The sequence below is a fragment of the Pristis pectinata genome, chromosome 3, assembly GCF_009764475.1.
Source record: "Pristis pectinata isolate sPriPec2 chromosome 3, sPriPec2.1.pri, whole genome shotgun sequence".
Taxonomy (NCBI): domain Eukaryota; kingdom Metazoa; phylum Chordata; class Chondrichthyes; order Rhinopristiformes; family Pristidae; genus Pristis; species Pristis pectinata.
Window position 1 is genome coordinate 144,327,109 of NC_067407.1, and position 143,549 is coordinate 144,470,657.

The 143,549-nt window shown below is 48.4% G+C and overlaps 4 protein-coding genes across 10 annotated transcripts in view; 2 read left to right on the forward strand and 2 right to left on the reverse strand.

Moving 5' to 3' along the window:
- Positions 1–8,745, forward strand: part of ctsba (cathepsin Ba) — a 10,674-nt gene extending 1,929 nt beyond the window's left edge. The window contains exons 3-10 of the mRNA XM_052012733.1: positions 2,382–2,467; positions 2,751–2,865; positions 6,356–6,474; positions 7,199–7,284; positions 7,458–7,601; positions 7,904–8,020; positions 8,119–8,247; positions 8,392–8,745. Of these exons, the coding sequence (XP_051868693.1) occupies positions 2,382–2,467; positions 2,751–2,865; positions 6,356–6,474; positions 7,199–7,284; positions 7,458–7,601; positions 7,904–8,020; positions 8,119–8,247; positions 8,392–8,477 (882 nt within the window). The 3' untranslated portion in view covers positions 8,478–8,745. The remainder of the gene's footprint in view (positions 1–2,381; positions 2,468–2,750; positions 2,866–6,355; positions 6,475–7,198; positions 7,285–7,457; positions 7,602–7,903; positions 8,021–8,118; positions 8,248–8,391) is intronic.
- Positions 8,746–18,583: 9,838 nt separating this feature from the next.
- On the reverse strand, positions 18,584–44,345 carry fdft1 (farnesyl-diphosphate farnesyltransferase 1). Of its 7 annotated transcripts, none has more exons than XM_052012703.1 (9): positions 43,765–44,345; positions 41,629–41,688; positions 35,088–35,185; positions 34,784–34,967; positions 27,505–27,633; positions 26,752–26,943; positions 19,725–19,901; positions 19,473–19,625; positions 18,584–19,396 (listed from the first exon to the last, which is right to left on the reverse strand). In XM_052012703.1, the coding sequence occupies exons 4-9, from the start codon at positions 34,907–34,909 to the stop codon at positions 19,181–19,183; spliced, it is 993 nt and encodes a 330-aa protein (XP_051868663.1). In that variant the 5' UTR covers positions 34,910–34,967; positions 35,088–35,185; positions 41,629–41,688; positions 43,765–44,345; the 3' UTR covers positions 18,584–19,180. The 7 variants fall into 7 exon arrangements, with proteins under 7 accessions (XP_051868663.1, XP_051868664.1, XP_051868660.1 ...); XM_052012704.1 differs by having other exon boundaries at positions 41,539–41,688; XM_052012700.1 differs by lacking the exon at positions 41,629–41,688 and having other exon boundaries at positions 43,765–43,946; positions 44,099–44,339.
- A 16,333-nt stretch (positions 44,346–60,678) lies between these two features.
- LOC127568042 (endonuclease 8-like 2) lies at positions 60,679–66,931 on the reverse strand. Its single transcript, XM_052011293.1, has 4 exons — positions 66,794–66,931; positions 65,703–66,130; positions 65,169–65,365; positions 60,679–61,045 (listed from the first exon to the last, which is right to left on the reverse strand). Exons 1-4 carry the CDS (start codon positions 66,929–66,931, stop codon positions 60,741–60,743), a joined length of 1,068 nt encoding a protein of 355 aa, XP_051867253.1. The 3' UTR covers positions 60,679–60,740.
- Positions 66,932–71,858: 4,927 nt separating this feature from the next.
- Positions 71,859–111,992, forward strand: gpn1 (GPN-loop GTPase 1). Its single transcript, XM_052012766.1, has 16 exons — positions 71,859–71,993; positions 73,913–74,006; positions 74,132–74,171; positions 77,275–77,341; positions 77,817–77,854; positions 83,706–83,788; positions 89,305–89,317; positions 89,903–89,998; positions 91,901–91,907; positions 93,850–93,894; positions 95,662–95,808; positions 101,714–101,796; positions 101,997–102,036; positions 110,245–110,341; positions 111,125–111,235; positions 111,593–111,992. Exons 1-16 carry the CDS (start codon positions 71,898–71,900, stop codon positions 111,676–111,678), a joined length of 1,143 nt encoding a protein of 380 aa, XP_051868726.1. The 5' UTR covers positions 71,859–71,897; the 3' UTR covers positions 111,679–111,992.
- The last annotated feature ends 31,557 nt before the right edge of the window (positions 111,993–143,549 follow it).

The following is a 143,549-nucleotide window of genomic DNA, read 5'->3' on the forward strand; positions in this document are numbered from 1 at the left end:
GAAGTAGATTGTGAGGTCAAGAGTCCATCTCATCGTATAAGGGAACCGTTCAGTAGTCTTATAACAGCAGGATCGAAGCTGTGCTTGAGCCTGGTGGTTCGGGCTTTTGTATCTTCTGCCCAATGGGAGGGGGGAGAAGAGAGAATGTCCGGGGTGGGTGGGTTCTTTGATTATGCTGGCTGCTTTCCTGAGGCAGCAAGAAGTGTAGACAGAGTCCATACCAAGCTGTGATGTATCTGGAGAGGATGCTTTCTGTGGTGCATCAATTTTAAAACTGGTGAGGGTCAACTGGGACAGCCAAACTGAGGAAGTAGAGGCGCTGGTGAGCTTCCTTGGCCGTGGTGTCTATGTGGTTGGACCAGGACAGGTGTTGGTGATGTTCACGCCTAGGAACTTGAAGATCTCAACCCTCTTGACCTCAGCACCATTCATGGAAACAGGAACATGTGCTCTGCCCCCCTTCCCAAAATCAAAGCTCTTTTTTGCTGACATGAGGGAAAGGTTGTTGTCATGACACAGTCTCACTGAGCTCTCTATCTCCTTCTATACTTTGACCTGCCCTGAATACTCTGACTGATGAAGGCCAGCGTGCCAAACGTCGTCTTCACCACCCTGTCTACCGGTGTTGCCACTTTCAGAGAGCCATGTACCTGTACCCCTAGGTTGGAATTGGTTCATTATTGTCACGTGTCCCTCTGTTCCCCACACACCCCAGGGCCCTACCGTTCACTCTGCAAGTCCTGCCCTGATTTGTCTCCTCAAAACACAACACCTTGTACTTATCCGAATTAAACTCCATTTGCCCTTCCTCAGTCCACACACCAGCTGATCAAGATCCCTCTGTAAACCCTGATAACCATCTTCACTGCCAACACCACCACCTATTTTGTTGCTTCAAAGAACTCCAGTAATTGATGGAACATGATTACCATTTCAACTTGCTTGAACCTCTTGAATTTTTCCAAGTCCCAGTTATGAATTTTTTAATAGTTTCTTTGTCCTTTTGGCAGTTGAGCTGACCAGTGGTTTCAGTTCCATTTACTGGCTTCCTTCGTAACGGAACCTTCCCTGAATCTCTGGGGTGATGAAATCCTCTGGGGACCAAGGCAAATTATGGAGTAAACCAGCTGCAACTCCTTGATTCCGTCATCAGTTCATACGACCAGAGCTCGCCTCATTAACGTTTAAATGTTTGTAAAACTCTAATTATCAGTTTGTACATTTCTGGCCAATCTTGTCTCGGGCTCTGATTTCCGTTCTGAAATCTTCTGGGTATTCACAGCTGCTTTTTATATCCGGTACAACCTTCAGTTCGTTGCCAATCAACACAGGTGCAACTCAAGGACGCCTGCTTAGCTTACTGCTCAACATTTAGGACTGTGTGGCTCGGCACAGCTCAAACACCATCTATAAATTCGCCAACGACACCACTGTTGTTGGCAGAATCTCAGATGGCGATGAGGAGGCGTACAGGAGTGAGATAGATCGGCTGGTTGAGTGGTGTCGCAACAGCAACCTTGTACTCAACATCAGCAAGACCAAGGAACTGATTGTGGACTTCAGGAAGGGGAAGTCAGGAGAACACACACCAGTCCTCATTGAGGGGTCAGCAGTGGAAAGGGTGAGCAGCTTCAAGTTCCTGAACGTCAACATCTCAGAGGATCTGTCCTGGGCCCAACACTGATGCAATCACAAAGAGGGCACATCAGTGGCTCTACTTCATTAGGAGTTTGAGGAGATTTGGTACGTCACCAAAGATTCTTGCAAGTTTCTGCAGATGTACGGTGGAGAGCATTCTGACTGGTTGCATCACCGCCTGGTACGGAGGCTCCAATGCACAGGATCGAAAGAGGCTGCAGAGGGTTGTAGGCTCAGCCAGCTCCATCACAGGCACAACCCTCCCCACCATCGAGGACATCTTCAAGAGGTGGTGCCTCAAGAAGGCGGCATCCATCACCAAGGACGCTCACCATCTGGGACATGCCCTCTTCTCGTTACTACCATCGGAGGAGGTGCAGGAGCCTGAAGACCCACACTCAACGATTCAGGAACAGTTTCCTCCCCTCCGCCGTCAGATTTGTGAACGGTCCATGAACACTACCTCATTATTCTTCTGCTGCACGATTTATTTATTTTTGTAACGTAGTAATTTTTGTGTCTTGCTCTGTACTGCTGCCGCAAAACATTTCATGACGTCTGTCAGTGATAATAAACCTGATTCTCTCATCTCTGCTTTTTATTCAGCCTGGGAAAGTGGGTGTCCTTTGGGTGGGGGGGGGGGGGAAGGGGGTGAAGGGACCGGAGGTGGGTGTTGGGGTGGGGGAGGGAAGATGAGGGGTGCAGTGTTGGGACGGGAGCTAACTGCTTGTCCTTGTTTTCAGGCTGGCCAGAATTTCCAAAATGTTCCCTTCAGCCTGGTGAAGAGTCTCTGTGGGACCGTCCTGAATGGACCCCGACTGCCCCTGAGGTGAGGGAGGGGAAAACTGTCCGGTGGTGCTGAGAGATGGTGTGAGGCAGGGGAGGTTTGGGGGACATGGGGGGAGGTTTGGGGGACATGGGGGCAAGGTGTGAGGCGGGGTGGAGGAGGTTTGGGGGATGTGGGGAGGGGTGTCAGTGCCAGCAGTGTGTAGACACTCTTGCTCTTGCTGCGGTTTTGGGGGTGGTGCTGCTGCTGAGGATTTGGGGCAGAGTTGAGGAGGAGGTGGGTGCAGGAGACCAGATCTTCCTCATGGTCCTTTCTCCTGCATCAGGTCTCAGAACGTGGCCGTCATGAAGCTGCCGAGGAGCTTCGATTCCCGGGAGCAATGGCCGCACTGCCCAACCATTAAGGAGATCCGTGACCAGGGCTCCTGTGGATCGTGTTGGGTAAGGACCATTGGGCAGACCAGATCCCTTGCCCCCACCCCCATGCCCCTCCTGACACCCCCAACCAAGATCCCAACTCCGTGATGTCCAGCTGTGCCGCCGTGACCAGGGATCCTCACTGTAGGCAGATCAATCTGGGCACTGGCACTGGCACAGTCCTGCTCCCTGGATGGATCCCCCCCCGTCAGCAGGCAGTCCCCCAGCCTGGTGAATCATTGCCCCCGTCAGCAGGTAGTTCCTGTTTACCCTTGACTGCAGCATCTGGGGTGGTTGGTGACTTGGGTGGGCTGGGGCACTAATACAGGGGTGGCCGTGGGGTAGTAGTGCAGGGAGGGGTGGCCAGGGGGCAGTAGTGCAGGGGAGGGCAAGGTGCAGTAGTCCAGGAGTCCCCTGTGACTGTTCCGTCGAATGACTCCCACAGTCACAACCATATCGTGCAGAAACAGGCCCTTTGGCCCGTGCCAACCAAGATGTCTATTTTGGCTAAGTCCACTTGCAGAGTCACCTGCTCCCTGCCCTCCCTAGTCAGGTCCTGTTTTACAAAACTGAAATTGCCAGGCCCTTAATTCTTTCCCTCTAAGGTGGTCCCAGTTAATATTTGGGAAGTTAAAATCCCTCACTACTGTGACCCTAGTGCTCTGGGACCTCTGTGATTTGTCAATATATCTGCTCTATCTCCTGTTGGGCCTGTAGAACTGCCCCAGCTAAGCGATCGCCCCTGTTCCTAATCGCCACCCACCTGGCCCCATTTGCAGACTCTTCCGGGACGTCCTCCCTCTTCACCATGGTGACGGACTCCTTGATCAGTGCCCCCTGCTCTGTTCCAGCCTCACTGGTCACTCCTGAAGGTTCTCTCCCCTGGAATGTGGAGGCCCAGCACTTGCTCCAGCTATGTCTCTGTGGTAGCCACACGTCCCCATCGACGCTCAGGACACCTGCCTCACTTCTCAGACTCCCTGCAACCTGCGCTCCACCCTTGGGCCTTGTCACCCCCCGTGTCTGCTCTGCCGACTGGACTGATTTGGGTTTCCTCCCCTCACTGCCCACCTACTGTTGAGGCACAGACTGCAGATGTGGAATCTGCTCACGTTCTGTTAGTCTGCAACCCAACAGTTTGAACATTGAATTTTCCAGGTAACCCACAGCCCCTGAGTTCCTGTCCACCCAGGGGCTCTCTCTCAGTCACAGAGGTGTACAGCTCAGAAACAGGCCCTTCAGCCCACCATGTCTATGCTGACCACCATGCCTATCTATATGAACCCCACTTGCCTGCGTTAATTCCATCTCCCTGTCCATTCAAGTACCTGTCCTGGTGCCTCTTCAATGTTCCTGTTCGTGCCTCCACCACCTCCCCTGGCAGCTTATTCCACACACCAACTACTCTGTGTGTGAAAAAACTACCCCTCAGATCCCCTGTAAACCTCACCTTCAGCCTCTGCTGTCTTGTTTTCAACACCCCTCCCCTGGGAAACGGACCCTGGCTGTCGACTTTGTCCATGCTTCTCATAATCGTACGTATCTCAGTCACGTCACCGCTCAGCCTCCATTGCTCCAAGGGAAACTGTCCCAGTCCCTCCTGATAACTCGAGCCCCCCAGTCCCAGCAACATCCTCGTGAATCTTGTCTGCACCCTCTCCAGCTGAATCACATCCTTCCTGCACTGTGCAGGCCAGAACTGGCCATAGTGCTCCAAGCACAGCCCAGAGGTGTCTTGTTCAACTGTCGATCTGTGTCCTTGGTACCACGGTGACCTCCCTCTTCTACGATGCCCTGAAGTGTTCAGTGACGGCCGTGACCCGACACCAGGGAGACAACTCTCCGTCCTGGATTCCTGTCTCTGGCCACTCCTCTCACTGTCGAATCTCTGACATCTGTTGCCCTTGGAATCTTGGCTCTGTCTGGACCAGAGAGACACTTCCCCTCTCCCCATACACCATGTCCAGCTCGCTGCTAAATGTGAGTTACCATGTGTCAACCCTTGGAACTGCCACCAAACACTTTGCCTCAGTGTCAGGAACTTTCACTGTTTCGTTACTTGCCCAACTGTCTGATCAACAGCTCGTGCTCCCTTCCACTCCCTGGGCTGTGAGGGAGAGTTTTGTGGTGAAGAGGTTGGGAGGAGGTTCTTCCTTTGCTGAGGTGTGGGGTGTGTCAGACGTTTGTGACCCTTTGTGAATGAGGGACAGTGAGCTGACAGTCTGGAGTTCTTCGCTGGTTATACCTGCTCTACGTGAGACATGGGAGCAGGGACTGCACACTCAGTGCTCCAGTCAGTAAGGCAACGGTTGATCCAATCTTGGCCCCAACACCACTTTCCCCCCCCCTCAATTCCATCATAGGTAAATGTTTGTCTGTCTCTGCCTCGAATATATTCAGTGACTTTACCTCCACAGCCCCCCGGGGCAGAGAACCCCACAGACTCTCAACCCCTGAAAGGAAATATTTCTTTCCATCTCCTCTTGAATTAAGTGACGCCTTACTCTAGATGTCCGCACTGGGGGAAACTATCTCCGTACCCACCCTGTAAACCCCCTCGGCACCATTTACATTTCAGTACCATCACCTTTCACTCTAATTGCCAATAGGTGTAAACACAAAGTATCGCCCCTCCTTCACAAAAACCGTGTGGCAGAAGCTGGGGCCCAGTGGTGGGTGGGGTCCGCGCCGGGGACGGTGGTGGGTGTGTGGGGTCTGCACCGGGGGTGGGTGGGGGATGGTGGTGGATGGGGACTGCGCCGGGGATGGGGGTAGGACGGGGGCGGGTGGGGTCCACGCCAAGGATGGTTGATCATCTGTCCTTTAGCAGAGCAACAGAATTCTGCCCCTAGACTGGAAGCTGTGGACTGACAGAGGCTTCACCGGGTTAGATTTCCTGCCATCTCCCTCGGGGAAGTAGAGCAGGGCCATTGGATTCTGATTGTCACCTTGCTCAGCCCACGGTGGAGCCAAAGCCCAGGTTAGACCTCAATAAAACCAGAGGAGATTGGAACCAGGTCGGGTGGCGCCTGTGGAGAGAGGAACAACCTCGGGCAGACTGTTCTACACATGGTCTCCCACCTGAAACACTAACTCCTGACCTGCTGAGTGTTTCCAGCATTTTCTGGTTTTATTTCAGGTCTGTGGCCTCTGGTGGGAGTTTGGGTCTTGAGTCTGGTATTGGCCAGATCACCTGAAGGCTGCCTTCTCCAACAGGTGGTTTTAATGACAATCTGGTAGATTCTGAGCTGGGATCTTGAACGAGGTCTGTAACCAGAACATCACAGACAAGCCTTTAAGAAACTTGGAGGAACAAGAAGCAATTCTTTCTCACGAAGAGCATGAGACAAAACCTGAATTATTTAAAGGCTGAGTTGAATGATATCTTAAATCAAAGATGTTGAGATTTAGACACAGCAAGGGGATGGAACTAGGATAGAGGTCCGCCCATGTGGTCAGGGGCTGCCTGCTGTGGTTCCAGTGTTCTGTTGATGAGATGTTTGCTCCTCCCCAGGCCTTTGGAGCGGTGGAAGCCATGTCGGATAGGATCTGTATCCACTCCAAGGGCCAGGTCAGTGTGGAGATCTCTGCCGAAGACCTCCTGACTTGCTGTGAAAGTGAATGCGGGAATGGGTAAGTGTTTCTGCTTAACGAGAGGTGATGAGCGTTGGCCATTGGGGAATGAAGAATGTTCAGGCATCCATGTGCTGTTGAAGGCTGGGAGCACCAAAATCCAGACCCTCTGGTGTGGGAAATGTGCAGGCATGAGTGAAGCGAACAAGGGCACCTGATGGCAGGACTCGTGGAGTCTGGAAGGTGAAAGTCAGCAGTTCGTGGCAGGGTGGAGGGAGCTGAGAAATCCATAGGACATAGGAGCAGAATTAGGCCATTTGGCCCATCGAGTCTGCTGCCATTTGATCATGGCTGATTTATTTTTCCCTCTCAACCCCATTCTCCTGCCTTCTCCCCATAACCTTTGACGCCCTTACTAATCAAGAATCTATCGACCTCCGCTTTAAATACACCCAATGACTTGGCCTCCACAGCCTCTGTGGCAATGATTCACCACCCACTAGCTAAAGAAATTCCGCCTCATCTCTGCTGTAAAGGGACGTCCTTCTATTCTGAGGCTGTGCCCTCTGGTCCTGGACTCTCCCACTACTGGAAGCAACCTCTCCATGTCCACTCTATCCAGGCCTGTCAATATTCGGGAGGTTTCAATGAGATCCCCCCTCATCCTTCTGAACTCCAGCGAGTACAGGCCCAGAGCAGTGAACATGGACGTATAACCCCCCCCCCCTTCCCCCGTTTTATTCAGACTGGGTGCTGCTGTTTAAACTGGTCTCTCCTCTCCCAGCTGCAACGGGGGCTACCCATCAGAGGCTTGGAGATACTGGACACAGGAGGGACTGGTGACTGGAGGGCTGTACAACTCCCACACAGGTCAGTGCTGGCAGTGCGGGGGGGAGTGGGGAGGAGGGGTTGGGGAAGAGGTGGGATGGATAGGGAGGGGGGCACTGCTTCACAAATGGGAAGATGTTGATACTGTTCTCCCCCTGCAACCTCCCTCTCTCTCTGTCCCCCCCTCACCACCCCTCTCCCCTGGTTCTCCACAGGTTGCCGTCCGTACTCCATCCCCCCATGTGAGCACCACGTTAATGGATCGCGGCCCCCCTGCACTGGGGAGATCTCCACGCCGCAGTGCACCAGGGTGTGTGAGTCTGGCTACACCCCTGACTACCTGAAGGACAAACATTACGGTGAGTGGAGCCGGGGTGGGGGGGCAGTGCAGTCCCAGGGGACATTCCTTCTCCAGGGTCGGGGTGCTGTGGTGGTGAGCCAGAGGGTCAGTCACTGAGGCTTGTGGGAAGCACAGGAAACATTTGAGTGGCCTAGTGGCCTCCTGCTTCTGATTGGTGTGTCTGGGTGTGGCCCCCGATTGGTGGGTCCGGGTACTCCCCTCACGGCCCCCTGATTTGAGCTCGCTCTGGGCTGGGTCTCCCACGTTCCGTGGCTGCAGGGTGTGGGACCTGTGGTGACTGAGCCGATTCTCTCTCCATAGGTCTGTCTTCGTACAGTGTGAGTTCCGACCCCGAGGACATCATGAAGGAGATCTACAAGAACGGGCCGGTGGAGGGAGCACTGCTGGTCTACACCGACTTCCTGCAGTACAAGTCAGGTGGGTCTCCAGATCCCCTGGGCGGGTCCCCAATCCCCTGGGGTGAGGGCCTGCAGCTGCCCACTGGTTCACGGTCTCTTTCTCTCTCCCCCCCCCAGGTGTTTACCAGCACAAGGTTGGGGAGGCTGTTGGCGGCCACGCCATCAAGATTCTGGGCTGGGGTGAGGAGGACGGGACCCCCTACTGGCTGATCGCCAACTCCTGGAACACTGATTGGGGCGATCACGGTGAGTTGGGGGGGGCCAAGGGGGGTGGGTGGGGGGGAGAAGTTTGTGGCTCTTGAGGGAGGGGGTGCTGTGCTCTGTGGGACGTGGTGAGGGGGAGGTCCTCTGACCACTCTCCCTCCTCTCATTATTCCCTTTGCCTGTCAGGTTTTGTGAAGATCCTGAGGGGCAGCAACGAGTGTGGGATCGAGGAGGAAGTTGTGGCGGGAATCCCTCACGAGACCAGCTACTAGCAGGCCCTGTGCCTGGAGCCGGACACTGTCCCACTGCTGCATGAAGCGAGGAGCATGCCCGCCACAATGCAGAGCCAGGCGTGGTTCGAACAATCCCAGTGCAATGCCCCGTCAGTCAGAGCGATGAGCAACCGTCTCTCACCTTCACTTCTCTGCTTTCTCATTTATCACACGACTGCTGAAGCTGCTTTCTAAAGTAATCAGGACACTAACACAGATCATCTTAAATCAACATCGATTGTACCTAAATATAGATTTTTAAAGTTTCTTCTATTTTTGCTTCAAATTATTTTGAATGCTGAGTGATTATCGAGGTAGCCCAGGTGGCCATGCAAGGTGTGCTGAGCATTCGTGGCCCATTCCCAGCTGACCTGGGAAAGCTGCCATAGGCCGCTGCAGTCCTGGTGAAGGCGTGACCTCTGTGCTGGTGGGAACAGAGATGTGGGTACTTTCTGTATGGAGGGAGGTGAGGAGTTCTGCACCACTGCTTCTCTTTACACCAAGTCTTGAACTTCCAGTTGACACCAGTGCAGTGAGCTGTGAAGAGGACGGTGCAGAACTTGGGGAGATGTGGACTGTTGGAGGTGGCAAATGATATTTCATCTGGAGCAGTTTGAGATATTACACTTTAATAAGAATTGAGTTGATACAAATTCCAAAAGGTACGAAAGGGGAGATCTGAGGCTGTGTGTGCACAATCTGTTGAAAGTGGAGTCATGGAGTCCCACAGCATAGAAACAGGCCCTTTGGCCCAACTTGTCCATGCCAGCTAAGTTGCCTGCATTGTTAGTCACTATCAGCATGTTAGGATAAGATTTCTTCATTAGTCACATGTACGTTGAAACACAGTGTAATGCATCTTCTGCGTAGAGTGTTCTGGGGGCAGCCCGCAAGTGTCGCCACGCTTCCGGTGCCAACATAGCACACCCATAACTTCCTAACCCGTACGTCTTTGGAATGTGGGAGGAATCCGGAGCACCCGGAGGAAACTCACGCAGACACGGAAAGAATGTACAGACAGTGGCCGGAATTGAACCCGGGTGGCTGGCGCTGTAATAGCGTTACGCTAACTGCTACACTACCGTGTTAGTGAACCTACAAGGAAAAATGTTATCTTAGATCTGGTCCTGTGCAATGAGACAGGTAAAATTAATGATCTTGTAGTTAGGGATCCTCCTGGAAAGAGTGGATCATGGTATGATTGCATTTCTAATACAAATGGATGGTGCAATAGTTCAATGTAAAACCAGTATTATGCCTAAACGAGGGAGACTACAATGGGATGAGGGAGAAGTTGACTAGTGTGGACTGAGAAAACAGGCTCAGACCTGGGCTGAGAAGTGGCAGATGGAGTTCAACCCAGAAAAGTGTGAAGTGATACACTTCGGGAGATCGAATTTGAAGGCAGAATACAAGGTTAATAGCAAAACTCTTAACAGTGTGGAGGAACAAAGGGATCTTGGGGTCCACGTCCATAGATCCCTCAAGGTTGCCGTGCAGGTCGATAGGGTTGTTAAGAAGGCGTATGGAGTGTTGGCCTTCATTAGTCGGGGTATTGAGTTCAAGAGCTGTGAGGTAATGTTGCAGCTCTATAGAACTCTGGTTAGACCACACTTGGAGTATTGTGTTCAGTTCTGGTCGCCTCATTATAGGAAGGATGTGGAAGCTTTAGAGAGGGTGCAGAGGAGATTTACCAGGATGTTGCCTGGATTAGAGAGCATGTCTTATGGGGATAAGTTGAGTGAGCTGGGGCTTCTCTTTGGAGATGAGGATGATGAGAGGTGACTTGATAGAGATGTACAAGATGATAAGAGGCATAGATCGAGTGGACAGTCAGAGACTTTTTCCCGGGGTGGAAATGGCTAACATGAGGGGACATAATTTTAAGATGATTGGAGGAAGGTATAAGGGGGAGGTCAGGGGTAAGTTTTTTTTTTATATACACAGAATGGTTGGTGTGTGGAACGCACTGCCAGCAGAGGTTGTGGGGGCAGATACATTGGGGACATTTAAGAGACTCTTAGATAGCCACATCAATGATGGAGGGCTATGTGAGGGGGAAGGGTTAGATAGATCTTAGAGCAGGATAAGATGTTGGCACAACATTGTGGGCTGAAGGGCCTGTACTGTGCTGTAATGTCCTATGGTGGGAGAGTTAGGGAACAGCGGCAGACTTTCAAAGAGATTTTTCACAGTGCTCAACAAAAGTATATTCCAGTTAAAAGCAAGGACAGTAAGGGTGGGGCGAACAGCCTTGGATAACTAAGGAAATAAAAGAAGGCATCGGGCTAAAAGCTCATGCATACAATGTCACCAAGAGTAGTGGGAAACCGGAATATTGGGAAAACTTTAGAACTCAAAGAACCAGTGAGCAAGCAATAAGGAAAGGGAAGATAGATTATGAAAGTAAACTAGCACAAAATATAAAAACAGATAGTAAAAGTTTCTATAATTATATAAAGCGGAAAAGGGTGGCTAAAGTGAACGTAGGTCCCTTGGAAGATGAGAAGGGGGAATTAATATTGAGTAATGTGGAAATGATCGAGATCTTGAATGACTATTTTGTGTCGGTCTTCACAGTGGAGGACACGTCTAACATGCCAAAGAAAGATGCTATGGATGAGGACCTCAATACACTCACTGTCACTAAAGAGGTAGTGATGAGCAAACTAGTGGGCCTAAAGTTAGACAAGTTCCCTGGTCCTGATGGGATGCATCCCAGGATACTGAAAGAAATGGCGGAAGTTATAGTAGAGGCGTTTGTGATAATTTACCAAAATTCTCTGGGCAGGTCCCAGTGGATTGGAAGACAGTGAATGTCACGCCACTGTTTAAAAAAGATGCAGGCAAAAGGCAGGTAACTGCAGGCCAGTTAGTTTAATGTCTGTAGTCAGGAAAATGCTTGAAGCTATCATTAAGGAAGAAATAGCGAGACATCTGGATAGAAGTGGTTCCATCAGGCAGACACAGCATGGATTCAGGAAGGGCAGGTCCTGTTTGACAAACTTAGAGTTCTCTGAGGATATAATGAGCGCAGTGGATAGAGGGGAACAGGTGAATGTTGTGCACTTGGATTTCTAGAAGGCATTCAATAAGGTGCCACATAAAAGACTTATCCATAAGATAAGGATGCCTGGAGTTGGGGGTAATGTATTAGCATGGATAGAGGATTGGTTAACCAATAGAAGGCAGAGAGTTGGGATAAATGGGTGTTTCTCTGGTTGGCAATCAGTGGTGAGTGGGGTGCTACAGGGGTTGGTGCTAGGCCAGTAACTGTTCACGATATATATTAATGATTTGGAAGAGGGGACCGAGTGTAGCGTATCTAAGTTTGCTGATGACACTAAATTGAGTAGAAAAGCAAATTGTGCAGAGGATGCGGAGAGTCTGCAGAGAGATATAGATAGGTTAAGTGAGTGGGCAAGGGTCTGGCAGATGGAGTACAATGTTGGTAATTGCGAGGTCATCCACTTTGGAAGGAAAAATAGAAGATCAGATTATTATCTAAATAGTGAAAGATTGCAGCATGCTGTTGTGCAGAGGGACTTGGGAGAGCTTGTGCATGAATCGCAAAAGGGTGGTTTGCAGGTGCAACAGGTTATCAAGGTGAATGAAATGTTGGCCTTCATTGCTGGAGGGATTGAATTTAAGAGCAGGGAGGTTATGCTGCAACTGTACAGGGTACTGGTGAGGCCACACCTGGAGTACTGCGTGCATTTCTGGTCTCCTTACATGAGGAAAGATGTACTGGCTTTGGAGGCAGTGCAGAGGAGGTTAGCCTGTGAGGAGGTTGATTCTGGAGATGAGGGGTTAGCCTGTGAGGAGAGATTGAGTCGCCTGGGACTATACTCGCTGGAATTCAGAAGAATGAGGGGATCTTATGGAAACACAAAATTATGAAAGGGATGGATAAGATAGAGGCAGGAAGGTTGTTTCCACTGGTGGGTGAGACTAGAACTAGGGGACATGGCCTGAAGATTCGGGGGAATAGATTTAGGACAGAGGTGAGGAGAAACTGCTTTTCTCAGAGTAGTGAATCTGTGGAATTCTCTGCCCAGGGAAGCAGTAGAGGCTGCCTCATTAGATATACTTAAGTGGCACAGTGATGTAGCAGTTAGCGTAACGCTGTTACAGCGCCAGTGACCTGGGTTCAATTCCTGCCGCTGTCTGTAAGGAGTGTGTACCTTCTCCCTGTGTCCCTTGGGTCCGATGTGAGGGCAGGTTGATTACAAACATTACAAGACTCTAAGCTTTGTAAACAGACTCCTGTGACCAGAAGAAGACAAACTTTCACAGAGAACGGTAGGGCCTGGGGTGTGCTGTAGAACAGAGGGACTTAGGAGTATAAATACATGGTTCCCTGAAAGTGATGTCACAGGTAGACAGGCTGGTGATGAAGCTTTTGGCATGCTGGCCTTCATCTGTCAGGATATTGAGTATAGGAGTTGGAATGTTATGTTGCAGTTGTACAAGATGTTGGTGAGGCCACATTTGGAATATTCTGTTCAGTTTTGGACACCCTACTATACGATTAAGCTGGAAAGAGTGCAGAGGAGATTTACAAGGATGTTGCTGGGACCTGAGGGACTGAATTATGGAGAGAGGTTGAGCAGGTTGGGACTTTTTTTTTTATTGGGATGTAGGAGACTGAGAGATGATCTTATAGAGGTGTAGAAAACCTTGAGGGGCATGGATAGGGTGAATGCAGTCTTTTTCCCAGGGTTGGGGAATCAAGAACTAGAAGGCACAGGTTTAGGGTGAGAGGGGAGAGATTTAATAGGAACCTGAGGGACACCTTTTTCCACCCAGAGGGTGGGGTGAGTATATGGAACGAGGTGCCAGAGGAAGTGGGTGAGGCAGGTAAATGGATAGGTAAGGTTTAGAGGGATATGGGCCAAACAGGACTAGCTCAGTTAGGCCAAAGGGCCTGTTTCCCTGCTGTATGACTCGTGACCAGTTCTGGTGGGAGGAGAAGCACATTACTGACCCTGAGGAGTGTTGATGCACTGATAGACCTTGGGGTGCAAGGCCATAGTTCCCTGGAAGTGGCCACACAGGTGGATAGGGTAGTGAAGAAGGCATTTGGTACACTGCCCTTCAAAGGCCAAGACATTGAGTACAAGAGTTAGGATGTCATGTTGCAGCTGTACAGAACACTAGTTATACTGCACTTGGGAGTATTGTGTATGTTCTGGTCACCACACTGCAGGAGGGATGTGGTAGCAATAGAGAGAGTACAGAAGACATTCACCATAGAACACTACAGCACAGAAAACAGGCCATTCAGCCCTTCTAGTCTGTGCTGAAACATTATTCCGCTAGTCCCATTTACCTGCACCCAGTCCATAACCCTCCAGACCTCTCCCATCCATGTATCTATCCAATTTATTCTTAAAACTTAAGAGTGAGCTCGCATTTACCACGTCAGATGGTAGCCCTTTCCACACTCCTACCACTGAATGAAGTTCCCCCTAAACCTTTCTCCTTTCACCCTAAAACCATGTACTTATCTCTCCTAATCTAGGTGGAAAGAGCCTACTTGGATTAACTGTCTATCTCCTCATAATTTTGTAAACTTGTATCAAGTCGCCCCTCATTCTTCTATGCTCCAAGGAATAAAGTCCTAACCTGTTCAATCTTTCCCTGTAGCTCAACTCCTGAAGACCCAGCAACATTCTAGTAAATCTCCTCTGCACTCTTTCAATCTTACTGATATCCTTCCTATAGTTAGGTGACCAGAAGTGCCCACAATACTCCAAATTTGGCCTCTCAAATGTCTTATACAACCTCATCATAACATCCCAATTCCTATACTCAATACTTTGATTCATGAATGCCAGGATGCCAAAAGCTTTACAACCCTGTCTACCCATGACGCCACTTTCAGGTGATTATGTATCTGAACTTCCAGATCCCCTTGTTCCTCTGCACTCCTCAGTGCCCTATCATTTACTGTATGTGTCCTACCTTGATTTGTCCTTCCAAAATGCAACACCTCACACTTGTCTGCATTAAATTCCATCTGCTATTTTCTGGACCATTTTTCCAGTTGGTCCAGATCCCTCTGCAAGCTTTGAAAGCCTTCCTCACTGTCCACTACGCCTCCAATCTTAGTGTCATCAGCAAACTTAACTGATCCAATTTACCACGTTATCATCTAGATCATTGATATAGACAACAAACAACAATGGCCCCAGCACAGATCCCTGAGGCACACCACTAGTCACAGGCCTCCAGTCTGAGAAACAACCATCCACTACCACTCTCTGTCTTCTCCCACACAGCCAATTTCAAATCCAGTTTACAACCTTTCCATGGATACCTAGTGTCTGAACCTTCTGAACTAACCTCCCATGTGGGACCTTGTCAAAGGCCTTACTAAAGTCCATGTATACATACTGATGTCAGGCTCACCGGCCTGTAATTACCTGGTTTACTTTTAGAGCCTTTTTTAAACAACAGATCATGAGCTACCCTCCAGTTCTCTGGCACCACACCCGTGGCTAAGGGCATTTTAAATATATCTGCCAGGGCCCCTGCAATTTCTACACTAGTCTCTCTCAATGTACGAAGAAATATCATGTCAGGCCCAGGGGATTTATCTACCTTTATTCGCTGTAAGGCAGCAAGCACCTCCTCCTCCTTAATCTCTATATGTTCCATGACACTATTGCTTGATTCCCTTCCTTCCATATACACTATGCCAGTTTCCAGAGCAAATACTGATGCAATAAAACTCCCCCATCTCCTGAGGCTCCACACATAGACGACCACTCCGATCTTCTAGGGGACCAATTTTGTCCCTTACTATCCTTTTAATATACTTGTAGAAACCCTTCGGGTTTACCTTCACATTATCTGCCAGAGCAACCTCATGTCTTCTTTTTGCCTTCCTGATGTCCTTTTTTTAGTATTTTCTTACATTTTCTATACTCTTCAAGTACCTCATTTGTTCCTAGTTGCCTATACCTGCTATACACCTCTCTTTTTTTCTTAACCAGATCGCCAATATCCCTTGAAAACCAAGGTTCCCTATGCCTGTTAACTTTGCCTTTAATCTTGGCAGGAACATGCAAACTCTGCACTCTTAAAATTTTGCCTCACGAATGATCCAGAGTTCATCCAGCTCCACTTCCCTAACTCGGTTTGTCAGGAGCTGGATGCACCTTTTACAGGTGTGGTCATCAGGGACAAGTGTGCTGTCCTTGACTTCCCACATACTGCATTCGGAGCACACGACTGCCCTAACTGCTGCCATCACTACCTATTCCTAAGTTAATTAAATTAAAGGAACTTACTGGCCTTACCTCTCAGGGAGCAAGCTCGTCCTCAGCCTCTGCTCACCGAAGCCTCTTGAGCCAAAGCCTCAAGGCTCCACTCCTACCCTGAGCCACTCACACACTGGCCACTCCTCTTCAGTTACCCCTCCTTATATTTGTCCCTGCCAATTATCTCAAGTACACACTCCCTCTGATCAACCAATCAACACTCTGTTTTAAATACTCAGCCCCTACCTGTTAGAGACCCGCTGCTCCAACGGCTCTCGGGCCGATCTTGTAAGGGATATTGGCTGGGATGGAGGGCTGCAGTTTCAAGGAGAGACTGGATAGGTTTATCCTCATTGGATACTAGGACGTTGAGGGGTGACTTTATAGAGGTTTATAAAACTACGAGAGGCATGGATTGGATAGAGAGAGTCTATTTCCCAGGGCAGGGGAAGTCCAGAACTAGAGGGCACAGATTTAAGGTGAGAGGGGAGAAAGTTAAAGGGGGGGGGCTGAGGGGTAAGTTTTTCCACACACACAGTGATGGTTTTCTGGAACGAGCTGCCAGAGGAAGTGGTAGAGGCAGATATGCTTGCAATATTTAAAAGACATTTGGACAGGTACTTTGATGTAAAAGGCCTAGAGGGATTTGGGCCTAACGTGTGCCAATAGGGCTAGTGTAGAAGAGCACCACAGATGAGGTGAGCTGTAAGGGATCATTTCTCTGCTGCACACTTCTCAAACTGCCCCCCCTCACCTTAAACCTCTGCTCTCTTGTTTCTGACAGCCCTGTGGGGAAAATAGTTCAACAATCTGTGCCCCTCAGTCTCATACATCTTGATCAGCTCAACCTTTTGCCTTCGCTCTGGGGAAGACAAGCCCAGCCTGTCCAATCTTTACCCATGACTAAAGTCCTCTCTAGTACGATCATGGCCTTCCTGTGTGTGGCCAGAACTGCACACACTACTCCCTGCAGCCTCATCAGTGTTCTGTAAAGTTACAAACATGTTCTGAGATTGTTATTTGCATCCTCTTCTCTATCAATGCAACTGAAGCATTTGTTTAGTCATTCTGCCATTTCTCTGTTCCTCATTATTGAATGTCCCTGTCGCAGACTAAGGAACCGACATTTGTTTTCACCTCTCACATGTAGAAGCTACAGACATGTTGAGAGTAGTTAACAAAGGAGAGAGGATCTGGGATTCATTTGTAGAGGTACTGAGTACAGACAAGGATGATAATGTGAACCTGTCAGAGCTCTTGCATTGAAATAAATGCAATTTAATCCATCAGACTTTCCTTGCTCCCTGCTATGCTGCTGCCTGACTTGCCTACTGACCTTACTGTCATGAAATTCTGCCTCAATTTCCAGCCTCCCATCTGCCTCACTTCTGCTTTGGATCCCACTACCCTGCCAATCTAGTTTAAACTCTCCCTGGTAGCACTAGAAAATCTGCCCGCTGGGATATTGGACCCCCTCATTTCAGGTGCAGCCTGTCCCTCTTCCCCTTGGATTTGTACATAAGATTCAATCAGACTTCTCCTGGCAACAGCAGTGTGCCCCACTGTCCCTGACCCCAGGCACCCCACAGTCCCTGACCCCGGGCACCCCATGCCCCACTGTTCCCGGGCACCCTGCACCCCACCGTTCCTGACCCTGACACCAGGCACATGGCGCCCCACCATCCCCGGGCACACAGCGCCCCACCGTCCCTGACCCCAACACCGGGCACACAGCGCCCCACCGTCCCTGACCCCAACACCGGGCACACAGCGCCCCACCGTCCCTGACCCCAACACCGGGCACACAGCGCCCCACCGTCCCTGACCCCAACACCGGGCACACAGCGCCCCACCGTCCCTGACCCCAACACCGGGCACACAGCGCCCCACCGTCCCTGACCCCAACACCGGGCACACAGCGCCCCACCGTCCCTGACCCCAACACCGGGCACACAGCGCCCCACCGTCCCTGACCCCAACACCGGGCACACAGCGCCCCACCGTCCCTGACCCCAACACCGGGCACACAGCGCCCCACCGTCCCTGACCCCAACACCGGGCACACAGCGCCCCACCGTCCCTGACCCCAACACCGGGCACACAGCGCCCCACCGTCCCTGACCCCAACACCGGGCACACAGCGCCCCACCGTCCCTGACCCCAACACCGGGCACACAGCGCCCCACCGTCCCTGACCCCAACACCGGGCACACAGCGCCCCACCGTCCCTGACCCCAACACCGGGCACACAGCGCCCCACCGTCCCTGACCCCAACACCGGGCCCCACCGTTGCCGACCAGCCTCAGCCTCTCACTGCCCCACTGTTTCCAACTGCTCGCTGCCAAACTGCTCTTCCTGATGACACTTTTGCTTCCTTTGCCAACAGCAAGTACCTTGGTGGGAATTATGAGAGATTGCTTTCAAGTTTTACTATTGTTTGGCACCAGGTACTAGTGTGGTATCAGTGAATGTTACACGGGCTGAAGGAACTGTCCACCTGCTGCTGTGGTTCGGGAGCAGACAAATGCCACAGGCAATGATCGAGCCAGTTTCTGCAGCACAGCTGATGTTGTGGTGATAGAGGGTTCTGGTTCCTGATTCCTTCTGCCTTTCTGCTTCCTCTTACATAGAACATAGTCCTTACTGTGTGGAGACAGGTTTCAATTCCTTTGAGCATGTGTGACATGCAGCTCAGATCTGGGACCACTGAATGTGCACATTTAAATACTTGCAAAAAGTCCTTCACCGCACTGCACAAACGTCAGTAATCAAATGACATGTAGTGGGACCCAATTCACAAGGGGACAAAACAGAGAGGAAGATTAGAGAGACACACAAACATGTAAAATGATTTATTACATTAATCAACTCAATCAGCAAGTTTTATGCAGAAAAAAGTGACCCCTGACCCAATTCTCCCAAAACAAGAACAAGGTTCCAGCGACAGTCCTAAACTTGGATGCAGGGCAGGGATAGCATGGGTTAGGTAGAGATAAAGCTTCTTCTACACTGTCCCCTCACAAAAAAATACAGATTAGACATAAAGTAAGATTCCCACTACACAGTCCCATCAAACAGGCTGTGGAAACCAGTCCAAGTTCCAGTTGAGACTCTATAAAGCATCCAAGCAAATGTTTTACATTAACACAGGTCTTCGTATCCTCACCTCTAGCGCCTTCCCTGGGCTTAGTGTTGATCAGAATGTGCACAGCTGTAACACCCAGGCCTGGGGTGGGGTGGGGTGGGGTGGGGTGGGGTGGGCTTGTTACAGGGGCTGCTGCTGTCCAACTTTGGTCTGACCAGAAGCTTCCCTACATGATGTAACAGCACGAATGATCCTGTGGGAATTGTCCTGTCTCCTGCAGGGAAGTTCTCCTGCTCCAGACCCCATGTTGAATTAGGAAAAGCTGAACTTTTGATAGAGGCAAAGCTACTCACTGGCTGTGCCTGTACTCCTCCGAACTGCGAGTCAGGGTCTGCCAGTACTGCCAGCTAACAGCCACCAGGAACATGGCCAGCGACAGGTAAATGGGAGAGAGGTTACTTCGGGACATCAGCTCCCTTTCACTCTGGCTCAGTGTCTCCACCTTCATCACAATCTGCCGTGTTCCAGCTCCAGAGCTCCCTGTGCCTGGAACCTTCTGTCCAATCTGGGAGAGAAAGAATTAGGCAGGGTGATCACCTCAACCTGTGTGTGGGAAGTACCCTTTCCTGTGAGATACTCACCACTCGAGAGTACTGTCGAAACATTCCTTTCACAGCCTCCATATTCGTGGCCTCCAGCATCAGTGTGACAGCCTGACCTTTCCGGATCTTCACCACACCACGGAAAACCTGTGGGTTGTTGTAACAAGCAGCCAGAGTGGCAATGGCCATCACCTAAAGTAGAAGGGCAGAGCTTCAGGGAGATACAGCAAGGGAACATGAACAGGCAACCAACACACCTTTGCCCCAATCCGTTCTGTCGGGGTACATTACCTGTGGAATAGCACAGAAATTGAAAACGCTCTGGTTATGGAGTCGAGACAAGTACTTGATGACGTCTGGGACATGTTGTAGAGCATTGGTTATCAGCTCGTTCAGGCACTGCAGCGCTGCCTGAATGTTTGGGGGCCTGGTGAAGTCAGACAGCTTCTCTGCGTACTTACTCCACACCTGAAACACAACAAAAAAAACTGGAGGCTTCGTAGGCTTCACTTCGGAGCAGATAAGTTTTTCTTTTTATTAAGTTTGAAGTATAAGGCTTAGTTTTTTTTAAATAGGGTTAGAATTTACTAGGGTTAGTTTTTTTAATAAGTGTTTTAAAAGTTTTTAGTGGTCGAGTGGGGGCTGGACTACGCAGGCGCGGTGCGGGCAGTTTAAAAAGCCAACTGCCTGTACAGCAGGCAGCGTCGGAGCGGGCAGCTGAGTGAGTGGGAGCAGAGTGTTCTGGGCTTTGGCTCAAGGAGCTTCGGCGTAAAGGGGTAAGGCAGGTGAGTAGCTGGTAGGTAAGCAAAGGTAAGGTTACCTGTTATCTGTGATAAATATTTATGTAGAATATCAGGAGGGGTAACTAAGAGCAGCGGCCAGTGTGTGAGTGGCTCAGGGTAGGAGTGGAGCCTTGAGAAGTATTGAGTATAGGAGTTGGAATGTTTTAGTGAGGTTGTATAAGTCATTGGTGAGACCAAATTTAGAATATTGTGTGCAGTTCTGGTCGCCGAACTACAGGAAGGATGTCAGTAAGATTGAAAGAGTGCAGAGGAGATTTACAAGAATGTTGCTGGGTCTTCAGGAGTTGAGTTATAAGGAAAGATTGAGCATGTTAGGACTTTATTCCTTGGAGCGGAGAAGAATGAGGGGAGATATGAGGTTTATAAAATGATGAGGGGCATAGACAGGGTTAATGCAAGTAGGCTCTTTCCACCTAGATTAGGAGAGATTACGAGGGGACATGGCTTTAGGGTGAAAGGTTTAGGGGGAACATTAGAGGGAACTTCTTCACTCGTGGTAAATGCGGGCTCGCTCTTAACTTTTAAGAGTAAATTGGATAGATACATGGACGAGAGAGGTCTGGAAGGGTATGGGCTGGGAGCAGGTAAATGGGACTAGCAGAATAATGTTTCGGCACAGACTAGAAGGGCCAAATGGCCTGTTTTCTGTGCTGTAGTTTTCTATGGTTCTAACAACAGCAGGAGATAACCAGAGTCACTACACTTCAACACCAGTCATCAGAACAAAGGACGATTCTGGACAGGAGGTTTTGAAAAGACATTTCAGGAAAGGTTAAATCTGCTGGTCAATGGGTCAATAACTATGAAATTAAGCTCAACTCCAAACGAGGCCTCATAATGCAACATCTACACCCAGCCAGGGCGGAGGTGTTTAAGACCACACAACTGTCACCCATTCATTTTCTGTTTCCTTTATAAGAATGGAGAGAGAGGACGTTTGGCCGCTCAGCAGCAGAGTTTATTTGTTTAGAGTTGAGCAAGAAAGGTACTGCCATGCTACAATGGGTACACTACAAGCCACCAACTAGCGAGATGGAGACAGAGGAGCAAACATGCAGGAAAATGGAGACAGGGTATGAGAAAAGAATACCAGGTAACATGAAAGGGTATTCAGAAACATCTCATCATAGAACACAGAAGAGTACAGCATAGGGACAGGCCCTTTGGTCCATCACGTTGGTGCCAACCAGGGTCCTATATAGCTGCAACAATACCTCCCAGCTCCTAAATTCAATTCCACGATTAATGAAGGAAAATACACCATATGCCTTCTTAACCACAGAGTCAACCTGTGCCGCTGCTTTGAGTGTCCTACGGACTCAGACCCAAAGATCCCTCTGATTCTCCACACTGCCAAGAGTCCTACCATTAATACTATATTCTGCCATCATATTCGACCTACCAAAATGAACCACTTCACACTTATCTGGGTTGAACTGCATCTGCCACTTGTCACGAACCAGCAACAAAAGAAACACACTGAGCATGATTCAGTGTTAAAAACTATTTTATTAATTACTACTTATGATAATACGTAAAATGAAAGTAAAAATGTTAGTATGTTAGAATTCAAAAATGTTAAACCTCGAACGTTAACCCCAAAACTAAACTCTTTGTGTGTGTGTGTGACAAAGTCCCAAACTCCAAGTTCCGGAATGGTTCTTAAAGTTCAGTTCCGCAAGTCATAAGGTGAAACATGAGAAAGGGCTTCTTCAACAACCACCGTTGTCTGAAGATAAGACGTAGATGTAGAAAAACAGAGAGAGAGTACATACAAAATCCAAATGTTCTACGATGGAACCCAAACGACACTCCAGTGTTTACTCGGTAGTGAATTCCTCACCCCGAAAAGCATCCGAATCGTGGTCGTCCACACACAAATACCTGTTTCCTTCTACAGGTCAGCAACAAAGTGAACTCCACCGGATTACTTCTAACTTCCATACATGGATTTCAGTGGCAGACACAGTTATTGTTTCATCCATCGATAGAAAACACTAGCAGGCTGGTGTCTCTCTCCCTTCTCTCTCTCCTTCTTCTTCTAACTTCTTCAACAACGTCATTACATCCTTTATCTTCTATTGACGTAAGCACGCCCCACACACACATATACACACACACTCTCTATCTTAAAGGGACTTTCACTGAGTCCGTAACACACTTCTCAGCCCAACTCTGCATCCTATCTGTGTCCCTCTATAACCTCTGACAGCCCTCCAAACTATCCACAACACCTCCACAAACTTACTAACCCACCCCTCCACTTCCTCATCCAGGTCATTTATAAAAAGCACAAAGAGTAGTAAACATAGTCAGCATAGCTTTAAGGGCAGGTCCTGCCTTACGAGCCTGATTGAATTTTTTGAGGATGTGACTAAGCACATCGATGAAGGGAGAGCAGTAAATGTAGCGTATGTAGATTTCAGCAAGGCATTTAATAAGGTACCCCATGCGAGGCTTATGGAGAAGGTGAGGAGACATGGGATCCAAGGGGACATTGCAGTGTGGATCCAGAACTGGCTGGCCCACAGAAGGCAAAGAGTAGTTGTTGATGGGTCGTATTCTGAGTGGAGGTCGGTGACCAGTGGTGTACCTCAGGGATCTGTACTGGGACCCTTACTATTTGTGATTTTTATAAACTACCTGGATGAGGAAGTGGAGGGGTGGGTTAGTAAGTTTGCAGATGACACGAAGGTTGGGGGTGTTGTGGATAGTTTGGAGGGCTGTCAGAGGTTACAGAGGGACTTAGATAGGATGCAGAGTTGGGCTGAGAAGTGGCAGATGCAGTTCAACCCAGATAAGTGTGAAGTGGTTCATTTTGGTAGGTCAAATATGTTGGCGGAATATAGTATTAATGGCAGGACTCTTGGCAGTGTGGAGGATCAGACGGATCTTGGGGTCCGAGTCCATAGGACACTCAAAGCGGCTGCGCAGGTTGATTGTGGTTAAGGCGGCATCTGGTGTATTGTCCTTCATCAATCGGGGAATTGAATTTAGAAGCCGTGAGGTATTGTTGCAGCTATATAGGTCCCTGGTCAGACCCCACTTGGAGTACTGTGCTCAGTTCTGGTCGCCTTACTACAGGAAAGATGTGGAAGCCATAGAGAGGGTGCAGAGGAGATTTACAAGGATGCTGCCTGCAATGCGGAGCATGCCTTATGAAAGCAGGTTGAGGGAACTCGGCCTTTTCTCCTTGGAGCGACGGAGGATGAGGGGGGACCTGATAGAGGTGTATAAGATGATGAGAGGTATTGATAGGGTAGATAGTCAGAGGCTTTTCCCCGGAGCTGAAATGGTGGCCACAAGAGGACATAGGTTTAAGGTGCTGGGGAGTAGATATAGAGGAGATGTCAGGGGTAAGTTTTTTTTACTCAGAGTGGTGAGTGCGTGGAATGGGCTGCCGGAAGTGGTGGTGGAGGCTGATACGATAGGGTCTTTCAAGAGACTGTTAGATCGGTACATGGAGCTGAGTAAAATAGAGGGCTATGGGTAAGCCTAGTAATTTCTAGGGTAGGGATGTTCGGCACAGCTTTGTGGGCCGAAGGGCCTGAATTGTGCTGTAATTGTTCTATTTTCTAGTAAGGGTCCCAGAACAAACCCGAGGTACACCACTGGTCACCGACCTTCATGCAGAATACAACCCTTCAACAACTACTCTTTGCCTTCTGTGGGCCAGCCAGTTCTGGATCCACACTGCAATGTCCCCTTGGATCCCATAACTCCTTACTTTCTCAATAAGCCTTGCATGGGGTACCTTATCAAATGCCTTACTGAAATCCATATACACTACATCTACTGCTCTCCCTTCATCAATGTGCTTAGTCATATCCTCAAAAAAATTCAATCAGGCTCGTAAGGCAGGACTTGCCCTTAACAAAGCCATGCTGACTATTCCTAATCATATTATACCTCTCCGAATGTTCATAAATCCTGCCTCTCAGGATCTTCTCCATCAGCTTACCAACCACTGAGGTAAGACTCACTGGTCTATAATTTCCTGGGCTATCTCTACTCCCTTTCTTGAATAAGGGAACAACATCCGCAACCCTCCAATCTTCTGGAACCTCTGCCGTCTCCATCGACGATGCAAAGATCATCGTCAGAGGCTCCGCAATCTCCTCCCTCGCCTCCCACAGCAGCCTGGGGTACATCTCATCTGGTCCCGGTGACTTATCCAACTTGGTCTGATGCTTTCCAAAAGTTTGAGCAACTCGTCTTTCCTAATATCTACATGCTCAAGCTTTTCAGCCCGCTGCAAGTCCTCACTACAATCCCCCAGATCTTTTTCCGTGGTGAATACCGATGTAAAGTATTCATTAAGTACCTCCGTTATTTCTTCCGGATCCATACACACTTTCCCACTGCTGCACTTGATTGACCCTATCCTTTCGCATCTCATCCTCTTACTCTTCACATACTTGTAGAACACCTTGGGGTTTTCCTTAATCTTGCCCGCCAAGGCCTTCTCATGCCTCCTTCTGTCTCTCCTAATTTTCCTTCTTAAGCTCCTTCCTGTTAGCCTTATACTCTTCCCGATCTCTAACATTACCTAGCTCTCTGTACCTTTTGTAAGCTTTTCTTTTCCTTTTGACCTTAGAGGTTTATACAATTATGAGAAGCATATAAAGGATGTAATCAAAGTCTTTTTCAAGTCCTGTCCTCTTTTGGAAAAATATTGGAAAGACATTTTTAATATTATTTCAACTGTATTGAATATTGATTTACAACCCCATCCTAGTACTGCAATTTTTGGGTTACCAATGATGGATTCTGGCCATTTATCCGCTTCTGCTTGTCATATGATTGCTTTTACTACATTAATGGCCAAGAGATCCATTCTATTTAAATGGAAGGACCCTATACCCCCTACCACATTTCAATGGTTTTATCAAACTATAACATGTTTAAACTTAGAAAAAGTTAGGAGTGGCACTGTTGATCCTTCGCTTAAATTTGAGGAAGTTTGGAGTTCATTTATTCAATATTTCCATATGATATAAGCTGACCTTTTTCAGATCCCTTTCAATAACCTTTGAATATAGAGGAGCAGAGCTGACGACATAATTTTTTTTTAAACCGAAGAAATATCAGTCCAGTTTTTCTTTTGAAGCTTTTGGTTTGCTTTTGATTATTATTATACTTTTTGATTTGGGGCTCTCTTTTCATACAATCAAATTCTTTTCAATTTCTTTTTTTTGCATTATGTACACTTAGCAAGAGGGCGGGAGGTCTAGATGACATATTTTACTCCTTGTGAGTATATATTAACTGTCATTATTGTTATCCTGATCTTCTCGCACCAGATGTATAATTATTAATGTTGTGTATATTAATTTGAATTAATTTGAAATTCAATAAAAAGATTGAAAAAGAAAGAAAGTCTTTTTCACAGGATAGGGGAGCCTAAAACTAGAAGGCATAGGTTTGGGGGGTGGGGGGGTGCAGATGGTGCATGTCGGTACCAATGACATAGGTAGGAAGAGGGATGAGGTCCTGTGCAGTGAGTACAGGGAGTGAGGAGAGAAACCAAAAAGCAGGATCTCAAAGGTAGTAATCTCTGGATTGCTCCCAGTGCCACGTGCTAGTGAGGGTACATAGAACATAGAACAGTGCAGCACAGGAACAGGCCCTTCGGCCCACCATGTCTGTGCCGACCATGATGCCAATCCAAACTAATCCCATCTGCCTGCACATATCCCTCCATTCCCAGCCTGTTCATGTGCCTGTCTAAGTGCCTCTTATACTAACATATCTGCTTCCACTTCTCCTGGCAGCCCGCTTCAGGCACCTGTCAGAAGTCCTTATACGACGAGATGGACTCTTGACCTCACAATCTACCTTGTTATGACCTTGCACCTTAAAATAGCTCAAATGAATGCTTGGCTGAGGAGCTGGTGCAAGGGGCAGGAATTCAAGTCCTTGGATCATTGGGATCTCTTCTGGGGTAGGGGGTGACCTGTACAAGAGAGATGGGTTGTACCTGAACTGGAGGGGGATCAATATCCTGGCTGGGGGATTTGCTGGTGCTACTTGGAAGGATTTAAACTAGAGTGGCAGGGAATGGGATCCTGAGCAGTAGAGAGGCTGATGAGAAATCAGGGAATAACGAGAGCTAGTTTAGTCATTAGGGTAGACAGAAGCACAGAGTTTCAAGGAATGAGAAGTGATCTCACTGAGAGGGGAACTGAGAGTAGAAGCCAGGAGAGTATTTCCTCAGGCAGGAGAGTAGAGAACTGAAGGGCATGGTTTCATGACAAGTAGTTGCTCATTTCAGATGGCAATGAGGAGAGTCTACACACAGAATAGGAATCCTTAGAATATTCTACCCCAGATGTGGAGAGATCTTTGGACACAGCAGGAACTGGAGCATGCAGGAATTATGCACATATGTCTATAATACACAGGGTGAGCCCTGAACTTATTAACAAATTACAACATAGGGACCAAGAGAGCACATGGCCTGCCCATCACCACCTTTCACACCCTTTTCTCCCCGCCCACAGAGACAGACGTACCTCTTGGGGCCAAAACTCACGACCCTCTTGCTGGTCTTCCAGGTAATCCCGAATGATGTTTGTTTTCTGCAGGAAGAGGCCCATGGAATTCGCCAGCTCTGTGTCCTCCCCAACGACAGGATCCTCCAGCTCAGAGGCTGCGAATAAACGGGATAGGCCAATGCCCACTAGGCCAGCCACGTAGTGGCAGTACTGAGGACAAAGGAGGGAAAGGCTATCAGAGAGATCGGACAGCTCCACAGTCACACCACACCACAGTCACATCCTTCAGCGGACAGTCTCAGCCACACTCCCTCAGTCCAGGCACAGACAGCATCACACCATCGTTACAGGACTGGAGGCAGCCATTCTGCCCCTCAAGTCCATTCTGTTCCCATACAAGAGAAATCCAGCTGGTACCAGTCCCTGCCCTCTGCCCATCCTTTCCCTTCAGAGAGTATCCAGCTCCTGCTTCAGCACTGCTCTGACACTGCGTCCAGCTGGTGCACTCCAGACCCCGGTCCCTCGCTGCGCGGGGTGCGGACCCCGGTCCCTCGCTGCGCGGGGTGCGGACCCCGGTCCCTCGCTGTGAGAGAAAGCTTTCCTCACCTCACTTTTGGTTTGTTTTTTTTTTACAAAAACCCTTCATTCCTGGTCCTTGAGCCTGCTGGGGTAACATAGGATACAGGTACATTCTCCTCACGGCCAGCAGTGCGACTGGCGGCACCTAATGCCACACCTTCAACCCAACATTCCCAGCTTGTTCATCCATACCGTGTCCCATTCCTTGATCGACTCAACTCTCTTCTCCAAGAATTCTGCCATTCCCAATCCCATCTTGTGGCAAATATTAGCAATCACATCCTGGTAAACCTTGGCCAGTGAGCGAAACTCCAGCGAGATCTGGATCAGGGAGAGAGACAGAAAATGACAGCGCGTGCAGAGAGAGAGGCCACAGTGCAAATTATACGGCAAAGTGTTGCTGGGGGGTGGGGGGGGTGGAGTGCCCAACTGCAGAGAGAGTTGCACCCCCCGCCCCCCCCCCCCCCCCCAAAGGCAACATCCTGCTGAACCTCTTCTGCACCCTCTCCAAAGCCTCCACATCCTTCCTGTATGGGATGACCAGAAATACTCCACATGTGGCCCGACCAAAAGTTTATATGGCAGCAACGTGACTTCTCGACTTTTGTACTCAATGCCCTGAGCAATGAAGGCAAGAATGCTGCAAGCCCTCTCTACTACCCTACCCACATGTGTTGCCACTTTCAGGGAGCTATCAACTTAGGCCCAGAGGTCCCTCTGTACATCAATGCTTCTGAGAGTCCTGCCATTTACTGTATAGGTTCCTCTTACATTTGACTTCCCAAAGTGAAACACCTCACACTTGTCCGGATTAAACTCCATCTGCTATTTCTCTGCCACATTTCCAACTGATCTACATCCTGCTGAATCCTTTGACAACTTCCTCAATATCCACAACTCTGCCAATTTTTGCCATCTGCAAACTTACAAATCAGCCCACCTATGTTTTCATCCAAATCATTTATTTAGTGATGTCCCAGCACTGTTCCCTGCAGAACACCAGTGGTCACAGGCCTCCAGTCAGAATAACACCCCTCCACCACTACCCTCTGTCTTCTGTGACCAAGCCAATTTTGAATCCAATCTACCAATTCTACATGGATCCCATGTGCCTTCATCTTCTGGACCATCCTATCATGAGTGACTTTGTAAATGCCCTACCAAAGTCCATGTATACAACATCCACCGTCCTGCCCTCAATCATCTTTGTCAACTTCTCAAAAAACTAAAGTTTGTGAGACATGACCTGCCCCCCCACAAAACCATGCTGACTATCCCTAATAATCCTATGCTTTTCCAGTTGTGAATAGATCATAAGTTTAAGAATCTTCTCCAATAATTTTTCCCTACCACTGATGTAAGGATCACTGGCCTATAATTTCCTGGTTTGCTCTGTTGTCCTTCTTAAACAAAGGAACAGCACTCATTATTCTCCAGTCCTCTGGGACCTCACCTGTGGCTAAAGAGGATACAAAGATCTCTGTCAATGCCCCAGCGGCCTCCTCTCTTGCCTCTGTCAATAACCTGGGATGGATTCCATCAGGTCCATGGGACTTATCCACCTTACTGTTCTTCAAGAGACCCAACACCACCTCCTTCTTGATATCAATGTGTCCTAGAATATCCGCATACCAGTCCCTGATCTCACTATCCTCCATGTCCTGCTCCTCGGTGAATACCAATGCAGAGTACTCATTTACTACCTCACCCATTTCCTGTGGCTCCAGGCATAAATTCCCTCCCCTGTCCTTGAGTGGTCCTACCCTCTCTAGTGACCATCTTGTTTTTAATGCATGTATAAAACACCTTGGGATTGTCTTTACTCCCACTTGCCAAGGTCACTTCATGGCCCCCTTTAGCCCTGCTGATTCTTACAAACAATTGAGTTTTTTTTTGAGGTGATGAAGATGATTGAGGTTTGGGCAGAGGATAGAATGCAGAACAATACAGCGCTGGAATAGACCTTTGGCCCACAAGGCTGTGCCGAACTAATGTCTCCTGCTTCCTTTATATTCCTCAAAGCCCCTGTCCAATTTCTGCTTCCCAAATACATAAGCTTCCTTTTTGACTTAATTTCCAACATCTTTTGTCATCCAAAGTTCCCAAACCTTGCCATTTCTCTTCCTCTCAGGAACATGTTGGTCTTGAATTCTGACCAGATGGCCTAGAACAAACCTAGCCTATCCAATCTTTCCTTATAACCACAGCCCTCCATTCTGGGCAACATCTTGGTGAATCTCTTCTGCACTCTCTCTGTTGCTGCCACATCCTTCCTGTAGTGTGGTGACCAGAACTGTACACAATATTCCAAGTGCAGTCTAACAACTGTTTTGTATAACTGTAACTTTAATTTTCTACACTAACCTCATGTGTGAATTTATCAAGTCTTCTGAAAGTGCAAATACACCACACCCACTGTTTCTCCCATCTACATCCTCAGATATTTACTGTAGGTTTGTCAGATTTCCCTTTTATACATCAATGTGGGTTCTCTCAACCTGTTGATGTTCTCTGTGTCTCCTGTAACTACACCCTTCATTATAGCATTTCCCCTCTACTGATGATAGGCTAACCACTTGTCAGTTGTGTTCTCACACCCTCCAATCAGCAGGAATTGTTCTGTAATGTATGGAAATCTGGAAGACGACAATAAATGCATTCACTGTTTCCATGGTTACTTGTTTCGTACTGTGGGATACAGATTATAAGATCCTGGGGACTGATCAGTCTCCTGTCCCATTAATGTCAGCAGCATTACTTTTTCTAAGGGACCTTGGATTTCTATATATCTAGGATGACAGGGGCTGATCAGGGATAGTCAGCATGGGTTTGTGTGGGGGAGATCCTGTTTCACTAATTTGAGCTTTTTTGAGGAGGTAACAAAGTAGATTGATGTAGAGCAGCAAATATTGTCTATATGGACTTCAGTAATGCATTTGACAAGGTCTTACATGCTGGGCTGGTCCAGAAGGTTAAGGTACATGGGATCCAAGGCAAGCTGGCTAATTGGATCCAAAACTGGCTTGGTGAAAGGAGGCAGAAGGTGGTCGTGGAAGGATGTATTTTCTGATTGGAAGTCTGTGACTAGTGGTGTACCACAGAGATTAGTGCTAGGACTGTGGCTTTTTGTGATATTTATTAATAACTTGGATGTGAACATAGGTAGTCTGATTGGTAAGTTTGCAGAAGACACAAAAATTGGTGGTGTAGTGGATAGCGAGGAAGGTTCTCCAAGGCTACAGCAGGATATTGACTACCAGCGCCTCTACTTCCTCAGGAGGCTAAAGGAATTTGGTTTGTCCCCTTTGACTCTCACCAACTTTTACCGATGCACCATAGAAAGCATCCTATCTGGGTGTATCACGGCTTGGTATGGCAACTGCTCTGCCCAGGACCGCAAGAAGCTGCAGAGAGTTGTGGACACAGCCCAGCGCATCACGGACACCAGCCTCCCTTCCTTGGACTCTGTCTTTTCCTCTTGGTGAAGCAGCCAGCATAATCAAAGACCCCACCCACCTGGGACATTCTCTCTTCTCTTCCATCAGGTAGAAGATACAGGAGCCTGAGGGCATGTACCACCAGACTCAAGGACAGCTTCTACCCCACTGTGATAAGACTATTGAACGGTTCCCTTATACAATGAGATGGACTCTGACCACACGATCTACCTTGTTGTGACCTTGCACCTTATTGCACTGCACTTTCTCTGTAGCTATGACACTTTACTCTGTACTGTTATTGTTTTACCTGTACTACTTCAATGCACTCTGTACTAACTCAATGTAACTGCACTGTGTAATGAATTGACCTGTATGATAGGTTTGTAAGACAAGTTTTTGACTGTACCTCGGTACGAGTGACAATAATACCAACATACTGGTGGGGAGGTTTGCTAAGGCTACTGGGGAGAGTTTAAGCTAGAATTGTTGGGGGGTGGGATCCGTATTGGAGAGACTGCGGAGGTGGTGTTTGGCTCTCGAGTGGAGGAGGCTAGGAGTGGGTGCCGTGGGCAGGTGATATAGAAGGGACGTGTTCAGATAGGCTTGTGTCTATTTTAACTCAAGGAGTGCTGTGAACAAGGCGGATGAGCTTAGAGCTTGGATTGATACTTGGAGCTATGATGTGGTGGCCATTATGGAGACTTGGATGGCTCAGGGACTGGAATGGTTGATTCAAGTGCTGGGTTTTAGATGTTTCAGGAAGGACAGGGAGGGAGGCAGGAGAGGTGGGGGAGTGGCACTGTTGATCAGAGATAGTGTCACGGCTGCGGAAAAGGTGGACGTTGTGGAGGGATTGTCTACGGAGTCTCTGTGGGTGGAGGTTAGGAACAGGAAGGGGTTGATAATGGTGCTGGGTGTTTTTTTTATAGGCCACCCAATAGTGACAGGGTTATTGAGGAGCAGATAGGGAAGCAGATCCTGGAAAGGTGTGAGAATAACAGTTGTTGTGATGGGGGATTTTAATTTCCCAAACATCGATTGGCATCTCCAGACAGTGAGGGGTTTAGATGGGATGGAGTTTGTTAGGTGTGTTCAGGAAGGGTTCTTGACACATTATGTAGATAGACCTACAAGAGGAGAGGCTGTGCTTGATTTGATATTGGGTAATGAACCTGGTCAGGTGTCAGATCTCTCAGCGGGTGAACATTTTGGTGATAGTGATCATAATTCTATCTCCTTTACGTTAGCACTGGAGAGGGATAGGAACAGACAGGCTAGAAAGGTGTTTACTTGGAGTAAAAGGAATTATGAGGCTCTCAGGCAGGAAATTGGAAGATTAAATTGGGAACAGATGTTCTCTGGGAAAAGTATGGAAGATAGGTGGCAAATATTCAGGGGATATTTGTGTGGAGCTCTGAAATGTTCCGATGAGACAGGGGAGTCATGATAGGATACAGGAACCGTGGTGTATGAAGGCTATAATAAATCTAGTCAAAAGGAAAAGAAAAGCATACAAAAGGTACAGAGAGCTAGATCTCTCTGGAGGAATACAAGGCTAAAAGGAAGGAACTTGAAGATTAGGAGAGCCAGAAGGGGACATGAGAAGGCCTTGGCGGGCAGGATCAAGGAAAACCCCAAGGTGTTCTACAAGTATGTGAAGAGTAAGAGGATGAGATGCGAAAGGATAGGGCCTATCAAGTGCAGCAGTGGGAAAGTGTGTATGGATCCGGAAGAAATAGCAGAGGTATTTACGTCAGTATTCACCACGGAAAAAGATCTGGGGGATTGTAGTGGGGAATTGCAGTGGCCTGAAAAGCTTGAGCATGTAGATATTAGAAAAGAGGTGGTGCTGAAACTTTTGGAAAGCATCAAGTTAGATAAGTTGCAGGGACCGGATGAGATGTACCCCAGGTTGCTGTGAGAGGTGAGGGAGGAGATTGCGGAACCTCTGACGATGATCTTTGTGTCGTCCATGGAGACGGGAGAGGTTCCGGAAGATTGGAGGGTTGCGGATGTTGTTCCCTTATTCAAGAAGGGGAGTAGGGATAGCCCAGGAAATTATAGACCAGTGAGTCTTACTCAGTGGTTGCTAAGCTGATGGAGAAGATCCTGAGAGGCAGGATTTATGAACATTTGGAGGGGTATAAATTGATTAGGAATAGTCAGCATGGCTTTGTCAAGGGCAGGTCCTGTCTTACGAGCCTGATTGAATTTTTTGAGGATGTGACTAAGCACATCGATGAAGGGAGAGCAGTAGATGTAGTGTATATGGATTTCAGCAAGACATTTGATAAGGTACCCCATGCGAAGCTTATGGAGAAGGTGAGGAGACATGGGATCCAAGGGGACATTGCAGTGTGGATCCAGAACTGGCTGGCCCACAGAAGGCAAAGAGTAGTTGTTGAGGGGTCATATTCTGAGTGGAGGTCAGTGACCAGTGGTGTATCTCAGGGATCTGTACTGGGACCCTTATTATTTGTGATTTTTCATAAATGACCTGGATGAGGAAGTGGAGGGGTGGGTTAGTTAGTCTGCAGCTGACACGAAGGTTGGGGGTGTTGTGGATAGTTTGGAGGGCTGTCAGAGGTTACAGAGAGATATAGATAGGATGCAAAGTTGGGCTGAGAAGTGGCAGATGCAGTTCACCCAGATAAGTGTGAAGTGATTCACTTTGGTAGGTCAAATATGTTGGCGCAATATAGTCTTAATGGTAGGCCTCTTGGCAGTGTGGAGGATCAGAGGGATCTTGGGGTCCAAGTCCATAGGACGCTCAAGGTAGCGGTGCAGGGTGACTCTGTGGTTAGGAAGGCATATGGTGTATTGTCCTTCATCAATCGGGGAATTGAATTTAGGAGCCGAGAGGTATTGTTGCAGTTATATAGGTCCCCGGTCAGACCCCACTTCTAGTATTGTGATCAGTTCTGGTCACCTCACTACAGGAAAGATGTGGAAGCCATCGAGAGGGTGCAGAGGAGATTTACAAGGATGCTGCCTGCAAATGCGGAGCATGCCTTATGAAAGCAGGTTGAGGGAACTCGGCCTTTTCTCCTTGGAGAGACGGAGGATGAGGGGGGACCTGATAGAGGTGTATAAGATGATGAGAGGTATTGATAAGGTAGATAGTCAGAGGCTTTTCCCCAGGGCTGAATTGGTGGCCACGAGAGGACATAGGTTTAAGGTGCTGGGGAGTAGATATAGAGGAGATATCAGGGGTAAGTTTCTTTTACTCAGAGAGTGGTGAGTGCGTGGAATGGGCTGCCGGCAACAGTGGTGGAGGCGGATACGATAGGGTCTTTCAAGAGACTGTTAGATAGGTACATGGAGCTGAGTAAAATAGAGGGCTATGGGTAAGCCTAGTAATTTCTAGGGTAGGGACATGTTCGGCACAGCTTTGTGGGCCGAAGGGCCTGAATTGTGCTGTAATTGTTCTATGTTCTAATAAACTAATACCAATACCAATATAGATCAGTTAGAGGGTTGTGTGGAGCATTGCCAACAAATGCAAGGTGATACATTTTGGGAAGTCAGAAGAGGTAGGACATAAACAGTAAATGATTAGGCATTAAGTATTATTGGTGAACCTTGTGGTTAAAGTCCATAGTTCCCTGAAAGTAGCACACAGGTCAATAGGATGGTGCAGGCAGCACAAGGCACATTTGCCTTCATAGGTTGGGTCACAGAATACAAGAGTTGGGAATGTGACGATGCAACGTTACAAAACACTGGATGGACTGAACATGGAGTACTGTGTACAGTTCCGGTCACCACACTATAGAAAAAGATGTGAGGACAGTGCAGAGAACATTCCCCAGGATGCTGCTGGATTGGGGACTTCTGTTATGGGGAGAGACTGGATAGTCTGGGCCTGTTTTCCCTGGAGTGAAAGAGGCTGAGAGGCAGTTATTCAACCCACTGAGTTGAGAGATGAAGAACAGGAAGACATTTGAGATGGGTGTACAGGTGTCGGGGGTAATGGTGAAGACAGGTGTTCTGGGTCTGCTCCCTCCACATTGCTGACTGAGGATACATACCGATGGGAAATCCTGCAGCACCTGGCGATCCTTCTCCTGACTCTGGCTGTACCTCCACTCCGGCTGGTACAGGTAAGTGTGGAAATTCTGCAACATGGGGACCTTTTCCTCCAGAGGAATGGACATATCGTCCTCCACTGTGTCGAGAGCCCGTAGCACCAGGTAGAAGATGCACACTGCCTGCCTGTAGAGTAAGAGCAGACTTAGTCCAAGCCAAGAGCTGGTCAATCCCAGCAATCCAACTGCTGCTCACTTGTCCAGTTTGCATCCGCTCTCTTCTCCCAGTCTACAAGAAATCTCTCACCTTAAGTCTCCATCCAGTGCTTGAATGACGGCAGCAAAACTGCGGCTTGTCTGGTTCAGATATACGTAGCAGGTTTTCAAGGTCTCGCTTATCGAGTCCTGGAAAACAGACACACCACATCACTGCCCTGCCACTTCACAACCTGCATCAACACCCACCCTGGCCCCTCTGCGTAGGCACTGAGCTGTCACCGTCTCCCACACGTCCTCCTTCCACACTGCATTCTATGGACAGAAACTATTGACAGTACAAGGGTTGTAGACTCAGCCAGCTCCATCACGGGCACAACTCCCCCACCATCGAGGATAGCTACAGGAGGTAGTGCATCAAGGCATCCATCATCAAGGATCCTCACCACCCAGGACATGCCCTCTTCTCGTTACGACCAACAGGGAGGAGGTACAAGAGCCTGAAGACCCACGCTCAACAATTCAGGAACAGCTTCTCCCCCTCCACCATCAGATTTCTGAATGGTCCATGAACAGTACCTTCCTATTCCTTTTTTTTACACTATTTATTTATTTTTGTAATTTATAGTAATTTTATGTCTTTGCACTGTACTGCTGCCACAAAACAACAAATTTCACATCATACAAGTCAGTGATAATATATCTGATTCCTCTCTTCTAACCCCCCCATCCTCTCCTCTCCCCTCCCCCATCCTCTCCCTACCCCCTCACCCCCCACCTCCCATCCTCCCTCCTCTCCCCTCCTCTCTTCTACCCCACTCCTACCCCTCTCTTGGCGGCCCCTCTAGTCCAAACCTGTGGTGGTCACCCTGCTCCCACCGCTCTCCTGACGACTCACTCCCAGCTACCCATTACTGTGTCATGCCAGGTTGTGTCCAATAACAAAGCTTATTTTGCATCTTTAAGTGAGCAAGTGCCTTAAGTGCTCAGACAAAGCCTGTGGTCATCACGCTGGGAAACATCAGGGCCAAGGGCTAGAAGCTCAGTCAGTTAGGTGTTCAGGCCAAGACCAACCCTGCAAATTGGGGAGTGGGACCTGGTTCTCCCTCCCTCTCACATGTTTCCCCCCTTCCCCCCAATAACCCTCCCTCTGTCCCAGCTTCTGCCTGTCCAGGAGAGGCTGATCCTCTCTGCCCACAGCAGGCCAATCCCCTATCCAGCACGGTGCAGGAGGGATATACCCCCTTCCCCCAACCCCTTCCAAATCTAGGAGTCACAATTCCCATTCCAACCCAGAAGGTGTAGCCCCGCCCCCCACTCCCCAACACAGACACGTGGACCTCTGTCCCTACCCTCGGAACTCCCCCAAACCCCATGCCTGGTTGGGGAATCAGAGCACTGCCACCCATTGCTCAGGGTGGCACACACCCCACCGCCACCCTCACTTCCTAATACCAAGCAGCAGCTGTGGCTTGTACCCCACAGGACAGCGAAGCTGCTGAGAAGAACGACTTTCTCGGTGAGGTCCCCAGTTCGACATCCACAAGCACCAGGTGCTGGGACTGCCCATTTGCTGCTGCTCGACCCGCCCAGCACGAGAGGCAAGGTGCCCAGGACAGCCTGCAGAGGGCTGCCCGCTGGCATGGACACAGAAGAACGCGAGGCTGTGGCAGAGCACTGCGGCGGGAGTCACACTGCACAGCACGCAGGGCCAAGGGCCAGGCACTCCGGGCTGCACAGTACATGTCTGCTGCTCCTGTAATCCACACAGGCCTTGCACCAACTTCAGCCCCACTCCGATTAGTTCATTGCTCCGGAACTTTCAACAGAGGACGGTCACTCCTTCGACATCAACAGCCAGCAGTCAACAAAACTGAAGCTCAACCCACCCCTGGGACTCAGCCAGCCAATCACAGTGCTCTGTGGGGCAGGCAGCAAATGAAAGAGCTCACAGTGCATCCAGTCAGCCAATCACAAACCTCTCAGGGGGCCCAGCCAATCAATCACACAGCCCACAGAAACATGTCCAGTCGTTTACAGAACTCACGGGGAAGCCCAGCTAGCCAATCAGGAAATTTGCAGTGAAACTCGTCAGCCAATCACAGAGCTTGTAGTCCATTGATATGGTAACAAGCTGCCATTAACTCTTTAGCAACAACAGGCACTAAAGATGAACTCTTTATCTGCCAATTCTACCTCGTCGTGGCCCTTGCACTTTATTGTCCACCCGCACTGCACTTTCTCTGTAACTACAATATTATACTCTGCATTTTGCTTTTCTTTTTACAACCTCAAAATAATTATGTATGGCATGAACTGTCTGGAAGGCAGGAAGACAAAAGCTTATCACTGTATCTCAGTACATGTGACAGTAAGAAGGTAAGATTTCTTTATTAGTCACAATCAAAATATGGTGAAATTCATCTTTCGCGTGGAGTGTTCTGGGGGCAGCCCGCAAGTGTCGCCACACTTCCTGCGCCAACATAGCATGCCCACAACTTCCTAACCCGTACATCTTTGGAATGTGGGAGGAAAAAGGAGACACAGGGACCAATTACCAATACATTTCTTTTGCAGATTTTAACTAGTAAAACACCCCCAGACCTTTGCTGCACCTTTGGGCTCAGTACTCAGCCCCTTCCTTCTTTGTAATATTAATTATAAGATAAGATTCTTTATTAGTCACGTACATCGAAACACACAGTGAAATGCATCTTTTGTGTAGAGTGTTCTGGGGGCAGCCAGAAACCAAAGCACTCGGAGGAAACACACACAGTCACGAGGAGAACGTACAAACTCCTTACAGACAGCGGTGGGAATTGAACCTGGGTCTCTGGCACTGTAATAGTGTTACACTAACCACACTACCATGCCTGCTCATTAGTGATACAAACGTAAACGTTACATCACAGTCAGAGTTGTATAGTATAGGAAAAGGCCTTTCGGCCCACCATATCCATGCCGACCTTTTTGCCCAGCTACACCAATCCCATTTACCCACATCAGGACCGCATCCTTCTATGTCTTGCCTACTTAAGTCCCTGTCTAAATATTCGTTAAATGTAGTGACTGTATCGGATTCCACCACCTCTTCTGGCAGCGAGTTCCAGATATCACCCTCTTGCAGTGAAGACGAGTGTGTAATACTCCTTCTTCACCCACTCTCAGGGAACTATGGACTCGAACTCCAAGGTCCCTCTGTTCATCAACATTCCTTCATGACCTCCCATTTACTGTGTAGGTCCTACCCCAGATTTGACTTCCCAAAATGCATCACCTCACACTTGTTGACATTAAGTTCCATCTCCCAACAGTCTGCCCAACTCTCCATCTGATCTATGTCCTGCTGGAGCCTTAGACAACCTTCCTCACCATCCACAACACCACCTACTCAAGTTATCTGCAAACATAATAGTTATGGCTTCTACATTCACATCCAAGTTGTTAACAGGCATCACACACACAAGGGTCCTAGCACCAATCCACCACTGGTTACCAAATTCCAATCAGAAAAGCATCCATTACCCTCTGCCTCCTATAACCAAGCCAATTTTGGATCCAATTAAAAACACAAGAGACTGCAGATACTGGAATCTAGAGCAAAAAACAATCTGGGCATCAACATCTTGGGGGATCTATCCTGGGCCTAACACATTGATGCAATCACAAAGAGGGCACGCCAGCGACTACTTTATTAGGAGTTTGAGGAGATACGGTATGTCATCAAAGACTCTCGCAAATTTCTACAGGTGTACAGTGGAGAGCATTCTGACTGGTTGCATTACAGCCTGGTACGGAGGCACCAATGTCCAGGAACGAAAGAGGCTGCAGAGGGTTGTAGACTCAGCCAGCTCCATCACGGCAACAACTCTTCCCACCATTGAGGACACCTTCAAGAGGCAGTGCCTCAAGAAGGCAGCACCCATCACTAAGGACCCTCTCCACCTGGGACATGCCCTCTTCTCATTACTACCATCGGGGAGAAGGTACAGGAGCCTGAAAACCCACACTCAATGATTCAGGAACAGCTTCTTCCCCTCTGCCATCAGATTTCTCTATAGTCCATGAACACTACTTCATTATTCCTTTTTTTTGCACTATTTGTTTTGTAATTTAAAGTAATTTTATGTCTTTGCACTGTACTGCTGCTGCAAAACAACAAATCAGTGGGTTGAGCAGCATCTGTGGAGGGAACAAGATGACTGGTGTGTCTGATCGAGACCCTGCATTTATCCTGTCTGCTTTGGAGCCAATTAGCCTTCTCACCTTGGATTCCATGTGCTTTAACCTCTGGAGCAACCTACGTCAGCACCTTATCAAATGCCTTAGTAAAGTTCACACAGAAACATCTACTGGCCTGCCTTCATCAATGGAGGCACGAAGTGGTCTATAGATGGTACAAAAACTCTCCATGTGGTCGACCATAAGGAGGAAATTTTTAGACTACAGGAAAGGTAAACATGAATATCAAACAAATGCAATAAAGTCTGAAATTAAAGCATAAATTGCAGGTCAAGCAGCAGCTAATGAAAGAGAAACAGAGTGAAGTTTCAGGTCAGATGGAGCAGTGGAGGCTGAGGGGAAACCTAACTGAGTGACACGTAATCATGAGGTGCATAGAAAATAACTTCTTCCGTAGCAGAGGTGTCAAAAACTAGAGGGCATAGATTTAGAGGGATCAGAGGAGGAATGTCTTTCACCAAGAAAGTGGTCAGAATCTTGTGCACACTGCAGGAGGGGATGATGGAGGTAGGCAATCTTACAACATCTAAGAACATTTGAGTCCTGATGCCGGGTTTTAACCCAAATTGTTGATAATTCCTTCCCCCCCCACAGATGCTGCCTGACCCACTGAGTCCCTCTAGCAGATTGTTGCCCCAGATTCCTAGCAGCAGCCATCTCTTGTGTCAACATTTAAGTATCCAGATGAGCGCTGGATACTTAAATGTTGACACAGACCAAGGCACAGACCCACACTCAACGTTTCAGGAACAGCTTCTTCCCTCCGCCAACAGATTTCTGAACGGTTCACGAACACTACCTTGTTATTCCTCTTTTGCACTATAAGCTACAAAAATAAATAAAGTAATTTTTATGTCCTTGTGTCTTACACTGCACTGCTGCCACAAAACACATTTCATGACATATGTCAGTGATAATAAACCCGATTCTGAATCAAATGCTGGTAAATGGGATTTGATGGGTAAATGGTAAATGCTGGTAGATGGTACTTTGTGGTCATCAGGGATACAGTGGGTTGCAGGGACTGGTTCTGTGCTGTACAACTTTATTACAGGAGAGATTGACTGCCCTGGAGAGGGTGTAGGGGGGATTTTTGAGAATGTTGCCAGGAATGGAAAATTGGAGGTGTGAGGTAAGGTTGCACTGCCTGGGCAGTGGAAACGAAGATTTTTGACTCCTCTGCTACGGGAGTTAGATCCTTCCTATTTACTCCATCGTACCTTTCCATAATTTTATAACCTTTAATGAAATCTTCACAATCTCACTTTAGACTGGAGTGGTGACCAGTTCTAAGAGACAGACTGACACCAGGCAGAGTGAGAGCGAGAGCGAGAGAGAACTGGAGAAGAGGCTGTCGGACACCTAAGGTTCCCTCTGGCATCGTATTAGATCAGTTCATTGACTGATTGGTTGTTAAGCATTCTTTTCTTCTGTATTTTAGTGAAGTGGTTAATGTGGACTTTATATAATCCTAATAAAGTAGTTTTTCCATAGTCTTTAAGATAACATGTGTAGTTCCGAATACCTCTTGCTACTGAATCAGAGAAGAACAAGGAACAAGGAATGAATTTTAAAATTCATTACAAGTGCCTCTACTTTCTCAGCAGGATCAGGAAATTCAGCACGACCCCCATGACCCTCACCAGTTTTTACAGATGCACTGTACTGCGGCCACAGAACAACAAATTTCTCATCATACGTCAGTAATAATAAACCTGATTCTGATAGCATCCAGTGGTGTTTGCTCCATGATTAACTCTTCATGGTGCACAGACGTTGCGGTTCTGTCTCAGTCCTGCTCCCCTGACCTGGAACATCTGGCGGTCAAGTGTCGTCCGTTCTACCTGCTGAGGGAGTTCTCTGCCGTCATCCTAGTAGCGGTGAACATCATTCCACCCAGCAAATGTCAGGGTTTGCATGCCATTACTTCCTACAAGATGAAACCTAACAGCATAAACAGCAGTGATGCTTCACTCCCCGATGAGCACCCTTTTATGCACTCTTTGAAAGGGAGAATAACACTACACCAGCATCGGTGACCCTGTGATCTCTGTCTCTGATGCTGACATCAGAACATCCTTCAAGAGGGTGAACCGTCGCAAGGCATCAGGCCCCAACGGTGTACCTGACAGGGTACTGAAAGTCTGTGCCAACCAACTGGCTGGAGTGTTTAAGAATACCTTCAACCTCTCACTGCTGCAGTCTGAGGTCCCCACCTGCTTCAAAAGGGCATCAATCATACCAGTACCCAAGAAGAGCAGAGTGAGCTGCCTCAATGACTATTGCCTGGTCGCACTCACATCTACTGTGATGAAGTGCTTTGAAGGTTGGTCATGGCGAGATTTAACTCCTGCTTGAGCAAGGACCTGGACCCGCTGCAATTTGCCTACCGCCACAACAGGTCTGCATCAGACGCAATCTCACTGGCTCTCCCCTCGTCTTTGGTGCACCTAGACAACAGCAAGATATACGTCAGGCTGATGTTTATCGACTGCAGCTGGGCATTCAACACCATCATCCCCACAGTACTAATCAATAAGCTTCAAAACCTGGGCCTCTGTACCTCCCTCTGCAACTGGATCCTCGACTTCCTTATTGGGAGACCACAGTCAGTGCAGATCGGTAGTAACATCTCCTCCTCACTGACAATCAACCCAGGTGCACCTCAAGGATGTGTGCTTAGCCCATTGCTCTACTCTCTCTACATTTTGTTTGGCTCGGCACAGCTCAAACGCCATTTATAAATTCGCCATTGACACCACTGTGGTTGGGGGAATCTCAGATGGCGATGAGGCAGCGTACAGGAGTGAGATAGATCGGCTGGTTGAGTGGTGTTGCAACAAGAACCTCGCACTCATCAGCAAGACCAAGGAACTGATTGTGGACTTCAAGAAGGGGAAATCGGGAGAACACACACCAGTCCTCATTGAGGGGTCAGCGGTGGAAAGGGTGAGCAGCTTCAAGTTCCTGGGCATCAACATCTCAGAGGATCTATCCTGGGCCCAACACACTGATGCAATCACAAAGAGGGCACATCAGTGGCTCTACTTCATTAGGAGTTTGCGGAGATTTGGTACGTCAAAGACTCTTGCAAATTTCTACAGATGTACAGTGGAGAGTATTCTGACAGGTTGCATCACCATCTAATATGGAGGCTCCAATGCGCAGGATTGGAGGCTGCAGAGGGTTGTAGACTCAGCCAGCTCCATCACAGGAACAGTCCTCCCCGCCATCGAGGATATCTTCAAAAGGCAGTGCCTCAAGGAGGCACTATCCATCATTAAGGACCCTCGCCACCTGGAACATGCCCTCTTCAAGTTACTACCATTAGTGAGGAGGTACAGGAGCCTGAAGACCCACAATCAACGTTTCAGGAACAGTTCCTTCCCCTCCACCATCAGATTTCTGAATGGTCCATGAGTCCATGGACACTACCTCATTATTCCTCTTTTGTATTATTTATTTATTTCTGTAACTTATAGTAATTTTCATGATTTTATGTCTCACACTGTACTGCCGTCACAAAACAACACATTTCACAACATATGTCAGTGATGATAAACCTGATTTTGATTCCTATTCTGCATCACAGCTTGGTATGGCAACTGTTCTGCCTGGGACAGGAAGAAATTGCAGAGATGTGAACACAGCCCAGTCTACCTTGACAACCAGCCTCCCCTCTATGGACTCTGTATACACTTCTTGCTGCCTCAGGAAAGCAGCCAACAGAATGAATGATCCCACCCCAAACATTCTCTCTTATCCCCCCCACCCCGTGGAGGAGATGGAGGGGAGGGGAGGGGTGGGGATGTGGGGAAGGAAGGAAGTGGTGGGGATGTGGGGGTGGGGGAAGCAAGGGACAGGGAATGTGGGAGGGGGAGGAGGGGAGGGGGATGTGTGGGGGTAGGAGGGATGTGGGATGTGGTGGTGGGGGGAGGGGATGTGGTGGGGGGGGGAACAGGACCGTTTCGAATGAATGAATACACAACCACCCCACGGCTCCGGGGGGGGGGGGGGGGGGAAGCCCCAGCATGGTGCCGAGATGTGAATGGGGGGGAGGAGAATGGGGGGGGAATGAGGGGGATGGTGGGGGGAGGATGTGGATGTGGGGAGGGGGATTGGGGTGGAATAGGGGAGCGGGGTGAGGGAGGGGGAATGAGGGGGATGGGGTGGGGATAGGATGGGGAGCAGGGTGAGGGAGATGAGGGTGGGGGCGATGGGATGTGGGTGGGGGAGGGGGTGAGGGGAGGGGTGGGATGGGGATATGTGGGTGGGATGGGGTGGGGCAGGGTGGGATGGGGGAGAGGGTGAGGGGCGGGGTGGGAGTGGGATGGGGGGGATGGGGAGGGGGAGGGGGTGGGAGTGGGATGGGGGGAGGGGCGGGAGTGGGATGGGGGGAGGGGCGGGAGTGGGATGGGGGGAGGGGTGGGGGAGGGGTTGGGGAAGCCCCACCACACGGCGCCGGCTGTGGATGGGCAGCAACGAGCCGACAGCCCGGGGCGAGGGGACCGGGTGCTGACACTCACCGCCCGCGGGCCGCCGGGCCCGGGCCCCAGCTTGTACTTGATCAGGTTCAGCAGCTCCTCCGGGTGTCCGAGCGACCGCAGCAGATCCATCGGCCAGAGTGCGCGGCTCCCGTCGGGGTGGCCCTCAGCCCGGCTCCCGCTGCCCGCCCCCGGGCTTCGCCGCCTCTCCCCCGGGATCCGACCTTCTTCCTCCGGGTTACAGACTCCGCTTCCCCCGCGATCCGGCCTCACTCCCGCCGCCTCTCCCCGGGATCCGACCTCCTTCCCCCGGGTTACAGACTCCGCTTCCCCCGCGATCCGGCCTCACTCCCGCCGCCTCTCCCCGGGATCCGACCTCCTTCCCCCGGGTTACAGACTCCGCTTCCCCCGCGATCCGGCCTCACTCCCGCCGCCTCTCCCCGGGATCCGACCTCCTTCCCCCGGGTTACAGACTCCGCTTCCCCCGCGATCCGGCCTCACTCCCGCCGCCTCTCCCCGGGATCCGACCTCCTTCCCCCGGGTTACAGACTCCACTTCCCCCGCGATCCGGCCTCACTCCCGCCGCCTCTCCCGTTGTCCAGGCGACCGCTGCTCTTGCAGCAAGTGCTCGTGCGCGACGTCACTAGGGCGGAGGCAGTGATTGGGCCGACCCGCCTCGGACCAGGAAGCAGCAGCCAATGAATAGTCGGTAAAGGGGGAACACACCAGAGCTCCTCCGGCAAAGCAGCCAATCAGCCCAGAGCTCGCATCGCCTCATCCCCGCCCACTGCCGCATCCGCCGTAAACATCAGAATATCGGCGATACCGTAAATGTGGCAATAGCAGCGTATGACAGTAAAAGCCAGTAAAACATCCAAACGCCCCAATGGGAACTCATAAATTACAGAAAATTCTTCACTCCCATTTATCAATTCCCACACTTAACCCAAACCACAGTTACAGAAAATTGGAATTGGAATATTATTGTCACTTGTCTTGCATACCGTTTGCACAAATCAATGCATCACATCAGTGCATTGAGGCAGTGCAGGGTAAAACAATACCGAACGCAGAGTAAAGTGTCCCAGTTACAGAGAAAGTGCAGTGCAGGCAGACAATAAGGTGCAAGGGCTGCGACGAGGTAGATTGTGAGGTCAGGAGTCCACCTCATCGTACTAGTCTGATAACAGCGGGGTAGAAGCCGTCCTCGAGCCTGGGGGTACGCGCTTTCAGGCTTTTGTGTCTTCTGCCCGATGGGAGGGGGGAGAAGAGAGAATGTCTGGGGCACAACACAGAAGGAAGCCAATCGGCCCAAAGTCTCTGTGCTCTCTCCGTGACTCCCCTGTCTGCTCGTCCCCTCCCCACCAATCACCCTCCAGGCACTCATCCCTGCAACCGTGCAAAGTGCCACACCTGCCCCTACACCTCCTCCCTCACCACCATTCAGGGCCCTAGACAGTCCTGACCGCTTCGTCGAGCACCTTCGCTCCGTCCGCTGCAGCAGCCAGGACCTCCCGGTGGCCGCCCACTTCAATCCACATCCCACTCCCACACTGACATGTCTGTCCACGACTCCTCTACTGCCACATTGAGGCCAGACGCAGGTTGGAGGAACAACACCTCAAATTCCATTGGTAGTCTCCAACCCGATGGCATCAACATTGATTTCTCTAACTTACGGTAACCCCTCCCCTGTCCTTCCCCCACCTTTTTTTTCCCTTATCCTTCTGGTCCCTTTACCCCTCGCTTTCCCCTCCCCTGCCCCCACAACCTGCCCATCACCCACACCTTCCTCCCTCTGCCCATCACCCACACCTTCCTCCCTCTGTCCCCATCTCCTTCCCTTTATTCCACTGTCCTCCCCATCAAATTCCATCTTCTTCAACCCTTTGCCTCTTCCACCTTATCACCTCCCAGCTTCTCACATCATTCCCACTCTCTCCCTCCCCCACCCACCTACCTTCCCCCTCACCTGGACTCACCTACCACCTGCCAGCTCGTGCTTCTCCCCCTCCCCTACCCTTTTATTCTGGCTTCTGCCCTCTCTTTCAGTCCTGATGAAGATAAGATCTTTATTAGTCACATGTACATTGACACACAGTGAAATGCATCCTTGCGTCGAGTGTTCTGGGGGCAGCCCGCAAGTGTTGCCAGGCTTCCGGCCCCAACGTAGCACGCCCGCAACTTCCTAACCTGTACGCCTTTGGAATGTGGGAGGAAAACGGGGCAGCCGGAAGAGGCTTCAGAGTTCCAGAGGAAATTACACATCGCCTACCGACCCCAATCGTCATGAATGGTAGAGCGAGTAAATGGCGAAGTAAAAGCAGCCTTGGCAAAGGTTTGCCAACAAAATGGGTTAGGGTGGCCTGAGGCGCTACCTCTTGTAATGTACACCTTGCGCAACCGAAAGAATAGAAATACTGGATTGACCCTCCATGAGATTTTAATGGAAAGGCCCATGACAACAGGTACCAAGCCCCTATGACCCCAGAAAAGGTAGCCTTAATCTAGAACAATGAAAATACATACAATCCCTGTGCAGGGAAGTAGGTCAGCTACAGGAAGGAGTACAACAGGCCCAGGCCCCTCTGATGGAAGGGAACATGCATCTGTTTAAGCCAGGAGACAAAATATATGTAAGAACTGTGAACAAGGATTCTTTCTCCCCCAGGTGGAAAGGCCCCTACCTAGTACTGCTAACGACTCGAACAGCTGTCGAAGTGAAGGAGAAGCCTGATTGGATACACGCTACGCAGTGCAAACCACACCACGAGTCAGACGAATAGTTAACATGGGACCGACTCAAGAAGTTGTTGATCCTTGTACTAAGTATAGCTGTTCTACAATGCTTGGCTATGAACACCTTTTTACGGACTGTCTATGAATATGCTAACAGAAGAAGTGCGTCTAGCTGTTGGGTGTGTATGGCTGTACCAATGCATGGAGGGGGAGAACGGAGTATCCCGTTGATCCCTATACCTTTGAGTGAGGAGGAGACGGAGGCATTCAGTTCGATAATAACCCGCTTCCGCAGCTGGCTCTTTGGCCGGACCTTGTATCTGACAGACGGTGTAATTAACATGGAACCAAAGGGTCTGAATGACATCACAACCAATATCTCCTTGGGAGGGAAGCAGTGGCATACCCTGGGGCTAGCCAACAAGAGTAGGGAGCTTGAGAAGTGTTTCGAGAGATGGTGGTTTCCAAGGTACAATTTAAGTAAAAGTAATCCTCCTGTGCTGCACGTGGCCCAGGAGCTGATATAAGGAGCGAGGAAAGGGAAAATCGGTAGGGGAAGCAAAATGCAGGAATCAGAGTACAGAATGGGTGTATGAAGAAAACACAACGAAGGGAGTCCCCTGGACTTTAAATGGAACCTATTGAATTTGTGGCAGTAGGGCATATCCCTGGTTGCCGTGGAATTGGAAAGGCTGCTGTTATTTGGGATCCGTAATGCCCCTCATACATCATGTGACTAAATTAGGGGATAGACCAAAGTGCCCAAAATATAGGAGAGCACTTATGGAGATAGAGTGATTTTGGATGATAGTTTTCCCTTGGTATTGGGACTGGAAAAGCAACAAGGGAATTGGTCAATATGACATCTGCACTAGAAAAACTAGCCAACAATATGGTTGAGGCGTTTGAAGAAACACAGCAGGCCCTATCTGCCATAACGGCTGATTTGGTTGCTACCAGGACTGTGGCCCTGCAGAACAGGATGGCCTTAGATTTTGTCCTGGCCGAGAGAGGAGGCACTTGTGCCATTGTGGGCCAGGAATGCTACACCTATGTGCCTGATGAATCAGAAAACATTATGCTCCTGGCAGATCATATTAGGAATTCAGCTAAGAAAATTAAGAAAATCAGAGAGCAAATTTGTGACTATAATCCCCCCAGGAATGGCTGGTGGCCTTTTGGGAGCTGGTGGCAGACCCTGATGCAGTATGGTATAATCCTGGTCAGTGTGGTTATCTGCGTAGTGTCTGTGCGGTTTCTGTGCGTTCTGTTGCCCTTCACAGGAAGGGACAGACATGTGAATATGTACCCACGGTTGGAAGCTCGTGAGAGAGATAATGATAATGATGATGAGGAGGAATGTTTGAAAATGCGACCGTACCCCATGGGGTATGAGCCTCCCTTTCAGCAAGAACAGGAGGAGTGTTGATCCATAGGATCAACAAGGAGGGATTGTAGAATAACATAGCCTCCAGTGACTACGCTGGGGCTGATGGGATACTTGACATTGTATAAGGGAACTGGGTCTACAGTCAGCGGTCCTGCAGGAACTGCTGAAACAAGACCCTTCATATAAACAGGATGTGAATCCGGTCTTGGATGTGCTGAGAAGAGGAACTGGCTCGATCTTATCTTCTGTAACACATTGACTAAGGACAACTGTAACTAAAACAGTCACAGGATAGGCTGTCATCTCAAAGTATAAAATAAGATTGTAACCAGCTGTAAGTTAGAGTCTTGGTGACAGTGGAGATCGCTGCCCACTCTCCATGTATAGTGCATAAATAAGGGAAGAAACTCGGAGTTATCATCTTTATTATGGATTAAATAGAGTTTCTCCGACAGGAAAAGATTCTGGCTGCCTAGCTTATCTGTGGCTCTCATAACTTCTATCAGGTCTCCCCTTAGCCTCCAACACTCCAGAGAAAACAACACAAGTTTATCCAACCTCTCCTTATAACACATGCTTTCTAATCCAGGCAGCATCCTGGTGAACCTCTTCTGCACCCTCTCCAAATTTTCCACTTCCTTCCTGTGATGGGCAACCAGAACTGCACACAATACTCCAAGTGCAGCCTAACCAAATTTTTAATATAACTTTATATACTGTAACTGCAGGCAATTAGCGAGGCCAAAAGAGGCCATGAAATGTCCTTAGCAAGCAGAATCAAGAAGAATCCCAAGACATTTTATACATATTAAGAGGATAACTAAGGAGAGGGTAGGTCCACTCAAGGATAAAGGAGGGGATTTGTGCTTGGAGTCAGGGCAAGTAGCTGATGTATGAAATGAGTACTCTGAGTCTATATTAACCAAGGAGAAGAAATTGGAGGATAGTGAAAAAGAGTAGGGCATGCTAATGTGCTGGGACATTTTGTGATTAGGGAGGAGGCAGTGCTGGGTCTTCTGAAAAGCATTAAGGTAACTAAATCCCCAGGGCCTGATGGCATAGATCCCACAATATTGAAGAGAGCAAGTGAGGAGATTGCTGGGGCTTTGACAAAGATCTTTGTGTCCTCACTAGCAACAGGCAAGGTCCCAGAGGACTGGTGAGTAGCAAATGTTGTGCCATTGTTCAAGAAGCGAAATAGGGATAATCCAGGTAATTATAGGCCAGTGAGCCTCGCATCAGTGGTAGGGAAGCTATTGGAGAGGATACTGAGGGATAGGATTTATGCACATTTGGAAAGGTATGGCCTGCTTAGTGACAGTCAGCATGGCTTTGTGCGGGGCAGGTCATATCTTATAAACTTGACTGAGTTTTTTTGAGATGACAATGGTGGTGCTGTGGACAGTGTAAGAGACTATCAAGGAATACAGCAGGATATAGATCAGTTACAGATATGGGCAGAGAAGTGGCAGATGGAGTTTAATCTGGGCAAGTGTGAGGTGTTGCACTTTGGGAGGTCAAATGAAAGCAGAAAGTATACAGTTAATGGTAGACCCCTTAATTGCATCGAGGTACAAAGGAATCTTGGGGTCCAGGTCCATAGTTCATTGAAAGTGTCTGTGCAAGTGGATTAGGTGGTAAAGAAGGCATATGGAATGCTTGCTTTCATCAGTAGGGGTGTTGAGTATAAGAGTACGGAAGTCATGCTGCAGCTGTATAAAACTTTAGTCAGACCATACTTGGAGTATTGTGTGCAGTTCTGGTCACCCCCTTACAGGAAGGATGTGGAGATTGTGGAAAGTGTGCAGAAGAGGTTTATCAGGATGCTGCCTGGATTAGAGGGTATGAGCTATAATGACAGGTTGAACAAACTTGGATTGTCCTTCTTAGAGCGTTGGAGACTGAGGGGAGACCTGATAGAGGTTTTTAAAATTATGAAAGGCATAGATAGGGTAGACAGTCAGAATCTTTTCCCCAGGGTAGAAATGTCAAACACCAGAGGATATGCTTGCATGGTTGGAGGGGGGGGAAATTAAAGATAAGATAAGATATGAGGGGCAAGTTTTTTTATGCAGAGGGTGGTAGGTGCCTGGAATGGATTATCAGGGGTACTAGTGGAAGCAGGCAGTTTGATGGAGTTTAAGAGGCTTTTAGATAGACACATGAATGTGAAAGGAATGGAGGGATATGGTGATAAGCAGGAGGGAGGACCTTTAGTATAAATTGGCATCAAGATCAGCACAACATTGTGGGCTGAATGGCCTGTCCAATGCTGTACTGTTCTACGTATCATGACTTCCTAACTCTTAAACTCTATGTCTCTAGGGATGAAGGCAAGCATGCTGTACGCCTTCTTTACCACCCAATTTGTGCGGCCACTTTCAGGGAGCTATGGACTTGGACCCTAAGATCTCTCTGCCATTAACTGTATACTTTCGCCTTTCATTTGACCTCCCAAAGTGCAACACCTCACACTTGCCCGGATTAAACTCCATCTGCCACTTCTCTGCCCATAATTGTAAGTGATCTATATCCCACTGTATTCCTTGACAACTTTCTTCACTGAAGGCAATTTTGTTGGGAGAAGAACAGGATTGGCAGCTCGACATCCCAGGATTCAGAAGAGAGCAGAGAGTCACCTGACCCGGTGACCTTTGCTCTCTCCCCATTTTGCTTGGAGTGTTTTCCCCAGCAGACACCAGTGCGCAGGCGTGGGAAGCGGCAGCAGCGGGAAGATAGCGAAGAGTCACCTGATCCAGTGAGTTTTTTTTCTCTCCTTGATTGGGTTCTTTAACCATAAAAGAGACATAGGGTGTAGCGGAGCGGCCATCGTCGGAGCGGGCTGGAGTCAGAGTGGGAAATTAGAGACTCTTACTCAAGAGGCTTTGACAAGAAGAGGCCGAGGCAAATGAACAGGTAAGAAGGGTAAGTTTTGTACTTTGATTATTGCTGCTTTAGTCTCAGGGTCCCTTAGTGCAGTGTAGACAGGGTGGCAGATACGGCAGTGGAATGCTCCTCCTGTAGAATGTGGGAATTCATGGAACTTGATGGTCTCCCTGATGACTACACCTGCGGGAAGTGCAGCCAACTTCAGCTCCTGAAAGACCGGATTGAGCTGGAGTTGGATGAACTGAGGATCATTTGGGACGCTGAGCGAATCATAGGAGTTTTGAGCAGGTGGTTACACCCAGAGGGCAGGATTCAGGTAGCGGATGGGTGAACACCGGAAGCGGTAGGGAAAAGGAAGTCAGTGCAGGGTCCCCCTGTGGCCATTCCTCTCAGCAACAAGTATACCCCTTTGGATACTGCTGAGGGGGACGATCTATCTGGGCAAAGTAGCAGCAGCCAGGCCAGTAGCACTGTGGTTGGCTCTGAGGCTCAGAAGGGAAGGGTGAAGTCAGGCAGAGCGATAGTCATAGGGGACTCGATAGTTAGGGGGACAGACAGGAGATTCTGTGGCTGCGGATGAGACGCCAGGATGGAGTGTTGCCTCCCGGGTGCGAGGGTCCTGGACATCTCGGGGCGGTTGCAGAATATTCTTAAGGGGGAGGGTGAGCAGCCAGAGGTTGTGGTGCATATTGGTACCAATGACATAGGCAGGAGAGGGGTAGAGGTCCTATGCAATGAGTATAGGGAGTTAGCAAGGAGGCTGAAGAGCAGGACTTCTAAGGCAGTAATCTCCGGATTACTCCCGGTGCCATGGGCTAGTGAAGGAAAGGACAGGATGATTACACAGATAAATGAGTAGCTGGGGAGATGGTGCAGGGGGCAGGTTTCAAGTTCTTGGATCATTGGAACCTTTTCTGGGGAAGGGGTGACCTGTACAAGAGGGACGGGTTGCACCTGAACTGGAGGGGAACCAATATCCTGGCAGGGAGGTTTGCTAATGCTACTGGGGAAGGTTTAAACTAGCTTCACAGGGGGATGGGAACCGGAACCACAGGTCAGTAAGTGAGGGAACGGGCAGGAGGGCTGATGTCAGGGAATGTAGTATTAGGCAGATTCCTGATAACAGATGTGATGGGACGAATGGTTTGAAGTGTTTGTACTTTAATGCTCGGAGTATTATGGGCAAGAGTGATGAACTTTGAGCATGAATCAGTACATGGAACTATGATGTTGTGGCCATTACAGAGACTTGGTTGAGGGAGGGACAGGAATGGGTGATTGATGTACCAGGGTTTCGAACTTTTAAGAATAGAGAGGGGGGTAAAAGAAGGGAGGAGTTTGCAATGCTAATTAGAGATAATATATTAGCTGCACTCCGGGGAGACATAATGGAGGGCTCGGAGTCTATATGGGTAGAACTCAGGAATACGAAGGGTGCAATCACTACCTTGGGGGTGTACTATAGACCTCCCAATAGCCACCGGGACATTGAGGAATGGATATGCAAACAGATTAGGGAAATAAGTAAAAATTACAGGGTTGTGGCTTCAACTTCCCTAAATTGGGACCTTTTTAGTGCTGGGGGTTAGATGGGGCAGAATTTGTTAGGTGTATCCAGGAGGGGTTCTTAAATCAATATGTTGACAGTCCAAGGGGAGAGGCTATTCTGGACCTGGTGTTGGGTAATGAGCCTGGCCAGATGACTCACCTGTCAGTGGGTGAGCAATTGAAGAACAGTGACCACAGCTCATTAACTTTCAGGATAGCTATAGATAAGGATGGGTATGGGGCTAGCAGGAGGGTTTTAAATTGGAGAAGGGCTAATTATGAAGGCATAAGGCAGGAACTAGGTAAACTGGGAACACCTTTTTGCTGGCAAGTCCACGTCGAACATGTGGGAAGTGTTTAAGGATCAAATACATCGGGTACAGGATAGGTGTGTCCTGATTAGAAGGAAGGACATGAATGGCAAAACAAGGGAACCTTGGATGTCCAGAGAAGTGATGAACTTAGTCAAGAAGAAAAAGGACGAGTATGTAGAGCTTCGGGAGTTAGGATCAGATAGAGCGTGTGAGGAATATAGAGAAGCGAGAAATGAACTCAAGGAAGGAATTAGGAAAGCCAGGAGGGGCCATGAAAAGTCCTTAGCGAGTTGGATTAAGGAGAATCCAAAGGCAGTTCTATACCTACGTCAGGTGTAAGAGGATAATGAGGGGAAAGGGTTAGGACCATTTAATGATAAAGAAGGGAATCTATGTTGGATGCAGAGGATGTGGCTGAGGTTCTGAATGAGTATTTCTCTTAAGTATTTACCCGGAAAGGGACACGCAGGACGCAGAAATTAGAACTGAGGGCGTAAAAACACTGGGGCATTTAGAGGTCAAGGAGGAGGTAGTGTTAGTTCTCCTAAACAGTATTAAGGTGGATGTCCCCAGGGCCTGATGGGATATACACCAGGTTACTGAGGGAGGCGAGAGAGGAAATTGCTGGGGCCTTGACCAGTATCTTTGTGTCCTCTTTGACCACGGGTGAGGTCCCGGAGGACTGGCGAGTGGCTCATATTGTTCCTCTATTTAAGAAAGGAATGAGGAAACCCCGGGGGACTATAGACCAGTAGTCTCACGTCAGTTGGAAGGAAATTGCTGGAGAAAATTCTTCGAGATAGGATATACGAGCATCTGGAATCCAATGGCTTGATTAGGGAAAGCCAGCATGGCTTTGTGCGGGGCAGTTGTGTCTTACTAACCTGGTTGAGTTTTTGACAGGGTGACGAGAGAGAATGATGAGGGTAGAGCTGTGGATGTCATCTATACAGACTTCAGTAAGGCATTTGACAAGGTCCCACATAATCAGTTAATCAAGAAAGTTTGGATGCATGGGGTCAGTGGAGAATTGGCTGTGTGGATCCAGAACTGATTTGCCCATAGAAGACAGAGGGTGGTGGTTGAAGGGACTTATTCGGGCTGGAGGCCTGTGAGTAGTAGTGTTCCACAGGGATCTGTGCTGGGACCTCTGCTGTTTGTGGTGTACATAAATGACCTGGATGGGTATGTTGATGGGTGGGTTAGTAAGTTTGCAGACGATACCAAGATTGGTGGAGTTGTGAATAGTGTAGAAGACCGGCGATGGACACAGGTGATATAGATCAGCTGCAGATGTGGGCAGAGAAATGGCAGATAGGGAGTTTAACCCGGATAAATGTGAGATGTTGCACCTTGGTAGGACTAATGTCAAGAGGCAGTACACTCTTAAGGGCAAGAAACTTAACAGTGTTGAAGAGCAGAGAGACCTTGGGGTGCAAGTCCATGGCTCATTGAAAGTGGCTACACAGGTAGACAGGGTGGTTAAGAAGGCTTATGGAATGCTTGCTTTCATTAATCGAGGTATTGAGTATAGGAGTCAAGAAGTTATGATGCATTTTTATAGAACTCTGGTTAGACACATTTAGAGTATTGCATGAATTCTGGTCACCTCACTATAGGAAGAATGTTGAGGCTTTAGAGAGGGTGCAGAGGAGGTTTACTAGGATGCTGCCTGGTTTAGAGGGCATGTGCTATCAGGATTGCTGGAGGCTGAGGGGTTGTGTTGATATTAAGGGAGGAATGTCTTGAAAATCATCAAGGTCAATATGTTTCCAGGGCCTGATGGGATCTACCCCATGATGATACTGAGGGAAACAAGGGAGGAGATTGCTGGGACCTTGACAGAGATCTTTGAATCCTCTTTGATCATGGCTAGGTCCCAGAGGACTGAGAAAAGCCAGTGTTCCTTTAAGGGGAACAAGGACAAACAAGGAAATTATAGGCCGGTGAGTCTTCCATCAGTGCTAGGGAAATTACTGGAGAAGATCTTAGGGACAGGATATATTCGCATTGGAAAAGTAAGGACTTATTAGGGAACATCAGCATGGCTTGTATGGGGCAGGTCCTGTTTCACAAATTTGATGAGTTTTTTTTGAGGGAGTGACGATTGATGAATGATGAGGGGACTAGGTTTATTATCGTCACTTGTACTGAGGTCCAGTGAAAAACTTGTCTTACAAACCGTTCATAAATATCAATTCATTACACAGTGCATCAAGGCAGTACAGGGCAAAAACAATAACAGAATACAGAGTAAAGTGTCCCAGCTACAGGAAGGTTAATCGATGTTGTCTACATGGTCTTGAGTAAAGCATTTGACAAGAACCTTCATGGTAGGCTGGTCCAGAAGATTAAGTCACATGAGATCCACAGCAAGTTGGTATATTGCAGACAGAATTGGCTTGGTGATAGGAGACAGAGGGTAGTGGTGGAGGGGTGTTATTCTGACAGGAGATCTGTGGCCAGTGCTGGGACCTCTTGTTTGTAACATACATTAATGATTTGAATAAAAATGTAGGTTTTAGATTAGAAACAAAGAGTTATATAGCTTGGAGTCAGGTCCTTTGGCCCAATTCGTCCATGCTGACATTGAAAACTATGGACACTAAATCCCAAATGACCCGTATGAATACTTTGCTTCAGTGTTCACCAAGGAGAGGGACTTTCTGACGAATGTGAGGTCAGTGTAGAACAGGCTAATGTGCTAGACCATGTTGAGGTGAAGAAAGAGGTAGTGTTGGAGCTTCTGAAAGACATTAGGATAGATAAGTCCCCAGGACCGGACAGTATATACCCCAGGTTACTAAGGGAAGTGGAAGAAGAGATTGTTTGGGGCATTGACAATGATATTTGCATCCTCCCTGGCGACAGGAGTGGTACCAAAGGATTGGAAGATGGCTGATGTTGTTCCCTTGTTCAAGAAGGTAATAGGGATAATCCTGGGAATTATAGACCAGTGAGTCCTTGAGTCAGTGGTGGGCAAGCTATTGGAGAGGATCTTAGGAACAGGATTTATGAGCATTTGCAGAAGCATAATCTTATTAGGGATAGTGAGCATGGCTTTGTGAGGGGCAGGTTGTGCCTCACGAGCAAAATTGAGTTTTTTTGAGGAGGTGACAAAACAAATAGATGAAGGTAGAGCGGTGGATGTGGGGTATATGGACTTTAGTAAAATGTTTGACAAGGTTCCCCATGGTAGGCTCATCCAGAAAGTCATGAGACATGGGATCTATGGAGACTTGGCTGTGTGGATTCAGAATTGGCTTGTCCCACAGAAGGCAGAGGGTGGTGGTAGATGGAGTGTGTTCTGCCTGGAGGTCGGTGACCAGTGGTGTTCCGCAGGGATCTGTTCTGGGACCCCTGCTCTTTGTGATTTTTATAAATGACTTGGATGAAGAAGTGGAGGGATGGAGGAAGTAAGTTTGCTGATGATACGAAGGTCGGAGGGGTTGTGGATAGTGTAGAAGGTTGTCATAGGTTACAACAGAATATAGGCAGGATGCAGAGTTGGGCAGAGAAGTGACAGATGGAGTTCAATCTGAAAAAGTGTGAAGTGATACACTTCAGAAGATCAAACTTAAAAGCAGAGTACATGGTTAATGGCAGGATTCTGAGCAGTGTGGAGGAACAGAGGGATCTTGGGGTCCACATCCATAGATCCCCCAAAATTGCCACGCAAGTTGATAGAAAGCATCCTATCTGGATGTATCACGGCTTGGTACAGCAACTGCTCCGCCCAGGACCGCAAGAAACTGAAGAGAGTTGTGGACACCGCCCAGCGCATCACGGACACCAGCCTCTCGTCCTTGGACTCTGTCTTTACCTCTCGTTGTCTTGGTGAAGCAGCCAACATAATCAAAGACCCCACCCACCCAAGATATTCTCTCCTCTTCCATCGGGTAGAAGATACAGGAGCCTGAGGGCACATACCACCAGACTTAAGGACAGCTTCTACCCCACTGTGATAAGACTATTGAATGTTTCCCTTATACAATGAGGTGGACTATGACCACACGATCTACCTTGTTGTGACCTTGCACCTTATTGCACTGCACTTTCTCTGTAGCTGTGACACTTTACTCTGTACTGTTATTGTTTTTACCTGTACTACTTCAATGCATTCTGTACTAACTCAATGTAACTGCACTGTGTAATGAACTGACCTGTACAATCAGTTTGCAAGACAAGTTTTTCACTGTACCTCAGTACAAGTGACAATAATAAACCAATACCAATAGGGTGGTTAAGAAGGCATATGGTGTGTTGGCCTTCATTAGTCAGGGGATTGAGTTCAAGAGCCACAAAATAATGTTGCAGCTCTGTAGAACTTTGGTTAGACCACACTTAGTATTGAGTTCAGTTCTGGTCACCTCATTATAGGAAGGATGTGGAAGTTTTAGAGTGGGTGCAGAGGAGATTTACCAGGATGCTGCCTGGATTGGAGAGCATGTCTTATGAGGATAGGTTGACAGAGCTAGGGTTTTTCTATTTGGAACGACGCAGGATGAGAGGCAATGTGATAGAGGTGTACAAGACCATGAGGGGCATAGATAGAGTGGGCAGCCAGCACCTTTTCCCAGGGCAGCAATGGCCAATACCTTGAGGTCAGAGGAGGAATGTTTAGGGGAGATGTCAGAGGTAGGTTTTTTTTTTTTACACAGAGAGTGGTGGGTGCCTGGAACGCACTGCCAGGGGTGGTGGTAGAGGCTGATACAATAGGGATATCTGAAAGGCAATTAGATAGGCACATGGATGTAAGAAAAATGGAAGGTTATGGGCTGTGCAGGAGGGAAGGGTTAGATTGATTATGGAGGAGGTGTTCATATAGGCCGGTACAACATCATGGGCCAAAGGACCTGTACTGTGCTGTGCTGTAGTGTTCCAAGTTCCATGTTTCCCTCTAACCTGTAGGTGGTCTAGTTGGTAAGTTTGCAGATGCCATGAAAATTGGTGGAAATGTGGGTAGTGGGGAAGGTTGTCACAGGATATGGCAGGATATATACCTGTTGGAAATGTGGGTGGTGGGGAAGGTTGTCACAAGATACGGCAGGATATATACCTATTGGAAATGTGGGTAGTGGGGAAGGTTGTCACAGGATACGGCAGGATATAGACTGATTGGAAATGTGGGTGGTGAAATGGCAGCTGGTGGTTAATCCAGAAGAGTGACAGATGCATTTCTGGGAGATCAAATGCAGGAGGAAAGTATTCAGTAAATGGCAGGACCCTTAGTGGCATTGATGAACAGAGGGATCTTGGGGTGCACATCCATAGCTCCCCGAATGTGGCAACACAAGTGGATAGGGTGGTAAAGAAGGCATATGGTATACTTGCCTTCATTGGTCAAGGTGTTGAGTATAACATTGGGAAGTCATGTTGAGGGTCTACAAAACTTTGGTTAGGCTGCACTTAGAGAATTGTGTGCAGTTCTGGTCGCCCTATTACAGGAAGGATGTGGAGGCTTTGAAGAGGGTGCAGGAGAAGTTCACCAGAATGTTGCCTGGATTGGAGGGTATCATTTATAAGGAGAGGTTGGACAAACTTGGATTGTTTTCTCTAGAGTGTCAGAAGCTGAGGGACAACTTGATAGAAACACAAGATTATGAGAGGCAGAGATAGGATTGACAGTTGGAATCTGTTCCCCAAGGTCAAAATGTCAAATACTAGACACCATCGGTTTGAAGAGAGAGGGAGAATATGGAAGGAGATGTGCAGGGCAAGTTTTTACATAAAATACAGAGAGTGGTAGGTGCTAGGAACACACTGGCAGAGGAGGTGGTAGAAGCAGATACAATGGCAAAGTTTTAGACAATCACATGAACATGCAGGGAATGGAGGGATACAGACCAAGTGCAAGCAAATGGAATTAATTTACATTGGCATCTTGGTCAGCGCACACATGGTTGGCTGAAGGGCCTGTTCCTGTACTGTACCATTCTGTGTTCTATCTACTGAGAGATGGTCACTATGTGACTAAGGCTGGGAACGGAATATTCCATGGATCTGCAAATGTCGGAAGGATGGGCAAAAGGAGGCAGAGTGGCTCTGTCAAAGGATGACTTCACGATACTAGAAATAACCTTTGCTCAGGAGATTGGGAAGCTGAATCAGTTTGGGTGAAAAGACTTCATGAGGGGCATAGGGTGAATGCACTTAGTCTTTTTCTCCAGGGTTGGGGAATCAATTAGAGGGCACAGGTTTGAGCTGAGAAGGGCAAGATTTAAGAGGAACTCAAGGGGTGACTTTTTCTACATAAAGTGTGGTATATGTGTGGAACGAGCTACCAGAGGAAGTAGGTGAGGCAGGTAAAATAACAACATTTAAAAGACAGTTGGACAGGTACATGGATTGGAAAGCTTTATAAGGATATGGGCCAAATGCTGGCAAATGGGACTAACTTGAAAGGGGCATCTTGGTTGGCATGGACCAGTTGGGCTGAAGGGCCTGTTTCCCTGCGGTATAACTGTACGACTCTACGAGACAACAGAAGACATTCATTGGTGGTAGTAGCCATTTGGTCCCCAACATTGGCTGCACTGAGGAGGTAGGAAAGCACAGGTGTCATCCAGCCCTGCAGAATCAGAGATGGGGAATTAATAATCCAAAAGCAAAACAATGCAGATGCTGAAAATCTATTAAACAGAAAATGCTGGAATATTCAGCAGATCAGTATCTCTGGCAAGAGAAACAGAGTTAATGATTCATTGGAACTGGGGAAAAATAGAAATGAAACAAGCTTTAAATTTCAGAGAAAGGGAGAGGAGCAGCAGGGGAAAGGAGTGTCCGTGATAGGGTGGAGAACTGGCAGAGACTGGGTGGCAGTGTGGTCAGGAGGTCTTCCATTCAATACCACTCACCAGTTACCTTGCTCTCCAGCAGTTGGAAGGGTGCTGCTTGTAGCTCCCAAGGGTGCTGTGTCAGGATGTGTGTGACTACACCACAGGTCAATGCAAAAGGCTGTGCTGAAACCGACCTCAAATGTTTCACACGGAGACCAACAAATCTGTTTTACGAAATTAAGATTGCCATCTTCATGGCACGTTGTTAAGAACAGCTCAGGTTGATTAGATAGATTTTCAACAGTAGAGTGCTATTAAAAAAACTACATGATCAAATTTCTAGATAAGATTTGCAAAAGGGACACAGATGGGTTGTCAGTGGACAAAGATTGGCAGATGGAGAATGAAGTCAGGAATACAAAGTAAAAGCATATTGTTTGGGGAGGGAGATTGCAGATCTGCTGTAGAGGCATCCTCATGTTCCTGTCTGGAAAACAGCTACAGCAAGGGATCATTTCATGTTTGCCCTGACGCAAGGCCATTCAGCCCACATCTACGCCACATCTGAGAAATCCCACTCCCTGACATTTCCCTACACGCCTTTCAACTGCCCTGGTTTAATGACCACTTGCCTACACTGTGGGTATTTACAGAAACCAATTAACCCACCTACACATCCTTGGACGTGGGAGGAACCCAGAGCATCATGAAAAACCCACGCAGTCACAAGAAAAACATGCAAACTCCACACAGACAGCACCCGCAGTCGGGACGAAACCTGGGTGGCTGGAACTGAGACGGCGCACTACCTGCTGCATTACAGCGTTGCCTCCATTAGTCTTCATTGAGATAAATTATAAAAGCACGGAGTCCTGTCATGCTTGAGAAACACACACCACCAGGCTCAAGGACAGCTTCTATCCCACTGTTACATGACTCTTGAACGGTCCTTTTGTACAATAAGATGGACTCTTGACGTCACAATCTACCTTGTGATGACCTTGCACCTTATTGTCTGCCTGCACTGCACTTTCTCTGTAACTGTGACACTTTATTCTGCATTGTTATAGTTTTCTCTTGTACTACCTCAATGCACTGTGTAATGAAATATCTGTATGGATGGCATGCAAAACAAGATTTTCACTGTACCTTGTACATGTGACAGTAATAAACCAATTACCACTTACTGCTCCCCCAGTGACCCTCACTATTCCACACTGCCCACCCCATGCTCCTTACAGCACGGGCTCCCACAGAAGAATTAAGACAATGGAGCATCATTTCCGTTTATTTACAAGTAGCAGTGAGCTGACAGTCTACATCAGGCATCGAGAGTCATCCCTAACCTGGTCCAGGCACCTAACCCAGGGGCCCAGGAGCAGCTGGCACTGCAGGCTGGCACACAGGGCACCACCAGGTGGGTCTGTGGAGACCTTGGGGGGGGCCAAGCTCTGCTCTCTCTACTGCGTGGCCCTTGGGGCACCAGTCCTTCTGGTAGATGTGATACTTTAGACCTTCACCCTTTTGTTTGTTGACAAGCCATCCATTACTGAACAGGAGCACCTGTTCCAGGAGAGTGCGCAGTTTCTCAATACCGAGTTGGGAGCCCAGGGACATGGGGTGAATCCCAGACAGGTACAGCACTTCGTTCTTAATGATGTTACCTAGAAATGGAGAGCAACGTGAGACACCAACACAGACACAATCTGCTCACTGCAGTTACAGATTAACAGACTAACAGGAGTCTGGGTCAAGCTGGGGACCGAAGCGATGGACCACAGTGCTTCAAGGAGCAGGGATGGGGACGGACAGTGGGTGAAGGGCATGGTCAGAGTGACTGAAATACACACACACCTGGGATAACAAGCAGCAGAATCCTGGTGACACGGCAGCCCATGCACCCTGCCGCAGCAACATGCCATTCTCATCAATACCAAGAGCCTGTTATAGAGACACCTCCACATCACGAGATGTACCCGATGCAAGGGTCTTTGACCGAAACGCTAACTTTGTTTCTCCCCTCAGACCCTGCCAGATCAGCTGACAGTCCGTGTTAATGAGCAAATATTGAGTATTGATCAAAGGGGACACTGGGGTGGGGAGGCCTGTCTCGAGGTGGGGGAAGGAATGAGGGATGCAAAGTGAGCACCTTTCAGAAGATAATGAACCCTTTTGTTGACCACTACTCCAGGAGAGTGCTCCTCACAGGAACAGGGCCCTTCAGCCCATCACATCATTGCCATCATCAAATAACCATCTACACCAATCCAATTTACCAGCACTCGGTCCATAATCTTCTGTGTCTTCGCTATTCAAGTGCTCATCCAGATACTTAACACCAAGTCTCTGCCTTCACCCCCCCCCCCCCCCACCACAGGCAGCAGGGTCCAGATTCCAAACACAATGAGTGAAAAATTCTTCCTCAGATATCCTCGAATACTCCTAAATTACCCTCTAGTTTTAAACACTGCTGCTATGGAAAAAAAATCACACCACCTCTCACATTAGAGCAATCCCATAAAATATTGGGGAATTTGAAATCCCCACTACAATAACCCGACTGCTGTTACACCACTGTGATTTGCCCTCATATCTGCTTCTCTATCTCCTGCTGACTGTTGGGATGGCTACAGAACATCCACTGCAAAGTGACTGCCCTCTTTTGGTTCTAAACTCCACCCTCGTGGCCTCATTTCTCAGATATTCTCCCTCATTACTGCATTAATGGACTCCTAGTCAACACCGCAATGCCCCTTCCTTTTACATCTTCCCCCACCCCTGAATATTCTGTACCCTGAAAGGTTGAGTTGCCAGTCCTGCCCTTCTTTCAACCAGGTTTCTATGAATAACAACACATGATCAGTTTATCTGTCAGACTCCTTGCATTTGGAACGAGAAGTGGAAGCCATATAAAGGGGTGACTATTGGGACCCAGTTCTTTTCCAGGTAGCGAGGGCCGTGACTTGGAGCGAGAAGTGGGACTCTCGGTCTCTAGTGCCTAAAGTACTGACAATGGATCCGGGGTCAGTGGTGTGTTCTTCCTGCCAGATGTGGGAGATCTCAAGTCTCCCTGATCACTACATCTGCGGGAGGTGCATCCAGCTGCAGCTCCTTACAGACTGTGTCAGGGAACTGGAGCTGCAGCTGATGACCTTTGGCTAATACAGGAGAATGAGGAGGTGATGGATAAAAGCTCTAGGGAAGTAGCCACACCTCAGTTGCAGGAGGCAGGTAGCTGGGTGACTGTCAGGAGAGGGGAAGAGAATAGGCAGGTAGTACAGAGTACCCTGTAGCCATTCACCTCAGGTATATTACTGTTTTGGGGGGGGGGGGGGGGGGTGGAAACGACAACCTACCAGGGGAGAAGCTGCAGTGGTCAGGTCGCTGACATTGAGTCTGGCTCTGTGGCTCAGAAGGGAAGTGGGGAAAAGAGGAAAGCAAAACTGACGGGGGACTCTGTAGTTAGGGGAGCAGACAGGAGATTCTGTGGACGAGAGAGAGACTCCCAGATGGTATGTTGCCTCCCACGTGCCAGGGTCAGGGACGTCTCAGATCGGGTCCACAGTATTCTGAAGGGGGAGGGTGAGCAGCCAGAGGTTGTGGTACATATCGGTACCAATGACGTAGGTAGGACTATTGAACAGTTCCCTTATACAATGAGATGGACTATGACCTCACGATCTACCTTGTTGTGACCTTGCACCTTATTGCACTGCACTTTCTCTGTAGCTGTGACACTTTACTCTGTACTGTGATGTAGTACAGGTAAAAACAATAAATGTAACTGCACTGTGTAATGAATTGACCTGTATGATCAGTTTATAAGACAAGCTTTTCACTGTATCTCAGTACCTGACAATAATAAACCAATACCAATACCAGGAAAAAGGATGTGGTCCTGAAAAGTGAATATGGGGAACCAGGTAGGAAGCTGAAAAGCAGGACCTCAAGGGTAGTAATCTCTGTACTGCTGCCTGTGCCATGCACCAGTGGGAGTAAGAATAGGTTGATATGGCAGATGAATGCGTGGCTAAGGACTTGGTGCGGGGGGCAGTGTTTCAGATTTGTTGATCATTGGGATCTCTTCGAGGAAGGCAAGACCTGTACAAAAGGGACAGGTTACACTGAACTGGAGGGGACCAATATTCTTGCGGGCAGGTTTGCTAGAACTGTTGGGGAGGGTTTAAACTAGTTTGGCAGGGGTATGGGAACCCAAGTGACAGGTCAGAGGATGGGGCAGTTGGTGTACAGGTTGATGCAGTGTGCAGAGAGACTGTGAGGTAGGATAAGCATTTGAAACGGCAAAATTGCAGTTAGTTGAATGGGTTGAAGTGTGTCTATTTTAATGCAAGTTGTATCAGGAACAAGGCTGATGAACTTAGACGATGGGTCAGTACATGGAACTACGATGTTGTGGCCATTACAGAGACTTGGCTGTCATAAGGGCAGGAATGGCTGCTTGATGTTCCAGGATTTAGATGTTTCAAAAGGGACAGGGACGGAGGTAAAAGAGGTGGGGAGTGGCTTTGTTGACCAGGGACAGTATCAAAGCTGTAGAAATGGAAGACATCCTGGAGGGATTGTCTACTGATTCAGTGTGGGTGGAGGTCAGAAACAGGAAGAGAGCAATCACTGTATTGGAAATATTCTATAGACCCCCCCAATACAAATAGAGACACTGAGGAACAGATCGGGAGGCAGATTTTGGAAAGGTGCAAAAATAACTGGGTTGTTGTCATGGGCGATTTCAACTTCCCTTATATTGATTGGCACCTCTTTAGTGCAAAAGGTTTGGATCGGGCAGAATTTGTCATGTGTCCAGGAAGGATTCCTGACAATATATAGACAGGCCGACTAGACGAGAGGCCATTCTAGATCTGGTACTAGACAATGAACCTGGTCAGGTGTCAGATCTCTTGACAGGTGAGCATTTCGGAGATGGTGACAATAACTCCTTGACTTTTACCATAGCCTTGGAGAGGGATAGGAGCAGATGGTATGGGAGAGTATTTAATTGGGGGAGGGGGAATTATGATGCTGTTAGGCAGGAACTTGGGATTGAAAATTGGTAGATGTACTCAGGGAAATGCACAATGGAAATGTGGAGGTTGTTTAAAGATCACTTGCAGGAGGTTCTGGAGAGGTTTGTCTCACTGGGGCAGGAAAAGGACGGTAGGGTGAAGGAACCATGGTTGACAAGAGATGTGGAATATCTGGTGAAGAGGAAGAAAGAAACTTACTTAAGGTTTAGAAAGCATGGATCAGACAGGGCTCTGGAGAGTTACAAGGTAGCCAGGAGGCAGCTTAAGAATTGACTTAGGAGGGCTAGAAGGGGGCATGAGAAGGCCTTGGTGAGTAGGATTAAGGAAATCACTAAGGCGTTCTACACGTATGTGAAGAACAGGAGAATGACTGGAGTGAGGGTAGGACTGATTAGGGATAGAGGAGCAAGCATGTGCCTGGAGTCGGAGGTGGTAGGGGAGGTCCTTAATGAATACTTTGCTTCAGTATCCACCTGTGAGAGAGACCTTGCTGTATGTGAGGACAGCGTAAAACAGGCTGATAACTGGAACACGTCGATGTTAATGAGGACAACGTGCTGGAACTTTTGAAAAACATTAGAACATAGAACAGTACAGCACAGGCCCTTCGGCCCACAACGTTGTGCTGACATTTTATCCTACTCTAAGATGTATCTAACCCTTCCCTCCCACATTGCCCTCCATTTTTCTATCATCCACGTGCCTATCCATGAGTCTCTTAAATGTCCCACAGTAACTCACGGACCCAGCCCAGAGAAATGGCGCTGATGCATCAGGGTATAGCAGACAGGCTGAGCGAGTTGGAGGGCACACAGAGCCCTGGCCTTATCGAAGTCCTGGCCCAGGATGTCGGTGTGAGGATCAGTGCGAGGACCACCACACACACACAGCCGGCAGCTGTAGAACACCAGGAAATGGTCTCCAGGGAAGTAGAGCACCAGCCTGCAGAGAGAGGGGGAGAGGGCTCAGGATCAACAAGCAGGGGGCAACCTCAACACCTGCCCCAGAGCTCACCCCCCACACCCAGGGGTATTGTTGGGAGAGGAGATGGTGGGGTCAGAGGTCAACTGCTCTCCACGGTTTTGGAGATGGGTGCCCCTCAGGTGATAGGCAATGGAGGGGAGGGATGGGGAGGAGGGGAGGGGGCCACCTTTGCCCCGGGGCTGCTCCTGCCCTCACTGACCTTTATTACGACAGTGGCTGGTGCGAGTAGGGGATGGAGCAACGTGTCCACATGCCCACCCTCCCCCCAACCCCGAGACCAGGAGTGCCACATTACCTGGGGGAGGGGTCCTTCCAGTCTCCCCTCTTGTTTGCTCGCTTTGCTCGGGCGAACTCATCGCATCTGACGCTGCCATACAGGCCGAAGTGGAAGCGGAGCCAGAGCTGTGGCTCCGTATCGATGGGAAAGCCGGTCCCTCTGGGAGAGGCAGGCTCCGGATCGACAGGGACCCAGGTCCCGCTGGGAGAGGCAGGCTCCGGATCGACGGGAACCTCAGTCCCGCTGGGAGAGGCAGGCTCCGGATCGATGGGAACCTCAGTCCCGCTGGGAGAGGCAGGCTCCGGATCGACAGGGACCCAGGTCCCGCTGGGAGAGGCAGGCTCCGGATCGACGGGAACCTCAGTCCCGCTGGGAGAGGCAGGCTCCGGATCGACAGGGACCCCGGACCTGGGGCCAAATCCCAGGAAGAGACATTTCCCATGGGCCTGCAGGGAGAGTACAGGAGTAGGTCAGAGAGAGAGCCTGGGAGCAGGGGGCTCACCTCTTCCTCTGGCTGGGCATCCCCCTCACCACCCACACCTGACCCCACACACCAGGGAGCCCCCAAACCAAGGACACCCACTCACACACCAAGGACCCCTTCACCATTCCAGCCGCCTTACAATAATCCACCAGAGACCCCACCGCCCGGCGGGACCCCACCCTCTGCCCCTTCCCCACCAAGACTCCACCCCCCAGGCTGGTCTCGGCAGCGCCCAGTCCTGGGGAGGAGTCGGGTCCTGGGGAGGGGTCCCAGCCCCGGGGAAGCGTCGGGTCCCGGTCCCCGGGAGGGGTCGCGGCCCCGGGCAGGGGTCCAGAGGAGGGGTCGGGTCCCGGCCCCGGGGAGGGGTCCCGGGGAGAAGTCGGGTCCCGGCCCCGGGGAGGGGTCCCGGGGAGAAGTCGGGTCCCGGTCCCCGGGAGGGGTCGGGTCTCGGTCCTGGGGAGGGGTCGTGTCCCGGGGAGGGGTCGGGTCCCGGCCCCGGGGAGGGGTCCCAGGGAGGAGTTGGGTCCCGGGGAGAAGTCGGGTCCCGGTCCCCGAGAGGGGTCCTGGGGAGGGGTCGGGTCCCGGTCCCCGGTCACCGGGCAGGGGTCGCTCCGGCCGCACTGACCTGGCTCTGTTGCAGCCGCCGCCCCTCCAGCTGTTTCACGGGCAGCTGCCGGGTGCTGCCCCCCGCCCGCTGCACCACCCCGCCCAGCACCCGGCAGCACCGCCCGTGAAACATCCGCAGCGACGGCCCCTCAGGCATAACGGGAGCCGAGAACCCGACCCACCGACCACCGGAGAGCACAGACCGGCGACTGCCCGTCCGCAACCCCGGTCACGGTGCCACCCTCCAGCCCCTCCCACAGCGACCCTCCCTCAGTCCCGCCCCTCCCACAGTGACCCTCCCTCAGTCCCGCCCCTCCCACACTGACCCTCCCTCCGGCCCCTCCCACACTGACCCTCCCTCAGTCCCGCCCCTCCCACACTGACCCTCCCTCCGGCCCCTCCCACAGTGATCCTCCCTCAGTCCCGCCCCTCCCACACTGACCCTCCCTCCGGCTCCTCCCACGGTGACCCTCCCTCAAGCCCCTCCCACAGTGACCCTCCCTCCGGCCCCTCCCACAGTGCGACCCTCCCTCAGTCCCGCCCCTCCCACACTGACCCTCCCTCCGGCCCCTCCCACAGTGACCCTCCCTCAGTCCCGCCCCTCCCACACTGACCCTCCCTCAGTCCCGCCCCTCCCACACTGACCCTCCCTCTGGCTCCTCCCACGGTGACCCTCCCTCAAGCCCCTCCCACACTGACCCTCCCTCGGCCCCTCCCACAGTGACCCTCCCTCCGGCCCCTCCCACAGTGCGACCCTCCCTCAGTCCCGCCCCTCCCACACTGACCCTCCCTCCAGCCCCTCCCACAGTGACCCTCCCTCAGTCCCGCCCCTCCCACACTGACCCTCCCTCCGGCCCCTCCCACAGTGACCCACCCTCCGGCCCCTCCCATAGTGACCCTCCCTCCGGCCCCTCCCACAGTGACCCTCAGTACCGCCCTTCCCACAGTGCGACCCTCCCTCAGTCCCGCCCCTCCCACAGTGACCCTCCCTCCGGCCCCTCCCACAGTGCAACCCTTCCTCCGTCCCGCCCCTCCCTCAGTCCAGCCCCTCCCACAGTGTGATCCTCAGTATCGCCCCTTTTTGCTATAAACGTTTATTCACTAAAAGCTCTACAAAAGACAACCAGCGTCAATACACCACATCTAATACAGAAAAGAAGAAACTACGCAACGACATACTACGGTAGACAATGCAAACTAACACTAACGAAACACACACGCGACGCTACACCCGTCAACGCGACACGTGACACTTCAAATAAGAATCGCGTTCGTACCGTCCACGACACACGTGATCCCGAGGGGCCCACCGAGCGCAGAACTCAGCTAGGGTGCCCGCGGAAACCGCGTGCTCCCTCTCTAAATGCACCCGCGCGCGCACGTAAGCGCGGAAGACGGGCAGGCAGGCCGACCTGCTGGTACCCTCGGCTGCCCGCCACCGTGTCCCGTGGATGGCCAGCTTGGCCTCAGTACCGCCCATCCCACAGTGTGACCCTCCCTCAGTCCCGCCCCTCCCACAGCGTGACCCTGCCTCGGTACCACCCCTCCCAGTGCAGAGCTTTCTTGGATTTGACATGATTGCTTCTCAGGAGAGGGCAGGACTGCAGCTGCTGGAATCTGGAGCAACAATCCGCTGGAGGAACTCAGAAGGTCGACCTGCATCTGTGGGAGGAAAGGAAATGTCGACGTTTCGAGTCGACCACATCACCCTGCATCAGGACTGAGAGGGGAGGGGGCTGGTATAGAGAGGAGGGGGAGGGGTGTCAGGAGTCCGAGGTGATTGGTGGATGGAGGAGGGGTGTAAGATGACGGGCAGGTAGGGAGGGGAGTGGGGGTGGGGCTGGGAGACGGTGGCAGGTGGATAGATGGAGGCAGAGGGAGTGAGGTAGTGGGAGGGGAGGGTGGGGGGGAGGCGGCTGCTGGAGGGAGACAAGCAGGAACACAAGGGGCTGCCAGTGCTGGAGGTGAGAATGGGAACCATTAGGGGAGAGGAGTATGGCAGATGGAACCAGACCCAGATGGGGGAGGGACCCTGTGGGTGAACCGTGTGTGTCATGAGTGGATCCGACCAGCAGAGGGACAGAGACGGGTGAGGGGGGGGCTGAGGGGGTGGTTTGAGGGAACGTGGACAAAAATGGGAGGACAGGAGGAGAGAGAGGGGAAGGGGAAAACCCACCCGAGGGGAGGGTTACCCGAAATTGGAAACCTCAGTGATACCATTGGGCTGTAGACTCCCCGGGGGAATGGGAGGTGTTCCTCCAGCTTGTGTTGGGCCTCACCCTGGCAGTGGGCAAGGCCGAGGATGGACAGGTCAGTGTGGGAATGGGAAGGGTAAAATACACATGTAACGGGGAGCTCGGGATGGTCGTTGTGGACCGGGTGTAGATGATCTGCGAGAGGTCGCAGAGTCTGCGCTTGGTCTCACCGATGTAGAGGAGGCCACATCGGGAACTACTACCACTGTGTCCCAGCTCCACCCTGCTCACCTCCCCTACACTGTTATCAGACTGTTGAACGGTTCCCTAGTATGATAAGGTGGACTCTTCACCTCACAATCTACCTTGTTGTGACCTTGCACCTTATTGTCTGCCTGCACTGCACTTTCTCTGTACCTGTGACACTTTACTCTGCATTCTGTATTGTTTTACCCTGTACTACCTCGATGCACTGTGTAATGAATTGATCTGTACGATCGGTGTGCAAGACAAGTTTTTCACTGGACCTCGGTACAAGTGACAATAATAAACCAGTTCCAATACCACTACCTTCCCGTCACCCTACATCCCTCCTCGGTCACCAATCACCACGGGCTCCTGTCTCATCATCCCTTCCCCTCTCTATACTGGCCATATCCCCCCTCAGTCCTGAAACGTTGACATTACCTTCCCCCACAGATGCTGCCCGACCCACTGAGTTGCTCTGCTTGAGAAACAGCTGCAGATGCTGGAATCCATGGGTGCTATGGGTGGGTACAGACCAAGGGTGTAGCTATGGGCACTCACATGGGCCCCAGACAAGCCTGCCTGTTCATTGAACAGTCTCTGTTCCAAGCCTTCTCCGGCCCCATTCCGCAACTCTTCCTCTGCTGTATCGACGACTGCACTGGTTCCACCTCTTGTACCTGTGCGGAACTTGACAGTTTCATAAATTTTGCCACTAATTTTCACCCTGCTCTCCAATTCACTGGGACCATCTCTGCCACCTCTCTCTCCTTCCTCGATCTTTCCATCTCCATCTCAGGAGATTCCTTGTCCACTGACACGTTCTACAAACCCACTGACACCCACAGCTACCTCGATTACAGCTCCTTCCACCCTGTCGCTTGCAAGGACGCGATCTCCGCCTCGCCGCATCTGCTCCCATCATGAGGCTTTCCACTCCAGGACATCCGAGATGTCCAACTTTTTTTCTAACCGGGGCTTCCCCCCTGACTGTGGTCGAGAGAGCTCACACCCATATTTCTGCCATTTCCTGCACCTCTGCTTTCACCTCCATCCCTCCCAGACCCAACAGGGAGGAGGGATCCCCTTGTTCTCACATTTCATCCCACCAGCCTATGTAGATATTACCCAACAAGCAATATCTTTTTCCCATTATTGATATCTTTATTAGTCACATGTACATCGAAACACACAGTGAAATGCATCTTTTGCGTGGAGTGTTCTGGGGGCAGCCCGCAAGTGTCGCCACACTTCCAGCGCCAACACAGCACACCCACAACTTCCTAACCCGTACATCTTTGGAATGTGGGAGGAAACTAGAGCACCAGGAGGAAACCCACACAGACACGGGGAGAATGTACAAACTCCTTACAGATAGTGGCCAGAATTGAACCCGGGTCGCTGGCGCTGTAATAGCATTACGCTAACCATTACACTACCGTGCCTGCCCATTCCAAAACCGGAAGGCATGCATTTAAGGTGAGAGGGGGTAGGTTCAGAACAGATGTGAGTGATGTTTTTTACTGAGAGAGTGGTGGATGCCTGGAATGCGTTTCCTGATAGGGTGGTGGAGGCAAATTCATTGGGGGCTTTTAAGAGGGGCTTGGATGGGCACATGAATGAGGAAGATGGAGGGATATGGGCATTCTGTAGGTAGGAGGGATTAGATATGTCGGCACAACATTGTGGGCCGAAGGACCTGTTCTGTGCTGTACTGTTCCGTTCTATGTCATGTTCTATGTATCCAACACATTATGATCTGCCACTTTTGCCATCTCCAACGGGACCCCACCACCTGGCATATCTTCTCCTCTCTCCCCCCTCAGCCCTTTGCAGGGACTGCGTGCTCACCACGACTCCCTCATTCACTCCTCCCAACCACCCACCATCTCGCTCTGACCCTGGGAACTTTCCTCTGCCCTCGTCATAGGTGCATCACCTACCCCTACACCACCTCCATCACCTCCACCCAGGGACCCAAACAGTCCTTTCAGGTGAGACAGAGATTCACCTGGACCTCCCTTAATATCATCGACTGCATTCAGTGCTCAAAGTGCGGCCTCCTCTACATTGGTGACACCAAACGCAGACCAGGTGACCGTTTCACACAGCACCTGCGCTCTGTCCGTAACCGCGACCTGCATCTCCCCGCCGACCGGTCACTTCAACTCCCCCTCCCACACTGTCACTGATATGTCAGTCCTTGGCCTCCTCCACTGGAGGATCTGCCCCCCCCCCACCCCCCCAACCCATCCCCCAGGTGATCTGCTCCCTCCTCCCCCCCAGTGACCCATCCCCCGGGAGATCTGCTGCCCCCTCCCCCCCCAGACCCCTCCCCGTGGGATCTGCTGCCCCCTCCCCCCCCAGTGACCCATCCCTGGGGGATCTGCCCCCCCCAGTGACCCATCCCCGGGGGATCTGCCCCCCCCAGTGACCCATCCCCGGGGGATCTGCTCCGCCTGCTGAGCCCGCCGCTCCTCGCCCGGGGCGGGGCTCCGGTGGGAGGGCGGGGCCTCCGGTGGGAAGGCGGGGCCTCCGGTGGGCGGTGCCGGTTCTGACAGGGCTCCAATCAGAAAAGGCCTTTGCCGGGGGCGGGGCAAACACGGCCGTCACCCGGCAGCGGCACGTGCGTGACGCGTCATTTCCGGGCGGGTGGCGGTGACGCCGTTACCGCGGGCGACGATGGCGGCGGTGGGAGAGCAGGACGGGCCGAAGGTCGGCGCCGTCTGTCTGATCGTCCTCGGCATGGCGGGGTCGGGGAAAACCTGCCTGGTGCAGGTAGGGGGGGCCGGGTAACCGGGGGAGGGTGGCCGGGTACTGCGGGGTGGAGGAGGGGAGGAGGAAGGAGGAAGGAGGGGGAGGGGAGTTGGGGGGGGAGGGAGGAGGGGGAATTTGGGGGGGAGGGAGGAGGGAGGGGGGAGGGAGGAGGGAGGGGGGGAGGGGGGGGGAGGGAGGGAGGAGGGAGGGGGGGAGGGGGGAGGGAGGAGGGAGGGGGGAGGGAGGGGGGGGAGGGAGGGGGGAGGAGGAGGGAGGAGGGAGGGGGGGAGGGGAGGGAGGAGGGAGGAGGGAGGGGAGGAGGGAGGAGGGGAGGGGAGGGGAGGGGAGGGGGGGGGGAGGGAGGGGAGGGAGGAGGGAGACGAGGGGAGGGGAGGAGGGAGGGGAGGGGAGGGGAGGAGGGAGGGAGGGGGGGGGACGGAGGAGGGAGGGGAGGGGGGGGAGGGGAGGGAGGGGAGGGGGGGGGACGGGGGAGGGAGGGGGGGGGGGGGACGGGGGAGGGAGGGGAGGGGGGGGGGGGGGGGGGACGGGGGAGGGAGGGAGGAGGGAGGGGAGGGAGGGGAGGAGGGAGGGGAGGGGGGGGACGGGGGGGGGGGGAGGGGGGGGAGGGGGAGGGAGGGGGGGGGGGGACGGGGGGGAGGGAGGGGGGGGGAGGAGGGGAGGGGGGGGACGGGGGAGGGAGGGGAGGGGGGGGACGGGGGAGGGAGGGGAGGAGGGAGGGGGGGGGGAGGGGGAGGGAGGGGAGGAGGGAGGGGGGGGGGGGGACGGGGGAGGGAGGGGAGGAGGGAGGGGAGGGGGGGAGGGGGAGGGAGGGGAGGAGGGAGGGGAGGGGGGGACGGGGGAGGGAGGGGAGGGAGGGAGGGGAGGAGGGAGGGGAGGGGGGGACGGGGGAGGGGAGGGGAGGGGGGGGGGACGGGGGAGGGAGGGAGGAGGGAGGGGAGGGGGGGGGAGGGGAGGGAGGGGGAGGGGGGGGACGGGGGAGGGAGGGAGGAGGGGGGGGAGGGGGGGGAGGGGGAGGGAGGGGAGGGGGGGGGACGGGGGGAGGGAGGGGGGGGAGGGAGGGGGGGGGACGGGGGAGGGAGGGAGGGGGGGGAGGAGGAGGAGGGGGGGGGACGGGGAGGGAGGGAGGGGGGGACGGAGGGGAGGGGGGGGACGGAGGGAGGGAGGGGGGGGGAGGGGGGGGAGGGAGGGGGGGGAGGGAGGGACGGGGGAGGGAGGGAGGGAGGGGAGGGGGGGAGGGAGGGAGGGGAGGGGGGAGGGAGGGTAGGGGAGGGAGGAGGGGGGGACGGAGGGGGAGGGGGGGGGGGGAGGGGAGGGGGAGGAGGGGGGGGGAGGGGTTAGAGAGGAGGGGGGAGGGAAGAAGAAGGAGGAGGAGAGGGGCAGTGAGGGAGGAGGAGGAGTGGCCTGGTACCGCGGGGGGGGGGGGGTGACGGGTGCCGCGGGGGGGAGGAGGAGGAGGAGGAGGAGGAGGAGGAGGGGGGGTGGCCGGGTACTTGGGGGGAGAGGGGGTGGGGTGTGGGTGCCAGGGACACAGGGAAAACCTACCTGGTCCAGATAGCGGTGTGGGGGGGTGGGGTGGTCCCCTTCCTGGTCCAGATAGCGGGGTGGGGGGTGGGGTGGTCCCCTACCTGGTCCAGGTAGCGGTGTGGGGTGGTCCCCTTCCTGGTCCAGGTAGCGGTGTGGGGGGTGGAGTGGTCCCCTACCTGGTCCAGGTAGCGGTGGGGGGGTGGGGTGGTCCCCTACCTGGTCCAGGTAGCGGTGTGGGGGGTGGGGTGGTCCCCTACCTGGTCCAGGTAGCGGTGGGGTGGGTGGGGTGGTCCCCTACCTGGTCCAGGTGGGGGTGGGGGGAGTCTGGTTACCACGGGGGCGGGTGGGGCATGGAAGAGCTCTAAACTTTTCTCCAATTTCTTTCTGTTCCTCAGAGACTGACTGGACATCTGCACACCAAGGGATCTCCTCCTTACCTGATTAACCTGGATCCCGCAGTGCATGAGATTCCTGTCCCAGCCAATATTGGTGAGGGTTTTGGGGTTGAGCAGTGAGTGGGGTTGGGTGATGCTGGAGGCAGGATGACGAGAAGTTCTGGCTGGCAGTCTGGATCAGTGGGTGTGAGCCGCAATGAGACGGTACTTGTTTTTCAGATATTCGGGACACTGTGAACTACAGAGAAGTGATGAAGCAATATCCTTTGGTCACAGAGATGAATTGTGTATGCATGAGCAACAAGTTTGAAGCACAATAGTGTGTGTGCAAATTTAACACTGTTACTCACAAAAGCAGGGAGAGTGTGTACATCAGTTAGCCTGACATCTGTTGTTGCAATATCACAATATTGGAATGTATTGTTAAGGGCAAGTAACAGAGTATTTAACAAATGATATGTAAAATATTACATCTGCCAGAACTCAGCTTATTTTTTGGAGGATAAATCTAATGTGGTAGATTAGAAGGAACCAATAAGAAAGAAGGAATATCTGTTTTCAAAAGGCATTTTTATATTGTACAGAATTAAGGCTCCTGGGGTTTGGGTAGCCTAATAGTGTACTTAAAAGGTTGATTGAAGGACAGTAAGCAAAGTAGGAATAAAAATTGTGTGCAGTTCTGGTCACCTAACTATAGGAAGGATATCAGTAAGATTGAAAGAGTGCAGAGGAGATTTACTAGAATGTTGTCGGGTATTCAGGAGTTGAGCTACAGGGAAAGATTGAACAGGTTAGGACTTTATTCCTTGGAGCATAGAAGAATGAGGGGAGACGATACAGGTTTACAAAATTATGAGGAGATAGAGTTAATGCGAGTAGGCTCTTTCCACTTAGTTTAGGAGAGATAAGTACGAGAGGACATGGCTTTAGGGTGAAAGGGGAAAGGTTTAGGGGGAACATTAGGGGGAACTTCTTCACTCAGAGAGTGGTGGGAGTATGGAACGAGCTGCCATCTGAGGTGGTAAATGCGGGCTCACTCTTAAGTTTTAAGAATAAATTGGATAGGTACACGGAAGGGAGAGGTCTGGAGGGTTATGGACTGGGTACAGGTCAATGGGACTAGCGGAATAAAGTTTCGGCACAGACCAGAAGGGCCGAATGGCCTGTTTTCTGTGCTGTAGTGTTCTATGGTTCTAAAAACAATATCAGGTTGGTAGTATATCAGCCGTACTACCTGGGTTTCAATCCTGACATCTGGTGCTGTCTGTCTGCATGTTCTCCCTGGGACTGCATGGGTTTCCTCCAATTTTTGCTCTGATTTTCTCCCACATCCCAAAGATGTGCAGGTTGGTAAGTTAATTGGCCACTGTAAGTTGTTCCTTGTGTAATTGGGTGGCAGAATCTAGGGGTGTTAATGGGAATGTGAGGAGAATAAAATGGGATTAGTGGGTTAGTATGGCATTGACTTCAACCCCATGAAATCATGTGGCATCAGATCAGCTAAGCCTAGCAAAACTACTTACTATCAGCTACTATCCTCCCTCAGCTGATGAATCAGCGCTCCTCTAGTTGAGCAGCACAAAAGTGCCAAGGGCATGAAATATCCCTCACTAAGAGATGCTTGGTTGCACCACTGCTGGCTGTGCCCTGAAGAATGTGGTTGCCAGATGGGTCTGTGGCAGGTAGTGAGTGAAGTAACGTGAGGAATCTGACCTCATCCTCACCAGTCCACTTATGGCAGGTGCACCTATTCAAGAAGTGACCACTGCACAGTCCTTGTCGAGACAATATCTCACCAGTGTGTTAGTGTAGGATGGTCGGTGTGGACTCACTAGGCCGAAGGGTCCATTTCTGTGCTGTGTGATGTGGATTCTAAAATGCATAACACTTGTCAGGATTAAATTCCATCTGCCACTGGTTTATTATTATCACTTGTACCGAGGTACAGTGAAAAGCCTCTCTTACAAACCGATCGTACAGGTCAATTCATTACACAGTGCAGTTACATTGAGTTAGTACAGAGTCCATTGAGGTAGTACAGATAAAAACAGTAACAGTACAGAGTTAAGTGTCACAGCTACAGAGAAAGTGCAGTGCAATAAGGTGCAAGGTGACATCAAGGTAGATCGTGAGGTCATAGTCCATCTCATTGTATAAGGGAACCATTCAATAGTCTTATCACAGTGGGGTAGAAGCTGTGCCTGAGTCTGGTGGTACGTGCCCTCAGGCTCCTGTATCTTCTCCCTGATGGAAGAGGAGAGAAGAGAGAATGTCCCAGGTGGGTGGGGTCTTTGATTATGCTGGTTGCTACACCAAGACAACGAGAGGTAAAGACAGAGTCCAAGGAGGGGAGGCTGGTGTCCGTGATGCGCTGGGCTGTGTCCACAACTCTCTGCAGCTTCTTGCGGTCCTGGGCAGAGCAGTTGCTGTACCAAGCCATGATACATCCTGATAGGATGCTTTCTATGGTACATCGGTAAAAGCTGGTGAGAGTCAAAGGGGACAAACCAAATTTCTTTAGCCTCCTGAGGAAGTAGAGGCACTGGTGCGCTTTCTCGGCTGTGGCAGCTACGTGATTTGACCAGGACAGGCTGTTGGTGATTTTCACTCCCAGGAGCTTGAAGCTCTCAACCCTCTCGACCTCAGCACCATTGACGTAGACAGGTGCATGTACACCATCCCCTTTCCTGAAGTCAATGACCGGCTCTTGTTTTGCTGAAGTGCAAATGAGGAATGCAGAAGGTGGTGCTGGTACTAACACCAGGCATACCTTAAAACAGAAAATGCTGGAAACACTCAGCAGGCCAGGCAGCATCTGTAGAGAGAGAAACTGAGTTAATGTTTCAGGTCAATGATAAGATGTGACCCGAATTTGTTGTCGTGCTTTCTTCACAAATGCCTCCTGAGCTGCTGACAGTTTCCAGCACTTTCTTACACATTAGTTTAAAACCTCAACTTGGCTGCTGGCAACTTCCAGGCAGAAGAAGTGATCTGCTGATTGGTTGCTCTTCTTGACAAATCAAAGTTTTGGATAGACATTTGAATGTGGTGTAGAGGGGCTGCTGAGATGGTAGTCTGTCCACGTAGACTGAGAGACTTGTCAGGGTGTGACAGACAACCCAATGGAAGGAAAGGCAGGTTTGGCAGGATGACCAGTTGGTGCAGATGTCGTTAATGAGCCATGAAGAGGTGCATGAGCTGTGAGAGGGCATGTTCCCAAATGATGCCAGTGTGGAGCACAGTCTAACCCCAGACACCTGGTGCAGGTTTAATTCTCCGGCTTTCTACACAAGCCCTTGGGGAGACCCAGCACACTGGGCCCTGTCTGTCTGCTGATTTATTTCCCTGACCTGCTGCTTCAGATATGGGCTTGGGCCCAATGGCGGCATCGTCACCTCTTTGAACTTATTTGCGACCCGGTTTGACCAGGTGAGCTTCAGTGGATGGTGGGGGCAGGGTTGGTGGGGTAGGGGCAGGGGGTGCAGGAGGGATGGCAGAGGGCGTGGTGGAGTTATTGTGGGCTGGTCGCACGGGGTGTGTCGGGGGGGGGGGGGGGGTGGTGGTGTGTGCCGAGCTGGGGCTGGTGTGGTGTGCCAGGTGGGGGGTGGGGTGGGTGTGCTGGGCTGCTGGGGGTGGGGACCTGGGGGGGGTGGGTGTGCCAGGTGGGGGCTGGGGGTGTGGGTGTGCTGGGCTGCTGGGTGTGTGTGTTGGGCGGGGAGGTGGTTATGTTGGGTGGGGGCTGGGGGTGGGTGGGTGTGTCAGGTGGGCGTTGGGGGTCTGGGTCCAGGCAGGAGGGGTGGGGTGGAGGAGGGTGGTGTTAGCTGCTGTCAGCCTGATGACCATTGTGCACGACTCCCGGCAGACTGGGTGCGGTGTTAACACCGTTTATTCCCACCATCTGCAGGTTATGAAGTTCATTGAGAAGAGGCAGCAGGATTGTCGGTGAGTAAATTCACAGCACGAGGCCATTCTGGCCTTTACTGACAGTGACTGGATCGATCTCCCTGATTCCTTTTGGAGCCAAAGAGTTGTACAGCACAGAAACAGGGCTCTCTGCTGATCATCACCCCTATCTATACCCCCCCCCCCCCCCCCCCCCCCCCCCCTGTCTAATCCATCTGCCTGCATTAATTCCATATCCCTCTATGCCCTGCTCATTCAAGTACCTGTCCAGATGCCTCTTAAATGTTGTTCCTGTTCCTGCCTCCACCACTTCCTCTGGCAGCTCATTCCAGACACCAACTACTTTGTTTGGGGGTGGGGGGGGAGAAAGTTACTGCTCAGGTCTCCTTTAATTCTCTTCCCCGTCACCTTAAACCCATGCCCTCTAGTTTTAGCCCCCTACTATGGGAAATGGACAATGACTGTCTACCCTATCATGAATTTTTCAACTTCTATGAGGTCACCCCTTAGCCGCCTCTGTTCCAGAGAAGACAGCCCCAACCTATCAAACCTTGCCTGATAACTCAAGCCCTCCAGTCCCAGCAACATCCTTGTGAATCTTTTTTGCACCCTCTCTGGCTTAATCACATCGTTCCTGTACCGTGGCAACCAGACTGCACACAGTGCTCCATGTGTGGTCTTACCAATGTTTTGCAGAACTGTAGCAGGACCTCCCAACTCCTGTACTTGGTGCCTTGGCTGATGAAGGCCAGTGTGCCAAATGCCTTCCTCACCACCCTGTCTACTTGTGACACCACTTTCAGGAAACCATGCACTTGTACTCCAAGGCTTCTCTGTATAACAATGACCATGCAAGTCCTGCCTTGGTTTAACTTCCAAAAATGTATCACTTCACACTTGTCTGAGTTAAATTCTATCTGCCAATCCTTTGCAACTTTCCTAGTTGATCCAGATCCTGTTGTAACCTGAGACCTTCATTGTCCACTCTACCACCAATTTTGGTATCATCAGTAAACTTACTAATCAAGCCACCTACATTCTCATTCAAATCATAAATATAGATGACAAACAACAGAGGACCCAGTGCCAATCCCTGCAGCACACCACTGATCACAGGCCAATCTGAAAAACAACCCTCCACTACCACCCTCTGACTCCTTCCACCAAGCCAATTTTGTATCCCTTTGGTTAGCTCACCCTGCTAGAGGCCTTGCTAAAGTTCATGTAGACAACATCTACCGCCCTGCCTCATCAATCCTCTTGATCACCTCAAAAACAAAACTCAATCAAGTTCGTGAGACCATGCTGACTATCCCTAATCAATCCTTGCCTTTCAAATGCTAATGAATCCTGTCCTTCAAAGTCCTTTCCAGTACCTTTCCTACCACTGACCTGGCTACAGTTCCCTGGCTTACCCCTGCTGCCCTTCTTAACTAAAGGCACAACATTAACTGTCCTCGGTACCTCACCCGTGGTTAACAAAGTTACAAATATCTCAGCCAGCTCCCCAGCAGTCTTTTTTACTTGCTTCCTGTTGTATCCTAGGGGACATCTGTCAGGCTCTGGAGACTTATCCACTGTACATCTCAAGACCTCCAACACCACCTCCTTTGTAATGTTGGGGGCGGCCAGTAGTATAGCAGTTAGTGTAACGCTATTACAGCACCAGTGACCTGGGTTCAATTCCGGCCACTGTCTGTCAGGAATTTGTACGTTTTCCCTGTGACTGCGTGGGTTTTCTCTGACTGCTCTGGTTTCCTCCCACATTCCAAAGACATATGAGTTGGGAAGTTGTGGGCATGCTATGTTGGCGCAGGAAGTGTGGCGACACTTGTGGGCTGCCCCCAGAACACTCAACGCAAAAGATGCATTTCGCTGTCTGTTTCGATGTACATGTGACTAATAAAGAAATCTTAACTTATGATGTGCTCCAGGATATCACTGTTCCCTTTCTCTGAACTTACTAGTGTCCATGACCTTCTCTATGGTAAACACAGATGAGAAGTATTTCATTTCAGACCTTGTCCATTTCCTGTGGTTCCACAGGTAGATCACCACAATTGACCCTGAAGGGGAATTTCTCTCTTCCTAGTTACCCTTTTAATATACTTGTAGAATCTTTTGGAAATCTCCTTTATCTTATCTGCCAGGGATATCTCATGGCCCCTTTTTGCCCTCATAATTACCTCCTCAAGTGTACTCCTGTATTCCTTATACTCAAGGGGCTCGCTTAATCCCAGCTACCCATACCTGATGTATACCTTTCTTTCTGACCAGACCCTCAATATCTCTCATCATCCAGGGTTCCCTAATCCTACTGGCCTTGCCCTTCACTCTAGCAGGAGCATGCTGAACTCTTCCTATCTCACTTTTAAAGCCTCCTACTTGCCAGACATCCCTTTCCCTGCAAACAGCCCCTCCCAATCAACTTCTGTGAGGTCCTGTCTGACGCCACCAAAATTAGGAGAGACCAGGTCTGTTTTCCCTGGAGCTGAGGAGGTTACGAGGGGGCAAGATTGAGGTGTATAAATTGAGGGGTATAGGGTAGACTGCAGGAATCCTTATAAGAGATGAATAAAACTAGACATGAGTTTAGGACAAGAGGTAAGAGATTTAGAGGGATTTGTAGGGGACATTTTTGCCCAGAGAGTGGTGAGTACTTGGAACACACTGCCGGAGAGAGTGGTGGAAGCAGAGTCACTTTCTTTCTTGTTCAATCTTTTTATTAGTTTTCAAATTAATACAGATTGATATATAGCATCAATATTTATACATGTAATACAAAGAGATCAGGATAACAATCATAGCATATATAATCATAAAGAACAATAAAATATAAAAAAAATCTGTAGATCCAACGATCTCTTAGTAAATAAATATAATATGAAAGAAAGGAAAGAAAAAGATTTATTATATAAATTAAAAAAAACCAAATCAATAAAAAAATTATAAACAATATAAACTAAACAAAAAAAAACTTTTTAAAAGAAAAATAAACAACAAAAAAAAGAAAAAAAAACTGGGCTAAAATTTCTCAGTAGAAACAGAGCAATATTATGTCGTCAAGTCCGTTCCTCCAAGTTGGAAAGTTATTGAAAGGGGATCTACATCATGTGAAAATATTGAATAAATGGATTCCAAATATCTTCAAATTTAAGCGAAGGATCAACAGTACCACTTCTAATTTTTTCCAAGTTTAAACATGATATAGTTTGAGAAAACCATTGAAAAGTAGTAGGGGGTATTGGATCCTTCCATTTAAGCAAAATGGATCGTTTGGCCATTAACGTAACAAAGGCAATCATACGGTTAGCGGAAGGAGATAAATGGCCAGACTCTATCCTTGGTAATCCAAAATTGCAGTGATAGGGTGAGGTTGTAAATCAATCAACAATATGTTTGAAATAATGTCAAAAATATCTTTCCAATATTTTTCCAGAAGAGGACAGGACCAAAACATATTTGTCAAAGAAGCCACATTCGATTTACGTCTGTCACTTATAGGATTTATATGGTGATAAAAACGAACTAACTTGTCTTTGGGACATATATGTCCTGTGGACTACCTTAAACTGTATCAACGAGTGTCTGACACACATTGAAGATGTATTGACTAAATGAAGAATTTTCTTCCAAGTCTCTGTAGGTATAGATGTCTGGAGTTCAGTTTCCCATTCATTCTTAATTTTGTCTAATGATTCTAGATGTATTTTCATAATTAAATCATAAATTATCGCTATCAAGCCCTTCTGATAAGGATTAAGACCTAAAATTTTTTCTGTAGTTTCAATTTTGTAAGGTGTCGGAAAAGAGAGTATAGTAGTTTTTAAAAAATTCTAATCTGCAAATATCGAAAAAAGTGTGATCTAGACAAATTATATTTATTAGACAATTGTTCAAATGATGAAAACAGTTATCAATGAACAGATCCTGAAAACATACAATTCCCTTCCTTTTCCATATGGAAAAAGCTGAGTCAGCTCTAGATGGATGAAAGAAAAAATTAGATTGAATGGGACTTGACAAATTAAATTTATTCAATCCAAAAAATTTACGAAATTGAAATCATATTCGTATTGTATTTTTAACAATTGGGTTAGGCGTATGTTTACTTAACTTGGTAAGTGCAAAAAGGAGAGAAGCACCTAAAATAGAAACTAATGAAAAGTCATAAACTGATTGGTGCTCAAGGAATACCCATTTAGGGCATTGAATTACATCAGAATCTTGTATCCAGAAAATTAAATATCTGATATTGATTGCCCAATAGTATAATCTAATTTAGGCAAGGCCAAACCACCATCCTTTTTTTAATTTTTGTAAATATTTCTTACTTAACCTTGGGTTTTTATTCTGCCAAATATATGAAAGAATTTTAGAATCAATAGTTGTCAATAAAAGATTTTGGGACAAAAGTTGGAATCACTTGAAATAAATATAAAAATGTGGTAAAATATTCATCTTAATCGCATTAATTCGGCCTACCAATGATAAAGACAGTGGAGACCACTTAGTAAATAATTGTTTAACATGGTCAATTAAAGGCAATAGATCAGCTTTAAATAAGTCCTTATGTTTCTTGGTAATTTTAACAGTTAAATACATAAAATAGTTGGTTACCAATCTAAAAGGTAATTGGCTATAAATTGGGGTTTGCATATTCAATGGAAAAAGTTTGCTGTTATTAAGATTTAATCTATAGCCAGAAAAAACACTAAACTGATCTAGTAGTGATAGTACTGCGGGGATAGATTCATCCGGATTAGAAATATAAAGTAACAGGTCATCGGCCGTAGAGAGATATATTATGAATCATCTGTCCGTGAGTAATGCCACATACATTTGAAGTCCCGAAGTGCAATAGCCAAGGGTTCTAAAGCAATATCAAATAATAAAGAGTTTAATGGGCAGCAGTTAAGAAGTGTCCAGATGAGCACTTGAATTGCCCAGGTATGGAGGCTGCAGGCCAAGTGCTGGAAGAGGGATTAATGTGATGGGTGCTCATGGGTTGGCATGGACTGAATGGCCTGTTTCCATGCTGTATGGCTCTGAGTGACCCTGATTTTAGATTCTCCCTCACACATTCAGGCAGAGAGTTCCAAACCCCAACCATCCTCTGGGAGGAAAACATGTTTCCTCATCCCCCATCTGACCCTTCTACCAGTTGCTCTCAATTCATGCGCCCCCTGCCCGCCCCCCGCCCCCCCCCACCCCCCCCCCCCCCCCCCCCGAGTTTTTGACCCCTTTGCTGTGGGGGGGAGAAAGGCCCCTCCTCATCCTTATCTAAGCCCCCTCTTAATTTTACACATCTTCCCTCAGCCTCTTCTGTCCCAAGTGAAGAAGAACCACGGCTTATCCAATGGTTCCTCAAAGCTGCAATTTTCCAGATGTGGCAACATACCAGAACTGGGTGGCACAATCCCCATCTCTTGTGTGTGCGTGGAATTTGCATGTTCAGCCTGTGGTGGTGTGTGCAGTTTATTGTTCAATTAACTTACTTACTGGACTGAATGTCTGTGGGTTGCGTGAGGAAACCAGAGCACCCGGAGGAAACTGTCTCTCACAGGGAGAATGTGCAAACTCCACACACACACACACACACAACACACACACACACACACACACACACACACACACACACACTCCATGTTGGAGCTGTGAGACAACAGTTGTAGTTGCCTCACTAGTGATTGTTCTGGAGAGCACAGAGGAGTTCCACCAGGATGGGCAATAAATGCCAACTATACCATTGATGTCCATGTCTTCTGAATGAATGAAAAGAAACTGGAGAATTCTGGATAGAATGTCATCCAAGATTAGAGACCTTGGATTGTAGGGAGTCAAGAGAAGCTTATTACACTGGTAAGCCAATATCATTTTGTTTTTTAAGGTATGTTCTGATAGACACTCCAGGGCAGATTGAAGTCTTCACCTGGTCGGCATCTGGAACTATCATCACAGAAGCCTTGGTAGGTGTTAATGTGTGACAAAACCTTGCATTCCATGACAATCATCAACTTGAATCCAAACTTAAGTTCTGCTCACAGACCATGCACTGCACCTTCCTGTGCTACACCTGCCTATACTGGAAAGTATAGAGGGAGTTTCACAAATATATCTAACACCTGCTGTCCCTGGCCTGGGAGTGTTTGATATAACAGCCATTTTCAAACATTTTTTTTTCCCCAGTGATCCACTGTAACCAAATTGGTAAATTGGTTTATTATTGTAACATGTACTGAAGTACAGTGAAATACTTGTCTTGCACACTGTTCATACAGATCAATTCATCACAACAGTGCATTGATGTCGTACAAGGTAAAACAATAACAGAATGCAGAATAAAGTGTTACAGAAGAAAGTGCAGTGCAGGTAGACAGTAAGGTGCAAGGTCATAACGAGGAAGATTGTGAGGTCAAGAGTCCATCTTGTACTAGGGGGTTAGGTGTTTACCCACAGGATAGGTAAGTCTCCAGGGCCGGATGGGATATACCCCAGGTTACTACGGAAGGAAGGGAAGAGATTGCTGGGGTGTTGATGATAATCTTTGCGTCCTCCCTGGCCCCAGGAGTGGTACCAGAGGATTGGGAGATAGCCAATATTGTTCCCTTGCTCAAGCTTTGTGAGGGCAGGTTGTGCCTCATAAGCCTAACTGAGTTTTTCAAGGAGGTGACAAAAAAATTGATGAAGAGAGAGCGGTGGATATCATGTTGAATACTGCTGGAGGGGGGACGACCAAACAGGGGAAAGCCACAGCAGACAGGTCTCTGGCACTGAGTCAGACTCTGTGGCACAGAAGGGAAGGAAGGAGAAGAGAACTGCAGTAGTGATAGGGGATGCATTGGTTAGGGGAGCAGATAGGAGATTCTGTGGATGAGAACAAGACTCCCAAATGGTATGTTGCCTCCCAGGTGCCAGGGTATTGGTTTATTATTGTTACTTGTACTGAGGTACAGTGAAAAGCTTGTCTTACAAACCGATCGTACAGGTCAATTCATTACGCAGTGCAGTTACATTGAGTTAGTACAGAGTCCATTGAGGTAGTACAGATAAAAACAGTAACAGTCCAGAGTAAAGTGTCACAGCTACAGAAAGTGCAGTGCAATAAGGTGCAAGGTCACAACAAGGTAGATCGTGAGGTCATAGTCCATCTCATTGTATAAGGGAACCATTCAATAGTCTTATCACAGTGGGTAGAAACTGTCCTTGAGTCTGGTGGTACATGCCCTCAGGGTCCTGTATCTTCTACCTGATGGAAGAGGAGAAAAGAGAGAATGTCCCAGGTGGGTGGGGTCTTTGATTATGCTGGCTGCTTCACCAAGAGGAAAAGACATAGTCCAAGGAAGGGAGGCTGGTGTCTGTGATGCGCTGGGCTGTGTCCACAACTCTCTGCAGCTTTTTGCAGTCTTGGACAGAGCAGTTGCTGTACCAAGCCGTGATATGTCCAGATAGGATGCTTTCTATGGTGCATCGGTAAAAGTTGGTGAGAGTCAAAGGGGACAAACAAATTTCTTGAGCCTCCTGAGGAAGTAGAGGCATTGGTGAGCTTTCTTGGCCGTGGCATCTGCGTGATTTGACCAGGACAGGCTGTTGGTGATGTTCACTCCCAGGAACTTGAACCCTCTCGACCTCAGCACCATTGATGTAGACAGGTGCGTGTACACTGCCCCCTTTCCTGAAGTCAATGACCAGCTCTTTAGTTTTGTTGACATTGAGGGAAAGGTTGTCAGAGATGTCTTGGATCAAGTCCACAGCATTCTTAATGGGGAGGGAGATCAGCCAGAAGTGGTGGTACACATTGGTACCGACAACATAGATTGGAAAAGGGATGAGGCCCTGAAGAGGGAATATAGGGAGTTAGGAAGGAAGCTAAAAAGCAGGGCCTCAAGGGTGGTTATCTCTGGATTGCTACCTGTGCCACGTGCCAGTGAGGGTGAGAATAGGAGGAGATGACAGACGAATGCGTGGCTGAAGAGTTGATGCAGAGGGCAGGGTTTCAGTTTTGTGGATCACTGGGATCTCCTCTGGGGAAGGTATGACCTGTACAAAAGGGATGGATTACACCTGTCCTCCAGGGACCAATGTCCTTGTGGGCAGGTTTGCTTGAGCTGTTGGGGAGGGTTTAAACTAGGTTGGCAGGGGGATGAGAACCAGAGTGTGAGGCCAGATGATGGATGAGTTGGTGTAAAGGTAGATTCATTATGCGGAGAGACTGTGAGGAAGGATAGACAGTGGATCGGTCATAAACACAGTCAGTTGGAGGGTTTGAAATGTCTTCAGTTTGATGCGAGAAGTATTAAGAATAAGGGTGATGAACTCAGAGCACGGATCAGTACATGGAATTATGATGTTGTGGCCATTACAGAGATTTTGGCTGTCGCAAGGGCAGGATTGGCTGCTCGATGTTCTGGGGTTTAGATGTTTCAAGAGGGATAGGGAAGGAGGTAAAGGGGAGGGGGGAAGCCATTGCTAATCAGGGATAGTATCACAGCTGTAGACAGGGAGGAGGGATCGTCTATTGAGTCAGTGTGGGTGGAGGTCAGAAACAGGAAGGGAGCAATCACTCTATTGGGAGTATTCTGTAGGCCCCCTAGTAGCCATCGGGACACTGAGGAGCAGATAAGTCGGCAGATTTTGGAAAGGTGCAAAAATAACAGGGTTGTTGTCATGGGAGACTTCAACTTCCCTAATATTGATTGGTACCTCCTTTGTGCAAAAGGTTTAGATGGGGCAAAATTTGTTAGATGTGTCCAGAAGGACTCCTGACGCAGTATGTGGATAGGCTGACTCGAGAAGAGGCCATACTGGATCTAGTACTAGGCAATGAACCTGGTCAGGTGACAGACTTCTCGGTGGGCGAAGCATTTCAGAGATAGTGATCACAACTCCCTGATGTTTCGCATAGCCATGAACAGGGATAGGAGAAGACGATATGGGAAAGCTTTTAATTGTGGGTGGGCTAATTACCATGCTACTAGGCAGGATCTTGGGAGCATAAATTGGGAACCAATGTTCTCAGGGATATTCACAGAGAAGAAATGTGGAGGCTGTTTTAGGGAACACTTGCATGGGGTTCTGGATAAGTTTGTCCCACAGAGACAGGGAAAGGATGGTAGAGTAAAGGAAACCATGGTTGACAAGAGAGGCAAAATATTTAGTCAAGAAGGAAGCATACTTGAGCTATAGGAAGCAAAAATCAGGCAGGGCTCTTGAGAATTATAAGGTAGCCAGGAAAGAGCTTAAGAAAGGACTTAGGAGAGCTAGAAGGGGACATGAGAAGGCCTTAGTGAGTAGAATTAAGGAAGACCCCAAGGCATTCTATATGGATGTGAGGAACAGGAGGATGATGAGAGTGAAGGTAGGACTGCTGAGGGATAAAGGGGAAATGTGTACCTGGAGATGGAGGAGGTAGGGTGAGGTCCTTAATGAATACTTGGCTTCAGTGTTCAGTACCAAGAGGGACTTTGACAAATATGAGGTCAGTGTAGAGCAGGCTAATGCGCTGGAGCATGATGAGGTGAAGAAAGAGGTAGTGTTGGAGCTTCTGAAAGACATTAGGATAGATAAGTCCTCAGGACTGGATGGGATATACCCCAGGTTACTATGGGAGGCGAGGGAAGAGATTGGGGTGTTGACGATGATATTTGCATTCTCCCTGGCCACAGGAGTGGTACCAGAGGATCGGAAGATGGCAAATGTTGTTCAAAAAGGTAATAGGGATAATCCTGGGAATTATAGACCATTGAGTCTTGCGTCAGTAGTGGGCAAGCTATTGGAGAGGATTCTTAAGGACAGGATTATGAGCATTTGGAGAAGCATGGTCTTGGGATAGTCCGCATGGCTTTGTGAGGGACAGGTCGTGCCTCAAGACCTAATTGTGTTTTTTGAGGATGGTGACCAAACAAATTGATGAAGGTAGAGTGGTGGATGTAGTGTATATGGACTTTAGTAAAGTGTTTGACAAGGTTCCCCATGGTAGGCTCATCTAGAAAATCATGAGGCATGGGATCCATGGAAATTTGGCATGGATTCGGAATTGGCTTGCCCACAGAAGGCAAAGCGTGGTTGTAGATAGAGAATATTCTGCCTGGAGGTCAGTGACCAGTGGTGTTCTGCAGGATCTGTTCTGGGACCTCTGCTCTTTGTGATTTTTATAAATGACTTGGATGAGAAAGTGGAGGGATGGGTTAGTAAGTTTACAGATGACACAAAGGTTGGAGGTGTTGTGGATAGTGTAGAAGGTTATCATAGGTTACAATGGGATATAGACAGGATGCAGAAATGGCAGATGAAGTTCAATCCAGAAAGTGTTAAGTGATACACTTTGGAAGGTGGAGCACAAGGTTAATGGCAGAATTCTGAGCAGTGTTGAGCAACAGAGGGATCTCTGGGTCCATGTCCATAGTTCCCTCAAAAGTTGCTGTGCAAGTTGATAGGGTGGTTAAGAAGGCATATGGTGTGCTGGCCTTCATTAGTCAGGGGATTGGATTCAAGAACCGCGAGATAATATTGCAGCTCTATAAAACTCTGGTTAGATCACACTTCGTATTGTGTTCAGTTCTGGTCACCTCATTATAGGAAGGATGTGGAAGTTTTAGAGAAGGTGCAGAGGAGATTTGCCAGGATGTTGCATGGATTGGTGAGCATGTCTTAGGAAGACAAGTTGAGTGAGCTAGGGCTTTTCTCTTTGGAGCAACACAGCATGAGAGGTGACTTGATAGAGGTGTATATAGAGGGGCATATGTAGAGTGGACAGCCAGCACCTTTTCCCCAGGGCAGTAATAGCCAATACCAGAGGACATCAGTTTAAGGTCTAGAGGAGGAAAGTTTAGGGAGGTGTCAAAGGTATGGTTCTTTACACAGAGTGGTGGGTGCCTGGAATGCACAGCCAGGGATGGTTGTAGAGGTTGATACAATAGGGACATTTAAAAGGCTCTTAGATAGGCACGTGGATGTAGGAAAAATGGAGGGTTATGGGCTGTGCAGGAGGGAAGGGTTAGATTGATCATGGAGGAGATTTATATAGGTTGGCACAACATCGTGGGCCGAAGGGCCCCTGTATTGTGTTGCACTGTTCTAGGACTCAATAATAAATTTTTTTGTCTGCAGACAGGTGTTTATTTAAAGGAACAAAGATAGTGACTCTATTGTAATATTTTGCAACTCACCTGAGGTTTGCAGCCCTCAATTTCAAAACCACTTACCTGGAGGGAGCTTCTAACCCATGCTGACCCTGTTCTGAGAATGTGTGATATGACAGTGTAGAGGGTGCTTCACTCTATCCAGTCTGGGAATGTGTGACAGGACAGTGTAGAGAGTGCTTCACTGTGTGTCCAGTCTGTGCCTAGGGAGTGTGTGTCAGGACAGTGTAGAGGGTGCTTCACTGTGTGTCCAGTCTGTGCCCTGGGAATGTGTGACAGGACAGTGTAGAAGGTGCTTCACTCTGTCCACTCTGTGCCCTGGGAGTGTTGTGACAGGACAGTGTTGAGGGAGTTTCCCTCTGTGTTCAACCTGTGCCCTGGGGGTATGTGATGGGACAGGGTTAGAGGAAGCCTTTCTCTGTATCCAACCCATGTTGATCCTGTTCTTGGAACGTATGGTGGGATGATGTGGAAGAAGCTTTTCTCTATATCTAACCTCCGCTGTTTCTATGCTGAGAGGGTTGTGAGGGAGCTTTTCTGTGTTTCTCACCTGTACTGTCCCTGCCCTGGACCATGTAGACGGATAAAAACAGAAAATGTTTGGAAACTCCAAAGGTTGGATAGCGTTAGTTGAAAGAGTGTGTGTGTAATGGGAGCTTCACTGTGTACCTTGTCCTGGAGTGTTTGAAATGACAAATCCCTTTGCAGAGTGAGTGGGCTGGCAGTTGGCATTGACACCCCAGTCTACGTTGTGAGTGATGGTTGGAGAAGGATGTGAGCTGGCAAATTTGGGAAAGCATCAGTGGGAGGGTTGGCACTGGATATGTTGGGTGGTTCTTGTTCTGTGGTGATGGTCTGCTGCCTTCCTCCTCCTGATTGGATCAGAGATTGATGCAGCCTGACCCTGACTGTTAATCTCCCAAATTAACACAGATCTTCTTCACAGGCATCCACATTCCTCCACCATCATTGTCTATGTGATGGACACATCGCGGAGCACGAATCCCATCACCTTCATGTCTAACATGCTGTATGCATGCAGGTATGTCTGTGAGCTTGCATTGGAGAGGAGTTGGTGCATACACCCCCTAGTGATTTGGTGCTTGGTCCAGCAGATTATTGGCTGGAATTTATGGAACGCTGGAAACAGGGCTGTAAGTAATTGAAATACCAGGGAAGCTGGTGGGGCAGAGAATGATTGTGGTTCAGGCAAAGCCGATGGAACTCAGGGCCTGAAATTGGAGGTTAAAAAGTGAAGAACAGAGGGATTTTGGGGGTTGTGGTTAATGTGACCTTACAAATAGTACTTCATGTTGATAAAACAGCAATAAAATAATGGGATTGAAGGAACATACTGTTAGGGACGTAAACATGAATTTGTACAAAACTTATCTGGGGGAGAGGGAGTTTGCAATTTTGGGTTCCACTGTTATCGAGAGGATCTGGAAAGGGATGGAGCAGAGTAACTGGCTGCTGTCTGGTGTGAAGAAATTGTTAACTTTGAGAGAAGATGCAGGCAAATAACTCCAGAAGCTGGAAACCTGAAGGACCAACACCTGATTCCTGTGGCACGTCACTGGTTCCAGGCCTCCAATCTGAAAAGCAGCCGTCCACTACCACCCTGTGACTCCTAACACCAAACCAATTTTGTACCCAGTTGCCAGCTTTGCCCAGTGAGTGATCAGCATCAGGAATTCCTTTTTGCCCAACAGGTCAGATGAGACCAATTTAATTATGGGAACAGAAGCAAAGGAGGTAGTTGAGGCAGGTACAATAACAACTTTTAAAAGATGGTACATGGATAGGAAAGGTTTAGAATGTTAGAAACGCTGGCAAATGGGACTAGCTTCGATGGGGCATCTTAGTCAGCATGGACCAGTTGGGCTGAAGGACCTGTTTCTGTGATGCCTGACTCTGTATTCCTACACTTCTTGTACTATGGACTTGGCCCCTAAGATCCCTCTGTACATCAACACTGTTAAGAGTCTTGCCATTAACAGTGCACTGTCCCTTTACATTTGATCTCCCCAAGTGCAACACCTCACACTTGGCTGGATTAAACTCCACCTGCCATTTCTCTGTCCACATCTGCATCTGATATATTCCACTGTATCCTTTGGCAATCTTCTACACTGTCCACAACACCACCAATCTTATTATCTGCAAACTTACTTTCCCACCCATCCATGTTTTCATCCAAGTTACTTATATACATCGTAATTAGAGATCCCAGTGGAACACTACTGGTCACGGACCTCTAGCCAGAATAAGCCCCATCAGCCTCTGTCTACCCTCTGTCTTCTATGGGCAAGCCAATTCTGAACCCAAACGGCCAAATCACCATGGATCCCATGCATCTTAATCTTCTGGATGAGCCTCCCATGAGGGACTTTGCTGAATGCCTTACTGCAGAACATTTTTGGTAATTTCCCTTTTCCCTTGTGCATCAGATTTGTTTTTGTTGGCGAAGCCAGTATTTAATTAACCCAAGAAAACTACTGGCTGGTGAGCCTTGCCTCAGTAGTAGGGAAATTATGTGAAAAAGTTCTCGTGGACAGGATTTATGATCACTTGGAAAGAGGAGCTGATTAGGGGGAGTCGGCATGGTTTTGTGCAGGGGAAATCCTGCCACGCACACCTGAGTTTTTGAGAAGCTAACTAAGAAACTGATGAAGGCAGGGTGGTAGACGTGGTTTACATGGACTTTAGCATTGTTTTCTGAGACAGTCCCTTATCGTAGGCTGATCGAGAAAGTTAGGTCACTTGGGGTCCAAAGTATTTTGGCAAACTGATCCAAATTGGCTTGGCGGTATGATGCAGGGTGGCAGTGGCGGGTTGTTTTTCAGACAGGAAACCTGTAACCAGTGGTGTACGGCAGGGATTGGTGCTGGGACCTTTGTTTGTCATATGTATATATGCTAATGTCTGTGGTCTGATAAGGAAGTTTGCTGGTGACGCGAAGATTGATAGAGTTGTAGAGACTGAGGATGGTTGTTTGAGGATACAGAGGACATGGATCAGCTGGAGAGTTGGGTGGAGTGGTGGCAGATGGAACTTAATCCAGACAAGTGTGAGGTACTTCATAGCTCCCGAAAGTGGTGACACAGGTGGATAGGGTAGTGAAGAAGGCATTTGGCGTGCTTGCCTTCATAGGCAGGGGTTATTGAGTTTACGTGTTGGCACATCATGGCGCAGATGTACAAGACTTTGGTTAGGCCACACTTAGAGTACTGTGTATGGTTCTGGTTGCCACACTACAGAAAAGATGTAGCGCTAGAAGAGTGCAGAGGAGTGCATTCCTGACCTGGTGCATTCTCAGACCTTGTGGGAAGCTAGAGAAGAAATTGCAGAGGCCCTTGCAGAGATTTTTGCTTCATCTCTGGCCACAGGTGAGGTTCTGGAGGACTGGAGAGTGATTAATGTGGTGCCATTGTTTAAAAAGGGTAGCAAAAACAAGCCAGGAAACTACAGGGCGATGAGTCTGACATCAGTGGTGGGTAAATTGCTGGAAGGGATTCTGAGGGACAGGATCTACCAACATTAGGAGACAGGCTCTGATTTGGGACAGTCAGCACGGCTTTGTGCGTGGGAAGTCATGTCTGACAAATCTCTTGGAGCTCTTCGAGGAGGTAACCAAGAGGGTAGGTAGGGGTAGGGGATGTTGTCCATATGGACTTTAGCAAGGCCTTTGACAAGGTCCCTCATGGCAGGCTAGTCTGGAAGGTTAGATTGCATGGGATCCAGAGGAAGATAGTGGATTGGATCAACTGACTCAGTGATAGGGTCCTGGGGAGTGTTGAGGAACAAGAGGGACCCAGGAATGCACGTGCATAGTTCACTGACAGCAGCGTCACTGGTAGACAGGGTGGTGAAGAAGGCGTTTGGCACGCTGGCCTTCATCAGTCAGGGCACTGAGTTACAGGAATTGGGAAGTTATGGTGCAGTTATTATAAGATATGGCGAGGACGCACTTGGAGTATTGTGCACAGTTTTGGTTGCCCTGTTGTAGGAAAGATGTTATTAAACTAGAAAGAGTGCAGAAAAGATTTACCAGGATGTTGCTTGGACTTGGGGGCCCTGAATTACAAGGAGAGGTTGCGTAGACCTCTCCCTGGAATGTAGGAGATTGAGGGGTGACCTGACAGAGGTATAGAAGAGAAGATCATGTGATGCAATAGACAGGGTGAAGGCAGTCTTTTTTCCCAGGGATGGGGTGCTGAAAAAAGGCATAGGTTAAGATCAGAGGCAAGAAATTTAAGAGACATGAGGGGCAGCTTCTTCAGAGATAGGGTGGTGGGTATTTAGAATGAGCTGCCAGAAATAGTGGTTGAGGCAGGTGTATCAGCAACATTTAAAAGCTATCTAGATAAGTACATGGATAGGAGAGGTTTAGAGGGCTATGGGCCAAATGCGGGCAGATGGGACTAGCTCATTGGGCAACACAGCATGAATGAGTTGGGCCGAAGGGCCTGTTCCGTGCTGTGTGACTCTAAGTGATTCACCAGGATGTCACCTGGAATGGGGATGAGCTTTGGTTACAAGGAAAGACTGGATAGGCTGGGATTGTTGTCACTGGAGCTCAGGGGGCTGAGGGGTTGTGTTTACAGAGGTTTATAAAATAATGAGGGTAGATAGTCTTTTTCTAAGGTAGAGGAGTCCAAAACTCACGAACATAGTTTTAAGGTGAGAGGGAGAAGATTTATAGGAAATCTGAGGCAAGTTTTTCATACAGATGGTGGGATATGAAAAACAAAATTGGATGGGTACATGGATAGGAAAGGAACAGAGGGATATGGACCAATGCAGGAAAATGTGATTAGTGTGGATTGGATTTCTGTATCTGTGCTGACTCTGAGACAACAAGTAACACCATTTCCTGTCTTTTTTTCCCAGTATCCTCTACAAACCAGGCTGCCGTTCATTGTCGTCATGAATAAGGTAAGAATTCATTCTGCCAGGCTGAGGCAATCCTGGGACTCGTTTGGTGGTGCCCCGGGCACAAGATCAAGGTCTCAGCTGCCATCTACAAGGAATCCATGGGCAATGAGCCCGAGAGAGTCTCAACTTGTCAATCATTGACCATTGGCCAGCTTGTGCAAGGTCACACAGCGCTGTGAGAAATAGGCAGTAGCAAACTCTGCCTCATGGGGTCACTTTTGAAGGGTGTTTTAAGCTCTTCGTCTGGCTGTATCTAACGTGCCAAACTTGCATGGGCAATGTCTAAGGCAATAGGGGAGCTTTGCTCAATAACATCTTCTGAAGCTCTGCCTCTGCCTTGATGCTGAAACTGCTTCTCCAGCCACTCGTGTCCATCATGCTTGTGACAAGTGATCATTCCCTCCTTGTTCTTGAGTTACCATTACCTTCAATACCTCTGTACCATCACCCAATTCGGTGGAGTGGTGCTTGTCTAGTAGTCAGGATGGTGTTCCTTCCCATATCTGCACCCTTCCATCTACTACCCTTAGTTCCCTTTCTTTCCTCATCCATGTGTTGTCCTCCTATAGCAACATCTGGAAGCTCCACCTTGGCATCAGCATGCTTGCTCGACATTGCCATCAATGTCAGGCTACTTGTCCAAAGATCAGAAAGTCCTCCCAACTAAATATGGGAAGACTAAAGCCAAGCTTTTGTTTCTCGTAACATACAGTATATTATGTCCCCCAATCACTGACTCCCCTCTCTCTTCAACAACTGTCTGCTATCTGAAACAAAGTGTCATAGTTGACCTCAAGATGAGCCTTAGACCGCATTAACAATGACACCTCTTGCCTTCCATTCCTCGGTCCAGCACAGTTCTCAGCTTCTGCCTACCATTTGTAAACATGCTCCACAGCGCTCATTATCGAGTCCTAACTCACAGACTTCCTCCTTTGTTACCACTTGTGGCTCTGGATTAATAATGCTCTCATGGTGTTTTAAAAGTCCTCATTATTTTTCTATGACTCTGTCTTCCATCTCCTCTAGTCCTTCAACTCTCTGATCTGTGCCTTCCTAACTTTGATTATCCCCAATTTAAGTGGCTCCACCTTTATCTCCATTGTTCTTTCTTCTAACTGCTGCTTAAAACCATCGTTGACTAAGCCTCTGCCCATCGTCCGACCAATCCTAATTGTGACAGTTGTGGTCAGTGGGTTAAGGTTAGTGGAACTTATAAAGGGAGTAGTGAAATGATAAGCTTGTTTAGAGTGGGGAAGGACAACATTGAGAGAATAGTGTAATAATTAGCTTCTTTACCAATATCAGTTGCTTAAAGCTAGTGGATTTTCATTAAAAAAAAAACAACCTGGAGCTATTGAGGAAGGAAATCTAACCTCTGTTCAGTCCACGAGTAATCCTGAGCTTCCAGATGTAACGTTAATTATCTGCCCCACTCCCACTGTGAGTACTGTGTCTTTGGTGCTTTGCACTGTTCCGACAAAGCCTGAAACAAGCTGAGGAACAGATTTGGCCGGCAATTGAGAGGTTTTTATGACAGTCCAGCTGTTTTATGGTCATCATTTCCGAGAGTTCTATTTTACATTCCACAGTAGGATTTGAACTTCTATCTGGATTGTTGATCAGGTTTCCTGTGTTGCTCCTCCAGTAACAGCCAATGTGCCATCACCATGAGGCTAGCAATAAGTGCTGGCCTTAGCAGTGATGCTTGCACCCCTAGAATGCCCAGAGAAGGCTTGGTGAGTGTCCTGTGTGCTCCTGTTGCAGATTGACATCGTGGACCACAGTTTTGCTGTGGAGTGGATGACGGATTTTGAAAGTTTTCAAGATGCATTGAACCAGGAGACTACTTATGCCAGTAACCTGACTCGCTCCATGAGTCTCGTCCTGGATGAATTCTACAGCAATCTGCGGGTAATTTTCAGCACATTTTCGGTTATCTTCAGTTCCTTCTTCACACCTCCTTCCCTCCCAGTGTGAACGGGGAGGGTCGAGTCCAGTCTCAGTTCCTTGAATGTAGTCGGAAGAAGGCATACAAGCATTGATTCTCACACTCGTTGGGTCAAGCTGAGACCTACAACTGGGAAAGAGGAGTGGAGAAAGTTTTAGATTAGTGATAACTTAAATGGGAATCCAAATGTTTCTCTCAAATTGTAGGCTGGATCCTGCTTGTCATCAGAGGCTGGCAGACCAGTGAAACCACCCACCTCCCCTGACATGTTGTTTTATACACTGGGCACTGATGCTGCTGGATCTGGCTGCAGTACTGAGTTCTCCATGGGGGTCACATCCCAGTGGAGGTCTCAGACCTTGTCTGCTAGCACCCCATCCTGCACTGGCATAAGCTGGCACATTTATTAACCCCTCTCTATTCAAGGTGCTTAATCACCATTTCATTAAATTAGGTTTGTTAAGTTATTGGAACTTAATTGTGCTAAATTAGTGTTTGCTTTAATGTGTCATAGAATCATAGAACAATAAGATATCTTTATTAGTCACATGTACATCGAGACACAGTGAAATGCATCTTTTTGCATAGCGTATTCAGGGGGGCAGCCCGCAAGTGTCGCCACGCTTCCGGTGCCAACATAGCATGTCCACAACTTCCTAACCGGTACGTCTTTGGAATGTGGGAGGAAACCGGAGCACCCAGAGGAAACCCATGCAGACACTGGGAGAATGTACAAACTCCTTACAGACAGTGGCTGGAATTTCACCCGGGTTGCTGGCACTGTAAAGTGTTACGCTAACCGCTACACTACCATTCAGCATACAGCATGGAGACAGGCCCTTCGACCCAACCAGTCCATGCCAACCACGTGCCCACCCAGCTAGTCCCAATTTCCTGCATTCGGCCTCTATCGCTCCAAGCCCTGCCCCTCCATATGCCCCCTAGTTTTGGACTCCCCTACCCTGGGGAAAAGACTGTTACTGTCCACCTTATCTATGCCTCTCATAATTTTAAACATGTCTAAAAGGTCATCCCTCATTCTCCTACGTTCCAAGGAATAAAGACCTAGCCTGGCTGACCTCTCCCTGTGTCGTGATATCATGTTTCCAATGACAGGCTGGATGCAGTTTGTTGCTTAGTTTGTGTTGTGCATTATAGTGGTGAATGGAAGCAGTTATAAACGTCACAGTTTGCCTTTTGACAGATAAGGTGGTACTTGCATTGCACAATGGACGACACCCTGAAATCCTTGGATTTTATGCCATCAGTTCACCAGTGGCTGCCTTGCCTTTACAAAGATTTAGTTCCACGGTGCATATTTTTGATGTTTTCTTTTTTCTTCAGTGATTTCATTTATAATCCGAATGAAAATGGGAATAAAATAAAATTCTGACTACTTCTACACTTTCCCCCAGATATTCCAAGAACATGATTTAAAATTTCCTGAGAGATTGTTATCCAATCACATTTCGAAGATGGTATTAAGCAGGATCTTGGGAGCGTAAATTGAGAACCAATGTTTTCAGAGAAATGCACAGAAGAAATGTGGAGGCTGTTTAGCGAACATTTGCATGGTGTTCTGGATGGGTTTGTCCCACTGAGACAGGGAAAGGACGGCAGGGTGAAGGAACCATGGTTAACAAGTGAGGTGGAACATTTAGTCAAGAGGAAGAAGGAAGTATGCTTAAGGTGTAGGAAGCAAAAATCAGACAGGGCTCTTGAGAATTATGAGGTAGCCAGGAAGGAGCTTAACAAGGTACTTAGGAGAGCTAGAAGGGGACATGAGAAGGCTTTGGTGAGAATTGAGGAAAACCCTAACGTGTTCTACATGTACGTGAGGAACAGGAGGATGACTAGAGTGAGGGTAGGACTGCTCAGGGATAAAGGGGAAATGTACCTGGAGGTAGGGGAGGTCCTTAATGAATACTTTGCTTCAGTGTTCACCAGGGAGAGGGACTTGTATAAGGTCAGTGTAGAACAGGCTAATGTGCCAGGCATGTTGAGGTAAAGAAAGATGTAGTGTTGGAGCTTCTGAAAAACATTAGGATAGATAAGTCACTGGGACCGGATGGGATATACCCCTGGTTACTCCGGAGGCGAGGGAAGAGATTGCTGGGCATTGACAATGATATTTGCATCCTCCCTGGCCACAGGAGTGGTACCAAAGGGTTGGAGGATGGCTGATGTTGTTCAAAAAGGTAATAGGGATAATCCTGGGAATTATAGACCAGTGAGTCTTGCTCAGTGGTGACCAAGCTATTGGAGAGGATTCTTAAGGACAGGATTTATGAGCATTTGGAGAAGCATGGTTTTGGGGATGGTCCACATGGCTTTGTGAGGGACAGGTTGTGCCTCACGAGCCTAATTGTGTTTTTTGAGGAGGTAACAAACAAATAGATGAAGGTGGAGTGGTGGATGTAGTGTATATGGACTTTAGTAAAGTGTTTGACAAGGTTCCCCATGGTAGGCTCATCTAGAAAATCATGAGGCATGGGATCCATGGAAATTTGGCTACCTGGATTCAGAATTGGCTTGCCCACAGAAGGCAGAGGGTGGTAGTGGATGGAGAGTATTCTGCCTGGAGACCAGTGGTGTTTCGCAGGGATCTGTTCTGGGACCCTGCTCTTTGATTTTTTTTCAAGTGACTTGGATGAGGAAGTGGAGGGGTGGGTTAGTAAGTTTGTGGATGTCACGAAGGTTGGAGGGGTTGTGTATAGTGTAGAAGGTTGTCGTAGGTTACAACAGGATATAGACAGGATGCAGAGTTGGGCAGAGAAGTGGCAGATGGAGTTCAATCTGGAAAAGTGTGAAATGATACACTTTGGAAGAATGAACCTGAAGGCGGAGTACGAGGTTAATGGCAGGATTCTGAGCAGTGTGGAGGAACAGGGATCTTGGGGTCCAAGTCAATTGATCCTCCAAAGTTGCCGCGCAGATTGATAGGGTAGTTAAGGTGGCGTATGGTGTGTTGGCCTTCATTAGTCGGGGGATTGAGTTCAAGAGCCGTGAGGTAATGTTGCAGCTCTATAAAACTCTGCCACCTCATTATAGGAAGGATGAGGAAGCTGTAGAGAAGGTGCAGAGGAGATTTACCAGGATGCTGCCTGGATTAGAGAACATGTCTTGTGAGGAAAGGTTGAGCGAGCTAGGGCTTTTCTCTTTGGAGCAATGCAGGATGAGAGGCATCTTGATAGAGGTGTATAAGATTATGAAGGGCATAGATAGAGTGGACAGCCAGCACCTTTTCCCCAGGGTGGTAATAGCCAATACCAGAGGACACCTGTTTAAAGTCAGGGGAGGAATGTTCAGGGGAGGAATGTTCAGGGGAGGAATGTTCAGGGGAGATGTCAGAGGTAGGTTCTTTACACAGAGAGCGGTGGGTGCCAGGAACGCACTGCCGGGGGTGGTGGTAGAGGCTGATACAATAGGGACACTTAAAAGACTCAGATAGGCACATGGATGTAAGAAAAAATGGAGGGTTACCTGTGATTGAGGTAAATGACCAATCTCTACTTCATGCAGCTCTGATATTGCACAAGCCATTATTAGCTGTAATGGGTGTAAAAGGTTTTACAGTTGGGCCAAGGTTATTGAAACAATGCAGAGCAAAGTGACAGTGCTGCTTGTGAGGGTTTCCTGGAAACAGCCAGCTCATGGTAGGATGCAGATGGTGTGGTTTAGACCCAGTGTCCAAAGATTGGCAAACACACGTTTAACAGAAGACTGCCTTCTGCAAGTCCCCAGACTAGCTCCACACAGCCTTCAATTGATTGCCTCTAGTTGTGCTCTTCCCTACAAGAGGAAACATTGGGTCATCTACCTTCTCACACCACTAAATCTTACATGTTTCAACAAGATCACCCTCATTTTTCTAATTAATTCTAATTCTCCAAAGAATAAATCTAATTTCTTTAGCCCATCATGAAAGGATATCCCTCTCTTCCTAGGAATTAGCATTGTGAATCTTAAGTAGGGGGACCAAACTGCACAGTCCTCCAGGTGAGGCCTGAACAACTGGGACAATACTGTCCATTTCCTAAACTCTAATCCTTTCATTAAAAGCCATTTACCTTCCTAACCACTTGCTGCACCTCCCTACTGACTGTGTGATTCGTGGACAAGAGCACATAGATCTCTCAATTTGGTCATCTGTAATCTTTCTCCATTATGTTCCTTGCATGGAAGTGTGTAACCTTGCACTTCCCCACTTTGAACTTGATTTGTCAAGTTTTCACACATTCACTCAATCTGGGGCCTGTTCCTGTGATGTTCCATGTTTTAACTATATCCAGTGGCCGAGTCCTAATAACCCCATCACAACATGGCCCTCCCAATTATTTTCATGTCATCATCAAACTTGGACACCTCGTACTCTTCCCCTCCTCCAGGTCATTAAGTAATTGAGGGCCAAGAACTGATTCTTCACTAGTTTCATCCTTCCAGCCTGACAAAGACCCTTCTATAACTGCAATAACCTATCTTCAGTCTATGTTAACACACCCCAATACCACGTGCTCTATTTTGTGCACCAGACTTTTATGTGGTACTTTGCATAAAGTTCAAGGTGATCTGATCAAGGCCAGATATGCAGTTTGAAGTATTCCTTCCAGTAGCTGTTGGCTGTTTCTCCCCTTGGTTCACCTGTTCTTGTCTCTAAGTAAGGTGGGCCCTTGGATGTTTGGGCTACAAGTGAACAGGAGAGGGCTTGTCAGCTGCTCCAGCCTGCTCTGCCATTCAGTAGGATCATTACTGATCCAACGTTGCTCAGGCCCACGTTCCTGCTCTTTCACCATAACCCTTGATTCTCTTACTGATCAGAAACTTATGCAGCAAGGTGCCCAAAAACTCTCAACCCTTTGAAAGAAGAAATTCTTACTCAGTGCATTGGCACCCTTTATTCTGAGAACGTGTCCTCTGGTTCTGTTTCTCCACGAGAGGAAGCATCCCTGTCCCCCGAGAATGGATAGAGTTATACAGCCCCATTCCACCAAGTATCCATCCCAACTAATCCCATTCCTTGGCAATCCCGGTGCGCTTTAACTGTGAGGACCCGTCTGCTCCACCCTCTTGGGCAGTGTGTCTGGATTCCATTCACCCCGATGGAAAACCCTCAGATCCTCACTCCTCACTTAAACCTGTGCCCCTTAGTTCCCCTCCAAATGGGAAGTGTTTCTCTTTATACACTAACCATGCCCCTCCTAATTTTGTACACTTCTATGAAGTTCCCCTCAAACACCTCTGTCCAAGGGAACAAACCCAGCCCATCCAGTCTCTGCTCAGAACGGAGACACTCCATCCCAGGCAACATTTTCTGCCTTCTCTGCAGTGTAACCACGTCCTTCCTATTATGTGGCAACCAGAAATGCACGCAGGACTTATGTGGAGGGGACCTTACCCAGAGCTCGTTGCCTGAATGGGTGGAAGTAGTCTTCAGAAGAGAATTGGAGAGGTATTTTGAAAAGACAGAGCACGTAGAAAGGAGCCCCAGCCCACGCTCTCATCTGTTCTTCTTGTCAGTCATGTTCCCACCGAAAGATCAGATGTTGTAGATTCAATATTAAAGGAGAAAATAGTGGAAAAGAGAAGTACTGGACAGTAATGGCAGCAAAGCAGAGTGCTGGGAGAAATCAAATGAACTAAATGGCTGTCTCAGTGAAGCAAGTTGGTGAGAGGGAGGTGCCAAAGTCTCTCTCTGCTGCCTTTACTGTTGGGCTGAACTGGGAAATGTGGTAGGGGCTGAATCAGGTTCCCCATAAGTCACCACTCTTGTCGCTGTGTGGTGCTCTGCGGTGGTAGGTGGGACCTGTACACGTGGGCTGTACGACTGCCTTTCTCTGGAGCAGCTCTGACTCAGTTTGTTTCTGTCAGGTGGTCGGGGTATCCGCAGTGGAGGGCATTGGAATGGATGACTTCCTCCAGCAGGTCACTGAGGCAGCAGCCGAGTATGAGAGGTGAGCTTGAAGACTGATATTTGGAGGCATGAGACACTCCCTCCAGACTCGCCTGTCTTTGCTCTGTTCCCACTTGGGCTTGTTGCTGACATTTAATTAGATCTCCCATACCCACTGGCTCAGACCTGGCCGCTGGGGTGTTGCTGATGGGAGGGGTGTGACAGGCTCTGCTTAATTCGAGTTTGCTTGTCTTCCCACAGTGAATATCGACCACATTACCAGAAGATGCAGCAACACCTGGTGAGTGACTGATCATGAGGGCAGACGTCAGGGTGTTAGTGGCTTCTCCCCAGATGTCTACTCAACACCACTCTACCCTGGTTCCCTTGGACCCCTCCCCCACACACATCAGTCATAGACATTGTAGCACAGGAGGAGGCCATTCTTTCTTTTTCAATCTTTTTATTGAATTTCAATTCAAATTAATATACATAACATTAATAATTATACACGGTGCGAGGAGATCGGGATAACAATAATGACAGTTAATATTTATACTCACAAGGAGTAAAGTATGTAATCTAGACCTCCCACTATCTTGCTAAGTGTACATAATGCAAAAAAAAAGAAATTGAGAAGAAATTTGATTATATGAAAAGAAAGCCCCCAAATCAAACAAAAATAACAATAGACAAAAGCAAACCAAAAACTTCAAAGAAAAAAAACTGGACTGATATTTCTTAGATTAAAAAAAATTATTATGTCGTCAGCTCTGCTCCTCTATATTCAAAGGCTATTGAAAGGGATTCGAAAAAGGTCAGCTTACATCATATGGAAATATCGAATAAATGGACTCCAAACTTCCTCAAATTTAAGCGAAGGATCATAGAAAACCATAGAAACCATAGAAAAACTACAGCACAGAAAACAGGCCATTTGGCCCTTCTAGTCTGTGCTGAAACATTATTCGGCTAGTCCATTTACATGCCCCCAGCCCATACCCCTCCAGACCTCTCTCATCCATGTATCTATCCAATTTACTCTTAAAAGTTAAGAGCGAGCCCGCATTTACCACATCAGATGGCAGCCCGTTCCACACTCCCACCACTCTTTGAGTGAAGAAGTTCCCTCTAATGTTCCCCCTAAACCTTTCCCCTTTCACCCTAAAGCCATGTGCTCTCGTACTTATCTCTCCTAATCTAGGTGGAAAGAGCCTACTTGCATTAACCCTGTCTAAGCCCCTCATCATTTTATAAACCTCTATCATATCTCCCCTCATTCTTCTCCGCTCCAAGGAATAAAGTCCTAACATGCTCAGTCTTTCCTTATAACTCAACTCGTGAAGACCCGGCAACATTCTTGTAAATCTCCTCTGCACTCTTTCAATCTTACTGACACCCATCTTGTAGTTCGGCGACCAGAACTGAACAGAATATTCTACATTTGTTCTCACCAATGACTTATACAACCTCAGCAAAACATTCCAAATCCTATACTCAATACTTTGATTTATAAATGCCAGGATGCCAGAAGCCTTTTTTACAACCCTGTCTACCTGTGACGCCACTTTCAGGGAATTATGTATCTGAACTCCCAGATCCCTTTGTTCCTCCGCACTCCTCAGTGCCCTACCATTTACTGTGTATGTCCTCCTTGATTTGTCCTTCCAAAATACAACACCTCACACTTGTCTGCATTAAATTCCATCTGCCATTTTCTGGACCATTTTTTCATTTGGTCCAGATCCCTCTGCAAGCTTTGAAAGCCTTCCTAGCTGTCCCCTACACCTCCAATCTTAGTGTCATCCGCAAACTTACTAATCCAATTTACCACATTATCTTCTAGATCATTGATATAGACAACAAACAACTGGCCCCAACACAGATCCTGAGGCACACCACTAGTCACAGGCCTCCAATCTGAGAAACAACCATCCACAACTACTCTCTGTCTTCTCCCTCTCAGCCAATTTCGAATCCAGTTTACAACCTTACCATGGATACCCATTGACTGAACCTTCTGAACTAATCTCCCATGTGGGACCTTGTCAAAGGCCTTACTAAAGTCCATGTAGACAACATCCACAGCCTTACCTTCATCTACTTTCTTAGTGACCTCCTCAAAAAACTCCACAAGATTCGTTAAAAACGATCTACCACGCACAAAGCCATGCTGACGATCCTTAATCAACCCTTGGCTGTCCAAATACTTATATGTCCTACCTCTCACAACACCTTCCAATAATTTACCCACAACTGATGTCAGGCTCACTGGCCTGTAATTACCCGGTTTACTCTTCGAGCCTTTCTTAAACAATGGAACAGCATGAGCTATCCTCCAGTCCTCTGGCACTGCACCTGTGGCTAAGGACATTTTAAGTATATCTGCCAGGGCCCCTGCAATTTCTATACTAGTCTCTCTCAAGGTCCGAGGAAATACCTTGTCAGGCCCTGGGGATTTATCTACCTTTATTTGCTGTAAAGCATCAAGTACCTCCTCCTCTTTAATCTCTATATGTTCCATGACACTAGTCCTTGTTTCCCTTCCTTCCATATCCACGATGCCAGTTTCCTGAGTAAATACTGATGCAAAAAAAGACCTCCCCCATCTCCTGAGGCTCCACACATATACAACCACTCTGATCTTCTAGGGGACCAATTCTGTCTCTTACTATCCTTTTGCTCAATATACCTGAAGAAACCCTTTGGGTTTACCTTCACATTATCTGCCAAAGCAGCCTCATGTCTTCTTTTTGCCTTCCTGATTTCCTTTTTTAGTATTTTCTTACATTTCCTTACTCTTCAAGTACCTCATCCGCTCCTAGTTGCCTATACCTGCTATACACCTCTCTTTTTCTTAACCAGCTCACCAATATCCCTTGAAAACCAAGGTTCCCTATGCTTGTTACCCTTGCCTTTATTCCTGACAGGAACGTACAAACTTTGCACTCTCAAAATTTCATCTTTGAAGGCTTTCCATTTACTGAGCACATCCTTGCCAGAAAATAACTTATCCCAATCCACCCTACCTAGATCCTTTCTCATTTCCACAAAATTGGCCTTTCTCCAATTTAGAACCTCCACTCGAGGACCAGACCTATCCTTATCCATAATTATCTTGAATAAATTGCATTATGGTCACTGGACCCGAAATGCTCACCTACACATACTTCTGTCACCTAACCTGCCTGGTTCCCTAATAGGAGATCAAGTATTTCCTTCTCTTTCATTGGTACCTCTATATATATCAACAGTACCACTCCTACTTTTTTCTAAGTTTAAACATGTTATAGTTTGAGAAAACCATTGAAATGTGGTAGGGGTTAAATAGAATGGATCTCTTGGTCATTAATGTAACAAAAGCAATCATACGACAGGCAGAAGCGGATAAATGGCCAGAATCCATCATTGGTAACCCAAAAATTGCAGTAATAGGATGGGGTTGAGATCAATATTCGATACAGTTGAAATAATATTAAAAATGTCCTTCCAATATTTTTCCAAAAGAGAACAGGACCAAAACATATGTGTCAGGGAAGCCACCTCCGAATTACTTCTGTCACATATAGGATTTATATGGTGATAAAAATGGGCTAACTTGTCCTTCGACACGAGTCCTATGAACTGCCTTAAACTGTATCAAAGAGTATATAGCACATGTTGAACCATAGCACAATACAGGCCCTTTGGCCCACCATGTTGTGTCGCCCTTCAAACCACACCTAAGACTAACCCCTTCCTCCCACATATCCCTCTAACTTAAATTCCTCCATATGCCTATCTAACAATCTCTTGAACTTGACCAACGTATCAGCCTCCACCACCACCATGCCCCAACCACTCTCTGGGTGAAAAACCTCTCTCTAACATCTCCCTTGAACTTCCCACCCATCACCTTAAAGCTGGGAAAGAGGCACTGGCTGTCCACTCTATCTATTCCTCCTAATATCTTGTACTCCTCTATCATGTCTCCCCTCATCCTCCTTCTCTCCAATGAGTAAAGCCCTAGCTCCTTTAGTCTCTCCTCATAATCCATACTCTCTAATCCAGGCAGCATCCTGGTAAATCTCCTCTGCACCCTTTCCAACACTTCCACATCCTTCCTATAATGAGGCGACCAGAACTGGACACAGTGCTCTAAGTGTGACCTAACCAGAGTTTTATAGAGCTGCATCATTACTTTGTGGCTCTTAAACTCGATCCCACGACTTATGAAAGCTAACATCCCATAAGCTTTCTTAACTACCCTATCCACCTGTGAGGCAACTTTCAGTGATCTGTGGATATGAACCCCCAGATCCCTCTGCTCCTCTACACTGCTCAGAATCCTGCCATTTACCTTGTACTCCACCTTGGAGTTTGTCCTTCCAAAGTGTACCACCTCACACTTCTCTGGATTGAACTCCATCTGCCACTTGTCAGCCCAGATCTGCATCCTATCGATATCCCTCTGTAAGCTTCAGCAGCCCTCCACACTATCCACAACACCACCGATCTTTGTGTCATCTGCAAACTTGCTGACCCAGCCTTCCACCCCCTCACCTAAGTCATTAATAAATATCAGAAAAAGTAGAGGTCCCAGAACCGATCCCTGTGGGACATCACTAGTCACACCCCTCCAAGACAAATGCACTCCATCCACCACAGCCCTCTGCTTTCTACAGGCAAGCCAATTCTGAATCCACACTACCAAGCCTCCTGGATCCCTTGGCCTCTGACCCTTTGAAGAAGCCTACCATGCGGAACCTTATCAAACACCTTACTAACATCCATGTAGACCAGATCCACTGCACTACCCTCATCAATCTTCCTGGTCACCTCCTCAAAGAACCCTATCAGGCTTGTGAGGCAAGATCTTCCCTTCACAATGCCATGCTGGCTGTCCCTAATCAGTCCATGATTCTCTAAATGATCATAGATCCTATCTCTAAGAATCCTTTCCAATAGCTTACCCACCACAGATGTAAGGCTCACTGGTCTGTAATTCCCTGGACTATCCCTACTACCTTTTTTGATTAAGGGGACAACATTCGCCACCCTCTAATCCTCTGGTACCATCCCCGTGGACAACGAGGACTCAAAGACCCTAACCAACAGTTCAGCAATCTCCTCCCTCGCCTCAGGAAGCAGCCTGGGGAATATTCTGTCAGGCCCCGAGGACTTATCTGTCCTAATATTTTCTAACAACTCCAACACATCCTCTCTCTTGATATCTACATACTCTAGAACATTACCCTTACCAACACAGTCCTCAGCATCATCAAGACCCCTCTCCTTGGTGAATACTGAAGGGAAGTATTCATTGAGAACCTCACCCACTTCCACAGCTTCCAGGCACATTCTCCCACCTTTGTCTTTAATTGGACCTACTTTTACTCTAGCCATCCTTCTGCTCTTCACGTAGGAGAAAAAAGCCTTTGGATTCTCCTTAACCCTACTCGCCAAAGCCTTTTCGTGTCCCCTTCTTGCCATCCTCTGCCCTTTCTTCCTTGCTTGCTACTCTGTATTCCTCACATGCCCTGTCTGATACTTGCTGCTTACACCTTATGTATGCTGCCGCCTTCTTCCTAACTAGGTGTTCCACCTCTCTCGTCACCCACTGTTCCTTCACCCTGCCATTCCTTCTCTGCCTCACTGGGACAAATTTATCCTTAACATCCTGCAAAAGATCCCTGAACATCGACCACATCTCCATAGTACATTTCCCTTCAAAAATGCCATCCCAATTTACACTCCCAAGTTCTCGCCTTATAGCCTCATAATTCACTTTTCCCCAATAAATATCTTCCCTTCCTCTTTGCTCCTATCCCTGTCCATGACAATTCTAAAGGTTATGGAGCAATGGTCACTGTCCCCCAAATGCTTACCCACCGATAGATCTGTCCCGGTTTATTACCTAAAACTAGATCTAATATGGCATTCCCTCTAGTTGGCCTGTCAACATACTGTGACAGGAATCCGTCCTGGACACACTTAACAAACTGCGCCCCGTCTAAACCTTTGGCACTAAGCAGCTGCCAATCAATATTTGGAAAGTTGAAGTCTCTCATTATAATAACCCTGCTATTTTCGCATCTTTCCAAAAACTGCCTCCCAATCTGCTCCTCAGTATCCCTACTGCTACGGGGGGGGGGCCTATTGAATACTCCCAGGAGGGTAACTGCTCCTTTCTTGTTCCTAACTTCCTCCCATATTGACTCTAGAGAGGATCCTTCTACATTATCCACCCTTTCTGCAGCTGTAACGGTGTCCCTGACCAGTATTGCCACCCCTCCTCCTCTTCTCCCCCCTCCCCATCCCTTTTAAAACACTGAAAACCAGGAATATTCAATATCCATTCCTGCCTGATGTCAGCCATGTCTCTGTAATAGCCACAATATCATAGTCACCTGTACTTATCCAAGCTCTCAATTCATCTGTCTTATTCCTGATGCTTCTTGCATTTAAGTAAAGGCACTTTAGCCCATCCACCTTACTACATAGCCTGTGCTCTGCTTCTCCTTCCTCAAAGCCTCTCTACCTGTCAGATCTGACTTTTCCCCATCCCCTTCTTCCTCTGACCTATTCCTCTGGTTCCCTTCCCCCTTGCAATCTAGTTTAAACCCTCCCGAACCACCCAGCAAACCCGGCTGCAAGGATATTGGCCCCCCTCAGGTTCAGGTGTAACCCGTCCTCTCTGTGTAGGTCCCACCTTCCCCAGAAGAGATCCCAGTGATCTAAAACCCTCCGTCCTGCATCAACTTCTCAGCCACGCATTTATTTGCCATCTCCTCCTATTCCTACCTTCACTATCGAGTGGCACTGGCAGCAATCCCAAGATTGCTACTGTTGAGGTCCTGTCCTTCAGCCTTCTGCCCAGCTCGCTAAACTCACTTTTCAGGACCTCAATCCTCTTCCTACCTATGTTGTTGGTATCAACATGAACCACGACTTCTGGCTGTTCTCCCTTCCGCTCTAGAATCCTGTGGACCCGATCAGTGACATCCCGGACCCTGGCACTTGGGAGGCAACATACCATCCGGGATTCATGCTCACTGCCACAGAACCTCCTGTCTGTTTCCCTGACTATCGAGTCCCCTATCACTACTGCCTTCCTCTTCTCCTCCCTTCCCTTCTGAGCAGCAGGACTGGTCCCAGTGCCACAGACCTGGCTACTGCTGTTTGGCCCCGGCAGGTCATCTCCCTCAACAGCTTCCAAAGCGGAAAACCTGTTACTGAGGGGAACAGCTTCCGGGGTCCTCTGCTCTACCTGCCTGTTTGTTTTCTTTTTCCTTTTCCCTCCCCTGACAGTCACCCTTCTGTCTACTTCCTGGACTCCAGAAGTACCTGCTCTAAGGGGGGTGACCGTCTCCTGATGTACAGTATCTACATAACTCTCTCCCTCCCTGACGCTGCGCAGTGTTTGAAGCTGTAACTCCAGCTCATCAAGTTTGAGCCGAAGTTCCTCCAGCCTCAAGCACTTAGTGCAGATGTGGCCATCATGGACCGCACCATAAAATCCTAGAGTAATTATGATAAACATGAGAGAAGAATGAAAACTCCTTATCATATGGGTGTAGAAATCTCCGAACTTCTAAAATTCCGGAATCAATTAAGGAGGAATGAATAAAGACAGTGGATTTGTTTGGAAGCACATGATTCGACACGGATCGATCCATCGAAGGGTTTAAGCATCAATTGGAATCTCCACCCATAATCAACGTATGTTCGTTTAAATTAGGAAAAGGTGCAAATAAATGTTTAAAAAACTCGGGATGATCCACATTAGATGCATAGATATTAACCAGAACCACTTTTTTATCGTGAAGTAAGCCAGTAATTAATAAAAATCGACCATTCCCGTCAGAAATTGTCTCATGATGATCAAACGAAATTGAGGAGTCTATAAAAATAGAGACTCCTTTCACCTTTGCTTGTGAGTTAGAATGAAACTGTTGACCAGGAGGAGGCCGTTCAACCCATCTCCAGACTGAATGGCCATAAAGAGTGTGGATTAATCCCTTCTCTTGGTCCATTGCTCTGAAATAGCCTCTTCAGGTATTGTCTAAATGTGAGGAAGGTTTCTGCCTCCACCCCACTGTCAAGCAGTGAGTTCCAACTTTCTCAGGGAGAAGTTTTCCCCCCCCCCCTCATCTCCCTCCAATTCTTCTGCACTTTCACAAATCTATGACCTCATTACTGAATTTTGCCAAGGGAAAACTCACAGTTCACCCTGAGTAGCCACTCGTAATTTTACAAACCCTAATCAAATAATCCCTTATTCTCTTCTTGATCCATTGAAAACCAGCCCAGCTTTGAGATAAATAGTAAATCTGTGCATCCTTCCTGTGGTGCCCACATCTAAATACTGCTGCACCTGTGGTATAACTAGTATTGTATACAACCTCCCTGCTGTTGACAAATAAAGGAAATCGTCTCTCATGCCTTTTAAACCACCTGAGCCACCTTAATGTGTATCCCCTCCGACACCTTTGTCCCTCAAACCACCGTTTAATCTTCTGTGTCCTAGGCTGACAAGGAGGCAAAGAAGCGAGAGGAACAACTGGAGCTACTGCGGAGGGACATGGGGGATGTTGCCATGGATTCCAGCCACGTTGCTGCCAATTGTAAGTGGGAGCAGTCACTCTCCGTCTCTGACCACCCTTGCTCATTCCTAATAAATAATAATATTTATTAGTCACATGTACATCGAAACACAGTGAAATGTCTTTATGCACTAACAACCAACACAGTCTGAGAGTGTTCTGGGGGCAGCCCGCCAGTGTCACCACGCGTCCGGGGCCAACATAGCACACCCACGGCTTCCTAACCTGTACGTCTATTTGGAATGTGGGAGGAAACCGGAGCACCCAGAGGAAACCCACACAGACACGGGGAGAACGTACAAACTCTTTACAGACAGCGGCTGGAATTGAACCCGGGTCGCTGGTACTGTAAAGCATTATGCTAACCACTACCCTACCATGCCACCCTTATGCTTTAATATCCAGAAACATTCCCTAGTTTGGATGTAGCATTTTCCTGGTTATCAGTGTCAGGTAAGGTGGGTTCATCTGGGGAGAACCTGGCCAGTGTGAAAACCACGATGATGCTGGAGGAACTCAGCAGGCCAGGCAGCATCTGTGGAGAAAAGCAGGCGGTCAATGTTTCGGGTCAGGACCCTTCCTCAGGACTGAAGCTAGGAAAAGGGGAAGCCCAATATAGAGGAGGGAAAAGCAGAGCAGTGATAGGTGGACAAGAGGGGAGGTGGGGTGGGCACTAGGTGGTGATTGGTAGATACAGGCAAGAGATAGTGATAGGCAGGTGTGAGGGGGTGGGGGGGCAACAGATCCACCTGGGCACTGGCCAGTGTGTTGTGGAATTGATTCTCATCTTTTTTCCTTGAGCAGATACAGAGCGCGATGTGGAGCCAGGACCCTCGGGTCTGATCCTGACCCGTGGAATCATTGAAGAGGAGGATGAGGAAGTAGATTCTGATACAGATGACCTGGATTATCAAAGTAAGAGGCACATCCTTGGCCTTTGGAGAAGATGGGAGCTCTCCCTAATGGGCAAGGCCATTGCAAGCAGGAAAGGGCTCCAGGAATTGCCTAGGCTTGGGGGTGGGGGCTGGGACCTGGACTGCCCACATCTCTATGTTGTAGAGGGGGTGGGGATGGGACTTGGACTGCCCACATCTCCATGTTGTGGACGGGGTGGGGATGGGACTTGGACCGCCCACATCTCCATGTTGTGGACGGGGTGGGGATGGGACCTGGACCGTTCACATCTCCATGTTGTGGACGGGGTGGGGATGGGACTTGTACTGTGCACACACTCTTCTGTCAGTATCTCCTTCTTTCCACTTTCTTTGACAGAAGCGGAGGAGCAGAGGGAGGAACCTGCCTTCAAAAGGTACCTGGAGCAGAGAAAACGTAGAAACCACCCTGCTGTCAAAGAATGATCTAAGGGATCGACATGGCCAGGAGCCCCGGCAGATCAGGTGGGCATGACCAAGTGTCCTCACCAGTCAGCGCCTCTGCTTGGGCCGTCTGTTCTCAGCAACCCACCAAGTGTGATTGGGAGTGGTTCGATGTGGTGATTCCTTCCCACACTTCGCCTGGACGAGGAGGCTTCAGCAGCAGAAAGGAAGAGTCCAGCCTCCTCCCTGATGGTGGTCAGTTTCCAGTTCCACCAGAACACTTGACCTGCTATAATTTCACACATCATGGATTTTTGGTATTTATTGAATAAAAACAGTTTGTTATTCTCATAAAATATGGGAATCTTCTGTCTGGAGCTACAATTGTGATTGAGGATCACATGTTGGCCCAGGAGGGTGGCAGCTATAGAGGGCGAGTTACAGGCTGTCAGTTGGCAAGCAAGAGCATGTTTTAGTAATCGAGGAGGAGACAAGATTCCCACCTTGAGATTGGTGCAACAGGAGGTGAATTTGTTCAGAGGGGAAGCCATGTAAAGACATGCAGTGCATTAGAAAAATTCAAGGTCATCAGGCAAAGTCAGTTGGTTTTATGAAAGGAATGGTGCTTGAACTGTTCATTGGAGTTACATAGAACACTACAGCACAGTACAGGCCCTTCGGCCCACAATATTGTGCCAACATTTTATCCTGCTCTGAGATCTATCTAGCCCTTCCCTCCCACATCGCCCCTATTTTTCTATCATTCACGTGTCTATCTAAGAGTCTCTTAAATGTCCCTGATGTTACCTGCCCCCACCACCCCTGCAGTTCCATGCACCCACCACTCTCTGTGCTGCGTAGTAGCATGTGCTGCGGATACAGGAGAGCTGGTGGATGTGGAGTCAGTTGTACAGCAAAGCAACAGGCCCTTCAGCTTACCGACAACTACTCGTCTATACCAATCCCATTCACCAGCACTTGGTCCACAGCCTTCAGTGCTTTACTTACTCAAGAACTCATCTTCAATGAGAGGACCCGTCTCCACCACCCACTCAGTACCTTTCCGTTTTTAAACACAGTGGGTGGAAAAAAAGAATTCTTATGAGATCTAAACTTCCAACAAACCCATGCCCTCTGCTATGGGGTGAAGTTTCCTGTTGTGTGAGGGAGAGCGAGGAAATCCCTACAGGCTTCAGTGGGGCCAACAGTTCCTGTTAGACTGGTGAGCAAGAGCCGTAGAAACAAGAGGTATACAACCATTACTGAGGTAGGAGCAGCCACATCACAGGCTGAAGTGCTGTGGTGGAGGTCAAAGTGCAGAGGCTTTGACAAGGGAGGCTTCGGTCAGGCAAGGTCAAGTTGTTCCTTTTTATTTCCATCAGTAGTTAGAAGGATTGGTAATAGCTGATTAGGGAAGGGGCCATACTGGACATTGTACTGGGAAACGAGCCTGGCCAGGTGATCAAAGTTTCAGTGGGAGAGCATTCAGGAATAGTGATCATAACTCTGAGTTTCAAGATAGTTTTGGATAAAGACAAGACTGGACCTTGGCGGGTGAGTGCGAGGGTGGGGGAGTGCCAAATTGGGGAAGGCTAATTATAACAGTATTAGGCAGGAACTGGGAGTGCAGATTGGGAGCAGCAGCCCGTGGATAAAAACATTTATTTTAAAAAACGTTTTAAAAACCAGTTGGTTACTTGTTCCTGTAAGGATGAAAAATAAGGATGGCAAGGTTTGGGAAGCTTGGATGGCAAGATATTGTTAGACACAAGAGACTGCAGATGCTGCATTCACTTGCAACACACAATCTGCTAGAGGAACAGTGGGTTGAATGGTATCTGTGGGGGGGAAAGGAATTGTCCGTCATTTTGACCGTGACCCAAAACATCAACAGTTCTCCCCCTACAGATGCTGCTCGGCCCAGAGTTCCTTCAACAGATTGCTGCAAGAGATTTTGTAAGCATAGTCAAAAAGAAAAAGCAGCTTAGTTGGACAAGGCCCGTGAATATTAAGGATGCAGGAAAGAATTTAAACAAGAAGTTAGGCTGAGGAAGGGGCCATGAAATCCTTGCCAATTAGGGTTAAGGATAATCCCAAGGCATTTTATGCACGTCTTTAAGGTAAGGATCGGCTTTGACAAATAAGGGTAGGTTCACAAAGGAGAGGATTTATATCTGGAGCCAGAAGAAGTGGCCAAGATAAAAGGAGAAGGTGAGATTTGGGAAGGGTATGCTGATATTCCTGTTCACCACCCTTATGCATAATGCTCCCAGCATTAAAATACACCCACTTCAACCCATCCGTCCCATCTTGTCTGTTACTTTGCTCATGCCTGTTTTTACTGGGCCTGACATCCACCTTCCTCTCAATCCCTCCACTTTCTGACCTGGTGCTCTGGTTCCCATGCCCCTGCCAAACTCGTTTAAAACCCTCCCAAGTAGCACTAGTGAACCTCCCAGCCAGGTTATTGGTTCCCCTCCAGTTGAGGTGCAACCCATTTCTCTTGTACAGGTTACCCCTGCCCCAGAAGAGGTCCCAATGATCCAAGAACCCGAAACCCTGCTCCAGTTCCTCAGCTGTTCTGTCATGCTATTCCTGCCCTGACTAGCACGTGGCTCTGGGAGTAACCCAGACATTACTACCTTGAGGTCCCGCTCTTCAGCCTCTTTCCTAACTCCCTTCACACTGCGTAGGACCTCTTCTCCCTTTCTGCCTATGTTGTTGGTGCCAATGACCACCACAACCTGGCTTCTCACCCTCCCCTGTGGGAATGTTCTGCAGCTGCTCCAAGACATCCTTGACCCTGTCGCCAAGGAGGCAACACACCATCCTGGTGTCTCTTTTGCAGCCACAGAATTTCCTGTCTGTCTGCCTAACTATCGAGTCTCCTGTCATTATTGCTCTGCCTGACTTTACCCTTCCCTGCTGAGCCACAGAGCCAGCCACAGTGCCACTGACTTGGCTGTTGCTGCTGTGGCCTGATAGGTCAACCCCCCCCCCCCCCCCCCCCCCAGCAGTATCCAAAGGGGTAGACTTGTTGCTGAGGGGAATGGCCACAGGGGAACCCAGCACTGACTGCTTACTGCTCCTGGTGACCACCTCCGTAAAAGTCTCATCTGTGAGGTTTTCAGCCTCTCAGATAGTCCTGAGTACATCCAATGCCAGCTCCTTGACCCAGTCTGTCAGGAGCTGCACTTCCCACAGATGTAGTCATCAGGGAGATGGAGGTTCCCTGACATCCCACGTCTTACAAGAGGAGCACTTCACTGCCCTAACTGTCATCCTGCCTGCACTGAATCAAGTACTAAGGATCAACAATAAAATAAAACCTTACCTGTACCTTCTCACTGAATGCTTTTTAAAGAGCTGCTCACACTCTTAACACTTGGGCCACTTCACACAGAAGCCTCGAGCCAAAACCTCAGCTCCCCCTCCCCCCTCTCCCTCCCTCTCTCTCTCCCCCCTCCCTGTGCTGTACTGTTCTATGTTCTAACCAGCCTCTCATAACCCAAGCCCTTCAATCCTGGTAATATCCTTGTAAATCTCTTTTGCACCCTCTTGTTTAATGACATCCTTCCTATGGCAGGATCTCGTAGGAACTGACCTGTATACCTCTGTACACAGTACTCCGAATGTGGCCTCACCAACGTCTTGTACAGTTGTAACATGACGTCCCAACTCCTGTACTCTATATTCTGACTGATGAAGGCAAGCATTCCAAACACCCTCTTCACCACCCCATCTACCTGTGTCACACTTTCAGGGAACTATTGTAACTGCACCCTTGGGTCTCTCTGTTCTGCAACACTCTCCAGGGCCCTGTCATTTACTGTGCAAGTCCTGCCCTGGTTTGTCAACAAAACTCAAGACGGTTGATCAAGATCTTGTTGTAAGCTTCAATAACCTTCCTTATGGTACACTGTACCACCAATTTTAGTGTCATTCACAAAGTTACCAACCATTCCACCTACCTTCTCATCCAAATAGTTTATATAAATGACGAACAAGAGCGGACTCAGCACCAATCCCTGCGGGCGACTTGTTAATGCAGCAGGTTGCCCAACAGTGTGAAGACCATCCTACCAGGAGGTGGCAGCCTTGGCCCTTCAATCTGTAGCTACTGCTGTGAAAAGTAAATATAGGAACTTGGGGATTGACCCTGGAACACTAATAAACCAGAGGATTCATCACCCCACCCCTCTCCAAACCTCTCGGAATTCTCATCACAGTTACAAAGTTCCAGATATCAACCACTCTCTGTGGGGAGAGGGAAAACTTTCCCCTCAACCCTGAATCTCCTTCTCACCTTTAAATCTATATCCTCTTGTTTTTGATACCTGTACCATGGGAAAAAGATTCTATCTTCCCTAACTATGCCACTTATAATTTTATATATCTCTGTCAGGTCACCCCTCACCCTCCTTCACCCCAGGGAAAACAAGCCCAGCGTGTCCATTTTGGTTCCCGTAACTGAAGCCTCCAATCCAGGCAACACCCTGGTGAATCTCCTCTGCACCCTCTCCAGTGCAATCATGTCAATCCTTCAGTGTGGCAACCAGAACCTCACCTTGTGTCCCTTTGAGGAAAAATACTACAGAAAATGTGGGCCAGCCGTAAGTATCTAAAGAGTTTGTATTATTATAGAATCACAGCACGGAAACAGGTTCTTCAGCCCATGCTGATTCTGATGTCTATCTACATTAATCCCACCTGCCTACATTAGGCCAGTATCCTGTCCTTTCCTATCCAAGTACCTGTGCAAGTGGCTTTTAAATGTATTTGTACCTGCCTTTACCATACCCTGTGGCAGCTCGTTCCATATACCCACCACCCTCTGTAAATAATGTGCCCTGTAGATCTCCTTTAAATTTTTCCCCTCTCACCTTAAACTTATGCCCTGTAATTCCAGACTCCCCTAACCTGGGGAAAAGTACTGTGATTATCTATCTTCTCTATACCTTTCATAATGTGTTAAACCTCTGTAAGGCCACCCCTCAACTGCCTACATTCCTGTAAGAACAAACCCAACCTATCCAATCTCTCCTTATAATCACAGCCCTCCATTTCCAGGCAATAGCTTGGTGAATCTCTTCTGCACTCTCTCTATTGCTACCACATCCTTCCTGCAGTGTGGTGACCAGAACTGTACACAGTACCCAAGTGCGGTCTAACCAATGCTTATACAACTGTAACCTGATGTCCCAACCTATGAGTGTGAAGGTAATTGAGCAAAGGAAAACCCATGTAATGTCAAAAAGAGCAGTAGTCTGAGAATTGGGAAAGGTGCAGAAACCAGCAGAGGAGGACCAAGGGGTTTATGTTGAAAGGGAAGCAGCATATCAAAGGAGGCTGGTGAGAAATGGGAGCATAAACCACCTTGGACGGACATGAAGCCTGCGCTCAATGAGCAATACTCCATGGTCAACAACCTTGAGACAGGATACCCTGAGGCCCTCTTCATTACTGCAGGTGACTTCAACCAGGCCAACCTCAAGACTGTGTTACCAAAGTACTACCAGCACATCTCCTGCTCCACCAGGGGAACCGGGAGATCCACTCCCTACTGAAGTCGAGGACTGCTGCACACAAATCTGGTGATCCTGATCTGTACAAGAAATCAACATATGACCTTCGGAAAGCTATCAGGAATGCCAAGTGACAATACCGACTCGAGATAGAGACCCAGACCAGCTGTCAGTTATGGCAGGGCTTACATGCCATAACAGGCTACAAGACGAAGTCGGGCTGCATAGATAACAACAGCTCATCCCTTCCTGATGAGCTTAACGCATTCTATGCACATTTTGAACAGAAGCGAAGTGGATTGTCAGCACCCACCCTGACAGCCTCCAATGCAACTGAACCCATGGTCACCGTCGAGGATGTAAGATCAATCAGCCAGAGAGTAAACATGAGGAAAGCATCTGGCCCAGATGGTGTCCCTGGCTATGTGCTCAGATCTTGTGCTGATCAGCTGGTGGGGGTATTTGCAGACATATTTAACCTCTCCCTGCTTCAATCTCAGGTTCCCACCTATTTTGAGAAGACCACTATCATCCCGGTACTGAAGAAAAGCAAGGTAACATGCCTCAATGACTACTGACCAGTGGCTCTGACATCCACCATCATGAAGTGCTTTGAGAGGTTGGTCATGGCACACATCAACTCCAGCCTCCCAGAAAACCTGGACCCACCGCAATTCGCCCATCGCTGAAACAGGTCTACAGCGGATGCCATCTCCCTGGCCCTTCACTCAGCTCTGGAGCATCTGGACAGTAAAGACACCTACGTTAGACTATTGTTTATTGACTACAGCTCTGACTTCAATACAATAATTCCAAGCAAACTTGTCACCAAACTCTGAGACCCAGGAATCAACACCTCCCTCTGTAACTGGATTCTTGACTTTCTAACCAACAGACCGTAATCAGTGAGGATAGGCAGTAATATCTCCAGCATGATTATTCTTAACACTAGTGCCCCACAAGGCTGCGTCCTCAGCCTTCTACTCCCTATATACTCATGACTGCATGGCCAGATTCTGCTCTAACTCCATCTACAAGTTTGCAGATGATACCACCGTTGTAGGCCGTATCTCAAATAATGATGAGTCAGGGAACAGGAAGGAGATAGAGAGCTTAATGACATGTGTCATGACAACAACCTTTCCCTCAATGTCAACAAAAGAGCTGGTCATGACTTCAGGAAAGGGGTGGTGGGTTACATGCTCCTGTCTACATCAACGGTGCTGAGGTCAAGAGGGTTAAAAGCTTCAAATTCCTAGGAGTGAACATCACCAATAGCCTGTCCTGGTCAAATCATGTAGAATTTCCCAAAATTCCCAAGATTTCTGGAACACTTCCCACAGACTGGAATGAAACAAATCTAATCCCATTATTTAAGAAAGTAGAAGAGAGAAGGCAGGAATCTGTATTTCAGTTATCCTGAGTTTAGGGAAAGTGCTGGAAACTATTATTGAAGAAGTGACAAAAGGCCACGTGGAGGAACAGAGGAATCTTGGGGTCCACATCCATAGACCCCTCAAGGTTGCCATGCAGGTTGATAGGGTTGTTAAGAAGGCATATGGTGTGTTGGCCTTCATTAGTGGAGGTATTGAGTTCAAGAGCCATGAGGTGATGTTGCAGCTCTATAGAACTCTGGGTAGACCACACTTGGAGTATTGTGTTCAGTTCTGGTCGCCTCATTACAGGAAGGACGTGGAAGCTTTAGAGGGGGTGCAGGGGAGATTATGTTGCTGGATTGGAGAGCATGTCTTATGAGGATAGGTTGAGTGAGCTGGGGCTTTTCTCTTTGGAGAGAAGGAGGATGAGATGTGATTTGATAGAGGTGTACAAGATGATTAAGAGGCATAGATCGAGTGGACAGTCAGGAGACTTTTTCCCAGTAGGACAATGGCTAACATGAGGGGACATAATTTTAGGTGATTGGAGGAAGGTATAAGGGGGATGTCAGGGGTAAGTTTTTTTTACACAGAGAGTGGTGGATGTGTGGAACGCACTGCTGGCAGAGGTTGTGGGGGCAGATACATTAGGGAAATTTAAGATACTCTTAGATAGATACATGAATGATAGAAAAATAGGGGGCTATGTGGGAGGGAAGGGTTAGATAGATCTTAGGGCAGGATAAGATGTCGGCACAACATGGTGGGCCGAAGGGCCTGTACTGTGCTGTAGTGTTCTATGTTCTATGGAAAACAGTAATGGGATTGGGCAGAGTTGATCCGGATGTGGACCATAGAACAGTACAGCACAGGAACAGACCCTTGGCCCACCATGTTGTGCTGAACAAATTAAACTAGTAATTAAATGCTTGGATGTGAAGGGAAATCCTGCTGGAGAAACTGGTTTGAGCTTTTGAAGAATAGATGAGGGTTAAAGTGGCGTTTCTGAACTTGCAGAAGGTCTTCAATGAGGAGTCACGCAGGAGATTAGTAAACAACATTGGAATGCAGTGTATTGGGGATGATATATTGGTGTGGATGGAAGACTGGTTGACAGATAGAAAACAAGGAGTAGGATCAAGTAGTAGGTGATCAAGGGTTATTATATCCAAGTTTGCTGATGATACCAAGCTGCATGTCAGTGTGGGCTGCGAGGAAATGCAGAGAAGTTTCAGGAGTTGTAGGCAGCTTAAGTGAGTGGGCAAGGACATGACAAATGGGAAAATGTGAGGTCATCCACTTTCAGTAGTAAAAACTAGGTGTTTTGAAACAGTAAGAGATGAAAGGTGCTGGGGTTACACAGATGGACCTTGGTGTCCTTGTACAGGAATTATTGAAAATTAATAGAACCATAGAACCATAGAACAATACAGCACAATACAGGCCCTTCGGCCCACCATGTTGTGCTGACCTTCAAACCACACCTAACGCTATCTAACCCCTTCCACCCACATATCCCCCTATCTTGAATTCCTCCATATGCTTATCTAACAATCTCTTGAACCTTGACCAACCGTATCAGCCTCCACCACCACCCCAGGCAGCGCATTCCATGCACCAACCACTCTCTGGGTGAAAAACCTCCCTCTGATATCTCCCTTGAACTTCCCACCCATTACCTTAAAGCCATGCCCCTCTTGTATTGAGCATTGGTGCCCTGGGAAAGAGGCGCTGGCTGTCCACTCTATCTATTCCTCTTAATATTTTGTACACCTCTATCATGTCTCCCCTCATCCTCCTTCTCTCCAAAGAGTAAAGTCCTGGCTCCTTTAGTCTCTCCTCATAATCCATACTCTCTAATCCAGGCAGCATTCTGATAAATCTCCTCTGCACCCTTTCCAACACCTCCACATCCTTCCTATAATGAGGCGACCAGAAACTGGACACAGTAAGTGTGGCCTAACCAGAGTTTTGTAAAGCTGCATCATTACTTCGCGGCTCTTAAACTCGATCCCATGACTTATGAAAGCTAACATCCCATAAACTTTCTTAACTACCCTATCCACCTGTGAGGAAACTTTCAGTGATCTGTGGATATGAACCCCGAGATCCCTCTGCTCCTCTACACTGCCCAGAATCCTGCCATTAACCTTGTACTCTGCCTTGGAGTTTGTCCTTCCAAAGTGTACTACCTCACACTTCTCCGGATTGAACTCCATCTGCCACTTGTCAGCCCAGCTCTGCATCCTATCAATATCCCTCTGTAAGCTTCAACAGCCCTCCACACGATCCACAACACCACTGATCTTTGTGTCATCTGCAAACTTGCTAACCCACCCTTCCACCCTCTCATCTAAGTCGTTAATAAATATCACAAAAAGTAGAGGTCCCAGAACCGATCCCTGTGGGACACCACTAGTCACAGACCTCCAATCCAAATGTACTCCCTTCTACCACAACCCTCTGCTTTCTACAGGCAAGCCAATTCTGAATCCACACGGCCAAGCCTCCCTGGATCCCTTGGCCTCTGACCTTCTGAAGAAGCCTACCATGCGGAACCTTATCAAACGCCTTACTAAAATCCATGTAGACCACATCTACTACACTACCCTCATCAATCTCCTGGTCACCTCCTCAAAGAACCCTATCAGGCTTGTGAGGCAAGATCTTCCCTTCACAAATCCATGCTGGCTGTCCCTGATCAGTCCATGATTCTCTAAATAATCATAGATCCTATCTCTTAGAATCCTTTCTAACAGCTTACCCACCACAGACATAAGGCTCACTGGTCTGTAATTCCCTGGACTATCCCTACTACCTTTTTTGAATAAGGGGACAACTTTTGCCACCTTCCAATCATCCGGTACCATCCCCGTGGACAACGAGGACTCCAAACGTCCTAGCCAACGGTTTCAGCAATCCTCCTCCCTCACCTCACAAAGCAGCCTGGGGAATATTCCGTCAGGCCCCAGGGACTTATCTGTCCTAATATTTTCTAACAGCTCCAACACATCCTCTCTCGATATCTACATATTCTGGAACATTACCCTTATCAACACTGTCCTCAGCATCATCAAGACCCCCCTCCCTTGGTAAATACTGAAGAGAAGTATTCATTGAGAACCTCACCCCACTTCCACAGCTTCCAGGCACATCCTCCCACCTTTGCCTTTAATCTGACCTACCTTTACTGTAGCCATCCTTCTGTTCTTCACGTAGGAGTAAAAAGCCTTGGGATTCTCCTTAACCCTACTCGCCAAAGCCTTTTCATGTCCCCTTCTCGCTCTCCTCAGCCCCTTTTTCTCCTTTCCCCAATTAAATATCTTCCCGTCCTCTTTGCTACTACCCCTGTCCATGACAATGCTGAAGGCTATTGAGCGAGTGGTCACTGTCCCCCAAATGCTCACCCACCGATAGGTCTGTCACCTGACCCGGTTCATTACTCAAAACGAGATCTAATATGGCAATTCCTTCTAGTCGGCCCTGTCAACATACTGTGACTGGAATCCGTCCTGGACACATTTAGCAAACTCTGCCCCGTCTAAACCTTTGGCACTAAGCAGATGCCAATCAATATTTGGGAAGTTGAAGTCTCCCATTATAATAACTCTGTTATTTTTGCATCTTTCCAAAATCTGCCTCCCAATCTGCTCCTCAGTATCCCTACTGCTACCGGGGGGGCCCTATAGAATACTCCCAGGAGGGTAACTGCTCCTTTCTTGTTCCTAACTTCCACCCATATTGACTCTAGAGAGGATCCTTCTACATTATCCACCCTTTCTGCAGCTGTAACAGTGTCCCTGACCAGTATCGCCACCCCTCCTCCTCTTCTGCCCCCCTCCCTATCCCTTTTAAAACACTGAAAACCAGGAATATTCAATATCCATTCCTGCCCTGATGTCAGCCACGTCTCTGTAATAGCCACAATATTGTAGTCCCATGTACTTGTCCAAGCTCTCAGTTCATCACTCTTATTCCTGATGCTTCTTGCATTTAGGTAAATGCACTTAGCCCATCCACCTTACTACTTTTATAGCCTGTACTCTGCTTCTCCTTCCTCAAAGCCTCTCTACCTGTTAGATCTGACTTTTCACCATCCCTTCTTCCTCTGACCTACTCCTCCGGTTCCCCATCTGCTTGCTTGCTGAACCTGCATATTAATGTGCAGGTTCAGCAAGCAACCTAGAAGGAAAGCAGTGTGTTGGGTTTTATTGCAAGGGGATTTGAGTACAACAGTAAAAACATCTTGTTTCAATTATATAAAGCCCTGGTGAGACCACATCTGGAATGCTGTGCACAGATCTGGTCTCCATACCTCAGGAAGGATATACTTTAGATAGAGGGAGTGCGATGAAAGTTCAACAGATTGACTCCTGGTTGTGTGAGGAGGAATTAAGCAGACAGGATTTATGCAGTCTGGTGTTTAGAAGAATGAGAGGTGATCTCATGGAGATTTTTTTTGCAGAACCTGATATGAAAGATGCAGAGTTAATGTTTCCCCTGGCTGGAGTGTCTAGAACCACGGGTTACAGACTCACAGTAAGGGACTGCCCATTCAGGAGGGTTATGAGAAGAATTTTCATCACCCACTCTTTGGGTTTCACTACGCAGAGTGTCTGTGGGAACTTGTTCACTAAGTAGAAATTGATACATGTTTGGCTTGGAGCAGAATCGTGGGTTATGGAGGAAAGTGTCTCTGACCTAAGAGATCTTCCACAGTCCTTGCTGATTGGTCAAGGTCAATGGGCTGAGTGGCTGATTCCCAGTCCCATTTCTAAGGTGCAATCTTATTGAAACCTGTCAGATCTTGTCAGGGTTGTTGTCGAGATGTTTTTTACAGGGGGGGGGGGGGTAGTCTCAAAGGACGGGACATAGTTACAAGATGAGGAGGCTATTGTTTAAAACTGAGGTGTGCAGGAACATCTGAGAGTGGTGAATCTCTGGGATTCTGGAGTGAGGGTGAGGTTTAAAGAGGCAGTAGCTAATTTTTTGAAAGATCAGGGAACTGAGGACTATGGGGACCTGGAAGAGACGAGACCTGGGGTAGATCAGCCATGATCTTAGTAAATGGTGGGCAGGCCTTGAGGGGCCGAGTGGCCTCCTCCTGCTCCTATTTGCTTTTGTTCTTGTGGTAGAGTATTCCGTTTGCTTTTGTGAGGTAAAGCAAAGGAGGCTGAGTATTTCCAGCATTTCCTGTTTTCATTAGCGCAGGAGAACTGTTCTTCCATTGTCTCTGCTAAGCATTTTCCAATTAATCCTCTCCCTCTTTTCTTGTAACCTTAATTTTTCTAATCCTTTCCTCTTGCTCTGTGTGCCTTTCTCTCTTCCATGGCCTATGTATCTTCCTGACCCTTACTCGTGAGTTGGTGGTTGCATAATGAGCCGTGCGTTGCTCGTGCGTCCAGAGCTCACAGAGAGAATGTGCCTGCGTGAGAGGCATAAACCTTTGGGATTTGTAAGCTTAATCAGATCAGGGCTGTCAAGGGCATCTGTCTCCTGTAAACTTCCTGCACTCATGATTTATCTTGCTGAAGCTGGAGAGCAGGCTCAGTGGTTGATCTGGTTGTCTGTCACCACTCGGCTCCTTGCCAGGGGCAAGAATTGAGGTCTTGTCCCCATCTGGAACAGTCCCTTAGGACGACATTAGCAGACTGCAGGCTTGCTGTTGATGAGCCTTCTGCTTCAACCAAAGCCACTCTGGATCCATGGCTCAAAAGCGAGCTCTGTTTGAGGGTGCTGTATAGATCAGTACAGCATGGAACAGGCCCTTTGGCCCCATGATGTCTGTGTCAACCATGATGCCAAGTTAAGCTAAACCTATCTGGCTGCACATTGGCCCAGATCCCTCCACTCCCTGCATGTTCGTGAGTCTGTCTAAATGCCACTATTGTGTCTGCCTCCACCCCCACCCCTGGCAGCCCGTTCCAGGCACCCACCGCCCCTCTGTATAAAAAAAAAACTTCGCCCCACACATCTCCTTTAAACTTTCCCCCTCTCATCTTAAAACTATACCCCTTAGTATTAGACATTTCTACCCTGTGAAAAAGGATTCTGACTGTCTACCCTATCTGTGCCTTTCATAATCTTATAAACTTCCATCAGGTCTCCCCTCAGCCTCCGTTGCTCCAGAGAAAACAACCCAAGTTTGTCCAACCTCTCCTTATAGCTCCTGCCTCCTCTAATTCCAGCAGCAGCCTGGTGAGTCCCCAGCACCATCTGCTCCTCTTCCACCGTTTGGAATTATTCCACTGGTTGTAGACCAAACCCAGACCCCTCACTAACTCCCTCCCTCCCAGGGAACCAGCTAAGACTGAACTTATAAGGATTGGTTGAGTGAGCTAAGGCTTTTCTCTTTGGAAGAGGAGGAAGATGAGAGGTGATTTGATAGAGGCGTTACAAGATGATAGGAGGCCTAAAGATAAGATTAGATCGAGTGGACAGTCAGAGACTTTTTCCTAGGGCGAAAATGGCTAACGAGGGACATAATTTTAAGATGATTGGAGGAAGATTATAAGGGGGATGTCAGGGGTGTTTTTTTTTTACACAGAGTGGTGGGTGGTGTGGAACGCACTGCCGGCAGAGGTTGTGGGGGCAGATACATTAGGGCATTTAGGAAACTCTTAGGTAGGCACATGAATGTATAAGAAATGCAGAAGAGAAATAATGTTTGCAGCTCTATATAAACCTCTGGTTAGCACCACACGGAGGTATTGTGTTCAGTTTGGTTGCCTCATTATAGGAAGGATGTGTGAAGCTTTAGACAGGGTGCAGAGGAGATTTACCAGGATGCTGCCTGGATTGGAGAACATGTCTTATGAAGAAAGGTTGAGCGAACCAGGTCTTTTCTCCTTGGAGCGACACAGGATGAGAGGCAACTGGACAGATGTATAAGATTATGAGGGTCATAGATAGAGTGGACAGCCAGCACCTTTTCCCCAGGGCAGTAATAGCCAATATCAGAGGATATCCATTTAAGGTCAGAGGAGGAAAGTTTAGGAGAGTTGTCAGAGGTAGGATTTTTACACGGAGAGTGGTGGTTGCTGGAACGCACTGCTGGGGTTGGTGGTAGAGGCTGATACAATAGGGACGTTTAGAAGACTCTTAGATAGACACATGGATGTAAGAAAAATGGAGGGTTATGGGCTGTGCAGGAGGGAGGGGTTGGATTGATCAGCGAGTAGGTGTTTATATAGGTTGGTAAAACATTGTGGGCCGAAGGGCCCGTAGTGTGCTTTACTGTTCTCTGTTCTCACAGAATATGTTCTCATCATTAACTGCGACCATGAACTTATCTGACCACTTTGCTAGTGAAGACAGAAAGTATTTCTAGTAACAGAAGGACCATTAAACAGAAGGTTCAGATTTAAGGCAAGGAAAATCCAGTGGTACCACGAGGTCCTTCTGTTTCCTGCAGAGAGTTGTGTGATCTGAAACATGCTGTCTGAAAGGAAAGATTTAAAAAAGAACTGAGATTCAGTGCTATAGGGCTTTTGTAAAGAGGGTGGGAGCTCTTTGTGAGATCTGACACAGGAAAGATGGGTCAAACAGACCATTCGTAACATATCATTCTGTGATGCTACTCACTCACAGACAGCAAGCATGTCACAGGAACTTGATGTTTAACTTAGAGATAATTATAATTGGTTCAAAGCAGGGGTGTGTGAAAGGAAGCATTTGGGGAACTGCAGAGGGCATTGTGTTGAGCAGGGTTCCATTCTCCAGATCCTTGGGCTTCAAGAGCTTCACAGAAAACTGTGTTCAGGCCTGGCACAGTCCAGTTCTCAATGGGATTATTATTCAGGCCTGTTATTGCTGCTATTTTTGAGGAGAGTTATATCCGCTCCTCTTACACGTATCAAGAGCCACATTTCCACCCAGAGACAGGAAAAGCTTCCCTGTTCCCCACTGCACGGAGGGTCGGATTTAGAATCCTATCCTGTGCAATGGAAGGTGAATGTTCACAAAGCTGAAATCTTAGGGTGCATGAATTTTATTTATATTTATAGATTACAGCTGGAAAAGAATTATGTCTCTCAGACAATTGCTCAATTGAATAATCAGAGCTTTGTGGAACAGAAGGCTTTTCAGCCCTCTTGCCTGTCTGGCTTCTTTGACAGAGCTATGTAATCAGGCTGCAAGGCTTCATCCCTTGCCCACCATTTCTCACATAATTAGCCATGGTATCATCTGACACACAGCAAGACACCCACTCACATTCAACTTCCACTTTACAGCAACTTCAGTTCATAGAGAGAAAGGAAGGAAAAAGCTCCAAATGTTCCAAAGGTGTCCTTATAAAATGTGACTCTGAGCCACAGACAGTTACAAGGACCAGACCTGTTCAAATAGGGAGGTTTTAAGGAGTGTGCAAAAAGAGTTGGGAGGGAATCCAGAGCTGGTCCTTGGCAGCTGAAGGCATAGCAGTCAAAGGTGGAGCCAAGAGAATAGAGGTGACCTAGAGAATGGAATTAGGAAGACGTACAGACCTTGAGGTTGATAGGGCTGTGAGGAGTGCTGGGGTGGGAGGCGAGACCATGAAGGAATTAGAAAGCAGGATGAGAATACTCGTTGACCAACATTTGGTCATAGAGTCATACATCACGGAAACAGGCCCTTCAGCCCAACCAGTCCATGCTGAACAAGGTGCCCAGCGAAGCTAGTTCCATTTGCCTGCATTTGCCCTTTGAACCTATAAACCTTACCCATTCATGAACCTGTCCAAATGCCTTTTAAACACTGACTGTGCCCACCTTGACCACTTCCTCTGGCAGCTCGTTCCACACACCCACCACCCTCTGTGTGAAAAAGTTGCCCCTCTGGTCCTCTTTAAATCTTTCTCCTTAAACCTGTGCCCTCTAGTTTTAGAATCAAAATCAGGTTTATTATCACTGTCTTATCCCCTACCCTGGGACAAAGGCTGGGATTATTCGCCTTATCTGTGCCCCTCATGATTTTATACACCTCTGTAAGGTCACCTCTCAGCCTCCCACATTCCAGGGAGGAAAATCCCAGCCTATCCAGATTCTCCCTGTAACTCAAGCCCTCCAGTCCTGGTAAACTCCTCGTGAATCTTCTCTGCACCCTCTCCAGCTTCCTGTAGCTGGGCAACCAGAACTGCGCACAATGCTCCAAGTGTGGTCTCACTGACGACTTGTACAGCTGTAACATGACGTCCCAACTCCTGTACTCAGTATCCTGACCAATGAAGACCAGCGTGCCAAACACCTTCCCCGCCCTGTCTACCTGTATCTCCACATTCAGGGAACTATGTACCTGTACCCCTGGGTCTCTCAGTTCTATAACACTCCCCAGGGGGAATAGTAGATGATGGAGGCAGATGGGGGTAAGTGATGGAGGGCAGGTGGGGGGGGGGGGGGGTAAATGGAGGGCAGAAAAATCGCCATGCACACTCTTGTCAACGAAACAAGGACTTGCATTTCAGCCAATGAACTGAGGTTGGTGCAGTAAGGTGACCTTCAGTGGTGGAACTAGACTCATGGGTTGGTAGGCTAATTGGACAGTATAAATTACCCTGAGTGTAGGTGGGTGGTGGGATTGATGGGAATGTGGGGAGAAAAGTTAGAGAAAATTAGTGGGGAATGAATCGCCCTGTGAGCTGGCATACACTCAATGGGCCAAATGGCCTCCCTTACATCGAATGGAAATGTAAAGATCTGGAGATCCGACTAATGAAGGCCAGCACACCATACGCCTTGCTTAACCACCCTATCAACTTGCATGGCAACTTTGAGGGATCTATGGACTTGCAGCACAAGATCCCCCTGTTCATCCACACTGCTAAGAGTCCTGCCATTAACCTTGTACTCTGCCTTCATGTTCGATCTTCCAGTGTATCACTTCTCACTTTTCCAGATTGAACTCCATCTGCCACTTCTCCGCCCAACTCTGCATCCTTTCCATATCCTGTTGGAATCTATGGCAACCTTCTACACTTTCCACAACACCTCCAGCCTTCGTGTCATCTGCAAACTTACTAACCCAACCCTCACTTCCTCATCCAAGTCATTTATAAAATCACAAAGAGTAGGGGTCCCTGTGGAACACCACTGGTCACCGACCTCCAGGCAGAATAGTCTCCATCTACTACCACCCTCTGCCTTCTGTGGGCAAGTCATTTCTGAATCCATGCAGCCAAGTCTCCATGGATCCCATGCCTCATGACTTTCTGGATGAGCCTACCATGGGGAACCTTGTCAAACATTTTAATAAAGTCTATATACACCACATCCACCGCTCTACCTTCATTTATTTGTTTTGTCACCTCCTCGAAAAACTCAATCAGGCTCGTGAGGCACGACCTGCCCCTCACAGAGCCGTGCGGACTGTCCTTAAGACGAATATGTTGTGCTGAACTAATTAAACCAATGACTCCTAATTAATCTAATCCCTCTTCCGCACATATTGACCATATCCTTCTCGTCTCTGCATATTCACGTGCCTACCTAAGTGTCTCTTAAACATTCCTGTGCTATCTGCCTCCACCACCACCCCTGGCAGTGCATTCCAGGCCCCCTCCTGTGTAAAAAACCTGCCCCACACATATCCTTTGTACGTTCCCCCTCACACCATAACTACATGCCCTCTAGTACTAGACCACTTCAATCCTGGGAAAAGATACTAGCTGTTTATCTATGCCTCCACATAATTTTATAAACTTCTATCAAATCTCCCCTCAGCCTTTGCCGCTCCAGGGACAACAGCCCCAGCTTGTCCACCCTCTCCTGATAGCACACATCCTCCAATCCAGGCAGTATCCTGGTAAACCTCCTCTGCAACCTCTCCAGAGCTAAAATTGGATAGAGGATCGACTAGAAAAGATTGATTTGTACTTTCTAAGGCAGTGTGGATGTCACTGGCAATGCCAGAATTTGTTGTATAGAGTTGTTATATCGTACAGCACAGGAACAGGCCCCAGTCTGGACCCTGATGTCTATCGAGGCAATGCTATTTGCCAGATTAGGCCCGTATCCCTTTACACCTCTGCTACCAAGTACCTGTCCAAATGCCTTCCAAATGCTGTAGTTGTACCTGCCTCATCACCACCTCTGACAGCTCATTCCATGTACCCACTGCCCTCTGTGTGGGCAAATTCACCCCTCTTATCCCCTTTAAATCCTTCCCCTCCTCACCTAATCACATGCCCTCTAGTTCAGACTCCTTGGCATGGGAAGTCCAGGTGAAGGGTTTCGACCCAAAGCATCGACTGTCCATTCCCTCCACAAGATGCTGCCCGACCCGCTGATGTTCCTCCAGCGCCCTGTGTCTACCCAGAGACTGCAGATGTGGGAATCGGTACAAACAAACAATCTTGCTGGAGGAACTCAGCGGTGGTTGAGTAGCGCTTAAATCTAAAATATTCCATTCCAGGTAGATTATATAACACACTGCTCCCATTAAATAATCCCAGACACTACACAAATTCAATCTTCCACCAGAACCCCTGCCAGTTTTGATTAGGTGCAGTAATTTGCAGATTAAGTCACCTATGATAACCACACTTTCCCACTTACATGCCTTGGATAGCTCCATGAAAGTGGCAACACAAGTGGATCGGGTGGTAAAGAAGACGTAAGGCATATTGGTTGGGGAGTTGAGTATAAAAGTCAGGATGTCCTGTTGCAGCTCTGTAAATGTAGTCAGGCCACATTTGGAGTACTGTGTGCAGTTCTGGTCGCCACATTACAGGAACGATGTGGAGGAGTTGGAGAGGGTGCAGAAGGGGTTCACCGGGATGCTGCCTGGATTAGAGAGTCATGGAGTAATTCAGTGCGGAAACAGGCCCTTCAGCCCAACTTGTCCAATGCTGAGCGAGTGCCATCTAAGCTAGTCCCATTTGCCTGTATTTGATCCATATCCCTCTAAACCTTTCCTATCCATGTCCCTGCCTAAATGCCTTTTAAATATTGTTATTTACCTGCATCAACTACTTTCTCTGGCAGCTCGTTCCATATACGCACCACTGTGTGTGTGAAGAAGTTGCCCCTCAGGTCCCTTTAAATCTTTCCCCTCTCACAAACCTGTGCCCTCTAGTTTTTTGTTCCTTTTCTCTGGGAAAAGGACTGTGTGCGTTCACCCCACCTATGCCCCTCATGATTTTTTATACCCTTATAAGGTCACCCCTCAATCTCCTACATTCCAAGGAATAAAGTCCTAGTCCACGCAACCTGTATAACTCAGGCCCTCGAGTCCTGGCAGTATCCTCGTAAATCTTCTTTGCACTCTTTCCAGCTTAATTGCATCCCTTCCTACAGCAGGTGTGCACCAAAATTGTACACAATACTCCAAGTGCGGTCTCACAATGCCTTCTACACCTGCAACATAGTGTCCCTACTGACTGATGAAAGCCAGCGTGCTAAATGCCTTATTCAACACCTTCTCCACCTGTGACACCACTTCCAGCAAACTATTTACCTGTACTCCTAGGTCCCTCTGTTCCACACCCACTCCCTGGGGCCTGACCGTTTCACTATATATGTCCTTACCCTAGTTTGATCTCCCAAAATCATCACCTCATACTCATCTGGATTGAAGGCTTTGCCAATCCTCAGCCCACTTTACCTACGCTGATTCAAGATCCTCTAACTTTCTCACTGGCTATTTTACCACCTATTTTAGTTTCATCTGCAAACTAACCATGTCTCCTACATTCAGATCTAAATTGTTTATATAAATACAAAACAACAAAGGTCCCAGCACTGACCCCTATGGAACACCACTAGACACAGGCCTCCAGTCCTAGAAATAACCTACCACCATCACTCTCTGCTTCCTACCACTGAGCCAGTTATGAATTCAATCCGCTATCTCCTTCTGGATCCCATGCGATCTAACCTTCTAGACCAGCCTGCCATGAGGGACCTTGTCAAAGGCCTTGCTAAAGTCCATATCAACAACATCCACTGCCCTGCCCTCACCTATCCTCTTGGTTACCTTTGACAAACAAGAGATTTGTCAGACACAATTTCCCATACACAAAGCCATGCTGACTATTAATCAGTCCCTGCCGGATCCAAATGCTAGTAGATTCTGTCCCTCAGAATCCCCTCAGTAACTGCCCCGCCACTGATGCCAGACTCACTGGCCTGCAGTTCCCTGGTTTGTCTTTTCCTGCCCTTCTTAAATAACCAGTGCAACATTAGCCCCTCCAGTCTTCGGAACCTCACCTGCGGCTAAAGATGAAGCAAAATCTCTGTGGACTGCCTCTGCAATTTCTTATCTAGCTTCCCACAAGGTCCAAGGATGTGCTTGGTCAGGCCCTGGGGATTTATCCACCTTAATGCACTCCAAGACTGCCATTATCTCCTCCTTGGTAATTCCTATGCAGTCCAAGACGTCAGTCTTTTGCAAGTAACATCTGTGGCACACAAGTGCCAGGCAAATGACAGTCTGCAATAGGACAGAGTTAAAACCATTTACCTCGCCATTCAGTGCAATTACTGTTGCAAAGCCCCCCACCATCAACACTCTGACCAGAACTCAACCGGACCAGCTACACAAACATGGGTGACTACAAGAGTAGGTCGGGGCTGGAGATCCTGTGGGAAGTGACTCACCTCCTGACAGGGCACAGGTCAGGAGTGTGAAACAATTGCCTCCACTTGCCTGGATGAGTGCAGCTCCAAACCGTTCTAAGAAGCCCAACACAATCTAGCCCCCTGGAGCCCACCACCCTTAACATTCATTCCTTCCACCCTGGTGCCCAGTGGCTACAGTGTGCACCACCTACAAGATTCAGTGCAGTTACTCACCCAGGCTAGTCCAGCACAGAACCTCCCAAACCTCCAGGGTCTCAGGATGGACGAGGACAGCAGGCACGTGGGAACACCAGATAGATGGATGACCATACAGAGAAGTGTAGGGGCCGTGGGCAGCCAGTGCAGGGCTCCCCTGTGGCCATTCCCCTCACTAACAGGTAGACCTCTTTGGATACTGTTAAGGGGGATGTTCTTTCCGGGGCGAACAGATACCTGGCACTGTGACCAGCTCTGAGGCTCAGAGGGAAAGGGTGCAGTCAGACAGGGCGATAGTATTGGTATTGGTTTATTATTGTCACTTGTACTGAGGTACAGTGAAAAACTTGTCTTGCAAACCAACTCGTACAGATCGATTCATTAACACAGTGCATTGAGGTCGTAAAGGGTAAAACAATAACAGAATGCAGAGTAAAGTGTCACAGCTACAGAGAAAATGCAGTGCAGGTAGACAATAAGGTGCAAGGTCAAACAAGGTAGATCGTGAGGGAACCGTTCGATAGTCTTATCACAGTGAGATAGAAGCTGTCCTTAAGCCTGGTGGTATGTGCACTCAGGCTCCTGTATCTTCTGCCTGACGGGAGGGGGGAGTAGAGAGAATGACCTGGGTGGATGGGGTCTTTGATTATGCTGGCTGCTTCACCAAGTCAGCGAGAGGTATAGACAGAGTCCATGGTATGCTGAGCTGTCTCCACAACTCTCTGCAGTTTCTTGTGGTCCTGGGCAGATCAGTTGCTGTACCAAGCTGTGATACATCCAGATAGATCACAAGATCACAAGACAAGGGAGCAGAAGCAGGCCATTCGGCCCATTGAGTCTGCTCCAAGGAAAGGGAAATAGAAATGAGAAATGGGGAATGGAGGAAGAAAAAAAACTATTCTAATCCCAATTTCCGGCCTTATCCCCATATCCCTTGATATCCTGACTATTTAGATATCTATCTCCTCCTTGAACGCCCCCACTGATCTGGCCTCCACTGCTGTACGTGGCAAGGAGTTCCACAAATTCACCACCTTTCTATGGTGCATTGATAAAAGTTGGTGAGTGTCAAAGGGGACATACTGAATTTCTTTAGCCTCCTGAGGAAGTAGAGGCACTGGTGAGCTTTCTTGGCCGTGGCATCTAACTGATTTGACCAGGACAGCCTATTGGTGATGTTCATTCCAAGGAACTTGAAGCTCTCAACCTTCTTGACCTCAGAACCATTGATGTAGACAGGTGCATGTACATTGCCCCTTTTCCTGAAGTCAATGATCAGTTCTTTTCTTTTGTTGACATTGAGGGAAAGGTTGTTGACATGACACCATTCCACTAAGCTCTCTATCTGCTTCCTGTACTCCGACTCATCGTTATTTGAGATACAGCCTACAACGGTGGTATCATCTGAAACTTGTAGATGGAGTTAAAGCAGAACCCCATGCAGTCACGAGTGTATAGGGAGTAGTGTAGAGGGCTGAGGATGTAGCCTTGTGGGGCACCAGTATTGAGAAAAATCGTGCTGGAGGTATTGCTGCCTATTCGCACTGATTGCGGTCTGTTGGTCAGAAAGTCAAGGATCCAGTTACAGAGAGAGGTGTTGAGTCCCAGGTCTCGGAGTATGGTGATGAGTTTGCTTGGAACTATAGTATTGAAGGCAGAGCTGTAGTCAATAAACTAGGTGTCTAACGTAGGTGTCTTTACTGTCCAGATGCTCCAGAGCTGAATGTAGGGCCAGGGAGCTGGCATCCACTGTAGACCTGTTTCAGCGATAGGCGAATTGCAGTGGGTCGAGGTTGTCTGTGAGGCTGGAGTTGATGCGTGCCACAACCAACCTCTCAAAGCACTTCATGATGGTGGATGTCAGAGCCACTGGTCGGTAGTCATGTTACCTTGCTTTTCTTAGGTACTGGGATGATAGTGGTCTTCTTAAAACAGGTGGGAACCTGAGATTGAAGCAGGGAGAGGTTAAATATGTCTGCAAATACCCCCGCCAGCTGATCAGCACAACGTCAAAGCACACGGCCAAGGATACCCTCCAGGCCAGTTGCTTTCCTAGTGTTCACTCTCCGGAAGGCTGATCTTATGTCCTCAACGGTGATCACAGGTTCAGTTGCATTGGAGGCTGTCAGGGTTGGTGGTGACAGTCCACTTCCCTTCTGTTCAAAACGTGCATAGAATGCATTAAGATCATCAGGAAGGGATGTGCTGTTGTTGGTGATGTTGCCTGACTTTGTTTTGTAGCCTGTGTGTAAGCCCTGCCACAACTGACGGCTGGTCTGGGATTGATAGGAGACTCGATAGTGAGGGGACAGACAGGAGATTCTGTGGCCACAAGATAATGTGTTGCCTCCCGGGTGCCAGGGTCAAGGACGTCTCTGAGTGCCTAGGAGCAATACTGGATCTCCTCTTTGGGAACGAGGCAGGCCAAGTAACTGAGGTGGCGGTCAGGTTGCACTTTGGGTCCAATGACCACAATTCTATCAGGTTTAAAATAGTTGTGGAAAAAGCTAGAACAGGTCCACAGGTTAAAGCCCTAAACTGGAGCAGGCCCAACTCTGAGGGCATTGGGCAGGATCCAGCTGGGATCGACTGGGTGACTCGATGTAAAGGCAAAGGAACAGTTGACAAGTGGGAGGCTTTTAAAAGGGTCCAGGGGCAGCATGTTCCTGTTAGGGTGACAGGTAGACATCTCAAGTTCAGGGAACCCTGGCTGATGAGAGATCGAGGATCTGGTCAGGAAAAAGAAGGAAGTGTACATCGCGTTTAGGCAGCTGGGTACAAATGAATCCCTCAACAAATATAAAAAGTATAAGACCAGCTTAAGAGGGAAATCAGGAGTTCAAAGAGAGGATATGAGATGGATTTGGCAGGCAGGGTTAAAGAAAATCCCAAGAGGTTGTTTGGTTATATCAACAGTAAAAGGGTGACTAGAGAGAGCGACTAGGTCCTCTGAAAGACCATCAGGGCCGTCTGTGTGTGGAGCAGCAGGAGGTGGCCAAGATTTTTAATGTCTATTTCTCCTCAGTTCTTACCAAGGAGAATATCATGGATGCCAAAGAAATGAGGATAATAGGTAGTTTTGGAACATATGCATATTACGAGGAAGGAGGAATTTGCAGCCTTGAAGCACATTAAGGTGGGCAAATCCCCAGGGCCTGACCAAGTGCATCCTTGGACCTTATGGGAGAACAGGAAAGGAAATCGCAGAGGCCCTTGCAGAGATATTTGCTTTGTCGTTAGCCACTGGCGAAGTTCAGAAGACCAGAGGGTGGCTGTTGTTGTTCCATTGTTCAGGAAGGGTATCGACAAGCCAAGGGAACCACAAGCCTGACATCAGTTGTAGGGAAGTTACTGGAGGGAATTCTGAGGGACAAGATCTACCGTCACTTGGATAGTCAAGGCCTGATCAGGAACAATCAGCATGGTTTTGTGCATGGGAGGTCGTGTGTGACAAATCTTTTGGAGCTTTTCAAAGAGGTAACTAAGGGGATAGATGAAAGTAGGGCAGTGGATTTTGTATATATGGACCTTAGCAAGGCCTTTGTCAAGGTCCCGCATGGCAGGCTGATCTGGAATATGGTCATATGGGATTCAAGGGGAACTAGCGAGGTGGATTCAGAATTGGCTCGATGATAGGAAGCAGAGAGTGATGGTTGAAGGTTGATTCTCTGACTGGAGGCCTGTGACTAGTGAGGTGTCCCGGGGTCAGTGTTGGGCCCTTTGTTATTATGTATGTAAATGATTTGAATATGAATGTACATGGCATAATCAGCAAATTTGCTGATGATACTAAATTAGGGGGTCTTAATAGTGAAACAGGTTACAATGAATTACAGAGAAATCTTGATCAGTTGGGGAGATGGGCTGAGGAATGGTAAATGGATTTCATCTTGGATAAGTGTGAGGTGATGCATTTAGGACATTCAAACCAGGGTAGGAAATACAGTGAATGGCAGGGCAATAATGAGTGTGGTGGAACAGAGTGACCTGGGAGTACAAGTTCACAGATCGCTGAAAGCAGCCGCACAGGTAGACAGGGTGGTGAAGAAGGCATTTAGTACGCTGTCCTTCATCGTCAGGGCATTGAGTTTAGGAGTTGGGACATTATGTTGCAGTTATATAAGTCGTTGGTGAGGCCGCATTTGGAGTATTGTGCAGTTTTGGTCACCCTGTTATAGGAAGGACATTGTCAAGCTGGAGAAGGTGCAGAAGAGATTTACAAGGACACTGCCTGGGCTAGAGGTTCTGAGTTATAGGGGGAGTTAGGTCACGCTGGATCTTTATTCGAGTTCAGTTGAGAATGAGGGGTGACCTCAGAAGTCTATAAAATCATGAGTATAGAACCATAGAACACTACAGCACAGAAAACAGGCCATTTGGCCCTTCTAGTCTGTGCCAAAACGTTATTCCACTAGTCCCATTTAACTGCACCCAGTCCATAACCCTCCAGACCTCTCCTGTCCATGTATCTATCCAATTTGTTCTTAAAACTTGAGTGAGCCCGCATTTACCACATCAGATGGCAGCCCGTTCTACACTCTCACCACTCTGAGTGACGAAGTTCCCCCTAAACTTTTCCCCTTTCACCCTAAAGCTATGTCCTCTCGTACTTATCTCTCCTAATCTAGGTGGAAAGAACCTACTTGCATTAACTGTCTATTACCCCTCAATTTTGTAAACCTCTTTCAAATCTCCCCTCATTCATCTGTGCTCCAAGGAATAAAGCCCTAGCCTGTTCAATCTTTCCCTGTAACTCAACTCCTGAAGACCCGGCAACATTCTAGTAAATCTCCTCTGCACTCTTTCAATCTTACTGATATTCTTCCTATAGTTAGGTGACCAGAACTGCACACAATACTCCAAATTTGGCCTCACCAATGTCTTATACAACTTCACCATAACATCCCAATTCCTATACTCAATACTTTGATTTATGAATGCCAGGATGCCAAAAGCCTTCTTTGCAACCCTGTCTACCTGTGACGACACTTTCAAGGAATTATGTATCTGAACTCCCAGATCCCTTTGTTCCTCCGCACTCCTCAGTGCCCTACCATTTACTGTGTATGTCCTACCTTGATTTGTCCTTCCAAAATGCAACACCTCACACTTGTCTGCATTAAATTCCATCTGCCATTTTCTGGACCATTCTTCCAGTTGGTTCAGATCCCTCTGCAAGCTTTGAAAGCCTTCCTCACTGTCCACAACGACTCCAATCTCAGTGTCATCAGCAAACTTGCTGATCCAATTTACCACGTTATCATCTAGATCATTGATATAGACAACAAACAACAATGGCCCCAGCACAGATCCCTGAGGCACACCACTAGTCACAGGCCTCCAGTCTGAGAAACAATCATCCACTACCACTCTCTGTCTTCTCCCACACAGCCAATTTTGAATCCAGTTTACAACTTTTCCATGGATACCTAGTGTCTGAACCTTCTGAACTAACCTCCTCTGTGGAACCTTATTTTTGGATCATCTCCAAAGTCTCCACATCTTTCCTGTATTGTGGTGACCAGAACCGCACACAGTGCTCCAAATGTGGTCTGACCAAAGTTTTATGCAGATGCAACATGACTTCCTGACTTTCAAACTCAATGTCCCAAACGACGAAGGCAAATGTGCTGTATGTCTTGTTTACCATCCTATCTGCCTGTGCTGCCACTTTCAGGGAGCTATGGACTTACACCCCAAGATCCCTCTGTACATCAGTGCTGCTCAGGGCCCTATCATTTCCTAAAGTGATTTAATGGCAAAGTTTTTGTACAGAGGATGTATGATATCTGGGACTTGTTGCCAGAGGAAGTTGTGGTGTCAGATACAATCACTACATTTAAGAACACAAGTGGATAGGGTGGTAAAGAAGGCGTACAACATACTTTCCTTCATCAGTCGGGGCATTGCATATAAAAGTCGGGAACTAATATTGCAGCTGAATAAAACTTTGGTTTGGCCACATTTGGAGTGTTGTGTGCAGTTCTGGTCACCCCATTACAGGAAGGGGTGCCAGCGTCTCTGCTTTCTTATAAGTTTAAGGAGATTCGGCACATCATCGAAGATTCTGACAAACTTCTACAGATATACAGTGGAAAGTACTCTGACTGGTTGCACAGGAACGCAAGAGGCTACAGAGAGTGGTGGGACTCAGCCAGTTCCATCACGGGTAAAGCTCTCCCCACCATCGAGGACATCTACAAGAGCTGATGTCTCAGGAAGGCGACATCCATCATCAGGGACCCCCACCATCCGGGCCTTGCCCTTGTCTTGTTGATGCCATCAGGCAGGAGGTACAGGAGCCTGAAGAACCACACCTCAAGGTTCAACAACAGCTTCTTCCCCACTGCCACCAGCGAAATTTAGAGTCATAGAGTCATCGAGCACTGCAGCACAGAAGCAGGCCCTTTGGCCCATCCAGTCCATGCCGACCTAGTTTTCTGCCTAGTCCCATCTACCTGCACCCGGACCATATCCATGTACCTATCCAAACCTCTCTTAAATGTTACAACTGAACCCGCATCCACTACTTCCGCTGACAGCTCGTTCTACACTCGCACTGCCCTCTGAGTGAAGAAGATTCCCCTCAGATTCCCCTTAAATATTTCACCTTTCACCCTAAACCTATGACCTCTAGCTCTAGGCTCACCCAACCTGACGGGAAAAGCCTGCATGCATTCACCCTATCTATACCCCTCGTAATTTTGCATTCCTCTGTAAGATCTCCCCTCATTCTCCTGCGCTCCAGGGAATAAAGTCCTTACCTATTCAACCTTTCCCTGTAACTCAGGTCCTCAAGTCCTGGCAACATCCGTGTAAATTTTCCCTGCAATCTTTCAAGCTTATTGGTAGGTGACCTGAACTGCACACAATACTCTAAATTCAGCCTCACCAACATCTTGTACAACTTCAACATAACATCCCAGCTCCTGTACTCAATTTATGAAGGCCAAAGTGCCAAAAGCTCTCTGACCCTATCTATCTGTGATGCCACTTTCAGGGAATTAGTGATCTGTATTCCAGGTCCCTTTGATCTACCACACACCTACCACATCTACTACCACTCTGCTTCTCCCACTAAGCCAATGTTGAATCCAATTGGCTACTTCATCCTGAATGCCAAGTGACTTAACCTTCTGGATCAGCCTCTCCATAGAACCATAGAAAACTACAGCACAGAAAACAGGCCATTTGGCCCTTCTAGTCTGTGCCTAAACATTATTCTGCTAGTCTCATTTACCTGCCACCAGCAGATACCCCTCCAGACCTCTCTCGTCCATGTATCTATCCAATTTACTCTTAAAAAGTTAAGAGCGAGCCCGCATTTACCACATCAGATGGCAGCCCATTCCACACTCCCACCACCCTTTGAGTGAAGAAGTTCCCTCTAATGTTCCCCCTAAACCTTTCCCCTTTCACCCTAAAGCCATGTCCTCTCGTACTTTGTCAAAGGCCTTGCTGAAGTCCATGTAGACAATGTCCACTGCCTTTCCTTCATCAACGTTCTTGGTAACCTCCTTGAAAAACTGTTAGATTAGTCAGACATGACCTACACAAAGCCATGTTGATTATCCCTAAATCAGGCCCTGTCTATCCAAATACTTAGAAATCCTGCCCCTCAGAATACCTTCCAATAATTTACCCACAACAGACATCAGGCTCACTGGCCTATAATTTCCCAGTTTATTCTTAGAGCCTTTCTTGAACAACGGAACAACATTAGCTGTCCTCCAGTCCTCCGGCACCTCACCCGTGGCTAAGGACGTTTTAGATATCTCTGCCAGAGCCCCTGCAGTTTCTGCACTAACCTCCCACAAGGTCTGAGGGGACACCTCATCAGGTCCTGGGGATTTATCCACCTTCATTCACCTCGACACTCAGCACCTCCTCTTCTGTAATCCGGATATGGTCCATGACCTCACTATTCTTTTGCCTCAGTTCTATAGTCTCTGTGTCTGTCTCCAGAGTAAATACAGATGCAAAAACTCATTTAAAATCTCCCCCATTTCTTTCGGCTCCATGCACAGATGACCATGCTGATCTTCAAGGGGACCAATTTTGTCCCTTGCTACCCTTTTGCTTTTAATATAGTTATAGAAACCCTTGGGATTCTCTTTCACCCTGTCTGCCAGAGCAACCTCATGTTCTCTTTCAACCCTCCTGATTTCTCTTGTGTCCTCTTGCATTTCTTATACTCTGCAAGCACCTTATTTGATCCTAACTGCCTATACCTGAAATGTGCCTCCTTCTTTTTCTTTACCAGGGCCTCAATATCCCTCGATAACCAAGGTTCCCTAAACCGTTAGCCTTGCCTTTTATTCTAACAGGAACATGCAGATTCTGTACTCTCAATATTTCACTTTTGAAAGCCTCCTACTTCCAAGCATCTCTGCCGGAAAACAGCCTAACCCAATCTACACCTGCCAGATCCCTTCTGATGCCATCGAAACTGGCCTTTCCTCAATTTAGAATCTCAACCCGAGGACCAATCCTATCCTTCTCCATGATTATCTTGAAACTAATGGAATTATGATCACTGAATCCATAGTGTTCCCCTACACTCACTTCTGTCATCTGCCCTGTCTCGTTCCCTGAGAAGATCCAGTATCGCGCTCTCTCTAGTTGGGACCTCTACATATTGATTGAGGAAATATTCCTGAATACATTTGACAAACTCTATCCTATTCATTCTCTTTTCAGTATGGGAGTCCCAGTCAAAATGTGGAAAGTTAAAATCACCTATCACCACCTTAGAGCCCTATATACTAGCGAGTTTAGTGGAGGTTGCTGCAATCTAACACATACTGACCAGTTGTTTCTGTCACCACTTTAACTGAGCGGTTGTTTTTGTCTGCTAGACCTTGAGCAGCCCTGAGCATGTTCCTTCTGGGCAGATTCTTTCCTGTTCTCCTGGAACCCTCAGAGGTGTTGATTGTAGGAGCTTCCTTTATTGCTTGGAGCTTCCTGACATTACAGCAGGCAGTGATGGGAAGCTGTCCTGGCAGACAGCAGGGAACAGGAATGTAAACAGTGTGCCTGCAATCTGCTGCCAATGGCCACTTGGAGATGGGAAGTGTTGCAAAGCCAAGCATGGCGTTTTGCTGCGCAGAGCTTTGGCATTCACAGTACAATTTATAACAATAGAACATAGAACCATAGAACAATACAGCACAATACAGGCCCTTTGGCCCACCATGTTATGCTGACCTTTAAACCACACCTAAGACTATCTAACCCCTTCCTCCTACATATCCCTCTATCTTAAATTCCTCCATATGCTTATCTAACAATCTCTTGAACTTGACCAATGTATCAGCCTCCACCACCACCCCAGGCAGTGCATTCCATGCACCTACCACTCTGGTTAAAAAACTTCCCTCTGACATCTCCCTTGAACTTCCCACCCATTACTTTAAAGCTATGCCCTCTTGTATTGAGCATTGGTGCCCTGGGAGAGAGGCACTGGCTATCTACTCTATCTATTCCTCTCAATATCTCGTATACCTCTATCATGTCTCCCCTCATCCTCCTTCTCTCCAATGAGTAAAGCCCTAGCTCCCTTAGTCTCTCCTCATAATCCATACTCTCTAATCCAGGCAGCATCCTGGTAAATCTCCTCTGCACCCTTTCCAACGCCTCCACATCCTTCCTACAATGAGGCGACCAGAACAGTACTCTAAGTGTGGTCTAACCAGAGTTTTGTAGAGCTACAACATTACCTCGCTGCTCTTAAACTCGATCCCACTAACTTATGAGGGCTAACATCCCATAAGCTTTCTTAACTACCCTATCTACCTGTGAGGCAACTTTCAGTGATCTGTGGATATGAACCCCAGATCCCTCTGCTCCTCCACACTACCCAGAATCCTGCTATAACATTGTACTCCACCTTGGAGTTTGTCCTTCCAAAGTTGTACCACCTCACACTTCTCCGGATTGAATCTCCATCTGCCACTTGTCAGCCCAGCTCTGCATCCTATCAACATCCCTCTGCAATCTTCGACAGCCCTCCACACTATCCACAACATCACGACCTTTGTGTCGTCTGCAAACTTGCTAACCCACCCTTCACCCCCTCATCCAAGTCATTAATAAATATCACAAAAAGTAGAGGTTCCCAGAACCGATCCTTGTGGGACACCACTAGTCACAGCCCTCCAATCTGAATGCACTCCCTCCACCACAACCTCTGCTTTCTACAGGCAAGTCAATTCTGAATCCACACAGCCAAGCCTCCCTTGATCCCATGCCCTCTGATCTTCTGAAGAAGCCTACCATGTGGAAACCTTGTCAAACACCTTACTAAATCCATGTAGACCCACATCTACTGCACTGCCCTCATCAATCTGCCTGGTCACCTCCTCAAAGAATCCTATCAGGGCTGTGAGACATGATCTTCCCTTCACTAAGCCATGCTGGCTGTCCCTAATCAGTTGATTCTCTAAATGCTCATAGATTCTCTAAATGCTCATAGACCCTATCTCTAAGAATCCTTTCCAACAGCTTGCCCACTACAGATGCAAGGCTCACTGGTCTGTAATTCCCTGGACTATCCCTACTACCTTTTTTGAACAAGGAGACAACATTCGCCACCCTCCAATCCTCCGGTACCATCCCTGTGGACTTATCTGGCCCCGGGGACCTATCTGTCCTAATATTTTCTAGCAGCTCCAACACATCTGTACTGGAGAGACTGGGGAAGAGGTGTTTGGCTCTCAAATAGAGGAGGCTAGGAGTAAGTACCATAGGCAGGTGATAGAGAAGGGACGTGTTCAGACAGGCTTGAGATGTGTCTATTTTAATGCAAGGAGTATTGTGAACAAGGCGGATGAGCTTAGAGCTTGGATCGATACTTGGAGCTATGATGTGGTGGCCATTACAGAGACATGGATGGCTCTGGGGCTGGAATGGTTGATTCAAGTGCCGGGTTTTAGATGTTTCAGTAAGGACAGGGAGGGAGGCAAGAGAGGTGGGGGATTGGCACTGTTGATCAGAGATAGCGTCACGGTTGCGGAAATGTGGACGTTGTGGAGAGATTGTCTACAGAGTCTCTGTGGGTGGAGGTTAGGAACAGGAAGGGGTCGATAATGGTGCTGGGTGTTTTTTATAGGCCACTCAATAGTGACAGGGATATTGAGGAGCAGATAGGGAAGCAGATCCTAGAAAGGTGTGAGAATAACAGTTGCTGTGATGGGGGATTTTAATTTCCCAAACATCGATTGGCATCTCCAGACAGTGAGGGGTTTAGATGGGGTGGAGTT

Excerpts from the sequence above, each read along its gene's own strand:
- fdft1 (XM_052012698.1), bottom strand. The coding sequence starts at position 36,741 with ATGTACTGTGCAGCCCGGAGTGCCTGGCCCTTGGCCCTGCGTGCTGTG. Across the intron at positions 19,626-19,724 it reads ATTTCTGTGCTATTCCACAG|GTGATGGCCATTGCCACTCT; the intron begins GTAATGTACCCC and ends CTTCTACTTTAG. Across the intron at positions 19,397-19,472 it reads TTCGACAGTACTCTCGAGTG|ATTGGACAGAAGGTTCCAGG; the intron begins GTGAGTATCTCA and ends TTTCTCTCCCAG.
- LOC127568042 (XM_052011293.1), bottom strand. The coding sequence starts at position 66,931 with ATGCCTGAGGGGCCGTCGCTGCGGATGTTTCACGGGCGGTGCTGCCGG. Across the intron at positions 66,131-66,793 it reads GGCGGCTGCAACAGAGCCAG|GCCCATGGGAAATGTCTCTT; the intron begins GTCAGTGCGGCC and ends CTCTCCCTGCAG. Across the intron at positions 65,366-65,702 it reads TGGAAGGACCCCTCCCCCAG|GCTGGTGCTCTACTTCCCTG; the intron begins GTAATGTGGCAC and ends CTCTCTCTGCAG.
- gpn1 (XM_052012766.1), top strand. The coding sequence starts at position 71,898 with ATGGCGGCGGTGGGAGAGCAGGACGGGCCGAAGGTCGGCGCCGTCTGT. Across the intron at positions 74,172-77,274 it reads TACAGAGAAGTGATGAAGCA|ATATGGGCTTGGGCCCAATG; the intron begins ATATCCTTTGGT and ends CTGCTGCTTCAG. Across the intron at positions 110,342-111,124 it reads CAGCCACGTTGCTGCCAATT|ATACAGAGCGCGATGTGGAG; the intron begins GTAAGTGGGAGC and ends TTCCTTGAGCAG.